Genomic DNA, 108465 nt, shown 5'->3' with positions numbered 1-108465 from the left:
CCGACTTCAGTGGGAAAATGATCACCTTCGATGGCCACTGGAGAAGTGTGCTCTTCATGGATGAATCCCGGCAGACAACATGTATGGCATCTTGTGGGCTAGCGGATTGCTGATGTCAACGTTGTGAATAGAGTGCCCCATGGTGGCGGTGGGGTTATGATTTGGGCAGGCATAAGCTACGGACAATGAACACAATTACATTTTATCGACTGCATAGAGACTCCGTGACGAGATCCTGGCCCATTGTCGTGTCATTCATCCGCCGCCATCACCTTAAGTTTCAGCATGATAATGGACGGCCTCATGTCGCAAGGATCTGTACACAATTACTGGAATCAAAAAAAATCCCACTTCTTCCATGGCCTGCATACTCACCAACCATGTCACTAATTGAGCATGTTTGGGATTGCTCTGGATCGACAGCGTGTTCCAGTTCCCGCCAGTATTCAGCAACTTCGCACAGCTATTGAAAAGCAGTGGGACAACATTCCACATGCCACAATCAACAGCCTGATCAACTTGCGAATGGGATGTGTCGTGCTGCATGAGGCAAATGGTGGTCACACCAGATACTAACTGGTTTTCTGTATCTGTGACCAATAGATGCATATTTGTATTCCCAGTCGTGAAATCCATAGATTAGGTCTGAATTAATTTATTTCAACAGACTGATTTCCTTATTGAAACTGTAAAATCTTTGAAATTGTTGCATGTTGCGCTTATATTTTTGTTCAGTGTAGATGATAGTCTTCAGAGTGGGTTTTGCAGCAAATGTTGGTGGAATCTCTCTCTCGAAAGTCAACTCTTCCCTCAGCTCTCTCTCAAAAGTCAACTCTTCCCTCAGCTCTCTCTCAAAAGTCAACTCTTCCCTCAGCTCTCTCTCAAAAGTCAACTCTTCCCTCAGCTCTCTCTCAAAAGTCAACTCTTCCCTCAGCTCTCTCTCAAAAGTCAACTCTTCCCTCAGCTCTCTCTCAAAAGTCAACTCTTCCCTCAGCTCTCTCTCAAAAGTCAACTCTTCCCTCAGCTCTCTCTCGAAAGTCAACTCTTCCCTCGGATGTTGGCTTCAGCTGAAACAAGACAAGCCAGAAAAGCGTATATTAGTTTATTCACCATATGGTGTATGAATATATACTATGTACAGTACGTGCATAGTGTGTGTTTATGTGTGTGTGTGTGTGTGAGATAGGGGGTTGGTGGCACCTTTATTTGGGAGGACGGGCTCGTGGTATAGGCTGGAGCGGAATCAGTGGCATGGTATCAAACACATGGTTTCTATGTGTTTGATGCCATTCCATCCGCTCCGTTCTGCTCATTATTATGAGCCGTCCTCCCCTCAGGAGTCTCCTGTGGTGTGAATACTGGTGACACGGCTCTTACTGGTGTAGTCCTGGGGCTGCATGGGTTTAGAGATGACCTGTCTGAGGGCCTCCACCCACTCTCTCTGCTCCCTCTCCTGCTCACACATGAAGACAAACTGGCGGTCCGGCGTCTCCACTGTGACTCCACACCTCCACCTGTTGCCTCTGGTCCTTTTGGGAATGCACTCACTCACTGAGTAACCATTGGTCTCTGTGCCGATGAACACAACTCCCAGCTCCTCAGCATCCTGTAGTAAACAGACACACACAACATGTTGATAGTGTAGAGATTAGGATTCGAGTGATACACACAGGTACATAGCGAATACACACACACACACCCTTTTGAGATGATGAGGAGGTGGATTCCTTTCTTACCAGCTGGCTTTTGAAGTAAAGGAGCTTCCTGTCTTGGGAGTCCAAGATGAACCATCTCTTTTTGAACGTCTCCTTTTGCTTCCCAACAAATACACTTTAATGTCACTGTGTTCATAATGCGATTACATTGTAACAACCAGGTCACTTTATGTTTCTTCTATCCAATGTCATTATTTAGTATGATAATCACAAAGTAACTACCTACCATAGGACCTGTTTTCTCCATGTATCCTTCTTTGAGGTAGTTTCTGGTAATTCTAGTCCTCAACTGTCAGAATACACATAATGAAGAGGAATACAGAAGAAGCATTTATAAGCATCAATTCATTTATTGCTAATTGCAACAGTAGTTATTGATTGCTACGGTTGCTGAATATGTCCTTAGGCACTAGGAACCACTGTCTGTTCTTCAGGAAATATTTACATCTAAATATACTGGTATTCTGCAACATAAAACCAAGCCAATAGTTACTGGAAATACTATCTTGTGACACCCTCTCAAAGCTGAAACGTGTTGAACTTCCTCTAATGCATTGATTCATAGAAGTATGTCTTAACAACACCCTATAGTTTCACGTTTTATTAGTCGTATGTACAGGATACACATGGTATACACCGTCCAATGAAATGCTTACTTGCAAGTTCTTTCTCGACAATGCAACAACAATAAGAAAATCTAAGAATAACAACATAAAGTAAATGGCTCAGTAGAATATAATAGACATTTTATCATAAGTATAATACAGGAATTTATAGTATGTTTCCACCCTAAAGTGAATGGTCTACAGGGGACAATAAAAATACCAAAGACATTGGTAGCCTCTGATTTAATGGAAATAGATACTGTGCCGGTACAAACATGGTTGAAAAGAAGGGCATATACCAGAGAGAACTTTACTGAAATATAGTCTAACAAACACTTACTTCTTTATCACTTCCTGTGGGGTATGCTGTTTTCAGGTAGGCAAAGCGAGCAGCTCGAATGGCATTGAACCAGTTGACAATCTCCTGAGCAGGGAAGACTAGTAAGCTTTACACACTGATATACAGCATAATCTGCTACAGGAGGATGCCATAAAAACTATCTCCAACCAACTGTGAATACAAGCAGATCAACAGAGATCTCAGACAAAAAATACTAACAAAAGCTTGTTTTGCAAAGTTGTAAATATTTTAGCATGGCTTCTTGCTCACTTATCCACTTCCTCGTGTTTTGGATGAGGCCATGTGGCGGCAAACGTCTTTCTCTTATCTCACCTGGTAGTACCAGGAGATCAGTTTGTGATTTATCCAACTCCTCTGTAGTTTTCACTTTCATAACAAACATATGGCAAAGGAGTTGTATAAAGCACACAGTGACAGATCTTTGATCACCAGGCTATACAAAAGCTACTCTTCTATAATAAAGAGAGAAATACAGAGAGAAATGCCCACCTCTCCACTTTCGTGGTAGACAAAAATACTTCTGGTGTGGCTGTCTTCCTGGTAGGTAATCTGCAGACCATGGGCGTGACCAATTTTCTCAGGTTGAAAGGTCACATTCACATCTTTGATGGAGATGAGCGCTTTGGGCCCTTTGGACAGCTGAGGGCGCAGAGTGATGATGCGTACAATGCAAGCCCAGTGAAAGCTCAACAATGTGGCTTAACTATTTGTAAGCCTGACTTGAGAGAAAACTGAACATATGTCATAGTCAAATGATGTTAAGATGATTCACAAGTGAACCCCTGTAAATATTAGCAGAGCTATGGCACTGAACTCTTTTCACCTTTCAGTAGTCACACTTTCAAAGTATGTGACCATAAACAATTTAGAAATTTGGCCGTGCAGCAAAGCTACCCAGCATGTCAATGACCTCACACTTACATCCTCCTTGTTGTAGTAAGCCAGGGTGAATTCCTTCTCAGACAGAACAAACTTCCTTCTCTGCAACTGTCCCTTCCCCTTCTTCCACAGCATCCCTTCATAGAAACCTGGAATGGACCGAAAGAAGTGTACTCTGTTACGTTTCCGTAACTCATCAATACATGTGGGTATGACGCTCATGTCTCTGTGTGTGGTTTTCACTCAAGTGAACGATGCTCTGCTGTAGATCTACAGAAGTGTCAGTGTGACAAGAATAGGTTTTTCTTGTCAATGAACAAACTACATTGACCCTGCAAAATGCCTCACTGTGGACAATATTTCCATTTCAATGTATGTCATTTAGCAAACGCTTTTATCCAAAGCGATCTACAATCATGCGCGCATACATTTGTCATGTATAGGTGGCCCTGGGAATTAAACCTACTATCCTGGCGTTTCAAGAGCCATGCTCTAACAACTGAGCTACAGAGGACCACAATTAAAATACAGAAATATAGAAGAAATGGCAGAGGTTCTATGTGTTATAACATGTCATTTGAACGTCCACAGACAAGCAGTAAAGCCAGTTCACCTGTCGTGTAGGCCAGTGGAGGATACTTTGTCTCGCCGGTAAATTCCATCCTCTCATATTTTGCTCTTATCCACTGCTCCCTTAAGACGCTGGGGGTAAAAAGAATGAGATGTTCTACAGTTTCACAGGCTTATCGGATCATTGAGTCCACAGTTTCTCCTGCATTGTTTTAGAAAGGGTGAATAAAAACCCTAAGTATTGTCCATTGCATTTATTTTTCTTAAACCTTCAAAAGACAAATAATTTTTCATTGGGAAGGAGAGACAACAATTTACTGACTGGTTAAATGATTTATAATTCCACTGTCATAAGTTCCACTTCTTTATTTTTTTTAACAATACAATCTTTTCCTTCCCTTTCCTACATTGGTGCGCAAAGTCAGCATCCTTCAACTTCCCTAAATGCTGCCATTCGAGTGCCCGGTGCCAAGAGCACTTGTCAGTGAAGTAGTGAAATGACCTGGGATGGCAACACTTACGCACAGTCTTCTTGCTGGGGCCGGTAGTAGAATGCCGGGACTGCTTTCTCATAGATGGCTCTGCCTGTGGCATTTCCATTGGTTTTCATGAACTTTGTTCACAAACAAACACCCCAAAAGAAGGAAATTGACAGAGGACATAAATACATTGTATTGATTAAGATTGCAAACCAAACCAGTACCCAAAGTGGTCCTCCAAGATGAGAACCTGGAGTGTAATTGTCATATAGTGGTCACAAAACCTGGTCTTGAAGAGATACTGGTTGTGAAGGCTTTTATTCCACCCCAGCACAAAGTTAATGATCATTTTTGATGGATTGATCTGGTTAGTGTTGGGCTGGAACGAGACACCTGAACACCCTGTAAGATCTCCAGAACCAGGGTTGGTGTTGACCACTGCTGTAAGAGATCCATTCAGTACCTTCACTAGCTCGTCATCCCAGAAGTCGAGCCGTATGGATTTGACGCGGCTGATGTTGGACAGGTTGCGGTGCACTCCAGAGCAGTTCAGACACACAAATAAACCCAGCTTATAGGACGCCCAGTCAGGATCTATACAGTGTATGCAGAGGACGGGAGGATCACCAGAAAGAGACAAGGCTCAAGATCACTCAAAACTCATGGAAAAACAGAGATCAAAGAATGAATGACCATCTCTGTGTGGTGTCACTCAGCACTGAAAATCACTGATATCTATCAAAATAGTCAATGGTGACCAGGCCGGTCCTGGCTATTCGGTCACCCTAGGCAAGACAAAAATATTGCTGCCCCTGCAAAACTAGAAATAGTACCAGTAAGCAAACTGACGTTGAAAAGACGTATTTTCCAGACGTTGAAGTTAAATTCATTTTTGGTTCTGAATGAAAGTTAAAAACATGTATTTTCCGGACGTTTGAAATCAGGTTCATTTTCCTTTCTGAATTAAAGTTGAAAAGACATAATTTATAGATATCTATGTTTGGGCCAAAATCAATGCTTATCCAGGCCGGATCAAAAACCAACGTCTGTGGAAATCAAGGCCGGGCTGGACTGCACCAAAAAACAACTGCTGGTCCGTGCTTACTGGGGTGTCGCCTACCCTGTCCACCTGCCCTGTCCACCTGCCCTGTCCACCTGCAACGTCATTTTATGAATGCCCATCCATGTGTTAGGCCCACCGTTTGTAAAACAGGCTGTTGCATTTGCTTTATTAGTCCTGATTCCTGTGACTAATCAATTTGGCTATTTAAGCTCTAAATATCAGCTACCTAACTTTATCAGGAGTTATCCTGAGCCTATTTGCAATGTGTTTACACCACAGGAGGATGGTGGCACCTTAATTGGGAAGGATGGGTTCGTGGTAACGGTTGGAGCGAAATAGGTGGAATGGTATCAAATACAACAAAACACGTCCTCCCCTCAGCAGCCTCCACTGGTTTACACAGCAGGAAATGCAGAAGTATTTTATTTTTCACTATGATCAGCTCATCAAAAACAAACTTGAAACCACTGATCATGACAATTTAGCCCCTATGGTGAAACTCCTGGACAGCAGTTGTAGCCTGATTATCCATTCCATATCATCCATTTTACTTTGACCTGTCCTGTTTTTAGGATATTGTAATGAGCCTGTAAGGCCACCGAAACTCACATGTAGTTTGTTGACTAACATAAACATTCTAGGACGATTATTTCCCATGAAATAATCAAGTTGTCATTTATTGTAATATACACAGTGCACCCCAGCACTAACCAGAAACACACAAGCGCCTCTCGAAAAACTCTCACTCAGCATGCCCCAGCGTCATCATCACATACAGCAACTAATTTGCATAACATAGGCTGAGAGACGCTCGAATGTGTACGCACATTACAACGGTGTGTTCATAAATGAACTTTGGAGTGCCTGAGTGCGCTCTGTGGGTGTGTTCGTAAATTCAAAGCATTGTCAGATTGTCTGTTCATAAATTCAGTGTTTTGCTCCCGGAGCGCACTGGCGGAGGAGTAGGGTTGATCCGAGCGTTCTGACCTCACAACTCAAGCTAACTTGGCTAGCTATCCACTTCCAGACAAATGAGAGAACACCTCACTCTGTAAGGCTGTTTTCGTGTTATCTAGAGCGTTGGTGACTAACTGTGCTGCTGGCAACAATTTAATAACTTGTTTTTGCCGACGTTGACTGACACCTGTCATGTTCAACGTGTGTTGCGCGTTGGTAAATTCATGTTACTCTGCGCTCTGGCACAAAGACGAGAGTGCTCTGAAATGGGAGTAGATCGCCAGAGTGAATTTACGAACGCACCCAATATGTTGTTGGTTAACATGTCAGCACATTTTTTTATTTGATTGGGCGTCATTTAGTTAGGCTATTTGATCGGAGAAACCTGCATGATGTCTCACTACATTGTCATACCTTTTATCTCCAGCCTGTGGGCTACAGAAAAGGCCACATACCATTTCTATCATATAGGCTACTATATCTGCTACATGATTTATGTTAGATTGTTTTTTTGGACGGAAAGTTGGTGGAGTATGGCAGCGATGCGTCTCTCCAACAGCACCCCAGAAAGGCGCGCTGGGAATGGACAAGCTAAATATTTTGCGCCCCTGCCTTTAACAAAGTGGGCACTGCTTATCACAGAGCGGCATCAGCGCTCACCTAAAAAAGCCATATGACGCTGGTTGAGAGAAATTGACATTGTTTTGAGGAATAATTACGTGAGGTTGTATGTGTTGTTAGAGGTGCGTCTTGGTCAGTTTAGCTCAGAAAATGACACTCTCTTCAATCTGCCGCCATAGGCGGTCGCCTAATGAGCGGGCAAGCCTTGTAGTTAGAAGTTATTGTTGAGTAGTGAGAAAGCAATGTCTACATGACACACACAAGCATTTACCCTACACATGACTATTTAACACACCACACACATACAAGTCAGAACATGGGCTGATTTAATTCATGTGTACAAATAGTACACTCATTGGCAACTTCATCCCTAGCTCATTTCTTGAATTGACTAGGATTTAAATGGAACTACATTGTCACTCACCCGGCGCGCCACAGTCTGCGCATTGATTGTTTTCTGGCAGTTTCCCCAATTCCAGCAAAATCGTTTTGTTTCGGTCCTTGTTTGCCATTATTTTGCGAATATAAATCTGTATCGATTTTGGTTAAATATGAGTGGTGTAATTAGCCGTTTACGTAACGAAATACAAATGTTGACGTTTCTGTGAGTTTGGATGAAAACTGGAACGTGTGTACCAGTACGGTATGTAGGATCATGACGAACGTAAAATGCTTGTGATTTTTATTTTGTAACCTCCCACTACAGATATGCAAACATGACGCGTGTGGTTTTGTTTGATACGCTGCGTCTGCGGCTTGTTTTTTATTTCCAAGTTTTATTACATTAAATTTACCAAAAGATGTAAACAATACAAAACTATTTCATAATCATTTCTGTTACATTAGATTGTGTTGTGATCAATCTAACCCGACTTGATTCATGTTTATATATCTAAAAAGACATCCTATCCAATGATTTATATATACACACCGACAGAAGCCGCTGTTTTGAAGCAACTGCGCCTCCATCTTAGCATCGTTATACTTTTTGGGGGGGGAAGCTATAAAATGCATTTACCCATGTTTACATTTGTTTTTGCCATGTTTATTCTATTACAGACACCTTAATACAAACGTTTAAATTATATTATGTAAGCTAAACATTAAAGACATTTTTTTAAACATTTTTTTCCTTAAAGTATAACTTTTAGAAAGTACTGTTTCAGTTACAACAAAAAATAATTTTAACCGTGTAATTTTGCCCATGAAACATTTAAATAAAATACTGTAGTATTTAATTCATTCCTAAGGACTGCTTTTCTGAGGAGTGCCAATATGGCCGATTTGTGGCTTCGAAGCCTCTCATTGGCCAATACAAAGCATCCACAATCCAGAGTTTATATACACATCACTGATCCTACCCTGCAATTAGATAATGAAGCCATTGTAATTCATGAGAGAATAACACTTTGGACTGGTAAAGTGTGTGAGATTTATATTATATTAACAGTAAAAAAGTGATATGTAGTGCTTGAACAGGATTGTGTTAATATTGTGTAGTTTGACAACAAAAACACAGCCTTTTAAACTGACAATTTCTACAAGTATGTTAATCAAATCTTACAAATGACCTCAACATACAACATTTCAATTTATTAGTTCATGAAACACTTTGCCAAATGCACAGCAGAATACAAAAACAGGCACATCTCCGTAAAAGCCACAACTATAAAACGTACTGATACACATTTACACTAAAACACACTCCTGTTTTTATATTACTGTACAAATGCATATTGAACAGGTGAATATTGTTTCAGCACTCTTCAAAGGGATCCATGATGAACCTCACTCCAGGTTCCAAGAGGGAATTGATCCGCAGATTTCTGGTCATTAACTTTAGTAGCAATTGAGGGGTCGTATTCATTAGGGCACACCGTAGCAAAACATTTTGCAATGGGATAAGAAAAAAAACTAGCCTTTTAATTCAACAAGCTCAGGTAGTCAGTCCCTCCTTGTGTCAGATTTCTTCCATTCGGTACCTAATGAATATGACCCAAGTTAGGATCACATTAACCCAGCTAATGATTGCTTTCATACTGTCATCAAGCCTCAAAATGGGCGACCTGAATGTCCTTAAACCCCCTATTTGAGAAACACCAGTGCACTTCTCTCTAGTTCAAGGGAAGTCCTCTGCTAGGTATTGTAGCGTGTTCTTGGGAAGGCCCAGGTGAATGGCATCCAGGTAGTGGAGGAACCTAAGGTGGGGGGAGAAAGACAAATCTCAAACTTTAGTCAAATTGTTTAGATAAGTGACAGGCATACTGTAGCAGGCCTTTAGTGCAGCACACAGGGTTACTAGAATACATTACCAACTATAAGTCACTCTGGATAAGAGCGTCTGCTAAATGACTAAAATGTGATGTAAATTCGTATACAGTTGAAGTCGGAAGTTTACATACACCTTACCCAAATACATTTAAACTCAGTTTCACAACTCCTGACATTTAATCCTAGTAAAAATTCCCTGTCTTAGGTCAGTTAGGATCACCACTTTATTTTAAGAATGTGAAATGTCAGAATAATAGAGTGATTAATTTCAGCTTTTATTTCTTTCATCACATTCCCAGTAGGTCAGAAGTTTACATACACTCAATTAGTATTTGGTAGCATTACCTTTAAATCGTTTAACTTGGGTCAAACGTTTTGGGTAGCCTTCCACAAGCTTCCCACAAAAAGTTGGGTGAATTTTGGCCCATTCCTCCTGACAGAGCTGGTGTAACTGAGTCAGGTTTGTAAGCCTCCTTGCTCACACACGCTTTTTCAGTTCTGCCCACACATTTTCTATAGGATTGAGGTCAGGGCTTTGTGATGGCCACTCCAATACCTTGACTTTGTTGTCCTTAAGCCGTTTTGCCACAACTTTGGAAGTATGCTTGGGGTCATTGTCCATTTGGAAGACCCATTTGCGACCAAGCTTTAACTTCCAGACTTATGTCTTGAGATGTTGCTTCAATATATCCACATAATTTTCCTGCCTCATGATGCCATTTATTTTGTGAAGGGCACCAGTCCCTCCTGCAGCAAAGCACCCCCACAACATGATGCTGCCACCCTCATGCTTCACGGTTGGGATGGTGTTCTTCGGCTTGCAAGCCTCCACCTTTTTCCTCCAAACATAACGATGGTCATTATGGCCAAAAAACAGTTCTATTTTTGTTTCATCAGACCAGAGGACATTTCTCCAAAAAGTACGATCTTTGTCCTCATGTGCAGTTGCAATAAGCAGTTTTGGAGCAGTGACTTTTTCCTTGCTGAGCGGTCTTTCAGGTTATGTTGATATAGGACTAGTTTTACTGTGGATATAGATACTTTTGTACCCGTTTCCTTCAGCATCTTCACAAGGTCCTTTGCTGTTCTTCTGGGATTGATTTGCACTTTTTGCACCTAAGTACATTCATTTCTAGGAGATGAAGTGGTACCTGAGCGGTATGATGGCTGCGTGGTCCCATGGTGTTTATACTTGCGTACTATTGTTTGTACAGATGAACGTGGTACCTTCAGGCATTTGGAAATTGCTCCCAAGGATGAACCAGACTTGGAGGTCTCCAATTTTTTTTCTGGGGTCTTGGCTGTTTTCTTTTGATTTTACCATGATGTCAAGCAAAGAGGCACTGAGTTTGAAGGTAGGCCTTGAAATACATCCACAGGAAAACCTCCAATTGACTCAAATTATGTCAATTAGCCTATCAGAAGCTTCTAAAGCCATGACATAATTTTCAGGAATTTTCCAAGCTGTTTAAAGGCACAGTCAATTTAGCGTATGTAAACTTCTGACCCACTGGAATTGTGATACAGTGAATTATAAGTGAAATAATCTGTCAGTAAACAATTATTGGAAAAATTACTTGTGTCATGCACAAAGTAGATGTCCTAACCGACTTGCCAAAACTATAGTTCGTAAACAAGAAATTTGTGGAGCGGTTGAAAAACAAGTTTTATTGACTCCAACCTAAGTGTCTGTAAACTTCAACTGTATATTTATCCTATACACAACCTCACACCCCAGACTTTTATAGACACGAGCTACAGAGAAAGCCATTCTGGGGGTGATTAGAAATGCACTAACCCACATCCTATCCATAGACTAACATTTAACTTCATTTGTTTTATTACTTTATTTAGCTAGACAAGTCCGTTAAGAACAAATTCTTATTTACAATGGCGGCCTACCCCGACCAAACCCGGACGATGCTGGGCCAATTGTGTGCCGCCCTATGGGACTCCCAATCACGGCCGGATGTGATACGGCCTGGGTTTGAACCAGGGACTGTAGTGACGCCTCTTCCACTGAGATGCAGTGCCTTAGACCGCTGCGCCACTCGGGAGCCCCAAACAGGCATCCTTCTACCCATTTCCACCCTCAGCTTAAACTACACGTAAGAGGTGCCACCGGGTACAATAGCAAACCCAAAGCACACAACCTTTCTTGTTGAGACTACATCTGTCCATCTATCATCCATCTCAAACTAAATGATTACAGTATTGTGTCAAGTTATCTGGATAAATTATTTTGAAGTGTGCGAGAGCAGCTGGAGTTGGTCTCAGGAATCTAGATATAATGGGAAAGCTTCCAATTCTTTGAGTGAGCATGAAGAAAAGTGACCTCACTGACCTGTGGGTTTCTATGGAATAAACAAACAACTAGATTAAAATAACTACTGTCATTCTGAAACATACCTCAGACCCACAGCCTAGGGTATGGAAACAGAAGTGAGGATGGAACCATGCATCAAGGGTGGCAGGTAGCCTAGCGGTTAGGAGCGATGGGCCAGTAACCGAAAGGTCACTGGTTCAAATCCCCAAGCTGACTAGGTGAAAAATCTGTCGATGTGTTTGAGCAAGGCACTTAGCCCTAATTGCTCCAGGGTCACCGTCAATAATGGCTGATCCCTGGCTCCGACCCCACTCTCAGGGGTGTCTCAGGGGTGGGATAAACAAATATCCAATTCACACATGTGCTTGTACATGTGTGAAATAGGACAAATGTAAGGACCCATTTGATTTGAATTATTAAAACTGATAGCTTCCCTATTCCATTATATTAAGAGTGAGAGCATGACATAACCGTTTGAAGGCTTAACTCAAATACCATATACTTCCTCTGTCCAGCACTATCAAAATGATATACCCTTACATTATGCCTGAATAATAAAAAAGCAGTGTACAAAACATTAGGAACACCTGCTCTTTCCATGACAGACTAGGTGAATCCAGGTGAAAGCTATGATCCCTTATTGATATCACCTGTTAAATCCACTTCAAATCAGTGTAAATGAATGGGGGGGTAGACAGGTTAAAATAGTATTTTTAAGCCTTGAGACATGGATTGTGTAACATGCCATTCAGAGGGTGAATGGGCAAGACAAATGTAAGTGCCTTTGACCGGGGTATGGTGCCAGGTGCACCAGTTTGTGTCAAGAACTGCAACTCTGCTGGGTTTTTCACGCTCAACAGTTTCCCATGTGTATTAAGAATGGTCCACCACCCAATGGACATCCAACTTGACACAATGAATAGAGGCTGTTCTGAGAGCAAAAGGGGGTGCAATTTAATAGTGCCAACCCCTTGACATTTTCCACATTTTGTTAAGTTACAGCCTTATTCTAAAATTGATTAAACCTTTCGGTTACTGGCCCCACACTCTAACCACTAGGCTACCATCTCTGCAGCAGTCCACCAATTAGGCCTTTATGGTATAGTGGCCAGACTGAAGCCACTCCTCAGTAAAAGGCACATGACAGCTTGCTATGAGTTTGCCAAAACATCCTAAATGACTCTCAGACCATGAGACAAGATTCTCTGGTCTGATGAAACCAAGATTGAACTCTTTGGCCTGAATGCCAAGTGTCACATCTGGAGGAAACCTAGCACCATCCCTACGGTGAAGCATGGTGGCAGCAGCATCATGCTGTGGGGATGTTTTTCACCGGCAGGGACTGGGAGACTAGTCAGGATCAAGGCAAAGATGAACGAAGCAAAGTACAGAGAGATCCTTGATGAAAACCTGCTTCAGAGTGCTCAGGACCTCAGACTGGGGCGAAGGTTCACCTTCCAACAGGACAACAACCCTAAGCACAAAGCCAAGACAATGCAAGAGTGGCTTCGGGACAAGTCTCTGAATGTCCTTGAGTGGCCCAGCCAGAGACCGGACTTGAACCCAATCGAACATCTCTGGAGAGACCTGAAAATATCTGTGCAGCAACACTCCCATCCAACCTGACAGAGCTTGAGGATCTGCAGAGAATGGGAGAAAATCCCCAAATACAGGTGTGCCAAGCGTCATACCCAAGAAGACTTGAGGCTGTAATCGCTGCCAAAAGGTTCTTCAACAAAGTACTGAGTAAAGGGTTTGAATACTTATGTAAAGGTTTATTTATTTGTATAAATTTGTAAAAAAAAACATTTTTGCTCGATCATTATGGGCTATTGTGTGTATATTGATGAGGGGAAAATATTTGTTCATACATTTTAGAATAAGGCTGTAACCTAACAAAATGTGGGAAAAATCAAGGGGTCTGAATACTTTCCCAAAGGCATTATATATATATCAAGGATTTAATGGTATTGGTTAGGCTGTCTTGTACACAGTATACAGACAAAAACTAAAAAGTATGTAATTATCAATCTATACTGAATGGAGAGCAGCTTAGTCTCTAGGTATCAATCTATACAGAATGGAGAGCAGCTTAGTCTCTAGGTATCAATCTATACTGAATGGAGAGCAGCTTAGTCTCTAGGTATCAATCTATACAGAATAGAGAGCAGCTTAGTCTCTAGGTATCAATATATACTGAATGGAGAGCAGCTTAGTCTCTAGGTATCAATCTATACAGAATGGAGAGCAGCTTAGTCTCTAGGTATCAATCTATACTGAATGGAGAGCAGCTTAGTGTCTAGGTATCAATCTATACTGAATGGAGAGCAGCTTAGTGTCTAGGTATCAATCTATACTGAATGGAGAGCAGCTTAGTGTCTAGGTATCAATCTATACTGAATGGAGAGCAGCTTAGTGTCTAGGTATCAATCTATACTGAATGGAGAGCAGCTTAGTCTCTAGGTATCAATCTATACAGAATGGAGAGCAGCTTAGTCTCTAGGTATCAATCTATACAGAATGGAGAGCAGCTTAGTCTCTAGGTATCAATCTATACATAATTGAGATCAGCTTAGTCTCTAGGTATCAATCTATACAGAATGGAGAGCAGCTTAGTCTCTAGGTATCAATCTATACAGAATGGAGAGCAGCTTGGTCTTTAGATATCAATCTATACAGAATGAGACAGATTTGGGGTGGTTCAGAGCTGGGTGTCCCCCTAAAACCCCATTTAACTCTAATCCTGATTTCCACATCCATAACCTTTAACCTCTCACCTCCATTTAACCTTACCCGTGACCTCTGCACCTATAACCCCTGACCTCTCACCTGCGTTTAACCTTGAACTGCTCCTTGAGCGTCTCTGATCGGCATATGGTCCGTAGGAAGGGAAGGAAGTCCAGGGCTGCAGCAGGTCTGTTACCCAGTGTCCCTGCCACTCGGCTGGGTAGAATGTCCATCACCTCCCTTCTCCTCTGGAGAACCCTGGAGGAACAACAGCAGCAAACAGGATAGGTTAGATTCCTTAAAATGCATTTAGTGACGACTTCTGATGTAAAAGGGGCTTAATACATAAATGTGTTCAATTTATTACCAAATTAAACTTTTCTTTGAGATGTTGAATACTAAAATTATACTCACTGATCAAATAAATTATTAATACATGAATACAATATTTTACATATAAATTCATAATACTTTTCATAGTAAGCAATACCCTGCCAACTGATCATTAGAAGCCATACATTGAAGGAGAAACAGACAAGACGACTCACTTTGGTTCACAGGGGCTGTCCTTGGTGAGTCTGAAGCCCTGTCTGTGCGGGGCCACAGGGAGTGTGAGCTCATTCACAGCCTCCTTCCCCAGTTCCCCCTCTAGACCCTGAGCTTTACCCCACGCCTCCTCCACCCCGGCCCTGCACCTCTGGAAGCTCAGAGACTCCACAGCAGCCTGGATCTCCCCCGCTCTCTCCCCCTCCACCCAGCTCCCTCCATGGCACTCCTCCCTGGGCTCATCATTCATCCCGTCTTTAGTCTCGGCTCTCAGGCCGAACGTCCTGTATGCGTGTCTGGCGCCACCTACAGGTGAGGTGTGGAGGCAAAGGGAGGAGTCCAGGAGGGACATGTGGTCGAGGAACTCTGCCAGGGAGCCCAGGCAGTGGGACACAGGCTCACTCTTCATCCTCTGATCCGGGGTAAGCGTCACCCTCATCCTCACCGGGGCAGGGGCCTTCTCCTTTACCTCTTCCTCTCTAGCCTTCACAGATTCTAATTCAACCTTGTTGCTGGTAGAATCGTCCTGACTGTCCTCCCCTTCCATCTGTGTCTGAGGGGGGTTGGGAGGTGGTTTAGTGTGGAGGGAGAGGAAGGCATCGTCGGAATCAGAGTCTGAGTGAAAGGGGTCCAGGTCCTCTCGGGTACCCAGCTGCTTCTTCTTCTTCTTCATTCTAGAGGATACCTTCACCGGGCTCCCGTCTGTCTCTGACCCCTCTGCCACCTGCTGGAGCCTGGAGTGGGGCAGTGAATCAACCTCAGTCTGAGGTGGTAGATCAATCTCTGGCTTTATACTATTCATACTAGTGGCTACTTCCTGTGGATCAGCGCTGGACTCTTCCTGTGTCCGGTTGCTCACTTCCTGTGGCCGCCTGTGGGTTGTGACAGTGAGGTGTGTGGTGGGTAGGGGAAGCAGGGCCTCCATGTTGGAGTAGAGCAGGTCCATTCCTCTCCTCTTGCTGGTGGTCAGCAGCTCCCAGCAACCTGGCTCCACTATGGACTGGCTCTGAGGAGACAATAGATGGTGGTTAACCTTCAATACTTCCACACTAACTTACAGATAATAAAGTGACTCTGAGAAGGTGGTTTGACATAGGGATTGTAATTATGAGAGATCATACCACAAGAGACCGGTCTTGAGACAACAAGGAGGAAAGAGATGGACTTTTGACAACCAACCTTGAACAGATCCTGCATGTCCCTCTCTGGCTCCATGTTCAGCAGCCCCAGCATGCTCTCTGTGCAGCCTGTGTCACAGGGGGGCAGGGGTCCTGCTGGGGTCACCCCCTCACTCACCACAGAGCCACCTGCAGTTTCCTCTGTCTTTGGCTGGAGATGTGTCGCTGAATATGCAACACAAAAACAACATTTATCACCATCAGTATTAATTGGCAGCGTTGTTTATACAGAAATTCAGTGAACATTACGCTGTCCTCACGTATGGGGTCTGAGTCTGGGAGAGGACGGGATAGCTTCCGCCCCCCTGTGGAGCGGCTCCAGAACTGCAGGTGTAGAAGGCTCTGGCGGATGTCACAACCGTTCAGGTGTAGCAGAGAGGAGACGTCGCGGGCGTCCGTACGCATGTTCTCAGCCAGGCACAGCAGCTGCAGGTAGCTCCCCACATTCACCTGTATAGGAGAAAGAGAGGTGTTACATCCACACACACCTGTATGAAGGAGTTACACACTAACATACGCAAACGACAATACGAGTTTCCTATTATAAAATGAACATTCTTCCTGTGCAACTAGAAAGCATGCTTAAAATATACCTTCAACGTTACTTGAGTACATGACAACAAAAAAACATCCAGCAAAAAAAAAAAAAAATAGGTTTGTAGTTTATTGGTTTTCTTACCACTGAGGGGGTTTTGAAATGGATCTCCTCAAAGTAGCCATCAAACATGGTACTGAAGGTGGGATCTAGAAGAGAGAAACAGGTTCAACTCACAGTGCATGTCACCTTCTGGTCTGTGCTATTCATTTGACACAGTGTACAAACATACAACCATGAACCACAACTTAGTCTTCCCACCATGAAATGTGGATTGCTCCCCCACTCACCACTGGTGGTGAGGATCACCGGTCTCTTGGTGGTGGTCATGAACGTTTTGATGGCAGCCAGGAACCCAGAGTCGTCATCAAAGACGACATCCACCTCCTCAAAGAGAATGAGTGACGTGGCTGTCTTCCTGCTCTGCTCTTCACTGGAGGAGGAGGAGTCCTTGGTGTTGGCTGCTGCTGCTGGTCCGTTCTGAGGCTCTTCAGTCTTACTGGAACTCTCCTTGGCTTTACTGGTCTTCTTGGGAACAGCTGGAAGAGAATAACACTGATATTTAGTTCTGACGTGTGTATGCAGACTAGACTAGGGTTTATCCAAAATAGTAACTGAAGGGAATAAAGCTTCCCTGCTGTGTTTAATTTAGGGGCCTAGACTGTTTAACACCTGACTGACAGAAACCTCAAGCTAGGGAGGAAGAAGGACAAGTAATTCATTCTAACCGGTTGGTTGCTTCTGGTCTTGACTGGCACTGGCAGGTTCCTTGTTGTTGGGACCAGGTCGGCCCATTTTGAAGAAGTTGGCCAGGGAGGTGGGGGCCAGGCCTCCCCTCTTGGCTCCACGGGGGGACTGGGGGGGCTTCCTGGGGGAGGACACCACCCTTCGAGGAGAGTACACTTTCCCTGGGAGATGGACAGCAGAATCATCACCTGTCAACCTGGATCTTTAGAAATCCTACTTTATATACTATGGGTCACATAACTCAAGAAACTGGCGGCTGGTAGCATAGCGGTTAAGACGGTTGGGCCAGTAACCGAAAGGTCGCTGGTTGAATCCCAAGCCGACTAGGTGAACAATCTGTCTAGGAGTCCTTGAGCAAGGCATTTCATTCGAATTGTTCCTGCACTTATTGCTCTTGTAAGTCGCTCTGGATAAGAGCGTCTGCTAAATGACTAACATGTAAGTGTAAAATGAAACTGGCATGTAACCTGAAGATACCATAGATTTAGGCCAATGAGAGATGGTTCTCAGGTTTGTTACCCGTTTATCTCTTATAGATTTTTATCAGTGTCAAACTATCTACTTTCTATCAAAGCAGTCCTAAGAGATGATTTTGTTCAAAGAAACACTGGGCTGCAAGAAGAAAGGCAAACTTCTTCTAAACTTACGTGGTGAGGATCCAGGCCTGGCGGTGGAGCTACTGAAGTAGCACGGCTTATGGGCGTTGACCCCCTGGATGTCCACCTGGTGGGACTGGGTGGCCTCCCTCAGCTGGGACAGGATCTGACGGCCGCTCCGCTGGGACGACGCATTCACCTCAAACACCTGGAGAAGGATGACACAGATTAGACTTCCTGCCTTCAAAGTAGCATACATAGCTAATATATTACACAGACAGTTAAGACAGATGTTAAAAGATTTGAGGGCACCCAGCAGAATCCCACCCTGCATCCCTCTACTGGCTTGCCTTTAAAGCTAAGCAGGGTTGGTCCTGGTCGGTCCCTGGTTGGGAAACCAGATGCTGCTGGAAGTGGTGTTGGAAGACCAGTAGGAACCACTCTTTCCTTTGCCTAGTTAAATGAATGAATGAATGAATGAATGAAGCGCAACTCAGAGAAAATATTTATTGCATTTTCCTTTTCCAAATGGGCGGTAATTTAGAATGCATAAGATTCTGTATTTACGATAGAGTAACTGCCTTCGGCCCGATAGAGACATCGCTTCTCCCTTTGTTCTTCAGTCTTCCCGCTCTTTCACTCAAACCCAGCCCACTTTCCTTTGGGTAACCAGCTGTCATATCTGTTCTGTCCGCTAGGGACGTTTTCCTTTATGACGTAATTTGTAATCAAGGTATGATTTATTCTGTGTATATGTAATTCTGTGTGATTTAGTTAGGTATTTAGTAAATAAATAATTAAACCCAATTTTGTATTGCTGATTCAACTTGTTAGCCAGGGTTCGTGAAGATAACCAAGAATTTACAACTTTCAGATGAGACTGAAATAAGGTGACGATTAATATTGACTGCTATTGATGTAAAATATTACTAGGTCTTTAAGAGTTTATTCGGAAGATAACAGCTCTATAAATATTATTTCGTGGTGCCCCTCCTCTCTAGTTAATTACATTTACATGATTAGCTCAATCAGGTAATATTAATTACGGAGAAAGTATTTTATAGAATAGGATGTCATAACACTTAATCCGGCATAGCAAAGACACGACACTTCCAAGGCAGTCATAGTCAATGAACTAATCACTGATCATAATCTTGATGTGATTGGCCTGACTGAAACATGTCGCAAGCCTGATGAATTTACTGTGTTAAATGAGGCCTCTCCTCCTGGTTACACTAGTGACCATATCCCCCACACATCCCGCAAAGGCGGAGGTGTTGCTACTCAATCACTTTTTATTGCTACTGTTAACAGGCCTCCTGGGCCGTATACAGTGTTCCTCACTGAGGCCCTATCGGACCTTGTAGTCATGGCAGATAATATTCTAATTGTGGGTGACTTTAATTGTCCTAGGTCTACACAGAACTGCCAGGACCTAGGATCAAATGGAGACACTCAAGTTGTTTAATCCTGTGTCTCCTGACACATTCATGAAAATAGTCATGGCCTCTAAACCCTCAAGCTGCATACTGGACCCTATTCCAACTAAACTACATAAATCAAATCAATGCGCCAAATACAACAGGTGTAGACCTTACAGTGAAATGCTTACTTACAAGCCCCTAACCAACAATGCAGTTTAAAAAATACAAATAAGAATAAGAAATAAAAGGAACAAGTAATTAAAGAGCAGCAGAAAAATAACAATAGCGAGACTATATACAAGGGGTACCGGTACTGAGTCAATGTGCAGGGGCACCGGTTAGTTGAGGTAATATGTACATGTAGGTAGAGTTATTAAAGTGACTATGCATAGATAATAACAGAGAGTAGCAGCGGTGTAAAAGAGGGGGTGGGCAGCCATTTGATTAGATGTTCAGGAGTCTTATGGCTTGGGGGTAGAAGCTGTTGAGAAGCCTCTTGAACCTATACGTGGCGCTCCGATACCGCTTGCCATGTGGTAGCAGAGAGAACAGTCTATGACTAGGGTGGCTGGAGTCTGACAATTTTTAGGGCCATCCTCTGACACCGCCTGGTATAGAGGTCATGGATGGCAGGAAGCTTTGCCCCAGTGATGTACTGGGCCGTACGCACTACCCTCTTTAGAGCCTTGCAGTCGGAGGCTGAGCAGTTGCCATACCAGGCAGTGATGCAACCAGTCAAGATGCCCTCGATGGTGCAGAAGTAAAGCGCTACTTCCTGTGCTTGGCCCTCCTATGTTGAACATAATAAATGGCTCACTATCCACCGGATGTATACCAAACTCACTAAAAGTGGCAGTAAAAAAGCCTCTCTTGAAAAAGCCAAACCTTGACTCAGAAAATGTAAAAAAACAAAAATTGGTCTATATCGAATCTCCCATTCTTCTCAAACATTTTTGAAAAAGCTGTTGCACAGCAACTCATTGCCTTCCTGAAGATAAATAATGTATATGAAATGTATCAGTCTGGTCATTTACCACTCGTGAAGGTGGTAAATGACCTTTTAAATCAAGGCTCTGCATCGGCCCTCGTGCTCCTAGACCTTAGCGCTGCTTTTGACACCATCGATCACCACATTCTTTTGGAGAGATTGGAAACCCTAATTTGTCTAGGAGCAAAGATCTTATCTTTCGGAAAGATATCAGTTCGTCTCTGTGGATGGTTTGTCCTCTGACAAATCAATTGTAAGTTTCAGTGTTCCTCAAGGTTCTGTTTTAAGACCACTATTGTTTTCTGTATATATACACACACACACTACCTCTTGATGATGTAATTCGGAAACACAACGTCAACTTTCACTGCTATGAGGACGACTCACAACTGTACATTTCAATAAAACATGGTGAAGCCCCAAAATTGCCTACCCTGGAAGCCTGTGCTTCAGACATAAGGAATTGGGTGGCGGCAAATGTTTTACTTTCAAACAACACAGAGACGCTAGTTCTCGGTCCCAAGAAACAAAGATCTGCTGTTGGATAAAACTGAAGGACCTCAGCGTTACTGGGGACCTTGATCTCTTTTGACGAACATATCAATACTATTTCAAGGAAAGATTTTTTCCATCTTCGTAACATTGCAAAAACCAGAAACTTTTTTTGTCCAAAAATGCAGAAAAGCTAATCCATGTATTTGTCACTTCTAGATTAGACTACTGCAATGCAGTACTCGCCAGCTACCCAGATAAAGCACTAAATAAACTAAACACAGCTGCTAGAATCTTGACTAGAACACCAAATTTGATCATATTCCTCCAGTGCTAGCCTCTCTACACTGGCTTCCTGTTAAGGCAAGGGCTGATTTCAAGGTTTTACTGCTAACCTACAAAGTATTACATGGGCTTGCTCCTACCTCTCTCTCAGATTTGGTCCTGCCGTGCATACCTACACGTACGCTACGGTCACAAGACGCAGGCCTCCTTATTGTCCCTAGAATTTCGACGCAAAGAGCTGGAGGTAGGGCTTTCTCCTATAGAGCTCAATTTTTATGGAATAGTCTGCCTATCCATGTGAGACGCAGACTCGGTTTCGACCTTAAGGTCTTTATTGAAGACTCATCTCTTCAGTGGGACCTAGGATTGAGTGTAGTCTGGCCCAGGAGTGCGAAGGTGAAAGGCAAGGCACCGGACCGACCTTGTTGTCTCTGCCTGGCCAGCTCCCCTCTCTACACTGGGATTCTCTGCCTCTGCCTCAAATTCTCTCTTTCCATCTCTCCCTCCTGGAGGTCCTGAGCCCTAGGATTATGCCTCAGGACTACCTGGCCTGATGACTCCTGGCTGTCCCCAGTCCACCTGGTTGTGCTGCTGCCCCGGGTTCAACTGTTCTGCCAAGGTTCCTGTCTTTCTAGGGAGTTTTTCCTAGCCACCGTGCTTCTACATCTGCATTACTTGCCGTTTGGGGTTTTAGGCTGGGTTTCTGTATAGCCCTTTGTGACATCAGCTGATGTAAAAAGGGCTTTATAAATACATTTGATTGATTGACTGATTCAGAGTGTAAAGTGAGTGCATTCAAATTTGTATGCAGAAACATCTTGATAAAAAAAAGACAAGGATTTTTAATAGAGAACAGTGGGTCACAAAGCATAAAAGGTTGGTGACCGCTGTGTTAGGCAAGTGGAGTGAAGAATGAACAGACCTTAAAGCCGAGTTCCTGGGCGCAGGCGTAGACGGCAGCGGTCTTGCCGACCCCCGTGGGACCAGTGATCAGCAGGGTGTTACACATAAAGTCTTCCCCCTCCTGAGAGTCCCCGTCTTCAGTGTCCCATGAGTCTGTGTGGCCAAGAGGGGAACATCAGGCTGCTTTAGGTTTACTCTGTGGTAACTTTGAAAAATAGTTACTTTTATATAAATGTGTTCGTGCTCAAACAGTCATAGTGCTATCTGAAAATACATGAGCAAAATCTTAGAATAGAGGGCTCAGCCATTTTTCCCAAGGTGACCGTCTCTTACCATTGCTGTTATCCTCCTGTTTCTTTTCCTTCTGTTTCTTCCTCTCTTCCCGGTCAGCTCTGAGCTTCCATTCCCTCAGCCAACTGCAAACGGATTGGTTTATGCAAAATTACATGAAAGATTAATTTAATTAATGGCATGTAACACACAAGGGCTTTCAATAAAGCTCATAAAGCCATTGATTCATACCTTTTACATACACTAAGTATGTGGACACCCATAAAAAAAAGTTGTGGGTTTGGCTATTTCAGCCACACCATTGCAAGTGTATAAAAATCTAGCACACAGCCATGCAAACTTCATAGACAAACATTGGTAGTAGAATGGCCTTATTGGAGAGCTCAGTGACTTTCAACGTGGCAGCATCATAGGATGCCACCTTTCCAACAAGTCAGTTTGTCAAATTTCTGCCCTGCTAGAGCTGCCCCGGTCAACTCTAAGTGCTGTTATTGTAAAGTGTAAACGTCTAGGGGCAACAACGGCTCAGCCGCAAAGTGGTAGGCCACACAAGCTCACAGAATGGGACCGCGAGTGCTGAAGTGTGTCATGACTGTCCTGATCAGGTCAGGTTACAGGAGACTACAACCCTACAGATTATCTCTCACCCCTAACAGAGGAGGAGAGATCTAGGGGTATGAAGATGTGGGGGTTTTATGACCCCTCAAGCCCATGGTAAATCTTAGGCAACAGACAAATTTCCTTTGTCCTCTCACTATGGAAAACCAGCCTCAGAACATTAAACATGCAATAAATGAACTTTGGAACAATGGTTTCCGTCAGCCACAATGGTGGTAATGACGATAGATGGAATATGAAAATTAATGTCATTTTTGTTTTGTTATTAAAGGTTAAAGGATGACGTTATTACGAAAACATTGTAACTTTAAGAGTTTTCTTAGTATATGCTTGATGTTTATACATTGTATGTTGTGTGGTAAATGTCCAAATCAAAGAGAATGTTTTGGTAAAGATTAAATGTGATGTTGTCTAAAATTGGATTTGAGTCAAATCTAGACCTTGCCTTTTAACTTGGTACGCCCAGAGAATTGCCCTAAATGCGGTTACGCCCATTTCTGACCCGAGGGTATAAGACATGTGAGTTAAGAATTAACATATCAGACTAAGTGACCCGAGCTGCAGCAAGGTCTGAGTAGTCAAAGAAACCAAAACGCAACACGAGGTTGAAGACAAAGGAACCTTATTCTATCCATGCTACGAAGGAGTAGCTACGTCTAAGCGGGTGAATTCATGCCGGACCACTCGACCTCCACTCCCCATCGAATCGTATCTACACGGTTTCATTCCTACACTGTGAGCCCTGAGCTACAGGGCTGGCTGTCCTCAGAAGAACCCTTTCAGACGAGGAATCAGACCACTAAGCAAAAAGGACACTGACATCGTGAGGACAACCAGAGAGTTGCATCAGAGAAGCGCGTCATTGAGAAGCCTAAACGGTCCACGCGGAGAATCAACGGAGACCTTCAACATGTAATTACATCATTATATTCTGACCCATAAGAGCGGCAGTTCGGGGCAAGGTTAGGGTTAAAATAAGCATAGCTGACAAATGCACCCAAATGTATGTTTCTCTCGTGTACTTTCTCTCTCTTTGAAATCCCCAATTTGGGTAACACGCGTCATAGTGTGTTGGCCCGTTATACTAAGTTCTAATCAATAGCCTAGACTGTATATGTGTATCTTTTATTATCATTTTAGCTTTCTAGTAAATAAATAATCAACTAAAATTGGTGTGGTACGAACTCATTGGTAGGACCCGGGTTTGTGCAGATTCACAGATTATGCAACGTTCAGAATGAGACTGTAGAGGAAATTGATTAATTAGTGACTGTTGTAAAATCGATATTCTGATATTCTTTGAGTTCATTTGGGAAATAGAAACTCAAAACTAATTTTCCCATGGTGCCCCAGGTTAATGAGTTAATAATTGCTTGATTCATTTAATCACGCAATTATAAACCTTTAATCATTCGATGGGCAGCAGTCATCACATTAATTAATACAACGTCACGACAAGTGCATAAAAATCGTCTGTCCTCGGTTGCAACACTCACTACCGAGTTCCAAACTGCCTCTGGAAGCAACGTCAGCACAAGAACTGTTCGTCGGGAGCTTCATGAAAATGGGTTTCCATGGCCAAGCAGCCACACACAAGCCTAAGATCACCATGCACAATGCCAACGCTACCTGCCCGAATGCATAGTGCAAACTGTCAAGTTTGGTAGAGGAGGAATAAATGGTCTGGGGCTGTTTTCATGGTTTGGGCTAGGCCCCTTAGTTCCAGTGAAGGGAAATCTTAACAGCATACAATGACATTCTAGACAATTATGTGCTTCCAACTTTGTGGCAACAGTTTGGGGAAAGCCTTTCCCTGTTTCAGCATGCCCCGTGCACAAAGCAAGGTCCACACAGAAATGTTTTGTTGAGATCGGTGTGGAAGAACTTGAGTGGCCTGCACAGAACCCTGACTTCAACAACATCAAACACCTTTGGGAGGAATTGAAATGCCGACTGCATATTAATGCCCATGATTTTGGAACGAGATGTTTGAGCAGGTGTCCACATACTTTTGGCAATGTACTGTATATCTGTAATACCCGTGTAGAGCCAGCAGGGTGCCTAGTACACCTAGATACTGAGCTATTCAGTTGAGTCATTCAGTAGATACACCACAATCCCTTACCTGTGCAGCCTCCTCACTGAGGCAGTGTTGCCTATGACGTCATTGGAGTGCTGTGGTTGGTACTTCTCTGTCCACAACACATCCTCTTTTACGGAGTCTGGTGGAATAAAAAAAAGCAGTTACTAAAGACTATTCAAAAATGTATTTTGTAATGTTATGAAAAAGGAGCACATTTAAGAATCTAACTGAAAGGCCATGTTTCAGCTACCACAGATACGGCAAGATAAGAGGTTTTACAGAGAACTACATTTCTTATTTGCCCTCTTACCATCTTTGACAGAGTTGCTAGCCAGTGGCGAGTGCTCCAGGAGTAGCACCGGGTCCTTTAGGGAGGGGAGTGGTGTTTTCATCTCCTCGTTCTCCTGTTGCTTGCGCCTCCTCCCTCGCCCTCCCCTCCTGGGTGGCTCAGGTTCAGGGGAGATGGTGTCCCCGTCGATCACAATGATCTTCTCCTCCGACCTCCTGGACCTCTGCTTCTTGGCCACCTTTCCCACGGCCACCTTTCCCTCTTCCACTCTCTTCCTCTTTCCCCCCACAGGCTCTGTCGATGCTGGGGCACTGCTGGCGAGTTTGGTACTGGGGTCTGCCTCTGAAGCTGTGCATTCCTGGAGGTGGTCCGTCCGCCTCTTCAGGAAGCGTGTGAGAAACCGCTGGACGGGGAAAGGAGGATTGGATGCACTGATCTCCCCCATTAGGAGCTTACGAATGGGCTCAGAGAAATCTTCTCGCCAGCCAGACCCCTGTTCAGAACAAATGATTCCGTTATCTAAAGTTGACTAACAAACAAAACTACACCAGTAAATATTACCAGTGAAATATGAAATGTGTAAAATAATATTACAACATACCCTTTCAGTGTGGGCTCTGGAGGCTGGCTCAGTCTTACAGCATGTGGAACTATCGTGGGATGGAAGCTGGTTTGATGGTAGACATCGAAGCTCCTTCAGGAAGTGTAAGCGAGGAGAAACAGGCCATGGTAGACTCCAGAGAGGACACTCTGTCAAAGGGCCAAGAAAAACGTAATTAGATGGAGAACACAGAGGGAACACTTGAACAGGAAGTGTGCTGAAAAGGCTAAGGTTTCCAGTTCAAATCCCAGTTATGGCACACAAATTATTTAATAAAAACCTCAGTGCAGTGCACACTTATTATCTATCAGTTGCTTAAGACTTACATTCGTAAAAATGGCCATTCAAAAAATCTAAACATCAGTGTGTGGCACCCTTTATGCTTTATACAACTAATAAGAACACTTGGACGGAAGGGACAGAGCTAGCAAGGAGAAAAAACACACCCTGTGACGTCTGCAGCACGTGCACTACAGGCTGGAAGGAGGAGCAGGAGACTGCGTAGGCCTCATTGGTGGCAACGGTTTTGGCTATCTGCTTCTTGAAGGACTCTGGGAAGCCACTCTTCAGGAACTCTCTGCGGGCTCGGAACTGTTCATCATCCTGAGAGTTCTCTGAACCATCACGGCTATAAGGGGTAAGAGGCACAATATGGGTGTAAGGTCAAAGGTCTTGTTGAGGTCTGCAAAAAGTTTGAATATAGACCAAACTGTGTTATCGATAATAAGCTGCAGGTCTGTAATAAGCTTACCTGCAATCATCAAAGATGGATATGACTGATGTCCTCGGTGCTTTTTTCCCAAGGAACATGGCAGCCACTTTGGAAGGTAAAAAAATACATAAAACATTCATGTTAGTGTCCTTCTATACATACATATACCAAACATAAATCAAATCATAATCATACAGCAATTGGTGCTCAGCCCGTATAAGACAAGATTTCATCAAGTATGTGTGCACAAAATACAAATTACATTTAACAAATGTATTGCTTTAAACAATAAAATGCTTAATTAACAATCATAACAAAGTACGGCTTTCACCTTGTCACGCTACACAAATAATACACTTCCCCTTCTCCTACAGGCTTTGAAAATAAATTGTGTAATGTCAAAAATTCCCTTTCTAAAAAATAACTACAGCCTGTGTATATCCTGTAGCCAGAACACTTCCGGGTGAGCAAATTATAGATTTCTATAATGATTTCTATAATCATGTTACGACTTATGTCAACAACAGTGATAAAGTACCTGCTGGATTATTGGCCTCCTTGCTGGCAGGTGCTTTTTTCCCCAATACATCATTTAGACTGCGTTTCTGAGCTTTGCCCTTCTCCTTGGCAGTCGGAGCAGAGCCATCCTGGCTATCCTCCACACAAACCACTGAGTCCTGCACAAACAGTGGTTCGCAAAAATAAAGGGTTAGCGGGTTATCTATGAAACAAAGCCTTTCTGTACTTGTGCTTCGTCTCAGTTGGAGAAATGGACAGGAAACAAGACAGTCAGGTGGATTGAAAAGTACATGCATCATCTCTAATATGACAATTGTTATCAATGGAGCATGAATTGTACAGTACAACTACACACTGAGCGAGAGTAGAACATTTTCTCCCAAGTAAGGAAAAACCTACAATCTTTAACTGAAATGTCATTAGGACTGTAGTGTACCTCGTCTTCACTGTAGCTCTTCTTGACCGAGACCTGGCTCCGGGAGGAGCGTCGTAAAGACCTCTGACCCTCCTTATCCGCTGCTGCCTTTTTACTCTGCTGTATCTCTCGGGCTTTCTCCACCAACTTCTTTGCCTTTTTTCTCTTTTTGGATGCATTGGATTCCTGATCAAGAGGATTCAAATGGGTTTAAGAAGAAAAACTACAAGTGAAAGGAAAGTGTGTGCTGAATTATAGCTGCTAATTCAAAACATCAGTTTCATATTCCAACTGAGAAAAACAGAGGCTATAATTACCTTAGTAGCTAGGGGACTCAGGATTTCAAAATCACTTCCACCCTCAGACTTTGATGCAGAGCTTTGGAAGACGACTCTGGTAAATTTCATCCTGAAGGTTCAAGGTAACAATAAAATGATAATAGTTTATGCCAAGGTAGTCGAAACAGCAAAAACAAATGAAATGCCCAAAATGTAAATTTTCAAACATATACAATGCAAACTAGATATTACAAAGTCAGCATGAAGCTAAAGCACTACTGTCTGTAGTAATGTATCGTCCTGCCTTTAAAACAATGTCCAGACTAGGGACAGGCCTCCATTGTGGACGAGTCAATCTTTGTCCAAACCTATTGCCTCTCTGTTACTGACCAACAGGATGCACAAGCGAGACAATTAAAAACTATGCTTAAAGACATCTTGGCCATCCCTCACCTGATGGGACTTCCTGTCTTGTCTGGTGGACAGACCATCTGTGCTCTGAACACCCTGTGTCTGGACTTGTCTGACTTCGGGGTGGACATCTGGACCGGGCAGTCCTCGGTGACTGCTGCAACATCTTTCACCCTTTCTTTTTTTGTTTTCCTCACTGGGGTTACTGGATCAACAACAGGTGTCTGCCTGCAAGGGGCTTCTCTGGTGGACCTCCTGACTGTTGTTGATGTGGAGGTGGTGGGTTCTGCTTCAGGTTTAGCCTCAGTGTTGGACTTCCCTTTGGGTTTAGAATCAGTCTCCACAGCGTCAGTCTCCATGGGAACATGGTCTTCTTGTGCCGCAGGTGAGGGAACTGACTTCTGCTCCAAGGCCTTCTTCCTCCCTCGTCTCTGCGGTTTCTTCTTAGCTGCATTTTTACCTGGCTGCTCCTCTGTTGGGGCAGCAGAGTGGTTCTCCTCCTCAGCGGCCTCCTCCCCAGCCTCCCCCAAGGCCTTGTCCACAGGCTGCTTCCCAGGACCCTTGCCGGGCTTGGCTGGCTGCTTGAAAGCACTCATGAACTGCTTTCGCTCAGTCTGGCTGCACTTGGGAGTGGATGATTCAGACTCAACGACACTGAGCTCCAGGTCCTCCTCCTGCAGGACCACGTTGGACTTCCTTTTTGGGGCATGCAGCAGCTCCGGTCTAGACTGGGGACGAGAAGAGGAAGCGGTCTTCACCACTACAGGTGCTAGGCTCCCCTCTTTTTCCCTGGAGAAGATGGAGGCCATCTTTTTCTCTGCAACCAGGACTGGCTCGTGGCCGGGGGAAATGGTGTGCACCTCAGCTTGGATGGTGAGGGTTCGAGGAGATATCTGCAGGGGACAAAGCTCATTGGCTTTGGGTACATCCAACGTGTCTTCTGGCTCCGGGTCGACTCCGCTTTTCTCCCCCACTTTCTCCTCTCCCTGGCCCCGAGTCTGCAGGAAGTCCTCAAAGGAGATGGTGACGGTGCTCCCGTTCAACTGAGACGCCTCACCCACGTTCACCTCTAAGCTTGCATCACACAAAGAGAGCTCAGCCTCCTGGACCTCGGGCACATATTCCCCCGTTTCCTTATCCTCCTGCTGCTTGGCTTTAGCCTTACTGACAGTCACCTTGTCTTTTCTAGGAATTTTAGGATAACCGTCGCAACTTTCCTTTTTCTTTGCAGGAGCCCTTTTTTTAGAGTCCACCTTGGGATGATTGTCTTTTTGAGCCTTCTCAGGACATGCCGCACCAGGGTCAATCTTACCACAGGTGTCTCCAGCCATGCAAGCATCAGCACTGAACTGGGCCAGCAGGGTAGCTGTGTCACTACCCAGGAAGCCACAGCTGCTGCTCACTACGTTGCCCTCTGACCCCTCACTGTCTCCTGGCCCCTCTAAGACCACACACTCCTCCGTCTCAGTGGAACCTGCATCAGCATCAGTCTCCTGTAACTGCCGGGCAACTTTGCTGGGCTTCCTGCCCTGTTTCTGAGGGGGCTTGGCTGGCAGCCTCACAGGGCTGTCTAGGCAGGCTGGTGATTCAGAGGGCTGGGGCCCCAGGCGGTTCTCCTTAGTCTGCTCTGGGGTACTACCTTTCTCTCTAACTGGTGTGGTCTTCCGGCTGAAGTAATCCATGATGTTGTTGGACCTGGGTGGGGAGAATGGTTTCTCCATGGGCTTGGGCACAGGGGAAAAGTAGTTTGTGATCATCTTGACAGGAGGAGCATGGGCATCTTTGCATGATCTCTTGCATGGCTGTAAAACAAGGTGAGATGATTACGCTCTCAATTATTAAAACTATGCAATGAAAAAAACAAATCCAATGCGTTGACACAGGCTAGTGTAGACAGATGGAATTTGGTTGCACATACCTGAGTTTCAAAATCTTCAATGACAGATGCCATAGCAACGACACCAGCCATAATTTCACTGACCTAAAATAATTAAATGGTTTTAGTTGCAGTGACTAACTAGTTGGTGCATTCTGGTTCAGTTAAGTACTTAGGTAACTTACCTACTAACTAGTAGTAGTCAGTTAACCTGAAAAGCAGCAACTGTAGATAGATAGCTAGTTAAGGGACAGATCAATGGTGAATGTGGTAGTCAGCGAAAACAAAAGAACACAACTTACCAGCTCTTCTTCTTGATCCCTCTAGAAGACACAACCTCTAAGCTACGCGAACTGTCATTGTGTGGCAAAGTTGATAGCTTGATAACTAACTGTCTGTCTAGGGAAATAAATATCTTAAAATAATATCTATCTATCTAGCTATATCCGACTATTGTTGGATGGCATGGCTAACGTTAGTTGGGAAATAGTCGGCTAGCAAGCTGCCCAAAACGCGTAACTAAACTATAACGAAGTTTTAACATGTAACTGCAAAGTAAATTCTAGATATTAAAGACGAATTAAAGACACATATAAGCAATAATTCCGTATATAGGGTACACTGGTAGTTTGGTTTCAGTCTTCCAAAAATCCCGCCTGACTCGTCTAGCCCAAAGGGCGCCAAATTGCCTTTCGCTTCAGCGTCACCAACTCCACCACTCACAGTGGCAGAACATGTACACGTCACGAACAGTTGTTGATGTTTTGACTGCAAGACTCCACCCCACGTGATATTGTAAATAATTAGCAGTTCTGTTTCTAAACAAATACAGCAAAAGCAGATAAAAGATCAACCCACTGCTGTCTAGTTTTGAAATAAATGAGAGTGAAGTAGATGTTATTCGTTGCTTGTATTAGTGATGATCCATCAAGGTTTGCTAATAAATGTACTGCACAGGTGGAAATTATGACAGCTACTACAAATGCATACTCTGATCAGTGCACAGACCATAAACCGTATAGGCACAGACAGTCCCTGTCATTGGAAGATGTGGAGGTTATTTTGACTGCCTTTGACAAAAGTTATTTTCAAAATTGTCCGAAACGTTGGGGGTTGAAATTCATATTTTGTAATAAAGTGTCTTCAGATAATGTTAATATAACTTTATGTTTTTACATTATTTGTAGAAAAGTCATCTAAACCTTGTTCCCGCTCTCAGTGCTCCATCTCCGGTTGCTTTCCCCTCCCGGAATATTTGATCGTCTGACTTCCCGCTCCTGCGCAGTCTGACCTGGCCTAAACACCACTTTAACTTTCGTATTTTCTTCTATCTCCCCTCCGCAAACATGTCGGAGTACAGCTCGGTACCGGCACCCGGGGCTGGAGCTCCTCTCGGCGGACATCTAGCTATCGGTAACGGTGGTGGAATAAAAAAAGATGCCTTTGCAGACGCGGTACAACGGGCCCGGCAGGTGAGACAGAAGCGGGAGGCATTGTAGCAATGCGCGTGAGCGCCACTGGGAAGGGGTGAAGAAAATGTGACTATTGTCTTGTTTCGTGGTTGTTAGCTTGCAAAGCTGGCTGACTATGTTTGGCGAGCAATCAATACGGTTGCCAGTTATGATTATTATAGCTACCTAGTTAACGTTATAAGTTAAGTGAATTTGAAGACCCAGTTGACGTGCCACTGCAGAAATACCGTTATGATGTTGTTACCAATGCATGCAAGTTGAGTTAGCCGTCTCCCAATGTTGTTGTGCTGTTGAGAGCTGGCTGCTTCTGCTGCATGCAAAGACAAAGTCCTGATGACAGACAAGCGGGCTCCGAGCCCTCAGCGTGTCTGTGTTTTCGAGTGCATTCCCAACAAAGTATATATCCTTGACATCATTTGATTGACATCATTCAGCTCACAAACAATTAGCATCTCATGTAATATTCTCATCATGTCATGATATGCTCTTTGAATATCTGTTATGTGTTCAAGTGACTTCAACTTTTGTGCATCAGATTGCTGCCAAGATTGGTGAATGTGCAGGGGTAGCCCCTATGAACAACATCAATGCACCAGACGTCTTTCCCTTCACAGCACAGAAACGACAGCTGGAGGACCCAGGTACACACACACACACACACTACTGGGGACTGTGAAAGGGCCACTGCCAATGTGAACGTCTGATAACTGGAGTGTGTGCACACAGATTATTGTGAGATCAGATTCAACCTTTGTTTACTTGTTTTTTTTCTTCCCACAGATCAACCTGAGAGCAAGAAAATGGCTCCACAGAGTGACGTGGACTCAGCCACAGCTCTCTGTAAGTTGCTCTTCCTCATGTCTCCTACTACCTACTAAACCTGCTCCATGTCTTACATGAATGTCAACTGTCTCCCCTGGTCTGTCTGTACTGTCCTCTCCCCTGGTCTGTCTGTACTGTCCTCTCCCCTGGTCGGTGTCTGTACTGTCCGGCCCCTCTCCCCTGGTCGGTGTCTGTACTGTCCGGCCCCTCTCCCCTGGTCTGTGTCAGTACAGTTTCACCACTCTTCCCTGGTCGGTGTCTGTACTGTCCGGCCCCTCTTCCCTGGTTGTTGTCTGTACTGTCCGGCTCCTCTTCCCTGGTCTGTGTCAGTACAGTTTCACCACTCTTCCCTGGTCTGTGTCTGTACTGTCCGGCCCCTCTTCAATGGTCTGTATCTGTACTGTCCGGCCCCTCCTCCCTGGTCTGTGTCAGTACTGTTTCACCACTCTCCCCTGGTCGGTGTCTGTACTGTCCGGCCCCTCTTCCCTGGTCTGTGTCAGTACTGTTTCACCACTCTTCCCTGGTCGGTGTCTGTACTGTCCGGCCCCTCTCCCCTGGTCTGCGTCTGTACTGTCCGGCCACTCTTCCCTGGTCGGTGTCTGTACTGTCTGGCCCCTTTCCCCTGGTCTGTGTCAGTACTGTTTCACCACTCTTCCCTGGTCGGTGTCTGTACTGTCCTGCCCCTCTCCCCTGGTCTGTCACTGTGAGCATCACCTGTGTTTGTCTTGTCCTCATTTTGCAGTGTGTCAGTAATCTGAGCCCTGTCCTCTCTCTATATATCTCTCTTTCTTTCTCTCTTTCCTTTTACAGCTATCGGAGCCCAACTGGCAGCACTGGCCCAGCAGAGGCAAGTCATTAGCATCATTTTATCCATAACAATCCAAGTAGGTCTCTAAAATGAAGTGAAATAGTATTGGGGATTGGAATTAGTTCTTCAGCAGAAGATTAATGGTGACAATATGTTGACGATTTGGATAACGAACTGTTGTGCTTTGCTTCTCTCTCCCACAGTGCCAGGCTCACAACCACCTCAGAGGAGTACAGTGTTCCTGATGGAATGGTGGGACTCAGTAAGTGCACTTTCTCCAAATGCCACTTTATATAATGTTTACATACCCTACATTACTCATCTCATATGTATATACTGTACTCTATACCATCTACTGCATCTTGCCTATGCCGTTCGGCCATCGCTCATTGATATATTTTTATGTACATATTCTTATTCATTCCTTTACACTTGTGTGTGTGTATAAGGTAGTTGTTGTGAAATTGTTAGATTAGATTACTTGTTAGATATTACTGCATGGTCGGAACTAGAAGCACAAGCATTTAGCTACATTTGCATTAATATCTGCTAACCATGTGTATGTGACAAATACATTTGATTTGGATTCGTTTTTTCGTGTTCATGTGTTGAATTTGAACATTACTGGACACATCATGAACATCATAATCAATAAAAATTACAACTCTCCTCTTCCTCTCCTCCAGTCATTGGCCGGGGCGGAGAACAGATCAACAAGATCCAGCAGGAATCAGGCTGCAAGGTTCAGATAGCCCCAGGTGAGGGACTGTGGAAAGTGTGGCCTTTATAGTCAATGGTTAGGAGCAGAGCTATAGTTGAACTCTTCATCTGTTTTTATGGTTGTGTGTGTGCGCGTGTGTGTGTTATTGACTGTTGGTTGTTTTCAGACAGTGGAGGTTTACCAGAGAGGAGTGTCTCTCTCACAGGGTCCCCAGACTCCGTACAGTAAGTGAGATCCTACTAGCTAATTGTGATATTTTTGTATTGTTATCACAAGATGCTGTTCACCTCTAGCCACTGAATTTACACAGCTCTATCTTTATGTATGGCATATCTCTGTAGTTCCACTATTAATGTGTGCTATTGCACTCATCAGTTGAGTTGACCCACCCCCCTCTCTCTTCCACTCTGACTAGGAAAGCCAAGATTTTATTGGATGAGATTGTGTCTCGGGGGAGGGGCACGCCCCCCTCATCCTTCCACGAGGCGACCAATGGACAGAGTGGCTCAGGGCAGGAGATGATGATTCCCGCAGGCAAGGCTGGCCTCATCATCGGCAAGGGAGGGGAGACCATCAAACAGCTACAGGTATATACAGACAGTCAGTCGGCCTCACCAGTAGCCAGAGAAGTGTTCCACAACACATTGAGGCGTGTGTTTTGAGATGTTGACAGTTTCATCGCAAACAGGCTGATGTGTGCAGTCATGCAAATTACTTTTTTGGTTGTTAAATCTACAGAGCAAGCATGAAAGAAATATAAGCAGGAAACTCTCGTATCTCATTACACAAGTATTTCATGGACCATGTGAGTGTTGTGAATTGTTGCCATCAGTAGGTTGAGCAGAGCTGACCATGCTGTCTGTCTGCGGCGTTGACAGGAGCGAGCAGGAGTGAAGATGATCCTGATTCAGGACGCGTCTCAGGGACCCAACATGGACAAGCCCCTGCGCATCATCGGGGAGCCATACAAAGTGGAGGTAACACAAGGCCTTGCTACAATCTGCATCCCATATTGAATTGGCATGCTGTACTGCAGCTCTGCAGATGGGGGATTTGGTAGCAACTTTTGATGTGCTAATAGCTGTTCTCCCTAAGGAGACTTAATAAAGTTGTTTGAATTTGAATATCTGTCCTGTGGGTCTGCTCAGCAAGCCATGGAGTTGGTGCAGGAGATACTGAGGGAGAGGGATCAGCCTGGCTTCGGAGACAGGAACGAGTACGGCTCCCGCATGGGGGGAGGTGGAAGAGCCATGGACGTAAGTGAGAGGGATCTGTGTGTGTGTGTGTGTGTGTGTGGAGAGGGACTCACATTCCCCATCACAGGTCTGATGTTTTATTCGTAAGAGAGTGAGCACCTTCCTTTAGCTATCAATCTAATCTATTTGGCACTGTCTAACCTGCTCTCTGATTGGCTAGGTTCCAGTGCCGCGACACTCTGTCGGGGTGGTGATTGGTCGCAACGGGGAGATGATCAAGAAGATTCAGAACGACGCAGGAGTTAGGATACAGTTTAAACCAGGTATATAACGTTTCATAGTCATGTCATATGAACTACTGCTACTCAACTCATTTACACAGTTTAACCACAAGTTCTGTGGTGTCTACTAACAAGCTCTACATTCTGTATGTGGTGTTGCACAAGACTCAGAGGAAATGTCCTGTCTTTGTAGATGATGGCACAGGTCCAGATAAGATGGCCCACATCATGGGCCCACCAGACTGCTGTGACAATGCTGCCCAGATCATCCAGGAGCTACTGCAGAGCATCAGGGTCAGAGAGGAGGGAGGACAGGAGGTACATACCTCACACACGCACGTAGAGTATCTGAAAAACAGCCACTGCTCACACGCTAGCTTGGAACTGTTTACATACAAGTGTATTGGAGCTGCCATGATGCCGTGCCTTGTGGAACATACAACACTCAACGCATTTAGTGAACCACTGGAACATTGTAAACAAATGGACTCCATAACCTAGACAAATGATAGTCCTAGTGTTAGAGCATTCCCACAATTCCCCATACAGTACATTACTGTTATTAGGAGGTAAATATCCTCATCTTAAACAAACTCTGACTTTCTGACGTCCAGGACCAGAACTTAAATATAAATTGTATTAAGACCCTCTTTCTCTCGCTCTCTCTTCCACCCTCCTTCCTTCTCAGGGTCCTCCCGGGCCTCCAGGCATGTCCCCGAGTGGTGGCGGCAGGGGCCGCAGCCGAGGGGGCCAGGGGAGCTGGGGTCCCCCTGGTTGTGGAGGAGGGGAGATGACTTTCTCCATTCCGGCCCACAAGTGTGGCCTGGTGATCGGACGGGGCGGGGAGAACATCAAGGCCATCAACCAGCAGACTGGGGCCTTTGTGGAGATCTCCCGCCAGCTGCCCCCCAACGGGGACCCTAACTTCAAGCTCTTTGTCATTCGAGGCTCTCCGCAGCAGATAGATCACGCCAAGCAGCTCATCGAGGACAAGATCGAGGTATGCAGGGTTCCTGCTCAGGGTAAGGAGGAAAGGGCGGAAGGATGGATGGATGGGTTTGTGGTGTTGGAAAACTCATTTGGGGAAATGGACATGATTGGTTCAAAGCACAATCAATGGAGTCAAACTGGCGATTTAATTTGCTTTCAGTCTTTTCACCATAGATGTGAACATAATGTCCATGCATCTAACTGGTTGTGCTTTCCAGGGTCCCCTCTGTCCTGTTTGTCCAGGTCCTGGTGGACCAGGCCCCATGGGTCCCTATAATCCTGATCCCTATAACCCAGGAGCCCCTGGACCACAGTGAGTGGAGACTGGAAATGTAGTCATCACAAACTCTGGCTTTTACAAGCCTCTACTGGCTAAAATGTTACATTACAACGATACAATCATTGATTGGACCAATGGAAGTATACTGAGTAGTAACTGGGTTTTCTCTATCCCCCCCAAGTGGAGGTTTTCATGGCTACCCCCCACAGGGCTGGGGCAACACCTACCAGCAGTGGCAGCCCCAAGCACCCCACGACCCCAGTGAGTGACCTGCAACATTGACCTTTCAGACCCTCACTGTGGACAGGAAATGGTTACATTGGAACTATAACTTTCAATGGCCTCCCAATGTTTTCTCTCGCTGTAATCACTTATTTGAAAGACTGAGAAAGGGAAAGCAATATGGAGTCAACTCCACCCAGCCTACCAGTGGTCTCTTTTGGGCTTTCCTACCATATAGTTTTATCTCCTTGTCATTTCAAAACAGTGGTTACAACAGAGAGCAGGCTTTAGTTAGCCTGGTCCCAGATATGTTTCTGCTGTCTTGCCAACTCCATTGTCTGGTGTCACAATGTCCATAGGAGTACAGCACAAACTGGGGCCAGGCTAGCTTTTAGTGGTACATAACCCTGCAACTATTATCAAAATCATCTGTGATGGGAGAATGTCTTTCTGTGTTGGCTATTGATAATAACTCACCCTATCTCTCTCTGCCCCCTGGTTTCTAAGCACAGGCAGGTAGCAGGGCACGCTCAGCCCTATGAGGACCTCACCTCCAACTGCCATCTTTTTTAGGCAAGGCAGCCGGTGCCGCGGACCCTAACGCAGCCTGGGCAGCCTATTATGGCCAGTACTACCAGGGAGGGCAGCCAGGGGGAGCAGGGCCCGGCCAGCCCCCCACCAACCCCACCGCTGGTGGCCCAGCACCTGGAGACCAGCCCCAGGCCAGCCAGACCCCTGGGGGCCAGCCTGACTACACCAAGGCCTGGGAGGAGTACTACAAGAAGATGGGTGTTGGTGAGACCACTGGTCTACTATAGTTACTAGAATAACACCACAGGAGGAAAGACGGCAGTTGTTTCCCTCTTAGAATAGGAAAGATGGGCACTGTCTAATTTTGTCATTTTAGACAGTGTCTATCTTTCCCATTTAATTTTGTATCGAGGCGTATAGCTGTCTACTGTTGTGGGCTGTTGACTACGCTTGACTTTAGATTACTTTCAAGGTCTAAAATCATCTGACAAACTTTAATTTTGAAGTGAACCAGCGCTGTAAGAACATGAATCTTTCATGTTAACCTTGTCGATCATAGCATATCTCTTCTTCATCCATAAGACCCCCTCTCCTCTGCTCCCCCAGCCCAGGCAGGAGGCTCTGCAGCAGGGCCAGGAGCAGCAGGTGCCCCAGCAGCCCCAGGTGGAGGCCAGCAGGACTACAGTGCAGCCTGGGCAGAGTACTACAGGCAGCAGTCTGCTTACTACGGCCAAACAGGACAGGCCCCAGGACAGCCTGCCACCCCTCAGCAAGGCCAGCAGGTAAAGTTACACTCTGTGTGTACTGTGAGAGTACTCAGATGTGTATGTCTAACAAGTTGTGTTTTGTATATTGCCTAGGTGTGTGCGTTCTGTCCTGAGGTGTACTGTCCTGGGTTGCAGTCTGTTTTTGTCATCCAGGCTGAAGATGTTACTGGTTGTTGTGGTTCTGACTCGGTACTCTTACTCTGTTCTGTCTCTCCAGACACAGTGAGCGGCTCGGCTGAGACTCATAAAGAGCGAGAATAAAGAAAGGCTACTACCACTTAACCCGACCAGTCAACAGAATCCGGCCATTTTTTTTGAATTTTATTATATCTATATTTTTTGTTCTGAAGGGATTGTGCTGGCAGTCCTTTCCCTGTCCCTCCCCTTTCCCCATCCACCAACTCACCACTTGTTTAAATAAATATGCGAAGAGAAACTATTGCTTTGCTTGTGAGCTGAATAATGGGATGGATTTCTAGTTGTCTTTCATTTTGGTTCCCTGAAATCTTCCCTTGTTTTTTCCGTCATCTGTCAATAAAAACATGAACTTGGAAGATTTGAACTCTGAACCATGAAAGCCAGATTTACTTCCGGAAATGCTCATCACTCACCCAATGAAATCGCACTTTCCCCTTTTTTTATTTTATTTACCACAGCCAAACTGTCTATTCAAGTGACTTACTTCTAGTCCTACACTACTAATACTGCATTTACTGAAATTAACATTTATTTATAAAGATTACAATTAATTACATGAATGGTAAAATGATTAAGAGTGGGAGGTTTTGCTTTTCATTGCTTGGTAGTTTGATTTCTCCTTCATTTGGAACATTCCCATCACCTAAGTTGCTTGGTCTTCATACATTTTGAGCTTTGGTTTTGATTTTATGTTCTGTGAATTATATTTTTTGTTTTCCGTGTGTGTGTGTGTGACTGTACAGTGTTTAGAATGTGTCCCCACAAGTGATGATAAACGTGCGTGTCTGTATGAATGTGGTTGCACAGCGGAAGACTTCAGTGATTGTGGAACGCTAGTTAACATAGCCACGGGTATATCTACAGTGTGAAGTTACCTACTGCAAACATCACATAACACTAGTCTGTTTAACTCAACCTGTTGCACGGGAGACGAACGGTGTTAGAAGTTTTAGTTTCCTTGATCTGTGACACGGTCTTCTACATTGTACGTTTTTGTTTTTTATTTTTCAATTGTTTTGAATAAAGTTCCAATAAGAGATGTCCTGACCTCCCACCAGTTAGATCACCTTCTGATGGGATGTCCTGACCTCCCACCAGTTAGATCACCTTCTGATGGGATGTCCTGACCTCCCGCCAGTTAGATCACCTTCTGATGGGATGTCTGACCTCCCGCCAGTTAGATCACCTTCTGATGGGATGTCCTGACCTCCCACCAGTTAGATCACCTTCTGATGGGATGTCCTGACCTCCCACCAGTTAGATCACCTTCTGATGGTCTGTCCTGACCTCCCACCAGTTAGGTCAACTTCTGATGGGATGTCCTGACCTCCCGCCAGTTAGGTCACCTTCTGATGGGATGTCCTGACCTCCCGCCAGTTAGATCACCTTCTGATGGGATGTCCTGACCTCCCGCCAGTTAGATCACCTTCTGATGGGATGTCCTGACCTCCCGCCAGTTAGATCACCTTCTGATGGGATGTCCTGACCTCCCGCCAGTTAGATCACCTTCTGATGGGATGTCCTGACCTCCCGCCAGTTAGATCACCTTCTGATGGGATGTCCTGACCTCCCGCCAGTTAGATCACCTTCTGATGGGATGTCCTGACCTCCCGCCAGTTAGATCACCTTCTGATGGGATGTCCTGACCTCCCGCCAGTTAGATCACCTTCTGATGGGATGTCCTGACCTCCCGCCAGTTAGATCACCTTCTGATGGGATGTCCTGACCTCCCGCCAGTTAGATCACCTTCTGATGGGATGTCCTGACCTCCCGCCAGTTAGATCACCTTCTGATGGGATGTCCTGACCTCCCGCCAGTTAGGTCACCTTCTGATGGGATGTCCTGACCTCCCGCCAGTTAGATCACCTTCTGATGGGATGTCCTGACCTCCCGCCAGTTAGATCACCTTCTGATGGGATGTCCTGACCTCCCGCCAGTTAGATCACCTTCTGATGGGATGTCCTGACCTCCCGTTTCCCTGAAATACCGGTTGGAGGATTCCCAGAATCAGGAGGGAATAAGCAGGAAATCCAGAATCCTCCAACCCGAATTTCTGGAAAACCAGGGAATTTATTGAAAGTTCCTGGAATTTTGCAACCCCTAACTATGGTCCCTGGTCAGGGAAAAACTCCTATTCAGAGTGAGTTTTAAGGTTGCACTGGAATAAGCTATGGTTGAAGTCATGAGTAAGATGGCAATTTATGGTTGTTAAGGTTAACCTCAGGGTCATGTTCATAAGGGACTAACAGACTGGAACAGGGAGGGACTACCTGGACTTGTCCAATAAGTGCAAATTTTCTTTTGCAAAACGTTTTGGTACGGTGTGCCCAAATGAACATGGCCCAGACATGTTGAATCACTAACTCTTGAGGAAGAATGGCAGCTTGGGCACTGTATTGGAGTCTGCATTTTGCAGGGCACAGTGTTGATATTGTGAATAAAATGACCACCAGCAGCAATATTCTGTTGAATTAAAAGGGTGAAAAGTCAACATATTTTTAAACTTGTGTGTCCAGTTTTGTTTCTGTTAGTGTGTTCCATAATGCTTTATCAAGGAGCAAGACTAGTGTTTGGGCTCCCGAGTGTCGCAGCGGTCTAATCAAATCAAAGTTTATTTGTCACATGCGCCGAATACAACAGGAGTAGAACTTACAATGAAATGCCTACTTACAGGCTCTAACCAACAGTGCAAAAAAGGTATTAGGTGAACAATAAGTAAGTAAAGAAATACAAAAACAGTAAAAAGACAGTGAAAAATAACAGTAGCGAAGCTACATACAGGCACCGGTTAGTCGGGTTGATTGAGGTAGTATGTACATGTAGATATGGTTAAAGTGACTGCATATATGATGAACAGAGAGTAGCAGTAGCGTAAAAGGGGGTGGCAGGACACAATGCAGATAGCCCGGTTAGCCAATGTGCGGGGGCACTGGTTGGTCGGGCCAATTGAGGTAGTATGTACATGAATGTATAGTTAAAGTGACTATGTATATATGATAAACAGAGTAGCAGCAGCGTAAAAGCGTGGTTGGGGGGGGCACACAATGCAAATAGTCTGGGTAGCCATTTGATTACCTGTTCAGGAGTCATATGGCTTGGGGGTAAAAACTGTTGAGAAGCCTTTTTGTCCTAGACTTGGCACTCCGGTACCGCTTGCCACGGGGTAGTAGAGAGAACAGTCTATGACTGGGGTGGCTGGGGTCTTTGACAATTTTTAGGGCCTTCCTCAGACACCGCCTGGTGTAGAGGTCCTGGATGGCAGGCAGCTTAGCCCCAGTGATGAACTGGGCCGTACGCACTACCCTCTGTAGTGCCTTGCGGTCGGAGGCCGAGAAATTACCGTACCAGGCAGTGATGCAACCAGTCAGGATGCTCTCGATGTTGCCGCTGTAGAACCTTTTGAGGATCTGAGGACCCGTGCCAAATCTTTTTAGTTTCCTGAGGGGGAATAGGATTTGTCGTGCCCTCTTCATGATTGTCTTAGTGTGTTTGGACCATTCTAGTTTGTTGATGTGGACACCAAGGAACTTGAAGCTCTCAACCTGCTCCACTGCAGCCCCGTCGATGAGAATGGGGGCGTACTCAGTCCTCCTTTTCCTGTAGCCCACAATCATCTCTTTAGTCTTGGTTACGTTGAGGGATAGGTTGTTATTCTGGCACCATCCGGCCAGGTCTCTGATCTCCTCCCTATAGGCTGTTCCGTCGTTGTCGGTGATCAGGCCTACCACTGTTGTGTCGTCTGCAAACTTAATGATGGTGTTGGAGTCGTGCCTGGCCATGCAGTCGTGGGTAAACAGGGAGTATAGGAGGGGACTGAGTACGCACCCCTGGGGGGCTCCAGTGTTGAGGATCAGCATGGCAGATGTGTTGCTACCTACCCTCACCACCTGGGGGGGGCCCGTCTGAAAGTCCAGGATCCAGTTGCAGAGGGAGGTGTTTAGTCCCAGGATCCTTAGCTTAGTGATGAGCTTTGAGGGTACTATGGTGTTAAACGCTGAGCTGTAGTCAATGAATAGCATTCTCACATAGGTGTTCCTTTTGTCCAGGTGGGAAAGGGCAGTGTGGAGTGCAATAGAGATTGCATCATCTGTGGATCTGTTTGGGCGGTATGCAAATTGGGGTGGGTCTAGGGTTTCTGGGAATATGGTGTTGATGTGAGCCATTACCAGCCTTTCAAAGCACTTCATGGCTACGGACGTGAGTGCTACGGGTTTGTAGTCATTTAGGCAGGTTGCCTTCGTGTTCTTGGGCACAGGGACTATGGTGGTCTGCTTGAAACATGTTGGTATTACAGACTCAATCAGGGACATGTTGAAAATGTCAGGGAAGACACCTGCCAGTTGGTCTGTGCAAGAGGCGTCACTACAGTACCTGGTTCGATTCCAGGCTGTATAACATCCGGCCGTGATTGGGAGTTCCATAGGACAGCGCACAATTGGCCCAGTGTCGTCCGGGTTTGGCTGGAGTAGGCCGTCATTGTAAATAAGAATTTGTTCTTAACTGACTTGCCTAGTTAAATTACTATCCCATTCCCACCACTAGGGGTGACTAGAGAGCTGCCTCGTGTAGCCTCACCTTTTTACTTATTTTTATTTAACTAGGCAAGTCAGTTAAGAACAAATTCTTATTTACTTCCAGAGTTCTAGGTTAATTAGTGCCTGTTTGGCTATGCGAGAGCAGCGAGACTACCTTAACTGTAGTGTGTCAGCATGTAGACAACAACACATTAACTAAATGTCTATCAAAGAGTAAGTAAACCACTTAAAGCCTTCCAATGTGCTTTCACCACAGTCTATTACAATGTAGGTTAAGACCCCACCGTGACTTGACCACAGTCTGTTTTCAGGAAAATGTATTTACTGTGGTCCTTCGTTTGTGTGTGGTGTGTGTGTTAGTATTACAGTTTCTCAATTCCTGTCACACCGAAAGAGGACAGGAAGCTGAACATGAGCTCTTATGTCAGTAAGAATTTCACTGTAAGGTCTACACGTGTTGTATTCGGTGCATGTGAAAAATGCAATTTGATTTGATTCTGAGCAGTGCTTGCCACAAAGACTATGTGACAGACCAGGGGTCTATTTACTAGGAACCAAACGGAAGCAAACAGGACGAAATGGGGAGGGACCTACATAAATTTGTCCAATAGAAACATTTATTTTCTGAAACAGTTTGCACTAATGAATACACCACAGCCACTGTGATGGAAAGTACAGTCTTTGTACATCACAATGTAGAATACCCACATCCTGCTCCAACGGAAACGAGTCTGTACATTTCAGAGGAGAAAACAAAGGCAAGGGTGTGACAACTTAAAAAATTCTTAATTTATTTTATATCTTTGAAATTAAAAACATTTGAAGTGCATTCTACAACCTCCCAAAGGCACAGTCATACGTGTATTTGACCAGATTCATAAAACACTGCCACACAATACCATTTTTGTTTTTAGAAGTAAGAAACTGAACTCTATAAAAATGACAAACATTTTTGTCTGGAAAAGAATGGCCATGGTATAGGGAGATCCGCAGGACATGGGAGGATATATCATCAGTTGTGGTAGCAGCAGACGCCCCAGAGGGTTAAACATGCTGGTTTAGAGGTCCACGCTGCGTGCTCAAGATATGCATTGCTGCCTTTGAAAACATTCTTGTGACACTTAAATGCAATGAAATGTTCATACAATACATGTTCAACAACCGAACTGATAGTGGTGGACAATGTTCTATGAAAATGGCTTCAACAAAAAATCAACAGCAGAAAGACATTAGCAGGAAGGAAACGAGTGAGACAGAATGAGAAATGTAGAGGAAGTTAAGGTGACTGATTCCCCTGTCTCGTTTCACATCGAGCCTGACCCCAGATCTGTTTGTGCTGTCATTCCAACTTCTATAAGACAGCACAAACAGATCTGGGACCATGCTAAACCCATACAACAATGGCACCGAATGTAAGGGTCTTCCTCAGAATACCTTACACCTGTGCGCTGCGATTCCATCAGACACAGATATACAGTTCTGTACATGAGAGATCTACAGGGATCTTGAAGTGGAGACTGTCTGTGATAAATAGGCAGAACTGTGATATTCTAGCCTGGTACCCGATCAGTTTGTGCTGTCCCGCCAACTTATAAGGTCATTGTCAAACCAGGAGTTGGCAAGATAGTACAAACATATTTGGGACCAGGCTACTGACATCTCACCATATAAAAGGACAGTCATTGACTGTGACTGTGCAAAAGAAGCAGGACCCTTGGCCTGTGTATGTATGGAGAGCTCACATGAGGAGAACTGAAATCAAACATGCACACTCACACTCAATAACAACTCTCAGTAAATACACATACACACAAAATATACTTAGTGTGTGACAGATTGACACCACATCACCAGACAAAGAAAGGTTCACTTTGTGACAATGAAAAGGAAATAGAGTGACACACATATATATAATTATATTATCGCATTTTAACTCAGTCCAGCACAGTCCTTCTTGGAATATGTAAACAAACAAAGTAGTTATTTGAAATCAGAAATGTTTGGCACAGAAATGAAAAAGACAAAACAAACATAAAAAATAAGACTGGCGCAATGACGTGTGGACAACAAGAGGCCACAAAGGTCTCAACAGAAACCAATAAAACAGATGGCAATGAAGCACTTGAAAACACAAACAGGAATATATATTGAACTGATCCCTCTTTACGGAACTGCACATTCAGCAGCAGAGGCAGATGGACACTGCAGCTGAGAGAAATTAATGGGACTACTTTTCCACATCTATGGGGTTGACATGGAAACACCTTTAAACCAGGGTTTTATATTTTGTGTGCGTGTGTGAGTGGTTGTGACAGGAACCCCCAAAACCATGCCACTCTTTTTCAGGAAAGGAACTAATCAAATTAAAAAGAACCAATAAAAACATTCACCCAAAATGATTTTGAATGCCTTTGAAAATATCCACCAAATATACAGTCAACACTTCTTCTGAAGCACAGACTCAACAATCGTACAACCAGACACACGTTACAAGACACACACACGATCACAAAAATCCACGCATGTTCATTCACACCCTAAAAATACAGCACAGCAGTAGGACCCCAGCACGCACGCACGCACGCACGCACGCACGCACGCACGCACGCACGCACGCACGCACGCACGCACGCACGCACGCACGCACGCACGCACGCACGCACGCACGCACGCACGCACGCACGCACACACACACACACACACACACACACACACACACACACACCACGGGCATCAAAAACACACACACACCCCACGGGCATCAAAAACACACACACACAACAACTCTCTTTACAGTCTGTCTGCTGTCACCCACACGCCCCATCTCCTTCTGACTGGCTCTTGGGCTTTGATTGACATGAGAGTGACAGCTAAATGGACAATCTAGAACTGCAGAATCGTAAGCAGCCATTTCCTCTTCCATCCTCTTCCTCCCTCCGTTCCTCCCTATACAGAAGGGTTGGGTAAGGGAGAACAAACTGTTAACCGTCACATCTTCAGGACCACCGTGGTACAGCAGACAGTTGTTGGAGGGTAGTTTAGGTTGGCATGTACATTGCGCTGCCCTGTTGTCAGCCAGTGACACCAATACAGAGAAACATGGCAGGTCCTTGTTCAATACACAGATCCATCCAAGTGACAACAAACACTTTCTCTTCACTTCATGGGTCGGGCGGATGTGTGTGTGTAAGTTCACCCTGTGTCCTTTGTCCAGCAATGCCGGACCGGTGATTGTGTGCACATCCATGCATGTGTGGTATCTGTGCTTACAGCAGCCTTGTGCCATACAGACCTTATTGGGACTGTGTCTGTGTGTGTCTGTGTGTGTCAGTGAGTGTCAGTGTGTGTCTGTGTGTGTGTGCACTGATGGGTCAGCATCTATGTGTAGAGACTGCAGCAATTTTCATTGAGTGTATGAACATTGTGTGTGTGTGTGTGTGTGTACAGTATCTACACTCAAATGTGTGTAGAAACTGTACATTAGAGGTTGACACGGGAACAGGTCTGTCAGGAATGGGAAGTTCTAGAGTCATGTTCGGGACAGCACAGGATCCACAATCCACAGGATTGTAATGTGTGGAGCATTTCATTCAAATAAACTGTGTAGGCCTAATACCGTTTACTTAATAAAAAAAAATCTAAATATAATGATAATTTCCTTCCTTCCAGCTCACTCTCACGCCTCGCTTCAGTTGGAGTCAGTCACTACTTTACGCCCCGATCACACGATAGTGTCATTACGCAAAATGGTACGCAGCATCATCTGGATATGTGTGCAACAAAAGTTCAACATTCACCTTCTGCTACCATTTCTGTCAGGCCGTCTTCACATACAGTTTGATGCACTGATAAATCCAACGGATGCACCACACAGAACGCACTGCAACTGCCTCTGCAACGCAATGCTGCAAGGCAAACACAGCGTTCCAGTGGAAATGAATGTACATCTGGTGTACCAAAATGCAATGACGCTATTGGTGTGATCGAGGCGTAACGGAGGAAATTATTTCTGCGTGTAAAAATCTGCATGAGACGGGAGTGATTACTATCAGAATGGGACGGGAGCGATTACTATCAGAATGGGACGGGAGTGATTACTATCAGAATGGGACGGGAGTGATTACTATCAGAATGGGACGGGAGCGATTACTATCAGAATGGGACGGGAGCGATTACTATCAGAATGGGACGGGAGTGATTACTATCAGAATGGGACGGGAGTGATTACTATCAGAATGGGACGGGAGCGATTACTATCAGAATGGGACGGGAGCGATTACTATCAGAATGGGACGGGAGTGATTACTATCAGAATGGGACGTGAGCGATTACTATCAGAATGGGACGGGAGTGATTACTATCAGAATGAGACGGGAGCGATTAGTATCAGAATGGGACGGGAGCGATTACTATCAGAATGGGACGGGAGTGATTACTATCAGAATGAGACGGGAGTGATTACTATCAGAATGGGACGGGAGCGATTACTATCAGAATGGGACGGGAGTGATTACTATCAGAATGGGACGGGAGTGATTACTATCAGAATGGGACGTGAGCGATTACTATCAGAATGGGACGGGAGTGATTACTATCAGAATGAGACGGGAGCGATTAGTATCAGAATGGGACGGGAGCGATTACTATCAGAATGGGACGGGAGTGATTACTATCAGAATGAGACGGGAGTGATTACTATCAGAATGGGACGGGAGCGATTACTATCAGAATGGGACGGGAGTGATTAGTATCAGAATGGGACAGGAAAGTTCCGGGGTTATAGAAACGGGATCCGGGCATTACAGGAAAACTAATTTACAGGGCAAGACGGAACAGGAATGAATTTTCCCTCCCGTGTCAACCTCTAGTGTACATATTAGTGTATATAAGGGTTTCTTGGTGTATGTGTGTATACACATGTGTATCAATCAATGCGGTTATGTGTGTGTATTTGTGTAAGTCAGTCTGTGGATGTAAGTGTGTTTGTGCATGTGTGTATCAGTGTGTGTGTGTTCAGTCCTGGCCCGTGGTGAAGAGTACTCTCTGGTCGGTTCTGGCCAGCTTTGTAGGTGGCTCCAGAGACTCCTCCCCCAGCCCCGCCCCGTCAGAGGGCAGAGACAGCTCCTGACACTCGTCATCGCTCTCCTCTTCCTCCTCCTCTTCCTCTTCTGGAAGACAGACACAAGTGGGAGGAAGGTTAATATCAGAAACCATGGATATAGGAATAGATTGCCCAATGCCAAATGAGTCCCTAACCCCTACCCCCTATGCTCTCAGATCTCCACAAATGCGTAAGGGGAAGGGATTGATCTGGGAATGGGCAATCCTCAATAAGTAGCTTCATGTCTGGCTGCCATGTGCTTTGTATCAAACAACATGGATGGTAGTTACCTTTGTCTGGATCCAGTGGGTTCAAACTCCTGCCAAGACTGGCGAACTGTGAGACATAGGAAATTAGTCAGCAACAATTGAATGGTAACAACTGAACAATGGTAACTAATATCAAAAGCACATTAGCTTTTTTGGTTTGGGCCACTGTGCACGTGTGTGTATACGTGTGTGTACCTCTCCCATGACAGCGATGGGTGTCTCTCCTTTAGCCTGGGCCACTCTGTGTTCTATCAGGTAGTACATGTACTCATCATACAGCAGTCTGATCAGGTGGAAGGATCCAAAGCTGGCAGCACTACGCAGAGTCAGGTCTCTGATCACCATGGAACTGGATGGAGAGGAGGAGGAGGAACAGATCAGTTGGGCATGGATAAACAAATCTGGATTTCCTGACTAACCAGGAAAAAAACGTCTCTGACAGGAGCGTTGTAAAATTTAAGGACCTTTCCCAAATTTCCCAGTTGGAGGATTCCCTCCCTGCCTATTCCCATTTGATTCTAGTTGAAAATGTGTGAAATTACTGGAAATGTTCAACCGTATTTAGCAGTCATGGGACTAGATGGGACTAATCCCATTCTCACCTGTAGAAGGACCACTTGAGCAGGAAGAGCTTGGCTGCCTTGGGGAAGGCAGCGCTGGCCTGGTAGGGCTTTAGGACCTGGGAGACCACCCCGTCCAGCCAGGCAGCCCACTGCTCCAGAGAGTTCTGCTGCTGCAGGGTCAGCTTGAAGTCCTGCTCCAACTGCTGCACTACACGGTCCTCACAGCGACACACCCACGACGCCTGCTCCTGTATGGAGAGAGAGGGAAGGAGAGGGAGAGAGAGAGAGGAGGGGAAGAGGAAAAAAGAGACAGAGGGGGAGAGAGAGGTGGAGGGCGAGAAAGACAGGGGGAGAGAGGAAAAGAGAGAGGGGGGAGGGGGAGAGGAAAAGAGACAGAGGAGGGGAGAGAGAGTGAAAGAAAGAGGGGAGGAAGGGGAGAGAAAGAGAGAGAGTCGTCAGTATCCAGTCTCATTTTTGTCACTTCACAATTACAAAATATAGTAGTTGAATGACAAGGTAACATAGGCAACCTGTGTTATGTCAGTAGGACAACAACAACAACACACAGAGCTTTAGGACATTATACTACATCACCCAAACAAACACTACAGGGATCACCATCAGTGCTGGTCTGCATCATATGAATATAATGACATGTCTATGGTCTGGACAGTGTCTGACTGTTACTATACTCTGTAACCACAGGTCTTAGGTCAGACAGACCTGAACGTTGGCGAAGTCCACACGGTTGAGGTCGCTGAGCATCTGGTTTATCTGAGCTGTGTTCTGTAGCACGGCCCTGGCTGCCTGGGCCAGGTGGTTCAGAGAGGTGTACCTGCGCAGCGTCTGGGCAAACGAACTGGCTGACGTTACCTGGAGGATGAGAGGAGGAAGTGAGAAAAGAGAGCGTGACAAGACCTCACCAAGAACACACACACACACAGCAGAAACCAACACATGCTGCCCAACACGCATGCAAGCAGACACACACCTTAATGCGGACCATCTCTTCTGGGATGTTCATCATAGCGTTGGTCAACCAACTCTCCAGACTTTTGGCAAAGTTGCGGATGGCTTGAGTTAAGGCACCTGTGGACAGGAGAGAGAGAGGTGTTGACACAGGGCTGAACTGAATGTGCTCTCCTATGTGGTGGTGAACAGAATGTCTTTGAACTCAAACCAGCTTTGAGAGTTGAGGATCTCTGTGTTTTATTGTGTTATGTAGAATCTCCACCAGGCCTATGTCATGTTATGTAGATAAATTAGTGTAATATAGTGCTATGTCGTGTCACACAGTATAATGTAGTGCAGCATAACGCTATGTCTTGTGTACTGTAATATAGTGTAATGTTGTGCTATGTAGTATTATACAGTGCCTTCAGAAACTATTCACAACATGTAGTTGTGTAAAAAGTGGGATTAAAATAGATGTTTTTGTCAACGATCTACAAAAAATACTATGTAATGTCAAAGTGGAAGAAAAATTCTAACATTTGTAAAAAATAAATAAAAATTTCAAAAAATATATAAACACTAATATATCTTGATTAGATAAGTATTCAACTCCCTCAGTCAATACATGTTAGAATCACCTTTGGCAGCGATTACAGCTGTCAGTCTTTCTAGCTAAGAGCTTTCCACACATCGATTGTGCAACATTTTCCCATTTATTATTTAAATAATTCTTCAAGCTCTGTCAAATTGGTTGTTGATCATTGCTAGACAACCATTTTCAGGTCTTGCCATAGATTTTCAAGCAGATTTACAGTAAGTCAAAACTGTAACTCGGCCACTCAGGAACATTCCCTGTCTTCTTGGTAAGCAACTCCAGTGTAGATTTGGCCTTGTGTTTTAGGTTATTGTCCTGCTGAAAGATGAATTAATCTCCCAGTGTCTGGTGGAAAGCAGACTGAACCAGGTTTTCCTCTAGGACTTTGCCTGTGCTTATCTCCATTCTGTTTCTTTTTTTATACTGAAAAACTCCCCAGTCCTTAACGATTACAAGCATACCCATAACATTATGCAGACACCACTATGCTTGGAAATATGGAGAGTGGTACTCAGTACTGTGTTGTATTGGATTTGCCCCAAACATAACACTTTGTATTCAGGACAAAAAGTGAATTGCTTCGCCACATTTTTTTGCAGTATTACTTTAGTGCCTGTTTTGTAATCTTTTCCTTCTGTACAGGCTTATTTCTTTTCACTCTGTCAATTAGGTTCGTATTGTGGAATAACTACAATGTTGTTGATCCATCCTCAGTTTTCTCCAATCACACCCATTAAACTCTGTAACTGTTTTAAAGTCACCATTGACCTCATGGTGAAATCCAGAGCGGCTTCTTGATACACCGTCCAAAGTGTAATTAATAACTTCAGCATGCTCAAAGGGATATTCACCCATCTACCAATAGGTGCCCTTCTTTGCGAAGCATTGGAAAACCTTACAGGTCTTTATGGTTGAATCTGTGCTTGAAATTCACTGCTCGACTGAGGCACCTTACATATAATTGTATGTGTGGGGTACAGAGAGGTAGTCACTCAAAAATCATGTTAAACACTATTATTTGTGTTTAACACCGAGTCCATGCAACTTATGTGACTTGTTAAGTACATTTTTACTCCTGAACTTATTTAGGCTTGCCATAACAAAGAGGTTGAATACTTATTGATCCAAGACATTCCAGATTTTCATTTGTAAAAATGTGTAAATACATAAGTTCACGTTGACATTACGGGGTATTGTGTCTAGGCCAGGGACAAACAATCTCAATTTAATCCGTTTAAAAATTCAGACTTCAACACAACAAAATGTGGAAAAGGTCAAGAGGTTTGAAGGCCCATTCTGAAGGCCCTCTATACTGCTCTGTAGTTTTATCAGTATGATGTGTTGTGTAGTGCGTTCTAACTCACTGGGGATGGGCCGCAGCACGTCGGGGATGAGGATCTCCACCAGGCCCTGGTACAGGGTGTTGTCACAGTCGCGGCTCCAGCGGAGCACAGGGTCGTACTTACACAGGATCACTAGACAGTCCTTAGGCAGGCGCTTCTCAGACTCATCATGTCTGTTACAACAATACAGATACGTTAGAAAATGACACAGGATTCTCGAAAATATGACTTGATATATTTTTTTAAAATGAGTTGCTTTAGTAGCATATTGAAGTCCCAGGACAAGACGTACACAGCCAGTGTGCCAGTGTCTCCACTCGGGCTCTCTTCAAACCTCCAGAAGGTCTTCCACAGGGTCTCCACCAGGGTGAACTGCAGGTTGATCGTCACGTCCAGAATAGCCTGGAAACAAAGAGGGAACACCAGCACCATCAGTATCAACTAGCTCAGCTCCTCCCTTTATGCAAAGGATGCACAGGACAGCTGGACAGACAGAAACAACAGCGTGACGTACAGATGACATGTACATAACAGGACTATACAAGAACTGATGAATGAGCAATGACACATACACCAGGGGTAGGTCTCTGTACAGACAGACAGGGGTAGGTCTCTGTACAGACAGACAGGGGTAGGTCTCTGTACAGACAGACAGGGGTAGGTCTCTGTACATACAGACAGGGGTAGGTCTCTGTACAGACAGACAGAGGTAGGTCTCTGTACAGACAGACAGGGGTAGGTCTCTGTACAGACAGACAGGGGTAGGTCTCTGTACAGACAGACAGGGGTAGGCCTCTGTACAAACAGACAGGGGTAGGCCTCTGTACAAACAGACAGGGGTAGGCCTCTGTACAGACAGACAGGGGTAGGCCTCTGTACAGACAGACAGGGGTAGGCCTCTGTACAGACAGACAGGTGTAGGCCTCAGTACAGACAGACAGGGGTAGGCCTCTGTACAGACAGACATGGGTAGGCCTCTGTACAGACAGACAGGGGTAGGCCTCTGTACAGACAAACAGGGGTAGGCTTCTGTACAGATAGACAGCGGTAGGCCTCTGTACAGACAGACAGACAGGGGTAGGCCTCTCTATAGACAGACAGACACACAGTAACATACTGTACATATAAACAACCAGTGTGACATACAGACAGGCACCTCACAGTGTTCCCGATACAGCAGCTGGAAGCTCTTGATGTGCTCCAGTTCTATGCCCTCCGGTAGGGCCTTCCCCTGCAGGTCAAGGTCAGGGAACTCTGGGAGGGTCCGAGACGCGTCTGCATGGGGACAGAAGATAATATTAATTGTGTATTTACACAGATACTGTAAATGTCTGACCTGTTTTCACACTGTCTGTAACCTACTGAAGTTCATTTGTTAGCGTTTAATAAATGTCCCGGTTGTCCATTCCGTTAATCAGTCAGTCTATAACTCTGAGATTTGTATCTTTGTATTTCTCTACTGTACTTGGTCAAATATGGTAAAATGTTATTACATAGTAGGTACATTTGAATCACTCTTCCGTTTCTTTGGGGGTCATATAAACACTAAGTGAAGTAGCTACTCATTGACTCCAGTCCTTATTGTTACCATATGATGTAAACAACAAGACGGTACAATAAGGTGTTACCCCAATTCCCCCTAGTGTTGACAGACCTGACGCCTCCCACCCTCTCACCCAGGAACTGCTGGTACTGCTGCACTTGGGCGCTGATGTCAGAGAGCCCCGCCCCCTGCTGTTGCTGCTGTTGGCCCGAGCCTGCCGCCGTGCCATTGGTCATCCCCTCCACCTTCTGCACCGGCTTCAACCTGGGGAGGAGGGGTTCATGATGAAAATAATGAAGTTCCTTTATACAGCAGGGAGGTGTCAATGAGAGAGATACAACAAAATGACACAATAAGTTCTAGGAATAAGGACAGAAATACAGAAATGAAATGAGAGAAAGGCAGACAGAGATAGTGAGAGAGAGAGAGAGAGAGAGAGACAGAGAGATGCAGAGAGAGAGAGAGAGAGAGAGGTTGATAGCCCACCTCTGTTTCTGAGAGAAGGGCTGCTGTCTCATGGCCAGGTGCTGCTGGTCCTCCATCAGTCGGATCAGAGAGGAGCAGGCCTTGATTCTCAGGCCGTAATAGTGGTACTTGGAGTTCCCCCTGGAACACACACACAACTCAGCCTCTGATTCAGCCTATGCTTTTGGGGCATCAGTGTGTGTGTGTGTGTGTGTGCGTGCGTGCGTGCGTGCGTGCGTGCGTGCGTGCGTGCGTGCGTGCGTGCGTGCGTGCGTGCGTGCGTGCGTGCGTGTGTATTATATAACCCGTCTCACCGGGTGCCCAGGCGGCGCGTGCGTAGCCCCATGAATACGGATCTGATCAGCTTCCCAAAGGAGGCAGCGTTGACGGGCTCCAGCTTCTGCTCCTGGCAGTGCAGCAGGTAGTGGCAGTAGAGGGTGGAGCGAGGCAGACTGACCCCTTCAGCTGTCTCATAGTTATCTAGCAGCCACTGCACCTGGCAGAGAGGGACACACAGAGGGAGGAGAGATGGATGGGTTAGTCAACAAACACACACTAGTCATAGGTTTGGTTTCTGAGCGTTATATATGATCAATCATTAGTTCTAATAGAGACATGAGGGGGGGCAGAAGTAAGCTTGGGAGGGGCTGCAGTGCAGGGAGAACGATCCCATGTAGCAGTACTGATAAGGGGAGGAACCGTTAAAGGCCCAGATCACTCAGCTCACTGGCTAGCAATAATAATGCAATGATTAGTGAGGAGGAGACTCCACCCAAAGTGGGGTCTGTATACTACCACGGGTGAAACCATGTGTTTGTCTAATGCAGCTGTATTGACCCTCTGGACAGAATAAACTTGGTTTAAAGATTGTCTGTTGAGTTTGTACTCTGGAAACTAGAACCTAACACCACTCATAAACAAATAAAAATAGTGATGGGATGCTTGCCAAACAGGCAGTTTACAATAGGAGGAATTTAAATAAGAATACAGAGTTGACTTATTTCAATCAAAGTTGCACTTCTATAAGATGCATGAAAACATGATGAAGCCATGTTCCTCCTACAGTCTAGTACTGAGACTAGTAGAACAGCCATCTCCCTCCTACAGTCTAGTACTGAGACTAGGAAAACAGCCATGTCCCTCCTACAGTCTAGTACTGAGACTAGTAGAACAGACATGTCCCTCCTACAGTCTAGTACTGAGACTAGTAGAACAGCCATGTCCCTCCTACAGTCTAGTACTGAGACTAGTAGAACAGCCATGTCCCTCCTACAGTCTAGTACTGAGACTAGTAGAACAGCCATGTCCCTCCTACAGTCTAGTACTGAGACTAGTAGAACAGCCATGTCCCTCCTACAGTCTAGTACTGAGACTAGTAGATCAGCCATGTCCCTCCTACAGTCTAGTACGGAGACTAGGAAAAAAGCCATGTTCCTCCTACAGTCTAGTACGGAGACTAGTAGAACAGCCATGTTCCCTCTACAGTCTAGTACTGAGACTAGTAGAACAGCCATGTCCCTCCTACAGTCTAGTACTGAGACTAGTAGAACAGCCATGTCCCTCCAACAGTCTAGTACTGAGACTAGTAGAACAGCCATGTCCCTCCAACAGTCTAGTACTGAGACTAGTAGAACAGACATGTCCCTCCTACAGTCTAGTACTGAGACTAGTAGAACAGCCATGTCCCTCCAACAGTCTAGTACTGAGACTAGTAGAACAGCCATGTCCCTCCAACAGTCTAGTACTGAGACTAGTAGAACAGCCATGTCCCTCCTACAGTCTAGTACTGAGACTAGTAGAACAGCCATGTCCCTCCTACAGTCTAGTACTGAGACTAGTAGAACAGCCATGTCCCTCCAACAGTCTAGTACTGAGACTAGTAGAACAGCCATGTCCCTCCTACAGTCTAGTACTGAGATTAGTAGAACAGCCATGTCCCTCCTACAGTCTAGTACTGAGACTAGGAAAACAGCCATGTCCCTCCAACAGTCTAGTACTGAGACTAGTAGAACAGCCATGTCCCTCCTACAGTCTAGTACTGAGACTAGTAGAACAGCCATGTCCCTCCTACAGTCTAGTACTGAGACTAGTAGAACAGCCATGTTCCTCCAACAGTCTAGTACTGAGACTAGTAGAACAGCCATGTCCCTCCAACAGTCTAGTACTGAGACTAGTAGACAGACATGTCCCTCCTACAGTCTAGTACTGAGACTAGTAGAACAGCCATGTCCCTCCTACAGTCTAGTACTGAGACTAGTAGAACAGCCATGTCCCTCCAACAGTCTAGTACTGAGACTAGTAGAACAGCCATGTCCCTCCAACAGTCTAGTACTGAGACTAGTAGAACAGCCATGTCCCTCCTACAGTCTAGTACTGAGACTAGTAGAACAGCCATGTCCCTCCTACAGTCTAGTACTGAGACTAGTAGAACAGCCATGTCCCTCCTACAGTCTAGTACTGAGACTAGTAGAACAGCCATGTCCATCCAACAGTCTAGTACTGAGACTAGTAGAACAGCCATGTCCCTCCTACAGTCTAGTACTGAGACTAGTAGAACAGCCATGATCCTCCAACAGTCTAGTACTGAGACTAGTAGAACAGCCATGTCCCTCCAACAGTCTAGTACTGAGACGAGTAGAACAGCCATGTCCCTCCAACAGTCTAGTACTGAGACGAGTAGAACAGCCATGTCCCTCCAACAGTCTAGTACTGAGACTAGTAGAACAGCCATGTCCCTCCTACAGTCTAGTACTGAGACTAGTAGAACAGCCATGTTCCTCCAACAGTCTAGTACTGAGACTAGTAGAACAGCCATGTCCCTCCTACAGTCTAGTACTGAGACTAGTAGAACAGACATGTCCCTCCTACAGTCTAGTACTGAGACTAGTAGAACAGCCATGTCCCTCCAACAGTCTAGTACTGAGACTAGTAGAACAGCCATGTCCCTCCTACAGTCTAGTACTGAGACTAGTAGAACAGCCATGTCCCTCCTACAGTCTAGTACTGAGACTAGTAGAACAGCCATGTCCCTCCTACAGTCTAGTACTGAGACTAGTAGAACACTGATAGGTGTGTGTGAGAGAATAGTATTGAGATTGGCGTCTCTGCCTCATACCTTTTTGTCTGCCGACGGTACGCCACTACCCTCCTCGCCCTCTGTTGTACTGACGGTGGCAGGAGAGGAGCGGGCGTTGTGGGAGGAGTAGCCCCCCTGACTGTTGCCGCTCAGCATGTACCCCCCCTGGATCACATAGCTGCCCCCGCTTCCATTAGCCCCCGCCCCTTCCCCAGTCCCATTGGCTGTTCCCCCTGTCGCCACCACTGTCGCCCCACCCCCAGTGGCGGCCGCCGGATTGGCCACGATCTGGCCTGTGCCAGCCACGTACATAGACACACCACCGGTGGAGCCCGTTGTCACGGAGACGGTCAGTGGTGTGCCGGTGGTGGGGATCTGTGAGCCAGAAGTGGGAGGGGCTTCGTAGTAAGGGGCGGCGGTGGTCTGAGTGTACAAAGGGGTGTCTGTGTAGGTGAAGCTGCCTGAACGACTGGAGAGAGGGAGGAGGGGGGAAGAGGGAGGGATGAAGGGAGCAGGGGAGGAGAGAGGGACAGTTAGTTTCAAATTCAGCAGTTTAACTGTTGTCTTGAAAGATAAACCACTGCATCACAAAAATAACAGTCCCAGATCTGTCTGTGCTGTCTGGCCAACTCCACTGTCGAGTTTTAGAAGTTGAGGTGATCTAGCTAGCAACAGTCAACAAACGATATAAGCATAGTGGCATAGCATTATATCACCATAGACAGGTAGTGTTCAGAGAGAGTAGTGGAGAGGAAAGCTTACATTGTGCTGGTGGTGTAGTTGTTGTCTCCTCCTTCAACATACTGCACCTGATTGGTGTACACATGCTGCACTGGCACCTGCTGGAGCTGCTGCTGCACCTGACACACACACACACACACACACACACACACACACACACACACACACACACACACACACACACACACACACACACACACACACACACACACACACACACACACACACACACACACACACACACACACACACACACACACACACACAGGCATGAGTACACACACAGAGTCGGTCAAAACACTAATCTACTCCCCCTCCTCCAATTTCCTTTGAAGTGTGTTCAAATATTTCAACTGTAGTCAAATCATGAGGCATACCACATCAATCACAGGCTCATTCACTTCAATGGGAAAATGACCTTGACTTGCAGGCTTCTCCCCTTACCCTTCACATTGCTCTTTCCTACCTTCTTGTCTCAGCCTTAATCTCACTCCACTCTGTTACCCACTGACAGCCTCTCTAGGATACCTAACTTCCATTTAAAGCTGCAATAAGTCATTTTGGGGCGAAACAATTCCATTCACATATAACTGTGTTATGGATCTGTCATTCTCACTGAAAACAAGTCTTAGAAGTGGTAGATCTGTTCTATGTATTTCTCTGCTTCCTGTTCAGAAGTTTCGTTTTTGCGTCTTTTACTAGGTTTTGTACACCAGCTTCAAACAGCTGAAAATACAATATTTCTGGTTACAAAAAAAATATTTCACAGCGGTTTAGATGTACAATGATTCTCCACACTTACACTTGCTTGTTTTGTCACATAAACTGAAATCAGGCAAACTATTTTGTATTTAACTTTTATTTAACTAGGCAAGTCACTTAAGAACAAATTCCTATTTACAATGACGGCCTACCCCGGCCAAACCAGGACGACCCTGGGCCAATTGTGCAGCGCCCTATGGGACTCCCAATCATAGCCGGATGTGATACAGCCTGGATTCGAACCAGGGACTGTAGTGACACCTCTTCCACTGAGATGCAGTGCCTTAGACCGCTGCGCCACTCGGGAGCCCGGAAATGGCGGAGCAATTTCTGCACAGTGCATCTTTAAGTTAAAACTGCACTTAGTAGTGGGAGACTAAGGCAGAAATTCTACCTAATTGACCTACTCTGAGGGCAGAGGCTGCGTCAAACAGGAGTGGCTGTCCTTGGGCTGTGGTGACCGTGGGGTAGCCTCCCATCTCCATCCCCTCCCAGCCCAGCGAGAGCACTGACAGGGACAAGGCGAAGGGAGGGATGACCAGGGGGAGGGAGAGGGGGAAGTAGGAGGGGTACTCCTGGAGGCTGTGTCCGTCTGTCTGCATGTCTGGGTGTCTGTCTGACGGCACCCATGCAAAGTACTGTGCGTCTGTCCTGCTCTGCTCTGCTGTTGTCCACTCCTCCTCTATCTCTCGGTCTCTCCCTACGTCTGTCTCATCCCTCTCTCTCTGTTTGTTATGCGAACTCTGGAACCAACCAACCAGGAGGGAAATGTTGTGATGTTTATCTGGCTCAGCAGGACCAAAGGAATACATAATACAATGCAATACAGTGCATTTTTGAGTGTGTGTGTGTGTGTGTGTGTGTGTGTGTGTGTGTGTGTGTGTGTGTGTGTGTGTGTGTGTGTGTGTGTGTGTGTGTCTGTGTGTGTGTCTGTGTGTGTGTCTGTGTGTGTGTCTGTGTGTGTGTCTGTGTGTGTGTTTGCGTCTTACCTCCTGAGTGAGGTGGATGGGCTGCAGGTTGGTGACACTCAGCTGGGTGGTGATACCCTGTTCAGTCTTGGCTGTGATCTGGGACGTTGCCTGCACCACTGACCTCTAAGGACAGGAAACACAACACAGATAGATTCACACAGTGTGTAGCTAAGACAATAGCGTCTGGTAGTTAAGATAATAGCCCTGTTACATCAGCTCAAACTGGGTGTGACGAGAACTGAACATTTTTCCTCATTCTTCCCATGTCCTGACTTGTCTAACACATGTTTCACACCGTACTACTATGGCTGACCCTGTAAAACAACACATTTCACTGCACCTATCCAGTGTGTGACAATAAAACATCTGAGTTACTGTTTTGCCATCTGAGAGCAGTTAGACACCATAGGCTTGAGAGACTAGTAAGTATTTTGAGCTATTTCCGGCCAAGTTTCTCTCGGGGAACAGCAAATGCTAGTTTCGATACTTTTTCCTCAATTCTTGGTTTGTCCAGAGGTTGTTACCGTAAAACCCATAACTATCACTTCTCATTTCCCACATAATAGTGCACCAATGCTGGACACCAAATACCGGAGGGATGCATAAATACTTTATGTCAGCACTATTTTGGCTTCACCAAGTCTTATGATGAGTTGCGAATAATAAACTGTTTTTTCTGTGTGGTTTCAAGTGAGTTGCAATTGTTCAATATCATGTGTCTACCAGGATCATGTTCATTAGGGCATGAAACAGAAAAATGTCCAGATAGTCACCTCTCTGTTTTAATCTGTTTTCTTCTGTTTGGTGCCTAATGAACATGACCCAGGTGTGAATGTGAGAGGGGAAGGGACCTCTACCTGCTGTGCTGCTTGCACCTGCTGCACCACCTGTGTGGGAACCCCAGTCTGCTGTACCACAGCTGGAGGAGGGCTGGAGTCAGACACAGAGTCACTTGAATGGAGAGAGCCCTCTGTGGAGAGAGAGTGAGAGAGAAAGGGAGAGAGAGAAAGAGAAAGAGAGAAAGGGAGAGAAAGGGGGAGAGAGGGGTGTGGAGGAAGGGAGAAAGGGAGAGAGAAAAACAGAGAGAGAGAAAGACCTGTTAATATGAAACTGACTTCTCTCTGAGCTACTACACCCACATATTACAGTACACAACCTCTTCATGATAAGCAAGAGCACAGGGACAGAGTTCACAGCGGTCAGAGACATTCCATTCATTGCAGGTTTTTAGATTCATTTGGTAGAAACTGTGAATCAGAACGTCTCTCTTAAGATCAAGAACAGAGCTTGAACAGGAAGCTATGAGACTTGTTACTTCCTCTCTCTCAGGCCCATCTAACAACGTGACACCAATGTAATCTGATTCTAATTTATCTTTAGTTTTATGATTTAGAATTTCTGTAAAGCATATCGTACCTATTCTAAGCTAATAGCCTGGTTCCTCTCTAGGTTTCTTCCTAGGTTTTGGCCTTTCTAGGGAGTTTTTCCTAGCCACCGTGCTTCTACACCTGCATTGCTTGCTGTTTGGGGTTTTAGGCTGGGTTTCTGTACAGCACTTTGAGATATCAGCTGATGTAAGAAGGGCTATATAAATAAATTTGATTTCATTTCATTTAAAATAATGTTTGCACCATGTTTTGTGCTTTATTTTTATTTTTAATCCCAGCCCCCATTTCCGCAGAAGGCATTTTGCCTTTTGGTAGGCCATCATTGTACATAATAATTTGTTCTTCACTAACTTGCCTAGTTAAATAAAGGGTCAATAAAATGAAATAATTACAAATTGTCAGGTTTCTGAATGAAATGCCGCAATAATGTAGCCTGGTCCCAGGTGTGTTTGTGCTTTCTTGCCAACTCTTATGGTCTGCGTGACAATGACCATAGGAGTTGTCAAACAGATCTGGGACCAGGCTAGTGTCGGTCATGACTTCAGATAAATTAAGTCTACAGTCAGTAGCATGTGATGTGATGCTGAGCCCGGCTCACCTGTGACGGTGACTACGATGTACTGGGGGGCGTTCTGGGCGTTGTTGGCCTGTGATGAGGAACCCTGGATCTCAGCCGTCACATACTGGGTCTGGGGGGGAGGAGCCTGTGTGGGCGCCACCTGGACAACTGATACAGACACTAGGGTTTATTTATTGCATGATACACATTGTCATAAGCATCTGAATTGATGCATACCTATAAGACATGACTCAAAATGACATAAAAGTACATAAATGTATCAATGAAACATAAATATTTATTTATACATCACAATTAATAAATGTATAACAATCAAATGAAAATTTATACTGGCAGAAACAATACCTGCTGTCTTCTGTGCCGCTGTGGGAGTGGCTTGTGCAGGGGGTGTGGTTTGTCCTGCTGCGGCTGCAGGAGCCCCCACCGTGGTCTGAAGCTCGGCCAGGAACTGCTGCGTAGGAGCTACCACGGTGTGTGGGGCAGCGGAGGCTGAGGACTGTCCGGCCACCGTCACACTCCCACTCGCTGCCCCTTGGGGCTGGGTCGTCACGGGCTGCAACTCCCCAACGTAGCCTGTCGTGGCCATCACGAGAACTGGGCCTCAGACACTGAATATGTGAAAAATAAAATAAAATCTTGTTAGCTGAGGGATCTAGCTGAAGCCTGTGTGCCAGTCTTATTCTGCTCTCTTGCCAATTCCTAACGGAATTCTTGTGTTTGGCTTGACAATGACAGCAATGTTGTTGGGAAGAGCACAAACAGATCGAGGACCAGGCTAATCTACAATGAACAAAAATATAAAAGCAACATGAAACCATTTCAAAGATTTTACTGAGTTACAGTTCATATAAGGAAATCAGTCAATGTAAATAAATTCATCAGGCCCTAATCTATGGATTTCACATGACTGGGAATACAGATGTGCATCCGCTGGTCACAGATACCTTTTTAAAAAAGGTAGGGGCGTGGATCAGAAAACCAGTCAGTATCTGGTGTGACCACCATGCATCTCCTTCGCATAGAGTTGATCAGGCTGTTGATGGTTGCCTATGGAATGTTGTCCTACTCCTCTTCAATGGCTGTGCGAAGTTGCTGGGTATTGGCGGGAACTGGAACACGCTGTCGTACACATCAATCCAGAGCATCCCAAACATGCTCAATGGGTGACATGTCTGGTGAGTATGCAGGTCATGGAAGAACTGGGACATTTTCATCTTCCAGGAATTGTGTACAGATCCTTGCGACATGGAGCTGTGCATTATCATGCTAAAACATGAGCTGATGGCGGCGGATGAATGGCACGACAATGGGCCTCTTCACAATATATCTGTGACTTCAAATTGGCATTGATAAAATGCAATTGTGTTCGTTGTCCGCAGCTTATGCCTGCCCATACAATAACCCCACCCCCACTATGGGGCACTCTGTTCACAACTTTGACATCAGCAAACCGCTCGCTCACACAATGCCATACACGCTGTCTGCCATCTGCCCAGTACAGTTGAAACCGGGATTCATACATGAAGAGAACACTTCTCCAGCGTGCCAGTGACCATCGAAGGGGAGAATTTTCCCATGTCGATTACGAAGCCGAACTGCAGTCAGGTCAAGACCCTGGTGAGGATGACGAGCACGCAGATGAGCTTCCCCGAGACTGTTTCTGACAGTTCGTGCAGAAACTCTTCAGTTGTGCAAACCCAGTTTCATCAGCTGTCTGGGTGCCTGGTCTCAGACGATCCCGCAGGTGAAGAAGCCAGATGTGGAGATCCTGGGCTGGCGTGGTTACACATGGTCTGTGGTTGTGAGGCCAGTTGTAAGTACTGACAAATTCTCTAAAACGACATTAGGGCGGCTAATGGTAGAAAAATGAACATTCAAATCTCTGGCAACAGCTCTGGTACATTCCTGCAGTCAGCATGCCAATTGCACGGTCCCTCAAAACATGAAACATCTGTGGCATTGTGTTGTGTGATACAACTGCACATTTTAAAGTGGCCTTTCATTGTCCCCAACACAAGGTGCACCTGTGTAATGATCATACTGTTTAATCAGCTTCTTGATATGCCACACCTGTCAGATGGATGGATTATCTTGGCAAAGGAGAAATGCTCACCAACAGGGATGTAAACAAATTTGTGCACAAAATTTGAGAGAAATAAGCTTTTTGTGTGTATGGAACATTTCTGAGATCTTTTATTTCAGCTAATGAAATATGGGACCAACACTTTACATGTTGTGTTTATATTTTTCTTCAGTGTAGCTATAGATAGTAATTGTTAAATCGTTGCTTTATCTTGAATGGAGCCTTATCATCATCATCATCATCCAGACTGTTCCTTAACGTGATAATGATTGAGTCAGTGAAGCCAGATGGAACCCAGCAGGAGAGGTTTCTTATCAACACCTGGCTTTTTACCGCTGTCTCAGAATCAGAATCACCTTTATTCGCCATGTGCATTTGCACATACTCTGAATTGTACTTGGTGATATGGTGTTGCTAGTGATAGACAACATTAAGAGACAGAATACAGAATACAGACAGAGAAGTTTAAACACAGTTTACATACATTTTAAACAATTATACCACCGTAATGAATGTATTGTAGCACTGCTTTTAATTAATTCCATAATTGAAATTGCTATACACATGGGGAACTTCTGTTTCCTTACACATATTCTGTCTGGGCCTAATAATGAGTCAATTCACTTATGACTGAGATTTCCCCTCCAAAGACTGTTAGTGGTACAGCTAGAGAAGAGGTGTGGGGGAGGAGAAGGCTTGAAGGGAAAGAAAGGCATGCATTTGGTGTCCTGTTACCTGTAATGCGATCAGTCATCTCTAATGTGACTGCTGCCGCTACAGGCCAGAAGGATTTTTACATTTACATTTTTGTGATTTAGCAGACACTCATATCCAGAGCGACTTACAGTAGTGAGTGCATTCATTTTAATACTTTTTTTTGTACTGGTCCCTCGTGGGAATCGAACACACCAACTGAGCTTCACGGGACTGCAACATGAGTAAAGTGGGGAAACCCATCTCCATTCTGCTTGTCTATTGACACTGCGTAAAGCATTGGTGTTGTTTTTACTTTTAGTTCACTTGTAAATTACACTGTTAATGAAGGGGTAATAACATGGTGTCTGGATGAACTAATGAATTTAGGCCATTCTTTTAGAATAGAATATCCAGCCTCTAGCTTTGACATGTCTATTTCTCCCTAAAGTACCAAACCCTTCTCTCACTCGCTTTCTCTCATATACAGAAGAGACACTGCTCTGTGGAATTTATAACAGTATAGCAGGTTTACAGATGTGAAGCAAAATGTTTTCAAGAACACTACCATTTCACCCCTTTTTAACCTATTCAATAGTATTGGTTTTATTGAGTAGCCAATACTCAGCAAATAACTATATATGACCTATGCTGTTGCCAAAATGAGAGGAAGATATACATTTTTGGACAAAATTCAGTTTAGCTATCCAAATGAATGAGTTAATGCTTGGAATTAACGCAAATGCCCCCCCATATTTCAAGGTCCTTGCCACTGTAACTTACATCTGCATAATATAGTCAGTCGCGCCCCTCACTGACACGCCCCTCTTTACATTGCTTGCTTGACTTCACTTCCCAGTGCCACCTTTCTACCCTTCGTACGGGCTTGAGAACTAAAACCTCTGGCCGGCTATTTCTCTTTATTTACCAAATTACAATGCATCTTTAGTTAGCTTTTGTTTTTTTTATCCAGGCTACTACTATCAGCTCGCAGTGAGATTGGCTAGCAGCAACTAGCTAGCTAACGTTGGTAAACTAGTCAACCTCTGTCTCAGCCAGGCAGAAGGACATATTGCGTTAAAGCTGATAAAATAGGTAAAGTTAGAACATTATTTGACACACGCCACTGTGGTATTCCACGTAGCCTGCTAGCTAACATTAGCTTCGAGCTGGTCAGCAAGCTGCATGTCAACAGCTGAGCTAGCTAACGGTCGTTAGCTTGTCTCGCGTATCTACAACACCCGCCATTTTGTACCCATATCGTGCATTTGACATCGCCATAACAACGGCCTGGGTATTAAAGCGTCATGTAAGGCATAATGTACTGAGACACCGCGTTTCAAGAGACACTATTGATGAGCCAACAAGCAAGTTAGCTAGCTAGAGACGTTGGCAACCAGTTTGCTATAAATGGCTACTGAAACAGGCAACAAAAAAAACAGCCGCATCCAACATAATGTTTCATTTGAAATGTTAGAAGCACACGTAAGCTATCTAATATGTTTAGAGTTTCACCTCTGATTCCAAGTGAATTTCCCACCGGTATTTTTGTTTTTTATTTTTTTCAAGGATTCAGGCTGTTGTTGTTGATTCTCGTTGCTGGGTTCTTGTCGCCAGGGCTACCGTGGCTATGGCGCTTCGTCCTCACCGGGGCAACTGTTGCTACCCACCCGCTTTCTTCCCTCCCCCTTATTCGCGTTGATTGGCAGACAACTCCCAACATGTTTTAAAGTGGTAGTACCACATAATTTGTCGATACAAAGCACTTTATCACATCTGTGAGAAACCCATGTCCAGCTTGAACATGAAATTAAACAACTGAGGCGGATCCCATATCCGGGATAGAAATTTGATTATTCTAATGTCAATCAACTTGTGATTTGGTAGTAACACTGTATCTCAGTTTGATCGCCGTTTTATTTGATCAAATACGTTGAAATAAAATGTTACATTAAGTTACACAATGCGACCTCAATGTCACCTGGTCTGCAAACATGCAACTTTATTATTGTGTAGGCCTATACCTAGTGTAGCAAGCTCTTTTAGAGCAATAAGGTTAAGTGAAAGTGACATAGCTACTATATTGCAGATGAGTGATCAGTGAATTTAGTTGTCTAAAACAACAACGCTGTATATGAACACTGAATGAAAATGAGTAGTTAAACATGGATTCTGTTCTCTCTCTCTCTCCTGCTCTCTCTCACACATTTAATGTAAAGGGATTTATTGGCATGGGAAACACAGTGAAATACATGGGTCTATGTTTTTGGTTGGATAGGTTTCTCAATTTCTTTCTTAGGTTTTTGCATTCTTCATCAAACCATTTGTCATTGTTGTTAATTTTCTTAGGTTGTCTGCTTGACATTTTTAGATTTGATAAGGCAGCTGAAAGGTCAAATTTACTTTAGGCTTTGTAATGACAAGTTTAACTATTGCAGTGAAACGTTTTCTAAAAGGGATTGAATTTGTTGTTGCCCAATTTTTGGGGGGTAGTTTTCTACGCTACTTTCCTCCCATCGATAGCATATCTTAGTATTATACAGTCCCTTTTGCTTTGATGCCTGATGATTGAATATTGCGATTTTCAAATAGACTGGGATTTTGCTGTGATCTGATAGGTGTGTCAGTGGGCTGACTGTGAATGCTCTGAGAAACTCTGGGTTGGGATCAATGATAAAGCAATCTACAGTACCACTGTCAAGGGATGAACTGTAGGTGTACCTACCATAGGAGTCCCCTCAAAGCTTACCAGTGACTAAGTACAGACCCAGTAACCGACATAGCTGCAAGAACTGTGACCAATGTTTGTTGGTTGTTTTGTAGTAGTTATGTCTAGGGGGAAATATTGGGGAGGGAATGTGCTCTTGCACACACACAAACATAAACTCAGCAAAAAAAGAAACGTCCTTTCACTGTCAACTGCGTTTATTTTCAGCAAACTTAACATGTGTAAATATTTGTATGAAAATAACAAGATTCAACAACTGAGACAAACTGAACAAGTTCCACAGACATGTGACTAACAGAAATGGAATAATGTGTCCCTGAACAAAGGGGGTGTCAAAATCAAAAGTAACAGTCAGTATCTGGTGTGGCCACCAGCTGCATTAAGTACTGCAGTGCATCTCCTCCTCATGGACTGCACCAGATTTGCCAGTTCTTGCTGTGAGATGTTACCCCACTCTTCCACCAAGGCACCTGCAAGTTCCCGAACATTTCTGGGGGGAATGGTCCTAGCCCTCACCCTCCGATTCAACAGGTCCCAGACGTGCTCAATGGGATTGAGATCCGGGCTCTTCGCTGGCCATGGCAGAACACTGACATTCCTGTCTTGCAGGAAATCACGCACAGAACGATCAGTATGGCTGGTGGCATTGTCATGCTGGAGGGTCATGTCAGGATGAGCCTGTAGGAAGCTTACCACATGAGGGAGGTTGTCTTCCCTGTAACGCACAGCGTTGAGATTGCCTGCAAAGACAACAAGCTCAGTCTGATGATGCTGTGACACACCGCCCCAGACCATGACGGACCCTCCAAATCGATCCTGCTCCAGAGTACAGGCCTCGGTGTAATGCTCATTCCCTCGACGATGAACTCGAATATGACCATCACCCCTGATGAGACAAAACCACAACTCGTCAGTGAAGAGCACTTTTTGCCAGTCCTGTCTGGCCCAGCGACGGTGGGTTTGTGCCCATAGGCGACGTTGTTGCCGGTGATGTCTGGTGAGGGCCTGCCTTACAACAGGCCTACAAGCCCTCAGTCCATCCTCTCTCAGCCTATTAAGGACAGTCTGAGCACTGATGGAGGGATTGTGCGTTCCTGGTGTAACTCGGGCATTTGTTGTTGCCATCCTGTACCTGTCCCGCAGGTGTGATGTTCGGATGTACTGATCCTGTGCAGGTGTTGTTACACGTGATCTGCCACTGCGAGGACGAACAGCTATCCATCCTGTCTCCCTGTAGCGTTGTCTTACAGTACGGACATTGCAATTTATTTCCCTGGCCACATCTGCAGTCCTCATGCCTCCTTTCAGCATGCCTAAGTCACGTTATCTTTGAAAGACAGGGTCCTGAAAAAGGGACGTGTCTTTTTTTGCTGAGTTTACATACAAAAACACCCACAAACATACATACACACACATGTATACAGACGAAGTCTACATACTGGCCACAAACAATTTATTCAAAAAGCAACACATTCAGTCGCCATCAATGTCGCTCTCTTAACCTGCTCACCTGGTCACTCACCACCAGACAATGTGCAAATGAGTCTCCAACGTCCCCCTGAAATACCATGTTGTTCACATTGTTATCAACCTATTAATTACAAATTCACAAATCCATTGTCAATTCTGAAACGGGAGACCTTTAACTATGCAGTGACACAGATAGGGCCCCAGCCTTTGTTTGACTCAGATGATGACTTCCATGTTATCTGCCTTTGAAAATGTCACCCGCTTTGCCTCATTCCGTCGCACGCACCCCCTACTCCTTGCTGTGTGAACCCCCCACCTGTGACTTCATCACTCTTTTTTCAGAGAGAGATGGAGAAATATGAGGGGAGAAGCAAGTCATGGGAGAATAATCAGAGCAGCTGGGGTTACACAGAGTCAGCACTGAAAAGGTGTGAAGTCGTATAGGGGAAGAGTTGAAGTTTTACTTGAAAGTAAGTTCTATATAATAATAAAAATATGTATTTTATTTAGCGCTTATCATTACAAGTAGAATCTCAGTCGCTTTGAAAACAAAATTTAACCAGAAACTATTTAACAAAACAAATGTAGGGATCTGTCAGTATTTTGGCGATGGTCACCTTTAGATGATAGGCAGTTCATAAAGGTAGTATCTTGAGAGGAGGGAGCATAGATGTAGAGACATCTGACAGACAGGCCATGGAGCTCCTCGTCGTCGTCCACAATCATAGCTCCTCCTCCGTCGATAGGCTGGATCTTCCACTACTGAAATGTAGCACATATGTAGTATACTGTATTTACTAAACTTGGGATTTGTGTTTGAGAAAACATGTTCTTGATACCGACATTTTGACACAGTGGCATCACACTTCTGAACTGTGTCATCATACCCAACATTCCTACTGTACCCCTGTAGAAGATTTGATCAAGTTTAAATATGTATTTTTAAGGTGTTTTGACACTTTATTCAGATAGTGAGGAAATAGACAAGAGGGAGAAACAGTGGGAAGGGTGGACACAGGGATTGAACCCTGGTCTCCAGATGGGATTTGTAAGTAACATGTGTTAGGGAGTGTTACCACTACACCATGGCTCTGCACATTAACACTTGCTTTGCATGAGCAGAAATGTCTGGTGATCAAGTGAGTTTGAGGTGGGTGATGACCACAAAAAAGGTGCAGGTGAGGATTCAAATGAAACGTGGGTTTGACATCCAGAAAATGTGTTTTTCCTGTAATCAGATTAAAAACTACTCTGACATCATCGTCGCATTTGAGCAGTATTGGCTAATTATGCCACCTTTGGTCAGTGCTTTGTCTCCATAAAGGTCTCTGGGTCTATCTCTCTCTCCTATCTATGACTGTCCTGGTTGGGAGGGTGTGCGTGTGCAAGTTCCATGTCTACCTCGTATGGCTGAGGACCCCTTTATAAACCCATACCAGGTCACTGGGGAAGTCACACAACACTCGCCACCACAGAGAGACAAAGAAAAACACCTGCTCCAAACAGCCCAGTCTACCATTGAAGAATCTATTCTCTCTCCTCCTTTTTTTGCTCACTCGTTCTTTCACCTCCTGTGACATGATGTGGAAACCACTGGTATTAGCTGTGTGTCTGTTAGTGGCTGGGGTGCAGGGGATGGAGCGCCCCACGTATGGAGTGAAGCTATGTGGCCGGGAGTTCATCCGGGCGGTCATCTTCACCTGTGGAGGATCTCGCTGGAGACGGTCACTCGGGAGTGCAGGTGAGGCATCAGTGATTTATGATTTGTTGAGTAAAGGGAAAGGACTATGTTGGCTTTTTTTGTATCCCTGGCTTTGTCCATTGGAATGTATTATATCCGCACAGTCGATTACGTCCACCCAGTCGATTAAATTTTTTTCATTTAAATGTATTGTGCATTGGTCCAAACACATCAAGACAGCAGTGAAGAGGGCACGACAAAGCCTATTCCCTCTCAGGAGACTGAAAATGTTTGACATGGGTCCTCAGATCCTCAAAAAGTGCTACAGCTGCCCCATCGAGAGCATCCTACTGGTTGCATCACTGCCTGGTATGGCAACTGCTCGGCCTCCGACCGCAAGGCACTACAGAGGGTAGTGTGTACGGCCCAGTACATCACTGGGGTCAAACTTCCTGCCATCCGGGACCTCTATACCAGGCGGTGTCAGAGGAAGGCTAAAAAATTTGTCAAAGACTCCAGCCACCCTAGTCATAGACTGTTCTCTCTGCTACCGAGTGTCAGTCGGTACCGGAGCACCAAGTCTAGGTCCAAACAGCTTCTAAACAGCTTCTACCCCCAAGCCATAAGCCTCCTGAACAGCTAATCAAAGGACTACCCAGACTATTTGCATTGCCACCCCCTTTTACGCTACTGCTACTCACATTGACTCTGTACCGGTACCCCCTGTATATAGCCTCGCTAGGGTTATTTTACTGCTGCTCTTTAATTATTTGTAACTTTTATTACATTGTATTACTTATCTATTTTTTCTTGTATTTGGCACATGTTACAAATAACATTTGATTTGAAATAGAAACACAGTAATCTTTGACTTTTGAATGTATAAATTGAGCAGCACAGAGTCAATATCATATTTCAACACTCCTACTATAAACTGCATTTCAGGAGACTTCCCTCAGGACCCTTTCAGCTCCCATGACGAGGACTCATCTGAAGGCTGGAACTCAGACTCCCAGGTCCCAGAGGGTCCCTTCCAGCATGTCCAGGAGGGTGGGGTGTTCATCCGCAGGCCAGCCCGCTCCCTCATCTCAGAGGAGATACTGGAGGCTCTCCGTATGTCAGACCGTAAGGGCCGTGATGTGGTGGTGGGCCTGTCCAACGCCTGCTGCAAGTGGGGCTGCAGCAAGGGAGACATCAGCTCCCTTTGCTGAGAATCCACCCCATTCTCTCCCCTCCCATGCACACACATAGCCATACACATACCTGGTATTTTCTCATATCTCTCTCTCTCTCGGTTTTTCTAACTGCTCTCCCCAGTGTTTCCGAGTTAAAGTATCATGTTAACTGTGCAGGGAGAATATAACCTTATTCTCCATATAGACCCAGTCGGTATTAGATTGAACGCCATGACCCTACCTGCCTGTAAAACAACCTGTGTTTACCTAGGTTTCCCCATTGGCTCACAGCAAAAACGTTATATTTTTCAAACGCAATTTTCTTATTGTCTGCTTGTTTTAGTCAATTACAAAACTCCATTTAAGAAAGTACAACATGTCTAAAGATTACTTTTCAACAGTGCCTGCTCCTAGCGTTCTCACTAATTAGAAAAACGTAATATTGCCCTTTTTCATGACAATGCTAGCAGCAACTTGAGTGAGAGCTAGCTACTGACCGGAACATTAAGCTAGCCAAGACCAACAACACAAACAATCTGACTATCCAGCTAGTGGAATTACAAACGGACAGTATGAGCTAAACAAGTTAAATGTGTTAACCGTGATGAAATGTTTTCCACACACACATAGCTACGTGTAGCCTACTTGGACACCGCGTCCCCACATTTCCCACACCGAATAGCCTGAAGCCACAGGGCTCTTCTCGCAGACTCTATTTCCCAACGTGGGACCATTGCGAACCACCGGTCGGAATTTCTGACCTGGCTACTTACTACATGTACATTGAACAACACAGGAGTATTTCGGCATATTTAGTTATTTCGGTATAACAAAAAAATCTGCGGGTTTCCCCCAATTTATGGGCGTGGTCTACGGGAATTCCTTATTATTACGTCATTACCGACTAGGACTGAATACCGATATCTTCCTGTCTCTATACATGTGGAATTTGGCTAGCTGTGATGAAATGTGGATTCCAGACCTTTTTCTCCATTGTTGTTTTTGGATCCTTCGTACTTTTTGTCCACTCACTGTCGTCATTCACATGGCCCTTATTTTTTATTTTTTTAAATCTGTCAAATCTGTTTTATTTTGGATTATGAACCTGTTATAAAGGTTTTAATAAAGATTTGATTTGCTTAACATTCTGACTTTTGGTATGTTTTGTGAGGATCTGTTTATTGCACTATAACCCAATACTATATCACATGTAATATAATATTAGCAACTGTTGGCCTGGGCGCCTGGGTGTCTGTGTGTGTGTGCTGGAAGTGGCATTTTGCCCCAGATAGTGTGCTGAGAAGCTGTGGTTGACCTTGAGTGAGAACAGTATGCTTTCTATGCAGGTGCAAATAGCTCAAACTATGTTACAGAACTGTCTGGCCCCAGTCTCTAGGGTGTGGGAGCGTAATCTACACAGCAACAGCGCCGGACACCAAGGAGCGCCAAGAGGCTGGGACCTGCCTGAGCGCCGGCGATAGGCTGAGCAAGTTTAAACCACGCTCAGCCTCTACTGTGATAGGCCAACAGACGGGTTGGAACTACTCTATCACAGTATAAGAACAGCTGTTTACTTACATCCTGCCAGTTCTCTGTTCTGCCCTGCGAGGTGATACAGAGAACCCGTATATATGAAAATTGCATTTACCATTTATCGCTTGAGTTTAATAAAAAATACTTAAAGTATATTCGGTGACTCTGAATCACATTTTGTCCTGATACCAGATTTGAATTGACGCAAATCCCTAATAGTTTTCCCACCAGCCACAGATACGGTCAATGCCAGAATCATGACATAGGAAAACATAGGGCCATAGGACATAATGGAGTTGGCCTATGACATGTGTAAAGCAACTTTTAATTCTACTGCACAAAAATATTGCGTTTTGAATAAAATGACTCATTCAAATGGAGCACAATCGCACTGGAATAAAACACACTTGACCCCTCAAAAGAGCCCCTAAGGGAACTGAACAAAACGGATACAATCTGGAAGTGGCAGTGGCCTACATCAATTACAGCATCATTTAATCTGTTGTTATTCTTCTACTATTTATTATGTTACCAATACTATGTACATGTTAAAAGTATATTCTGATTACAATTATTATATCTCATCTTTTCACTAAATGCAATCTATTAGCTTCCAAAATGTAAGTAGGTATAAGGTATATCTAGCTGTCTGATAACACCTTCTGATTGAATGGCTCCGCCTGCACTTTGAAAAACCCACAGTGCATTAAGTGAATGTTGGAAAAAGATCTTGGTTGCCTTCTAGACATAGAAATGTGAATGCAAAACGGATTCGGGCCACAAAATAGGTGAAGTGAACTGGCAAAAGAATTGAGTCCTCATTCAAAGGAAAGGGCAGTGTGAATACAAAGAGAACTGAGATACTTAGCTTCTTTTTTTTTTTACCACAGAGTTCACTTTAAAGAGGACTGAAATCAGTTATTTTAAAGAGGACTGACTATATGTGAAAACACCATTATTATGTAGGGTTAAATTTGATGCAATACAGAATCGCTGCCAACGGCAATTTCCGTAAAACAAAGTAGGCGGGTCATAGACAGATCACAGAGCTTTTAGAGATGTGTCCACTCCCTTCGGGGCTCATTACACTCCGCTTTGCGGATCATAGACAAGTTGGGTGTGTGAGAAATAGTTAGGTCTACACACACATCCAATCTAGTTTCTGCCATATTGCTTTCACCTATTCAGTCTGATCATTTCGGGAAAGGGAGTGAGCGAGGATGCAAGGGAGGAAGCATCGCTTAGAATGAAATACAGCCAGTGTGCAGCGAAAAGCACCCAAACTTCTGCGCACGTAAACATCGCAAACATTCATTCAATGTACAATAGAATGCCGGCGAAAGATGGAAGTTCCGTTATTTTGATGTCTTTCTTGACGACGAGGTAATAGCTCTTATTTTTCGAACCACTTATTTTTCAACATAACTTACAGTTTGCCGAAATCATATTGATCATTAGGCCTACCAGTATAACGTTTTTAGACTTGAAATAATACAAGACTTTGAATGTTCACTCTCATCTCTATACTTATGGCTATGGTAAGCTAATTTGCATCATAACATGACAACAATGGTTAATAGAAACCAGAGGCGTTTGTCATCATGTGCTTTTGGCTTAAAAACATGTATGTCGGCTACACAATACACAGAGTGGCAGATATGTCAGTGGCGAAGACAGTGACAGATATGTAACCAATGATGTATATAAACCCTGGATTGCTGATTGTTATGTATTGGCCACTGAGTGAAGCCACTCAATGGTAGGAACATCAATCTATAGGAATGAATGAAATTCTACAGTATTTCCATTAAATGTTTCAACCACGAAATTACATTTATTTTTGTAATTTTTGTTGTTGTAGTGGGTCAGTAACATTAGTAATCTCTAAAAATTGTACTTTAAGGAAAACATTTGTATATATTTAAAATGTTTATGTTAAGCACACATAATATACTTTTAAAGTATGTATTATTTTACTAGGCAAGTGTAACGGATGTGAAATGGCTAGCTAGTTAGCGGGTACGCGCTAGTAGCGTTTCAATCAGTTACGTCACTTGCTCTGAAACCTAGATGTAGTGTTGCCCCTTGCACTGCAAGGGCTGCGGCTTTTGTGGAGCGATGGGTAACGACGCTTCGTGGGTGACTGTTGTTGATGTGTGCAGAGGGTCCCTGGTTCGCGCCCGGGTCGGGGCGAGGGGACGGTTTAAAGTTATACTGTTACACAAGTCAGTTAAGAACAAATTCTTATTTTCAATGACGGCCTAGGAACAGTGGGTTATCTGCCTTGTTCAGGGGCAGAACGACAGATTTTTCCCTTGTCAGCTAAGGTGTCTATAATAGAATACATGTGGCAAAAACGAATGTTGACATTATAACAGTAAGGAAGGGAGTGCCACGCTGGAGGCACTGGGGCTTCAGCACATCGCCCCCTAGCAGTCATCTGGTGTATATATAAATCATTGGCTGTAACACTGAAAAGGTTTGCACGTTACTGTGTGAACAACACCTATCACCAAAGATCATTCTTGTTTTACTCCAATGTTTGTAAACAATGTAAATGTTAACAAACACTGTCTAGCCTCAAAGCATGGTTAACACTATAATTTTGATATCATGCATGGTCAGTCCTTGCATTCATAGCCCTGTCTATGAATTTGAGAGTGGTTACATTTCTCCAGGCCTATCCCTCATCTTTTTACCAAAACAGAGGCGGTTGACCACTTTGTTATTATTTCAATTAAGGACTATAGGCCCAGTGCAGTGATGCTCCTGTGTTTTAAATATATTTCCACACTATGAGGTTGGAATAATACTGTGAAATTGTGAAAATTATGATAATGCCATTTTAGTGTAGGAGCTGTTTGAAAAGGCCACCTGACATTTCAGTCTGTTTTGGTGGGATGGAGATTTTACATGCCTGGTGACATCACCTGGCGTTAAATGAGTTAATAGACCAATAAGAAAGAGAGTTTCAAACCTCTCTGCCAATAACAGCTAGTTTTCAGTTTTCCATTCCCTACTCAAATCCCTCCCAGACAGTCCCTGCAAAATTCTTGCTTTGTAAATCGCTCTTTGTTAAGAAGCTATGTTGTTGTTGATCATTTTAAATGAAAACAATCACAGTAAGGTACTTTTTATTTGTTACCCAGAAATGTGTGTGTATGTTTTCCACAGGTGCTGATGGCATAGTGGTGTGAGTAATGGCATGGCCCAGAGTCCCATGCCTCCTGCTGATCCTGCTGCTCCTACTACACACCTGCTTACCTCAACCAGGTGAGTCCTTCACACTGGACTGATCCCAGATCTTTTTCCTGGTAAAGTCATGTGACCAGGAAATTTTCCTTGTGACTATTTATAATCTCTATTTGACACACCCTCAGATCCACCATTCACTGATCAGCTCTGGGATTTCTTCAAATAATTCAAATGGACTAAACCGTAATGCTGATCTATATGTTTGATCTGATTGTATGTCTATGTTATTAGTTCATTCTTATTATTAAACACTGGACCGTTTCTTTTATACTGTTTTTCACACTGTGTATTCATGTACTGTATTCTTCACATATCTCATTTTAATATATCTACTACTGTACATTGCATTTTTGTTATACTGTTTATACATACTGTGTATTTATAGTGCATTTGGAAAGTATTCAGACCCATTGACTTTTTCCACATTTTCGTTAAGTTACAGCCTTATTTTAAAATGTATTCAATTCGTTTTTTCCATCATTAATCTACACACAATACCCCATAAAAATATCAGAACTGAAATATAACATTTACATAAATATTCAGACCCTTTACTCAGTACTTTGTTGAAGGACCTTTGAAAGTGATTAGAGCCTTGAGTTTTCTTGGGTATGACGCTACAAGCGTGGCACACCTGTATTTGGGGAGTTTCTCCCATTCTTCTCTGCAGATCCTCTCAAGCTCCGTCAGGTTGGATGGGGAGCGTCGCTGCACAGCTATTTTCAGGTCTCTCCAGAGATGTTCGATCGGGTTCAAGTCCGGGCTCTGGCTGGGCCACTCAAGGACATTCATAGACTTGTCTCGAAGCCACTCCTGCGTTGTCTTGGCTGTGTGCTTAGGGTCGTTGTCCTGTTGGAAGGTGAACCTTCGCACCAGTTTGAGGTTCCTAGTGCTCTGGAGCAGGTTTTCATCAAGGATCTTTCTGTACTTTGCTCCATTCATCTTTCCCACGATCCTGACTAGTCTCCCAGTCCCTGCCGCTGAAAAACATCTCGACAGCATGATGCTGCCACCACCATGCTTCACAGTAGGGATGGTGCCAGGTTTCCTCCAGACGCTTTGCATTCAGGCCAAAGAGTTGAAACTTAGTTTCATCAGACCAGAGAATCTTGTTTCTCATGGTCTGAGAGTTCTTTAGGTGCCTTTTGGCAAACTCCAAGCGAGCTGTCATGTGCCTTTTACTGAGGAGTGGCTTCTGTCTGGCCACTCTACCATAAAGGCCTGATTGGTGGAGTGCTGCAGAGATGGTTGTGCTTCTGGAGGTTTCTCCCATCTTCACAGAGGAACTCTGGAGCTCTGTCAGAGTGACCATCGGGTTTTTCACCTCCCTGACCAAGGCCCTTCTCCCCCGATTGCTCAGTTTGGCCGGGCTGCCAGCTCTAGGAAGTCTCTTGGTGGTTCCAAACTTCTTCCATTTAAGAATGATGGAGGCCACTGTGTTCTTGGGGACCTTCAATGCTGCAGAAATGTGTTGGTACCCTTCCCCAAATCTGTGCTTCGACACAATCGGAGCTCTAAGAACAATTCCTTGAACCTCATGGCTTGGTTTTTGCTCTGACATGCAATGTAACACAAGCATTTCGCTGCACCCGCTATAACATCTGCTAGACTTTATGCATCCCCATTTCCTTCATTTTATTCAACACAACCTTCCATAGAGATCATATCAGTATCATTCTTAATTAATGCGTAGGGGACCAAGAGGTAAATGGTTCCTAATCACCACCCTGTTAGTCATATCACATATGCTATGGACCTTGTGTTGTGTTCATAATAGAAGGCAACGGAAAACATTTTTAAATGGAAAACGCATATGAGTGTTTCTTATTGGAAAAGTCCAGGTAGTTCCACCCTGTTTCAGACGTTTTTCGTCTGTTTGGTGCCTAATGAACACAACCCTTAGTGTGTGGTTATGATTTTATGTTTCATACTGATACTAGAAGAGGAGAGGAACTCTGAGAGAGGAAGGGTGTCATCACCTCGCAAGATCTCTGTCTTGTTATCATTTCCTGTTTGGGCTTCATGTTCCTTGAAACGCTCTCAGTGTGTGCTTGTGGTTTCAACGTTGTGTGTGTGTGTGAGGGGGGGTCTAGGTCAAAGAGGATGGCAATGACAACAGAAGGAACGCTAAACTGGCACAGTTGCCTTAAAGGTGAATGTCATCTGGATTTTATTTCTCTCTTTCTCTCTCACTATCTGTTTACGTGAAACCGCTACGCACGTCTCCAACTCAATCATCAAGTTTGCAGACGACACAACAGTGGTAGGCCTGATTAGCAACAACAACGAGACAGCCTACAGGGAGAAGGTGAGAGCCCTGACGGAGTGGTGCCAGGAAAATAACCTCTCCTTCAACGTCAACAAAACGAAGGACAGCGGAGAGAGCACGCCCCCATCCACATTGACAGGGCTGCAGTGGAGAGGGTCAAAAGCTTCAAGTTCCCCAGCATGCAAATCATTTAGGACCTGAAATGGTCAACAACGCCTCTTCAACCTCAGGAGGCTGAAGAAATTCAGCTTGGCCCCTAAGACCCTCACTAACTTCTGCAGATGCACCACCTAGAGTATTCTGTCGGGCTGTATCACCGCCTGGTACGGCAACTGCACCACCCTCAACCGCAGGGCTCTCCAGAGGGTGGTGCCGTTAGCCCAACACATCATTGGGGACAAACTGCCTGGCCTCCAGGACATCTAGAGCACCGATGTCACAGGAAGGCTAAGAAGCTCATCGAGGACCTCAGTCACCCAAACCATGGTCTGTTCATCTCTCTACCATTTAGAAGGTGGAGACAGTACAGGCACATCAAAGCCTGGACCGAGAGACTGATAAACAGCTTCTCCAGGCCATCTCAGACTGTTAAACAGTCATCACTAGCCGGCTACCACCCGGTACTCTTCCCTGCACCTTAGAAACTGCTGCCCTATGTACATAGAGTCATTGAACACTGGTCACCTTAATAATGTTATTATTATTTTTTTTAATTACCCCTTTTTCTCCCCAGTTGGTAGTTACAGTCTTTTCCCATTGCTGCAACTTCCGTACGGACTCGGGAGAGGCGAAGGTCGAGAGCCATGCGTCCTCTGAAACACAAACCTGCCAAGCCACACTGCTTCTTGACACACTGCTCTCTTAACCCGGAAGCCAGCCGCACCAATGTGTCAGAGGAAACACAGTACAACAGGCGACCGTGTCAGCGTGCATGCGCCCGGCCCACCACAGGAGTCGCTAGAGCGCGATGGGACAAGGGCATCCCGGCCGGCCAAACCCTCCCCTAACCCGGACCGGACGACGCTGGGCCAATTGTGCACCGCCTCATGGGTCTCCCGGTCGCGGCCAGCTGCGACACAGCCCGGGATCGAACCTGGATCTGTAGTGACGCCTAGCACTGCAGTGCCTTAGACCGCTGCGACACTCGGGAGGCCACTGTAATAATATTTTACCCACTTTATATTTATATACTGTATTCTAGTCATGGCTCATCCTATATAACTATTCCTTTCAATTCTCTGCTGCCATCGACTGGAACGAATTGCAAAAATCACTGAATGGCATATATCTCCCTCACTAACTTTAAGCACCAGCTGTTAGAGCAGCTCACAGATCACTGCAGCTGTACATAGTAGAGGTCGACCGATTAATCGGAATGGCCGATTAATTGGGGCCGATTTCAAGTTTTCATAACAATCGGTAATCGGTATTTTTGGACACCGATTGTGGCAGTCAGGGTATATGCAGCAGTTTGGGCCGCCTAGCTCGTTGCGAACTGTGTGAAGGACATTTATTCCTTACAAAGACCGTAATTAATTTGCCAGAATTGTACATAATTATGACATAACATTGAAGGTTGTGCAATGTAACAGCAATATTTAGACTTAGGGATGCCATGCGTTAGATAAAATACGGAACGGTTCTGTATTTCACTGAAAGAATAAACGTTTTGTCTTCGAAATTATAGTTTCCGGATTCGACCATATTAATGACCTAAGGCTCGTATTTCTGTGTGTTATTATGTTATAATTAAGTCTATGATTTGATATTTGATAGAGCAGTCTGACTGAGCGATGGTAGGCAGCAGCAGGCTCGTAAGCATTCATTCAAACAGCACTTTCGTGCGTTTGCCAGCAGCTCTTCGCTGCGCTTCAAGCATCACTCGCGCTGAGACTTGGAGTAGTTGTTCCCCTTGCTCTGTAAGGGCCGCGGCTTTTGTGGAGCGATGGGTAACGATGCTTCGAGGGTGGCTGTTGTTGATATGTTCCTGGATCGAGCCCAGGTAGGGGCGAGAAGAGGGACGGAAGCTATACTGTTACACTGGCAATACTAAAGTGCCTATAAGAACATCCAATAGTCAAAGGTATATGAAATACAAATGGTATAGAGAGAAATAGTCCTATCATTTCTAGAATAACTACAACCTAAAACTTCTTAACTGGAATATTGAAGACTCATGTTAAAAGGAACCACCAGCTTTCATATGTTCTCATGTTCTGAGCAAGGAACTTAAACTTTAGCTTTCTTACATGGCACATATTGCACTTTTACTTTCTTCCCCAACACTTTGTTTTTGCATTATTTAAACCAAATTGAACATGTTTCATTATTTATTTGAGGCTAAATTGATTTGATTGATTTATTATATTAAGTTAAAATAAGTGTTCATTCAGTATGCTTCTAATTGTCATTATTACAAATAAATAAAAAACATTGGCCGATTAATCGGTATCGGCTTTTTTGGTCCTCCAATAATCGGTATCGGTATCGGCGTTGAAAAATGATAATCGGTCGACCTCTAGTACATAGCCCATCTGTAAATAGCCCATCCTACCTAACTACCTCATCCCCATACTGTTCTTTTTTTCTCTCCTTTGCACCCCAGTATCTCTACTTGCACATTAATCTTCTGCACATCTATCACTCCAGTGTTTAATTGCTAAATTGTAATTATTTCGCCACTATGGCCTATTTATTGCCTTATCTCCCTTATCTTACCTCATTTGCACACACTGTATATATACTTTATACTATATATACTGTATATATACTGTATATATACATTTTTCTCTATTGTGTTATTGACTGTATGTTTGTTTATTCCATGTGTAACTCTATGTTGTTATTTGTGTCGCACTGCTTTGCTTTATCTTGGCCAGGTCGCAGTTGTAAATGAGAACTTGTTCTCAACTGGCCTACCTGGTTAAATAAAGGTGAAATAAAAAAATAAAACAATTACAAAACTACTGCTGTACAATCCTTTTCTATTTACATAGTGTCCATACTGTCTATACACACCATCATATTCATATATATATTATTTATATTCCAGACTCTGACATTGCTCGTTCTGATATGTCTTCATTTTTCATTATTTCTTTTAGCTTTTGGATTATGTGTGTATTATTATTGTATTGCTAGATATTGTTGCATTTTTGGAGATAGAAACTTAAGAATTTTGCTGCATCTGTGATAACATCTGCAAAACTGTGTACATAACAAATAAACTTTGATTGGATTTGTCTCTTTTTGTCTGTCTCTTTTTGTCTATCAGTTGAAATTCACTTCTACCTCCCTCCTCATTGTCTCCCTCACTCTCTGCAGGCCCTCCATCTCCTCCCTCTGCTCCGCAGTGTCACATCCCCTATACGGAGGGACGACAGGCAGATATCCACTGTTTCTGGGATCCAGGACAGGACCCACAGATCCCCACCTCCTACAGCCTGCATTGGAATTCTACGGAGGGGTAAATACATGTCTACTATAGCCTGTATACATCCCATCTTAATACAGTATATACAGGACATATATAATCATATTCACAAATGACCCAGACATAGGCTATCATAACTATCATATACTGTTCCTACACAGATGCAAGAATAGCTGTTAATTCGCTGTGTTTGGAAACCCGCGGTGACTCGTGGTGTTTAGAATCCGATGGGTTAATGCTGCGTTTGTAACCAAGCGGGAAGTGGGAATTTACCACCATAACCTTAGATAGAGGACTCTATATGGATAAAACCCATTTGGCATGGATATTGTCATCAAAGGATTCACCATTTTAAAGTAGTCAACTGGGTGGGACTTCCTATGGGTGAAGGAAGGATCACATGATTCCATCCAGGTCATCAGGAGGGATCAGCCAATGAATTATACTCGTGAGTAAACATTCCATAACTGTAGGTGGTAGTAAATCACCATCCTTGGCTTTATACCTGTTGAAACAACACACTCTAGATGGCAGTATGCACCCTTTCAGTTTGTTTGCCAACTCATAGAAGTAGTAGAAGAAGAAAATGGACTTATTCAAAATGGAGATGGCTCAATGGTTCTGCCCGTGCCAGGGCCGGGCTTATGTGTCTTTCCGTACCTCCTTGTCAGTCCACATAAAATATTGAAATAGTGATCATTTATTTGACAGAGAGGCCATCGACAGAAAGACGTGTCAATCTCAGATAAAGCATTCAAGCGAGTGAAACAGACAAGTTTCCCTCTAGTAATTACCAGTTGGGGGATTTTTTTTCTTCCATTCATGTGTGGTAAACACAGAGAATGATAGAGATATCATCTTTATATATGTCCCATTATGGCATCTGTGAGCACTCGGGCAGTGCCATTGAGGCCATCTCCATTTTGAAGTAGTCAAAAAAATGTTTTTACTACTTCTATGAGTTGGCAAACAAACTGAAAGAGTGCAAACTGCGTTGTTTGTGTTGTTTGAAGAGGTATAAAGCCGAGGTGTGTGTCTCTTTGTTAACAATGGCTAGTGTGCATTCTCTAATGTTAAGGAAGACTTGAGGTTCTGCTCACCTGAGTTAGAATACATCATGATAAGCTGTAGACCATACTATTTACGAAGAGAGTTTTCATCTATATTTTGTAGCTGTTTATTTACCACCACAAACCGATGCTGGCACTAAGACTCAACAAGCTGTATGGCACTATTAACACACAAGAAAATGCTCCTCCAGAGGCCGCGCTCCTAGTGGCCAGTGATTATAATGCAGGGAAACTTAAATCTGTCTTAGGTCATTTCTACCAGCATGTCACCTGTGCAACTACAGACGACAAAACTCTAGATCACCTTTACTCCACACAAGTGTCTTCACTGACATGTTCAACCTCTCCCTGAGCCAGTCTGTAATACCTACTTGTTTCAAGCAGACCACCATAGTCACTGTGCCCAAGAACATCAAGGTACTCATCATCCCAGACACCCTGGACCGACTCCAATTCGCATACCGCCCCAACAGATCCACAGATGTCGCAATCTCTATTGCACTCCACACTGCCCTATCCCACCTTTACAAGAGGAACACCTATGTGAGAATGCTGTTCATTGACTACAGCTCAGCGTTCAACACCATGGTGCCCTCCAAGCTCATCACTAAGCTAAGGACCCTGGCACTGAACACCTCCCTCTGCAACTGTATCCTGGACTTACTGACGGGCCGCTCCCAAGTGGTAAGGGTAGGCAACAACATATCCGCCACAATGACCCTAAACACAGCCCCTCAGGGGTGCATGCTTAGTCCACTCCTGTACTCCCTGTTCACCCACAACTGTGTGGTCGTGCACGACTCCAACACCATCATTAAGTTTTCTGACGACACAACGGTGGTAGGCATGGTCAGCGACGATGACAGCCCATAGGGAGGAGATCAGAGACTGCCAGGGCAACAACCTCTCCCTCAAAAGTCAGCAAGACAAAGGAGCTGATCGTGGACTACAGGAAACGGAAGGCAAAGCACCCCCTCATTCACATCGACAGGGCTGTAATGGAGTGGGCCGAGAGCTTCAAGTTCCTCGATGTCCACATCACTAAGGATCTATCATGGTCCACACACACCAACACAGCTTCTACCCCCAAGCCATAAGACCTCTAAATAGTTAGTTTGATAGCTACCCGGACAATCTGCACTGACCATATTTGCACTAACTTCTTTGACTCATCACATATATGCTGCTGGTACTGTCTATTATCTATCCTGTTGCCTAGTCACTTTATTCCTAGTTATATGTACGTATAGTGCATTTGGAAAGTATTCAGACCCCTTGACTTTTTCCACATTTTGTTACGTTTTTCCTCATCAATCTACACACAATAGCCCATAATGACAAAGCGAAAACAGTTTTTTTTACTTTTAAACTTTTTTCAAAATTATTAAATGTAAAACAGAAATACCTTATTTACATAAGTATTCAGAATTGTTTCTATGAGACTTGAAATTGAGCTCAGGTGCATCCTCTTTCCATTGATCATCCTTGAGATGTTTCTACAACTTCATTGGAGTCCAACTGTCGTAAATTCAATTAATTGGACATGATTTGGAAAGGCACACACCTGTCTATATAAGGTCCCACAGTTGACAGTGCATGTCAGACCATAAACCAAGCCACGAGGTCGAAGGAATTGTCCGTAGAGCGTCGAGACAGGATTGTGTCGAGGCACAGATCTGGGGAAGGGTACCAACACATTTCTGCAGCATTGAAGGTCCCCAAGAACACAGTGGCCTCCCTCATTCTTAAATGGAAGAAGTTTGGAACCACCAAGACTCTTCCTAGAGCTGGCCGGCTGGCCAGAGCAATTGGGGGAGAAGGGCCTTGGTCAGGGAGGTGACCAAGAACCCGATGGTCCCTCTGACAGAGCTCCAGAGTTCCTCTGTGGAGATGGGAGAATCTTCTAGAAGGACAACCATCTCTGCAGCACTCCACCAATCAGGCCTTTATGTTAGAGGGCCCAGACAGAAGCCACTCCTCAGTAAAAGACACATGACAGCCTGCTTGGAGTTTGCCAAAAGGCACCTGAAGAGTCTCAGACCATGAGAAACAAGATTATCTGGTCTGATGAAACCAAGATTTAACTCTTTGGCCTGAATGCCAAGCGTCACATCTGGAGGAAACCTGGCACCATCCCTACGGTGAAGCATGGTGGTGCCAGCATCATGCTGTGGGGATGTTTTTCAGCGGCAGGGACTGGGAGACTAGTCAGGATCGAGGGAAAGATGAACAGAGCAAAGTACAGAAAGATCCTTGATGAAAACCTGCTCCAGAGCGACCAGGGCCTCAGACTCTGCCGAAGGTTCACCTTCCAACAGGACAACAACCCTAAGCAAACAGCCAAGACAATGCAAGAGTGGCCTCAGGACAAGTCTCTGAATGTCCTTGAGTGGCCCAGCCAGAGCCCGGACTTGAACCCGATTGAACATCTTTGGAGAGACCTGAAAATAGCTGTGCAGCGACTCTCCCCATCCAACCCGACAGAGCTTGAGAGGATCTGCAGAGAAGAATGGGAGAAACTCCCCAAATACATGTGTGCCAAGCTTTTAGCGTCATACCCAAGAAGACTCAAGGCTGTAATCGCTGCCAAAGGTGCTTCAACAAAGTATTGAGTGAAGGGTCTGAATACTTTTGTAAATGTATTATTTCAGTTTTTTATGTTTTAAAATAGGCAAAAAATTCAAATAAACAGTTTTTGCTTTTTCATTTTGGGGTATTGTGTGTAGATTGATGAGGGGGGAAAGGATTTAGTTAATTTTAGAATAAGGCTGTCACGTAACAAAATATGAAAAAGGTCACAGGGTCTGAATGCTTTCTGAAGCACTGTACCCCTGCACATCGACCCGGTACTGGTACCCCGTGTATATAGCCAAGTTGTCGTTACTCATTTTGTATTTATTATTACTTTTATTATCACGTGTTATTACTTTTCTAAGCCCTCATTGGCAATGTCCATGCCAAACACAGGTTTTATGCATCAAGAGTAATATATCTAACCCTATGGTTGTAAATTCCCACTTTCCACTTTTTTTATTTTTTATTTATTTAACCATTATTTAACCAGGAAGGGCTCATTGAGATTTAAAATCTCTTTTTCAAGAGCGTCCTGGCCAAGATAGGCAGCACCAAGTCATTACAAAAAATTACAGACAGACAACATGAAAAACTACAAGTAATCTAGTAAAAACCATTCATGAATTCACAAGAGTATAACAATATCAAAAACAGCAAATTAAAAACATTGACAGGTCAGGGAATCAGCCTCAAAATCCTTCATCAGTGATTTAAAAACACCAATCGGGACAAGTTCTTCCAGTTTAAAATTATTTTGTAAGGTGTTCCAAGACGATGGCACAGAGTACATAAAAGACCTTTTACCAAATTCAGTTCGGACATTTGGAACAGTTAGCAGGATAAAGTCCAGTGAACGAAGAGAGTACCCACCACATTTCTGAACAATAAAAATGCCCAAATAAAAAGGTAGTAAACCCAAAATGGCTTTGTAAATAAAAGTATACCAGTGACTGAGCCTACGAGTGACTAGAGAAGGCCAGCCAACCCTGGTATACAAAGTGCAGTGGTGCGTAAGGGTTTTGCAGTTTAAAATAAATCTCAAAGTGCCATGGTAAAGAGTGTCAATTGATCTCAAACACTGAGCGGAAGCATTCATATATAAAATATCCCCATAGTCTAGTAAAGGCATAAATGTAGCTGATACTAGCCTCCTTCTGGCTTCAAAAGAAAAACAGGCCTTATTCCTAAAATAAAATCCCAATTTCAGCTTCAATTTTTTTGTAAGTTGTTGAATATGCAATTTAAAAGAGAGGCCGTCATCAATTAGAATTCCAAGATATTTGTATGAGGTTACAACCTCAATCTCCTTGCCCTGACAGGTAGTAACAGGTGAAAGGTTCAGAGGTCTATTTCTTGCATTAGAAAACACCATTAGTTTAGTTTTGTCAGTATTGAGGATAAGCTTCAATTGACACAAGGTATGTTGAACAGTATAAAAAGCAGTTTGCAAGTTCTGGAAAGCTTTTGTAAGAGATGAGGCACAACAGTAAATAACAGTATCATCAGCATAAAAATGAAGTTGTGCATTTTGGACATTTCTGTCTAAATCATTTATATAAATAGTGAATAAGAGAGGACCAAGTACAGAGCCCTGGGGCACACCATTCAGGACAGACAATTTAACAGACATAAGCCCATCAAATTGAGTGCACTGAGTTCTATCAGACAGATAGTTAGCAAACCATGCAACTGCATGCTCCGAAAGACCTACACTCAACAATCTCTGCCTCAGTATAGCATGATCAACTGTATCAAAAGCCTTAGAGAGATCAATAAAAAGTGAGACACAGTGCTGTTTTTTGTCAAGGGCTTCAGTGATATCATTTAAAACCTTCATGGCTGCTGTAATTGTGCTATGCTTCTTCCTGAAGCCCGATTGGTACATTGATAAAATAGAGTTAGTAAATAAAAACTCTTTTAGCTGTTCACTTACAAGGGTTTCAAGTATTTTCACCAGGGGTGACAGCTTTGAGATTGGCCTATAATTATTTAAAAGAGTTGGATCTCCCCCTTTTAAAAGTGGTAGGACAAATGCTGATTTCCAGATCTTTGGAATTTCATTACATTCCAGGGTTAGATTGAACAGATATGTAAGTGGTTCAGCTATGAAATCAGCTGCCAGATTTAAAAAGCAGGGATCCAAAACATCAGGACCTGCAGGCTTTCTTTGATCTAAGGATTTCAGGGCTTTATGTACCACCTGCACTGAGAATGGCAGAAAGCTAAAAGTTTGACCAGCTCTCACTGGTTCATCCACACAGGGTTGTACAGAGACAGAGGACACTGGTTCATCCACACAGGGTTGTACAGAGACAGAGGGCACTGAATCAAACAGCCTACCAGATGATACAAAGTGCTCATCAGAGCCGGACTCTTATGCTGCGTTCATGACCAAGTGGGAAGTGGGAATTTGGCTTTATTTTCCGCGGTGGTGGGGTAATGCACATTCACAATGCTAAGCTGCAGCTCGGGCTGGCATAATTATTATATAACCGTGTAATCGACGGTTATGGAGGAAAACTGTCATGAAAATAAAATAACTGTCATAACCATGTTGTGGAACAAACAACTGACTGAAGATGGGACGGCTGGGCATTCTTGTGTTTGAGTCCGTTTCCGCGGTAACATGGACTCTTAACAACATCATGAAACTTCGTTGCTCTTTGCTGAAACAAGCAAGGTGTTGTAGCAAACAAGTCTTCGGTTGCCTAGGCAACACCTCTCTCCCTGCAGCAGCAGCACACACAGAAATACTGTAGAATGAATAAAACAGGCTTGGAACCACTAACCCTGGCAATTTGACTGGGAAACTCATGGGTACTCTCGCAATGGCTGCCTTCTATTGTGATGCAATAATTTCCATGGTAATGTAAAATTTAAATTCTAATGATTTTAACTGATGTGGCTCATACATTGAGTTTAATCAACAAATCACAGCACATACTGATGGGTACGCGTCCTGCTTTTACTTCCTGCTTTGCTCCTAGGTTAAAGATGGGAAGGTTAACATCACAATAATGCGAAAGTTGTACCGCTCTGAATCAACCATGGGACCAACTCAAGCAGTGTAGCTTCGGTGCCTAGGCAGAAGGCAACCGGTCTGAAGCATATCATAAGGCTGGTGAAAATAAATAAGCACTTTATGCTAATGCAAGAAAAAATACTACAACCATCTAGCCAACATATAGGTTGAAGATTTCAAGGTTAAGACAACAGTTGTCACGCCCTGACCTTTGTTATCTTTGTTTTCTTTATTATTTTGGTTAGGTCAGGGTGTGACAAGGGTGGTTGGTTTAGTTTTTGTATTGTCTAGGTGTTTTTTGTCTTGTCTAGGGTTTTTTGTACATCTATGGGGTTTTGGTTTGTCTAGGTATATATAGGTCTATGGTGGCCTGAATTGGTTCCCAATCAGAGGCAGCTGTTTGTCGTTGTCTCTGGTTGGGGATCCTATTTAGGTTGCCATTTTCCATGTTCGTTTTGTGGGTTATTGTCTATGTGTAGTTGCCTGTCAGTACTCGTGTCTCATAGCTTCACGTTGTTTTGTATAGTTTGTTCAGTGTTTATTCTTCATTAAAAGAAGTATGTATTCTTATCACGCTGCGCCTTGGTCTCCTCGTTATGACGAACGTGACAGAATAACCCATCAAAAAAGGACCAAGCAGTGTGCTAAAAAGGAGTGGACATCTTGGACCCGGGAGAAAGAGGAGTGGAGGACATCCTGGACCTGGGAGGAGGTAATGGCAGGGGACAAGACCATGTCATGGAAGCAGGTGGAGATAGCACAGGAAGAACGGCGTCGATATGAGGGTACACGACTGGCACGGAAGCCCGAGAGGCAGCCCCAAGATTTTTTTTTTGGGGGGGGGGGCACACGAGGAGATTGCATGAGTCAGGTCGGAGACCTGAGCCAACTCCTCGTGCTTACTGTGGGGAGCGTGTTACTGGTCAGGCACTGTGTTATGCGGTGGAGCGCACGGTGTCTCCAGTGCGCTATTCTAGCCCGGTGCCCTCTATTCCAGCTCCTTGCATTGGCTGGGCTAGAATGGGCATCCAGCCAGGAAGGAGGGTGCCGGCTCAGCGCTCCTGGTCTCCAGTGTACCTCCTTGGACCAGGATATCCTGCGCCGGCTTTGCGTACTGTGTCTCCGGTGAGTCTATACAGCCCAGTACGTCCTGTGCCAGCGCCCTGCATTTGCAAGGCGAAAATAAACATCCAGCCAGGACGGGTTGTCAGCTCTACACTCCAGGCCTCCACAGTCCAGTACATCCTGTTCCTCCTCCCCGCACTCGCCCTGAGGTGCGTGTCCCCAGCCCGGTACCACCAGTTCCGGCACCACGCACCAGGCCTACAGTGCGCTTCGGCAGTCCAGTACGCCCTGTTCCTCCTCTCCGCACTCGCCCTGAGGTGCGTGTCCTCAGCCCGGTACCACCAGTGCCGGCACCACGCACCAGGCCTATAGTGCGCCTCGGCAGTCCAGTACGCCCTGTTCCTGCTCCTCGCACTCGCCCTGAGGTGTGTGTCCCCAGCCCGGTACCACCAGTTCCGGCACCACGGCACCAGGCCTACAGTGCGCCTCGGCAGTCGGCGACAGTACCCAGTCCAGAGCTTCCGGCGACAGTACCCAGTCTAGAGCGTCCGGCGACAGTACCCAGACCGGAACCTCCAGCGACGGGCCACAGTCCGGAACCTCCAGCGACGGGCCACAGTCCGGAACCTCCAGCGACGGGCCACAGTCCGGAACCTCCAGCGACGGGCCACAGTCCGGAACCTCCAGCGACGGGCCACAGTCCGGGGTCTCCAGCGACGGGCCACAGTCCGGGGTCTCCAGCGACGGTCCCCAGTCCAGAACATCCAGCGATGATCCACGCAGCGAGGGTCCCCAGCCCGGGGCCAACGGCGAGGATCCGCAGTCCAGAGCATCCGACGATGATCCACGGGTCAGTGAAACAAGAGCGGACTCAGTGTAAAGAAGGGAGGCGGCGTCCAGAACCAGAGCCGCCACCAAGGTTAGATGCCCACCCAGACCCTCCCGTATAGGTTTAGGTTTGCGGCCGGAGTCCGCACCTTTGGGGGGGGGGCACTGTCACGCCCTGACCTTAGTTATCTTTATTATTTTGGTTAGGTCAGGGTGTGACATGGGTGGTTGGTTTAGTTTTTATATTGTCTAGGGGTTTTTGTACATCTATGGGGTTTTGGTTTGTCTAGGTATATATAGGTCTATGGTGGCCTGAATTGGTTCCCAATCAGAGGCAGCTGTTTGTCGTTGTATCTGATTGGGGATCCTATTTAGGTTGCCATTTTCCATTTTCCATTTTCTTATCACGCTGCGCCTTGGTCTCCTCGTTATGACAAACATGACAACAGTGTTCTAATTTACCATAACTCTTTGCAATTCATGGGACCAGTGTTGCTAGTTAGCAATGGCGCTGATCCCATGAATGTTTATTTTCAAATGCTTCTGCATGGAATTATTACGATGCCTTAATCTTTGTATTTTCTTACCTAGACTAGCAGTCTAGGTTAAAAAAATACAAGCAGAGTTTCTAAACCCAGAGCCACAATATCGCAGAACTTCCGGGAACGCTTGAGAAAAAGACCAAACAGACCAGGCGTGGGGTTTGAGAAGTCAATGAGAGAAGTGACAAATTCTTCCTTTAGTTGTTAATTTTATTGAAATCGAAAGGCACAACCTAGATTCGAGCCAATGTCTTAACGATGCACTATGTTTGCTAAAATTGTAATAGCTCACCTAATTTCAGTTTGTGACAAAACAAGCAAGTATAGTGTGGAGAATCATTGTACCATCTAATATCTTTTCCACAACCAGCAATATGGTATTTTCAGCTGTTTGAAGCTCGTGTACAAAACCGAAAGTAAAAGACGCAAAAACGAAACTTAAGAACGGGAAGCATAGAAATAGCGCACATAGAACATATGTACTTATTCTTAAACTTCCTTTCCATGAGTGACAGATCTATAACACTAATTTCTATGTCAATTTGATCCGGTTGCCCAAAAAATTACATATTGTAGCTTTAAGTAGTTGAACTTGTTATTACTCAAACCTCGTGAAGTTGACAAACTGACACGTTTTAATAATCGTCAAAAACGACTTGAAGGAGTGCCTTTGGATTTGACGGTTTGCACATGCGCAGTTCGACGCGAGACGACCGTGTTTAAAAATAAATATTTAAATGTTTTTTTTTATTAACAAATATCAACAAACAAAAGAGGAATAGTCACATGCAAACAAGCATACATACAAACAATTTACATTGCCAGGAATCCTAAACAAACAAATCAAATTCATTAATAATACAACAAGTTTTATCTGCCTTTGTTTTTCATTTTAGTTAAAGTAAGTGCCATATTGTTTAAATTAATTTATAAATTGAAATAAGTTTGATTTTGAATTAGACCATTTGTGAATATGAAATGTACCTAGTATTATTAGCAGTTGAATTAAATATACTACATCTTAATCTATGTCAAAATTTCTGAAATAAATCATTGTATCAAAACCATTAAATAGTACAACCTTTACTATTTTTTTTGTAACAATTCTGTATGTCAATCCCCAAAAATTATACTATAAATACAGGCAAAAAACGAATGAAAAATGATCTTTCTCCATTCCACAGAAATCACAGTTATAGACAATATTTAGCTTGAATCTTTCCAAAACATGTTTCACAGGATAAATTCTATATAACATTTTAAATGAAACTTTCTTTACTTTGTTACTGATACAATATTTGTTAGCAATTTTCCATGCTTTCCCCCGATGTATATCACCATAGATATCTGACCAAAAGAATCTTGCTGAGGGAATTGTAGTATCACAAACAATATTCCTAATCTGTTTATTACTACATTTATCTTTGATGTTAATATTGCCAATGAATATATTTTCATGTAAATCTATGTTACATCAACCACAGAGGAATTTAAAAGATACAACCCTCCTTGGAATCGCATCAAAAGCAATTGCATATTCTTTTGGGGTTATTGGAATTTTAAATTTATCAAGAAATTCCCCATATGAGAGTAGATATTCATCCTCATTCAGTAACTGACCAACCAAAATAATTTTATTCTCAAACCAGTTACGAAAAAAAGAGACTTATTTTTAAATCGTATATCTTTGTTGTTCCATAAAGTATCTGTGGGGAAAAATTGTGTTTATACGCTAACATTCAAGCTAAAATTGCCTGCTTATGGAATTTGGCCAACTTTACTGGGATTTTATCAACATCAAAATTACATCGAAGCAAAAATTCTAAACCACCAACAGAGTCAAATAAATACTTAGGGAAGACATTCCAAATACTGTTCTGGTTCTTAACATACTTCAGGATCCAATGTATTTTAAAAGTATTATTTAGAGTATTGAAATCTAAAACCTCAAGACCTCCTTGTTATTGGGTATTAGTGAGAATATATTTTCGTAGATAGTGAGGCTTGTTCCTCCCAAAACAATTATAAAGAATCTTATCTAAGTCCTTTACAATTTTAGGGGGTAAGTCAAGTGATAACGAGACATAACCCGATCTGGATAACCCTTCAGCTTTGGACAATAAAACCCGACCGTATAATGAAATATCTCTCATCAACCAGAGGTTCAATTTCTTCTGTTTTCTCAATGGGGTTAAAGTTGAATTCACTACTTTGTTTTTCATCCTTGCATATAACAATTCCAAGATAAGTAACCTTATCTTTAATTGGGATACCATATACTTCCTGTAAAACACAATCCTTGAGTGGAAATAAGACTGACTTATTGATATTAATTTTCAAACCTGAAACTAAGGAAAAGTCTTCAATACAGGAAACTGCTTTAGAAACCTCATTCCGGTCTCTTAAAAATATGGTGGTATCGTCAGCCAGTTGACATAATTTAAATTCATTGCCAAGTGCTGAAACACCTTAAATTCCCTTTCTTGATATGAAAAGCCATAATTTGAGTAACCAATAAAAATTGACTTATTGGGCAGCCCTGCCTAATGCCACGGCCAATATCAAATCTTTGGGATGTCCCGTGAGCTAATTTTACAGAGCTAGTACAACCACTAGTCACGCCCTGACCATAGAGAGCCTTTTAAAATCTCTATTTTGGTTAGGTCGGGGTGTGACTATGGGGGGTGTTCTTATCTAGGTTGTTTATGTCTATGTTGGCCTGGTATAAAACCATGCATAAAACCAGATTGTTCTTCATCAATTATATGATGCAAGCCTTGTTTCAACCTCTTAGCAAATACAAGGGCAAATAATTTCCCATCATTATTCAACAGGCTAATGGGTCTCCAGTTGTCTATAAAAATAGTATCCTTATTAGGTTTGGGAATCAAAGTAATTACACCTTGCTTTAAGGAAGCCGGTAACTCCCCTTTTTCTATTGATTCTTGAAACATAGCAAGAATGAAAGGAATCAATTTATCATTGAATGCTTTATAAAACTCACTTATTAAACCATAATTTCCAGGGGACCTATTGTCCTTAAGGCTTTTAATACAGTATTTTATCTCAATTTCAGATAACTCATCATCACAAAAATCCCTGAAATCATTATATATCTTCTTAGCAATGTTTGCTACATTGTCTCAGAAAAGATCTATATTGAAAGTTGATTGGAAGTGTTTTCTTCACATGAGTTTAGCTAGCCAACGTCACCATGACATCAACTACAAGTGTGATCAGGGATTTCTATTGGAGAAGCAGTTTTAGCCTATCTTCATACTGTATACTGTCTTTGATACAAGGTTAAGACAACGTAGTAATTCCATGTGGAAGCGTCCGGAAAAAAAACGCATTGGACCAGTGCCATTGATTACTGCCAGAGAGGAAGAGAATGAGAAAGGCTGAAATCAGCGGAGAAATCTGTCTCTTTCCAGCAGGTGGCGTTTTTTCGTTATTTCGCCCACAAAGTTTTTTCATAGAGGTTAATGAGTGTCGAATTTAGTCAACCAAAAAATGTATGGCTTATTTTCTACGTGAGGTTTATTTGATCGAATAGAAGTTTCGTAATAGTTAAGTTGTTACGAGTGTACTGATATAAGTATGTGATGTCCCGGCAACTTTGAGAAAAAAACACTTTATATTGGAGTTGTCGAGATGGCTATGCATATTAATGGAGAGAAGCTAGTAGCATAGCATCTCTGTCTATTGAATACACGCGGTTGACGTTGGAAACACTCTTTGAATAGTCAAAAAAGGATCACAATAATGAGATGTATCCACCAATACAAATAAAGGATAGGCGGGAGCTAGTCAGCCCGCAGCGCCACTTTGTGGACAACTAGGATGGAGAGACATGTATCTTGTCAGTATATCCATAATCTTTGTAACTACTAGGCGCCGTTGCTAACTAGCAATGCTGGTTCCTTGAATTGCAAAGAGTTATGGGATATTAGAACCCCGTTGTTAACCTTGTAATCTTCAACCTAAACTCAGCAAAAAAGAAACGTCCCTTTTTCAGGACCCTGTCTTTCACAGATAATTTGTAAAAATCCAAATAACTTCACAGATCTTCATTGTAAAGGGTTTAAACACTGTTTCCCATGCTTGTTCAATGAACCATAAACAATTAATGAACATGCACTTGTGGAATGGTCGTTAAAACACTAACCGCTTACAGATGGTTGGCAATTAAGGTCCCAGTTATCTAAACTTAGGACACTAAAGAGGCCTTTCTACTGACTGAAAAACACAGAAAGATGCCCAGGGTCCCTGCTCATCTGCGTGAACATGCCTTAGGCATGCTGCAAGGAGGCATGAGGACTGCAGATGTGGCCAGGGCAATAAATTGCAATGTCCATACTGTGAGATGCCTAAGACAGCGCTACAGGGAGACAGGATGGACAGTTGATCGTCCTCGCAATTGCAGACCACGTGTAACAACACCTGTACAGGATCGATACATCCGAACATCACACCTGGTATAGGTATAGGATGGTAACAACAACTGCCCGAGTTACACCAGAAACACACAATCCCTCCATCAGTGCTCAGACTGTCCGCAATAGGCTGAGAGAGGCTGGACTGAGGGCTTGTAAGCCTGTTGTAAGGCAGGTCCTCACCAGACATCACCGGCAACAACGTCGCCTATGGGCACAAACCCACCATCGCTGGACCAGACAGGACTGGCAAAAAGTGCTCTTCATTGACGAGTCGCGGTTTTGTCTCACCAGGGGTGATGGTCGGTTTCGCGTTTATCGTCGAAGGAATGAGCATTACACCGAGGCCTGTACTCTGGAGCGGGATCGATTTGGAGGTGGAGGGTCCGTCATGGTTTGGGACGGTGTGTCACAGCATCATCGTACTGAGCTTGTTGTCATTGCAGGCAATCTCAACGCTGTGCGTTACAGGGAAGACATCCTCCTCCCTCATGTGGTACCCTTCCTGCAGGCTCATCCTGACATGACCCTCCAGCATGACAATGCCACCAGCCATACTGCTCGTTCTGTGCGTGATTTCCTGCAAGACAGGAATGTCAGTGTTCTGCCATGGCCAGCGAAGAGTCCGGATCTCAATCCCATTGAGCACGCCTGGGACCTGTTGGATTGGAGGGTGAGGGCTAGGGCCATTCCCCCCAGAAATGTCCGGGAACTTGCAGGTGCCTTGGTGGAAGAGTGGGGTAACATCTCACAGCAGGAACTGGATAATCTGGTGCAGTCCATGAGGAGGAGATGCACTGCAGTACTTAATGCAGTTGGTGGCCACACCAGATACTGACTGTTACTTTTGATTTTGACCTCCCCCCTTTGTTCAGGGACACATTATTCCATTTCTGTTAGTCACATGTCTGTGGAACTTGTTCAGTTTAAGTCTCAGTTGTTGAATCTTGTTATGTTCATACAAATATTTACATATGTTAAGTTTGCTGAAAATTTCGTAAATTTGCTCTGGCCATCTTCTCCGTTTTCAGAGCGCTCTCATCTCAGTGTGCCTAGAGCGCAGAATAACTGACACATTTTCGAACGTGCAACAACATTGAATATTGCCGGTGTAATTAAGCGTGATTAAATTGTTGCCAGCAGCACAGTTACAGTCACCAATGCTTTGGATAACATGGAAAAAGCCTAACCAGCTTTGCTAGGGTGAGTAAAATGGTCAGTGAGGTGTTCTCTCATTTTTGTCTGGAAGTAGCTTGCAAGCTAGCTAACTTTATCCAGTTAGCTTGGGTGCTTGACTGCCATTGTGAAGCCAGAACGCTCTGATCACCTACTCCTCCGCCAGAGCGTCCAGTGTGTGCTCTGAACGCTCCGAGAGCGAAACGCTCTGAATTTACGAACTGACAATCTAACAACTCTTTGAATTTACGAACGCCCAGAGCGGCTCTCTGGCTCTCCAGAGTGAATTTACGAACACACCCCTAGCTTTGCACCTATGGGTACACTCACAATGGCCGCCAGTCCACCCATTATGTCATCATTGACTTGATGGGGACGCCCGCTTTATTCATTCTATTTCTATGGCAGCGCATGCAGTCAGGAGCAGCGGAGAGTAGAAAATGTGTGTCTTTTCTTTTGCTATGTGAACAGTTGTTACGGTGACCTCAGTCATTTAACTGGCCAATAACCGTCATCCAAAATTCCATGACCGTCACAGCCCTACCTGCAGCATGCTTGGTGTGTTGGAACTAGGTCTGTGTCTGTGGTCTAAGACTGTATGTTTGCACAGTGCTGTCAGATGTGGTGTTTGAGTGGTGTGTATTTATGTGTCCTGCATCTTCCTTTTCAGCATTAGCAGCGCGGTGGAGGGCACCAATGTGAGTGGCGTGATCCCTCGTGAACTTTACACCAGTTACAGTGACCTGACTGTGTTGGTCAAAGCTGCGAACCAGCATGGCTCTGCCACGTCTACAATGGCTGCCTTCAACACTGGCGATATCAGTGAGTCAGTCAGGGATGACTCTTCTCTGTACATTCCCTATTCATTCAGAGGGACAGACATGACACTTTCTGTCTCTCTCTCGCTGTCTTACTGACTCTCTTTTGTGCTCTTTCTCTCCCCCCACCCTCACTCTCTCCCCCACCCTCTCTCTATCTCCTGCTCTCTCTCTTGCTCTCTTTCTTTCACTCTCCCACTCTGTCCTCTCTTCCCTATCCATTCCTCTACCAGAAAAGCCACCCACCCCTGAAATCACTCACTATTGCCCTCAGCCTCTGGAGATCTACTGGATTGTGCAGTGTGAGGATCAAGGCAGCTCTGACCAACTCTGTGAGGTCCAGTATCGTACCCAGGACCAGCAGGACTGGACTCAGGTGAGTGAGCTGAGCATGGCTGGGGTTTTGTTCCTTTCCCCAAGTGTGCACTTGTTCACTTCCATTCATAGATTTAAAGTAAAATGACCGGTATAAGAAATATGTTGGAAACTCCCTCCCGCCCAAACCTACACCAATCCAATGCGGGGATTACTGTGCACTTCAGGACAGAAGACAGGGTATTTTGCGGTCGAAATGTACCCAATGATGTTTTTTCAATTTCAGTTGGGGAGGGTTTAGTATTTTTTATTTAATCCAGGGGAGGATCATGTAATTTGTAATCGATTAAATGTCATATTGAGAATTAGTTGCTTATTATATCTCGATGTGTGGGCTCGATGCTGCCCCTCATCCCTGATTCTCTGCTGGGCGCGCAATATCAAGTGCAACTAGTGTGGTCTCAATCAAATGATCCATAGCCTATGCTATAGGCCTAGGCTATACGAAGAGCATGCTTGGAGAAGCACAGGGCAAAGTTGTATTTCTAAGAAAATGTACTTTTTTTCCCTGAGTTTATCTGCTGCTGGGATGGTCTATATTAACTAGCCTACACTGCATTACACACACGCGCGGACTAGGCCTACTGATGTCCTGTTCAGTTTGAGAGGGAGAGTGCAAAGATGAGGAGGACTGGAGGTTAGCTTGCTACTGCTATAATTGATTTTAATAAAAACAATATGTTTCGTTGCCCATAATGAAGGTATTTATCAGAGTTATTGACCTCCAAATAAGCCATATTCAAGTAATTTACACAGATTATTTGGGACCAATTAGGTTATGAAAATGAGAAAAAAATACTTTGAATTAAAAAATAAATTAACGAAAAATGTCTTATTAGGCTATACAGTCATTCTACAATGCCTTTGAATTCACTTTTAGAAACACAAGTCTGGCCAGTCTTTGGTTTGAGGATCATGCACTGAGCTGTACATGGCTAGTTTGTTCATTTAGCCTAGCAGTGTTCTTATATTCCCATGCCCTAATCACAGTCAACACACATCTATTTTATAACAACAATATCATGGAATAAAATAGAATCAATTAGAAAATGATAGTTTCCCAAATTAAGAAAAGTTACTAGTGCATATAGGAACAGCGGGCACTGTGAAGCAACACAAACATTGGCACAGACACATGCGCCCACACACGATAACATACGCACTATACATACACATGGATTTAGTACTGTAGATGTGGTAGTGGTGGAGTAGGGGCCTGAAGGCACACAGTGTGTTGTGATATCTGTGAATGTATTTAAAATTGTATAAACTGCTTTAATCTTGCTGGACCCGAGGAAGAGTAGCTGCCGCTTTGGCAGCAGCTAATGGGGATCCATAATAAATACAAATAGGCCTACCTGATGATATGTGGTTGCTGTGTTAAAAAATGAATGACTTTTTCTCTAGTTCATTGATGATCAGGTATTTCAGTTGTAACTGGTTCTGTTGTGTTAAATTTTTGCAGTTGATAGACAACTTTGGCTACTTTGCCATGTAATGCTTACAAAACTAAGAACAGTTTCTAAAACTGCATATCTAAGGCTCTGGTCTGTCCTAGGAGTGAGGGTAAATGATAATCATGTTCTCTGCTATCCACTTTGTTGTAATTATTATTCTGGGTATAGGGGAGGGTCACTTGTTTATTTTTTCAAACATTCAGTCCATTAGATGTAGGGAATGAAACATTGAAATACCACTGTCTCTCGATTATCTGTGGGAATTTCGAACTGGGAATGTTGTCCTTCTGAGTTAGGGATGGGTAACTTTTTGAGGCTCGAGGGCCACATGCACAGATTGTTTTGGGACCAATTTATTTGTCAAAATCTATTTGCGTGCAGAAAAGGCCAGCTATTTCAAAATATATAGCTCTATTATAATTTTACTTTCTATAAGCTATTAAATGTGCAATGTAGCCTGGAGTTGCTTTTTAATCCAAAATAATCCCTCATCCCCCCCCCCCATCCCTGCGGCTGCCTCTTGCCCATCCCTGTTCTTTTGTGTGTCATTCTTTCATGTCCTGCTCAGAAAGAGGACATCCTACGCAGCTTCCTGCTCCTGACTCCACGGCCCTACACTGTTTATGAGTTCCAGGTGCGCTGTGCCTGTGAGGGCCCTCAGGCCCTGATGAGTGACTGGAGCTCAGTCTACAAAGCATGGAGTTCTGAGTCAGGTCTGTCAGTGGGTGCTGATGGGTAATGTAATCCTGTGGTCTCCACAGCTTGAAAATATTTGTTCACTTATTCTGTGGTGATAGATGATTAACCTATTTCTCTCTCGTTCTCAGCGCCTGTGAAAGCATTGGATGTGTGGAGTGACTGTGGAGTCACCTCTGAGCCACCTCAATGTGCCCTTATGTGGAAGGTATGTTAACACAACATCCCATCATAATAGGTAATATAAATATATATTATATATGTACACACACTACCGTTCAAAAGTTTTGGTTCACTTAGAAATGTCCTTGTTTGTAATCAATCCTGTGTGAAGCTGGTGTAGAGGAGTCAGGCGCAGGACAGCAGATATGAGTAATAAAACGCCATTTACTCAAAAAGTATTACAAATACAAAGCAATAATGCTAGCCCACAATAACGAACCGTATACAACAAACAATCACGCTGTAATAGCGTGTGTGTAGGTGGCAGGGAAGTCAGGCGCAGGAGAATCGAACTTGGTATAAATGGAGTCGTTTAATAGACTTAACAAAACTCCCTAACCAAAAATACAAGATAAATAAAAGTGGGTACAAGAACCCGTCGCGCACCAATACATAATACACGAACATACAAACAAACAATCTCTGACAAGGACATGAGGGGAAACAGAGGGTTAAATACACAACATGTAATGAATGGGATTGGAACCAGGTGTGTAGGAAGACAAGACAAAACCAATGGAAAATGAAAAATGGATCAATGATGGCTAGAAGGTCGGTGATGTCGTGACAGTACGTCGGCACCGACATCGGGGACGACCCGGAGGGCGAGGCGCAGGGCGATCCGGATGGAGACGGTGGAAATCTCGCAGCATAGAAGGATCCAACACGTCCTCCACCGGAACCCAGCATCTCTCCTCCGGACCATACCCCTCCCGGTCCACGAGGTACTGAAGGCCCCTCGCCCGACGTCTCGAATCCAGTATGGAACGAACGGAGTACGCCGGGACCCCCTCGATGTCAAGAGGGAGGGTTTTGGAACCACCCGCACCTCAGACTCCTGGAGTGGGCCAGCCACCACTGGCCTGAGGAGAGACACATGGAACGAGGGGTTAATGCGGTAATCGGGGGGAAGCTGTAACCTATAACATACCTCGTTCACTCTCCTCAGGACTTTAAATGGCCCCACAAACCGTGGACCCAGCTTCCGGCAGGGCAGGCGAAGGGGCAGGTTTCGGGTCGAGAGCCAGACCCGATCCCCTGGTGCGAACACCGGGGCCTCACTGCGGTGACGGTCTGCGCCCACTTTCTGGCGCAGCATGGCACGCTGAAGGTGGACATGAGCATCGTCCCATGTCTCCTCCGCGCGCCGGAACCAGTCGTCCACCGCAGGAGCCTCGGTCTGACTCTGATGCCAAGGAGCCAGAACCGGCTGATACCCCAATACACACTGGAAGGGGGTGAGGTTTGTGGAGGAGTGGCGGAGCGAGTTCTGGGCCATCGCTGCCCAGGGCACGAACGCTGCCCACTCCCCCGGCCGGTCCTGGCAATAGGACCTCAGAAACCTACCCACATCCTGGTTTACTCTCTTCACCTGCCCGTTACTCTCGGGGTGAAAACCTGAGGTGAGGCTGACCGAGACCCCCAGACGTTCCATGAACGCTCTCCATACCCTGGATGTGAACTGGGGACCCCGATCAGAGACTATGTCCTCAGGCACCCCGTAGTGCTGAGTGAACAGGGCCTCCGCAGTCTGTAGGGTGGTAGGGAGCCCGGGCAAAGGGAGGAGACGGCAGGACTTAGATAACCGATCCACAATGACCAGGATCGTGGTGTTGCCCTGTGAGGGAGGGAGATCCGTCAGGAAGTCCACCGACATGTGTGACCACGGCCGTTGTGGAATGGGTAGAGGTTGTAACTTCCCTCTGGGCAGGTGCCTGGGAGCCTTGCACTGGGCGCACACCGAGCAAAGGATTATGAATTTTCTAATCATAAGAACTTCAAAACATTTACATAATTTAGCAGACACTCTTATCCAGAACGACTTACAGAAGCAAATAGGGTTAAGTGCCTTGCTCAAGGGCACATCAACAGATTTTTCACTTAGTCGTCTCAGGGATTTAAACCAGCAACATTTCGGTTACTTGCCCAATGCTCTCAACCGCTAGGGTACCTGCCTCCCCAAAACACCCCTTTCCCTATAGCCTGCTATAACTAATACCTCTGTCTGGTATCTATCCTCAGGAGATGCCCACCTGGTTGGTTCAGGGGAAGGTGCTGGGGTACGTGGTGACATTATCATACAGTAACGGGACAGTGGCGGTTGTGAACGTGTCCATGTCAGAGCCTGGTGACCTTTGTGTCTGTCAAGAGAAGAGATGCCGCTTCACACCCTCTCTGCGGGGTGTATCAGGGGTGGATGTGTCCGTCTACAATTCCCAGGGTGCCACCAAACCTGCTCCCCTAGCTCTACCCACATCAGGTAAGGGAAACCATCATTAAGTTTCCGGATGACACAACAGTGGTAGGCCTGATCACCGACAACAACAAGACAGCCTATGAGGAGGAGGTTAGAGACCTGGCCGTGTGGTGCCAGGACAACAACCTTTCCCTCAACGTGATCAAGACAAATGAGATGATTGCGGACTACAGGAAAAAGAGGACCGAGCACGCCCCCATTCTCATCGACGAGGCTGCAGTGGAGCAGGTGGAGAGCTTCAAGTTCCTTGGTGTCCACATCACCAACAAACTAACATGGTCCAAGCACACCAAGACAGTCGTGGAGAGGGAATGACAAAAACCTATTCCCCAGGAGACTGAAAAGATTTGGAAATGGTCCTCAGATCCTCAAAAGGTTCTACAGCTGCCCCATCGAGAGCATCCTGATTGGTTGCATCACTGCCTGGTATGGCAACTGCTCGGTCTCCGACCGCAAGGCACTACAGAGGGTAGTGCTGCCTGCCATCCAGGACCTCTATACCAGGCGGTGTCAGAGGGAGGCCCTAAAAATGGTCAGACTCCAGCCACCCTAGTCATAGACTGTTTTCTCTGTTACCACACGGCAAGTGGTACCGGAGAACCAAGTCTAGGTCCAAGAGGCTTCTAAACAGCTTCTAACCCCAAGCCATAAGACTTCTGAACAGCTAATCAAATGGCTACCCAGACTTTTTTCGCATTACCCTCCCTCTCTTTTCTGCTGATTCTCTCTGTTATTATCTATGCATAGTCACTTTAATAACTACCTATATGTACATATTACCTCAATTACCTCGACTAACCGGTGCCCCCGCACATTGACTCTGCACCGGTACTCCCTGTATATGGTCTCGCTATTGTTATTTTAATGCTGCTCTTTAATTATTTGTAACTTTTATTTCTTATTATTTTTTTAACTGCATTGTTGGTTAGGGCTTGTAAGTTTGCATTTCACTGTAAGGTCTACCTGTTGTATTCGGCGCATGTGACAAATACTATTTTATTTTATTTGAAAGGTGTGTGCGAGTGTGATAATAGATTGTAGGTTTGTATGTTTCTGTCTTCACAGATTCACACGTTTTCTCTTTCGCTTAGGTCTACAGTTGCCAGAGCTATCCTTCACTGTGAACCAGGATATGTTGAGCCTCAATGTATCCTGGTCTCTGCCACCCCAGCCCATTGAAAACATGCATGAGTATGTGGTGCAGTACAAGCAGGTGGGACTTCCTCCGACACAGGGCTTTGATTGGATAAAAGTGCACCAAAATCATACGTCAATCATTTTAAGAGGTTTGTGTGGCTTACACTGATCTATAATACCATTTCTCTCTGAACATATTTATTAATATTTTGTAATGTTTCAAATTGGTTTCAAGATGACAGCATCGTCTTTGTCTCTGTCTCCACCTACAGGTGATTTTGAGAACCACACTGCCTACAATGTGTCATTGTTTGCAGTGTTCATCAACAGTAGCTGCCTGCTTGCGTCTGCAATCTCGTATTCTCTTCATGGACGTAAGTATATTGGAGCATGGAAATACAAGTCTTTATAATGTACTTGCCAGTATGTAATCAGTGCAATTAGTGCACATGACTGATTTTCAGTGGAGTAAACTAATTTGAAATATCACGTCTTTACCTAATGTTAATTTCTCCGGCCTTTTAACTCACTGTAAAATGTTTTTTTTATTTTGTTTTTATTTATTGTTTATTTTTCTGCTGCTTTTGACTATTCCTCTACCCATTTCACCTCCATTTCCTCCTCTCTCAATCACTCCTCAGTCCCACCCAAAGTGACTGAGTTCAAGGTCCAGCACATCTCTGACTCTAATGTGACTTTGTCCTGGCAACACATCTCCCTGACCCAGAGTAAGGGGCTCATACTGTGCTATCAGCTGGTATTAAACAACGTTACAGGTAAACAACACAAAGACAGTGGAAGACCATCTGGGATAAATCTTTTGTTGCTACAATGTTATATTGTTTTAATAAAAGTGCAGTCTCCACTGCCCAGTGTGTACATTAGCATAAAATATAGTATTACATTGTAGTAGCTTAAATAGTATTACATATTTTTGCCTGTTCCCAGATCTGTTTGTTCTGTCTTGCCAACTCCTATTGTCATTATTGGCTCCAGAGTGGCGCAGCGGTCTAAGACACTGCATCTCAGTGCAAGAGGCGTCCTTGGTTCGATTTCAGGCTGTATCACATCTGTCCGTGATTGGGAGTCCAATAGGGCGGCGCACAATTGGCCCAGCGTCGTCCGGGTTTGGCCGGGGTAGGCCGTCATTGTAAATAAGAATTTGTTCTTAACTGATTTGCCTAGTTAAATAAAAAAATAAAAATTGTCATGCAGACACAGCACAAACAGATCTGGGACCAGACTATCCACAGGCTACCGTGCTGCACACTCTCGTTCCCACACATCAGTGGCCTTGCTCCCAATCATTAAACCTTTCCTTCATCTGCAGTGTACAACGTGAGTAGGGACCAGAACAGCCTTCATCTGTTAAGACTTACGTCGGGTCACCACCAGGTTTGGATCAGGGCTGAGACTAAGGCTGGACTGGGACCCAGTGAAAGCATCACCTTCTCTACTGAGAACAGCCCTGGTATTCTACCACTCTGCCATGTAGTAATTTGATAATGATGACAAGAAGCGTATAGCTGTTTATAGGTTGTCTAACAAACGTGATGAGATGTATTAAGTGCTTATGTACCTAACTGGTGACACTGAGGTCATGTATAACACTAATTATTATTCAACAAACTAGAAATATTATTATAGGTTGTGTATAATACTGTATATAACATCACCTTAAAACAGAAAGGGTCCTGAAGTTCCTTAGAAAATAATAACAGTGTAATATTGAATGCATGCTTTGTATGAAATAGACCTTTGTGCTACAGCATGTGATTATGAACATGGATTGCGGTCTAATTGGTCATTTTGCCTTCTGACCTCCCCCATCTCTCTCCCTTTGTTGTCACAGGTTACCTCAAATATCTGGTGCCAGGAATAATAGCAGGGATGTTGCTATTGATCATCATAATGTGAGAGACTGGATTCCCATACTTCAACCCAAATAGCCTGATTCTGATTATTTTCTCATTGTCTTGAACCAGGGCCATGTTCATTAGGGCACACTGATGCAAAATGTTTTAAAAGGCTTTGCAACGTTTCGTGCCGACTAAACACATACAGGGTGTGGTGCTCTCTCATGTCAACTTCCTCTATCTCTCTGAAAGTTCACCCATGCCTGAAATAGGTTTACAAAAGGGGAAACACTTGAGGAAGTGGAAATGAGAACGGGCAGTTGAGTTGGGCTTTCAGTTGTGCCCTCCATAACAATGGTCTTGATCAAAAACATAAAACAAACAATATGTTATACCCCTTTCAACTAAAACATAATGGATCAAATATTTCTACCACTTTTAGGGTGATATACAAATGGACATGTCCATTGAAGGAACACAACTCTTTTGGTGTGCAGTATGTGAATGATACCGTTGTGTATTTTCTGTAGTGTACAAATGAAGACTTGTGCGAAAGTGCCTGACCCCAGCAACAGCAAACTGCTCCAACAGATGAAGTTGCAGGTGAGTGCAGGGCAGACTATCACTATGTGGCTGTGACTGACTGATCTACTATCAGTGAGTCTGATATTAGTAAGTCTTATAGTATTCTAGTTAGTGGTGGACTGAGCCCCAGGCAGAGGCCCGAAGTTCATCATGTCTTCCTGCCTGGTTTTTCTTCCTCAAGCCATTTAGGTCAAGGGAACACACTACCTATAGATATGGATGGTATCTTATTTGTAATGTTCCAGTAAGAACCTGTTGTAAAATAAAGAATGTGCGTACTACATGAACCTAAATGTTGATTATACCACATACAGTAGCAGGGGCTAGTATTGGGCTAGTAATATACCATTCCCTTGAGTTATATTATCACCAGTCAGAGGCATAACATAGAGGACTAAATGAATGTGTCTGACTCCCTGCCTGTCGTTGCTCCAGTTTAACAGCTCCTTGACGGCGATCTTCTCTCCTCTGGAGTCTAACCCAAAGATCTCTGAGCTGGAGGTGGTGGAAAACCCTTTCTGGGGTGCCAATGCCTGTCCTAGGAAAAGGTCCAGCCCTGATGGACAGACAGAGGGGGTGGTGGGAGAGGAGCGCACACACATAAGGACTGGTGAAGAGGCGGAAAAGGGAGGAGGATGCAGACAAGGGTTACAGTAAAATTATTGATACTGACGAGGAGGAGAGGGATGGGGGAGAGTCCGGGAGCTTGTTTGAGGACGATCAGTTTGTTTCGGACTATGAGAAGCATTTCATGCCTGTGGATGTATGACCCTACTGTCTGTCTGGTGTGGTGCTACCGATCAACTCTTTTGGTGTGTGTATGATTTCCTCATTGCTACGACAAGACAGCCATTGTTCAGTCGGAACCCCAAGGGCCAAACAGGTCAATTGTGGGCTATTGTGCTTGTTGATCTAGATGCAGATCACTGATTCATGGGAAAGGGTTGCCCTAAAAAACAACACGAGTGCACAAGTTGAAATAAGCCACTCGTCTTGTTTTCAAGGAAAGGAAAAGGGATGTAGTCAACTGTTTCTTTTCCATGCTCCAACTACAAGGAATGTTGTTTAGGAACAGTAAAACCTTTTTTTTACAGCAAAATGTATACCTATGTGAAAAACCACGTTGCCTACGGTGTACACTGTCATGACGTGGCCCTCTTTGGATATAGCAAGCAACCAACTCTCTCTCTCTCTCACTACCTCTCTCTTCCCCCTACACCCAGGCTCTGTTATCTCAGGTCGTAAATTCCTGGAGGAGACTCTCTTCCCCCCCGGCCATGCAGTATAGAGAGAGGGTTCACAGTAGAACAAAGGAACTTCTTCTACCTCACAGAACTTGAGAACTGAACAATAATCCATGTTTTGGAGAATGTGTAAACGGTCGGTGGGAGAATCCAGCTATGACCGGTCCATTTTGTCTAATGTTGTGACCTCATGAGAGACAATACAGCCACATTACCATAACTCTGTTTATACAAGAGTCTCTGTTATGAGATTTGCATCTAATTATTGTATAAAGTGAATGAATAAAGATGAAACTATTTGTGAAATTATGTAATGTGATTTTAAACTGTTTAATAAAAGAGATCCAATTCCCTTTAAAATTTAACTAAGTCATTGGCCTGCCACATGAGCACAGACATTGATCTGGCGTCAGGGGACAGCCCTTTTCTGCTGTTCCGAATATAAACCCCACTGGAGAAGCCCACTGCAGACCATGCGTACCTCGATTACTGAGAGGGCTAAGGTTTGAGTAGAGACCATGGCATTCCTCGATTGTTGAATTCCTAACCAAACCACGTGAGCATTGGCTACACTGGTGGAAATGGTTAAACTCTGAGACTATTGATACCGGACAGAATAAGAGCAAATCTTCGATACTAATTACTAGTCTGCAGCTAGAATTTATGTTGACTGAATGCGAGGACCGACAACCGCCAAACATTTATTCTATAAGAACATTTCTGAATGGGACTCTGAAGTATCCATTCTAACCACGAAAGACTCCAGGGATGCAAAGAGAAGTTCAGATGAACTTTCCAACAGAAAGACGGACGATTCCAACAGAGATCATGACGACACACTGAGCGTAAATATATATATTGATTGCAATTATTCCCGAATGAGTGAGCATTCATGTGCAAAGGATTAGCATTTCAATTATTATAATTATTAACTGTGTAGTTAGTGTCTTTTGTCTTTCGCGCCCTTCTCAGTCCCTTTGTCTACCAAGCGTCATATCGGTTTAGCCCACTAGGACACATCCCTTATTGTTTGTTTGTTATGCATGTCTGTGATTATTTAGTTAGTAAGTAAATGATTAAGACAATTGATGTATGGATGATTCATAGTGAAGGCTGGGTTCGTGCAGATAACTAACCATTTACGATGTTTGGAATGAGACTAACGTGGGGTAAATAATAATTAATTAATT

At 44.4% G+C, this 108465-nt stretch overlaps 5 protein-coding genes and 1 pseudogene across 6 annotated transcripts; 3 read left to right on the top strand and 3 right to left on the bottom strand.

Moving 5' to 3' along the window:
- Window positions 1–996: 996 nt before the first annotated feature.
- LOC120044730 (arf-GAP with dual PH domain-containing protein 2-like) lies at window positions 997–7900 on the bottom strand. The gene is made up of 11 exons (XM_038989409.1): window positions 7675–7900; window positions 5073–5203; window positions 4652–4743; window positions 4174–4262; window positions 3603–3709; window positions 3171–3320; window positions 2661–2744; window positions 1942–2004; window positions 1737–1814; window positions 1378–1606; window positions 997–1067 (listed from the first exon to the last, which is right to left on the bottom strand). Exons 1-11 carry the CDS (start codon window positions 7760–7762, stop codon window positions 1039–1041), a joined length of 1140 nt encoding a protein of 379 aa, XP_038845337.1. The 5' UTR covers window positions 7763–7900; the 3' UTR covers window positions 997–1038.
- Window positions 7901–8825: 925 nt separating this feature from the next.
- Window positions 8826–31402, bottom strand: atad5a (ATPase family AAA domain containing 5a). Its single transcript, XM_038988432.1, has 22 exons — window positions 30607–31402; window positions 30464–30526; window positions 28588–30347; window positions 28174–28264; window positions 27878–28042; window positions 27461–27599; window positions 26962–27028; window positions 26657–26838; window positions 26211–26359; window positions 25631–26102; window positions 25363–25459; window positions 22662–22744; window positions 22348–22481; window positions 18288–18444; window positions 17622–17801; window positions 17184–17432; window positions 16978–17042; window positions 16559–16748; window positions 16300–16463; window positions 15123–16126; window positions 14677–14832; window positions 8826–9448 (listed from the first exon to the last, which is right to left on the bottom strand). The coding sequence occupies exons 2-22, from the start codon at window positions 30512–30514 to the stop codon at window positions 9370–9372; spliced, it is 5634 nt and encodes a 1877-aa protein (XP_038844360.1). The 5' UTR covers window positions 30515–30526; window positions 30607–31402; the 3' UTR covers window positions 8826–9369.
- Window positions 31403–31689: 287 nt separating this feature from the next.
- LOC120043834 (far upstream element-binding protein 2-like) lies at window positions 31690–41204 on the top strand. Of its 2 annotated transcripts, XM_038988430.1 has the most exons (18): window positions 31690–31893; window positions 32429–32534; window positions 32674–32733; window positions 33526–33562; window positions 33727–33785; window positions 34210–34281; window positions 34411–34468; window positions 34660–34831; window positions 35123–35221; window positions 35393–35500; window positions 35661–35763; window positions 35915–36039; window positions 36410–36721; window positions 36930–37024; window positions 37173–37252; window positions 37787–38008; window positions 38351–38526; window positions 38729–41204. In XM_038988430.1, the coding sequence occupies exons 1-18, from the start codon at window positions 31768–31770 to the stop codon at window positions 38735–38737; spliced, it is 2019 nt and encodes a 672-aa protein (XP_038844358.1). In that variant the 5' UTR covers window positions 31690–31767; the 3' UTR covers window positions 38738–41204. The 2 variants fall into 2 exon arrangements, with proteins under 2 accessions (XP_038844358.1, XP_038844359.1); XM_038988431.1 differs by lacking the exons at window positions 38351–38526; window positions 38729–41204 and having other exon boundaries at window positions 37726–37810.
- A 4744-nt stretch (window positions 41205–45948) lies between these two features.
- rfx1a (regulatory factor X, 1a (influences HLA class II expression)) lies at window positions 45949–66009 on the bottom strand. Its single transcript, XM_038988429.1, has 19 exons — window positions 65887–66009; window positions 61941–62203; window positions 61614–61742; window positions 60485–60597; window positions 59646–59750; window positions 57916–58013; window positions 57193–57622; window positions 54392–54573; window positions 54099–54218; window positions 53746–53876; window positions 53226–53344; window positions 52362–52471; window positions 52091–52242; window positions 50169–50266; window positions 49901–50050; window positions 49217–49425; window positions 48810–48963; window positions 48636–48681; window positions 45949–48412 (listed from the first exon to the last, which is right to left on the bottom strand). Exons 2-19 carry the CDS (start codon window positions 62179–62181, stop codon window positions 48258–48260), a joined length of 2742 nt encoding a protein of 913 aa, XP_038844357.1. The 5' UTR covers window positions 62182–62203; window positions 65887–66009; the 3' UTR covers window positions 45949–48257.
- Window positions 66010–70150: 4141 nt separating this feature from the next.
- On the top strand, window positions 70151–71461 carry rln3a (relaxin 3a). Its single transcript, XM_038989408.1, has 2 exons — window positions 70151–70310; window positions 71196–71461. The coding sequence occupies exons 1-2, from the start codon at window positions 70151–70153 to the stop codon at window positions 71459–71461; spliced, it is 426 nt and encodes a 141-aa protein (XP_038845336.1).
- A 2601-nt stretch (window positions 71462–74062) lies between these two features.
- LOC120043832 lies at window positions 74063–106980 on the top strand (annotated as a pseudogene).
- The last annotated feature ends 1485 nt before the right edge of the window (window positions 106981–108465 follow it).

Source organism: Salvelinus namaycush, chromosome 3 (genome assembly GCF_016432855.1).
Source record: "Salvelinus namaycush isolate Seneca chromosome 3, SaNama_1.0, whole genome shotgun sequence".
In the NCBI taxonomy this organism is placed as follows: Eukaryota; Metazoa; Chordata; class Actinopteri; order Salmoniformes; family Salmonidae; genus Salvelinus; species Salvelinus namaycush.
This window is presented reverse-complemented; position numbering and strand designations above follow the sequence as displayed.

What these genes read in the sequence shown, in the direction of transcription:
- rfx1a (XM_038988429.1), bottom strand. Translation starts at nt 62,181, where the DNA reads ATGGCCACGACAGGCTACGTTGGGGAGTTGCAGCCCGTGACGACCCAG. An exon ending in CCCTTCTCTCAGAAACAGAG is followed by an intron (nt 53,877 to 54,098) that starts GTGGGCTATCAA and finishes CCTCCTCCCCAG; the next exon opens with GTTGAAGCCGGTGCAGAAGG. An exon ending in CGTGCTGCGGCCCATCCCCA is followed by an intron (nt 50,267 to 52,090) that starts GTGAGTTAGAAC and finishes TCCTGTCCACAG; the next exon opens with GTGCCTTAACTCAAGCCATC.
- atad5a (XM_038988432.1), bottom strand. Translation starts at nt 30,514, where the DNA reads ATGGCTGGTGTCGTTGCTATGGCATCTGTCATTGAAGATTTTGAAACT. An exon ending in TCAGTGAGGAGGCTGCACAG is followed by an intron (nt 22,745 to 25,362) that starts GTAAGGGATTGT and finishes ATCCGTTTGCAG; the next exon opens with TTGGCTGAGGGAATGGAAGC. An exon ending in GGTGATCCTCACCACCAGTG is followed by an intron (nt 17,043 to 17,183) that starts GTGAGTGGGGGA and finishes TCTCTCTTCTAG; the next exon opens with ATCCCACCTTCAGTACCATG.
- LOC120043834 (XM_038988430.1), top strand. Translation starts at nt 31,768, where the DNA reads ATGTCGGAGTACAGCTCGGTACCGGCACCCGGGGCTGGAGCTCCTCTC. An exon ending in ACGACAGCTGGAGGACCCAG is followed by an intron (nt 32,535 to 32,673) that starts GTACACACACAC and finishes TTCTTCCCACAG; the next exon opens with ATCAACCTGAGAGCAAGAAA. An exon ending in TCATCGAGGACAAGATCGAG is followed by an intron (nt 36,722 to 36,929) that starts GTATGCAGGGTT and finishes TGTGCTTTCCAG; the next exon opens with GGTCCCCTCTGTCCTGTTTG.
- LOC120044730 (XM_038989409.1), bottom strand. Translation starts at nt 7,762, where the DNA reads ATGGCAAACAAGGACCGAAACAAAACGATTTTGCTGGAATTGGGGAAA. An exon ending in TCCACTGGCCTACACGACAG is followed by an intron (nt 3,710 to 4,173) that starts GTGAACTGGCTT and finishes GGTCCATTCCAG; the next exon opens with GTTTCTATGAAGGGATGCTG. An exon ending in CTTACTACAACAAGGAGGAT is followed by an intron (nt 3,321 to 3,602) that starts GTAAGTGTGAGG and finishes CTGCGCCCTCAG; the next exon opens with CTGTCCAAAGGGCCCAAAGC.
- rln3a (XM_038989408.1), top strand. Translation starts at nt 70,151, where the DNA reads ATGTGGAAACCACTGGTATTAGCTGTGTGTCTGTTAGTGGCTGGGGTG. An exon ending in ACGGTCACTCGGGAGTGCAG is followed by an intron (nt 70,311 to 71,195) that starts GTGAGGCATCAG and finishes ACTGCATTTCAG; the next exon opens with GAGACTTCCCTCAGGACCCT.